The 137041-nt window shown below is 28.0% G+C and overlaps 5 protein-coding genes across 10 annotated transcripts; 3 read left to right on the top strand and 2 right to left on the bottom strand.

Moving 5' to 3' along the window:
- Positions 1–4301: 4301 nt before the first annotated feature.
- LOC107451569 (gamma-interferon-inducible lysosomal thiol reductase) lies at positions 4302–33192 on the top strand. Its single transcript, XM_016067713.5, has 7 exons — positions 4302–4733; positions 14822–14965; positions 16875–16949; positions 23269–23364; positions 25688–25831; positions 28099–28167; positions 32482–33192. Exons 1-7 carry the CDS (start codon positions 4671–4673, stop codon positions 32545–32547), a joined length of 657 nt encoding a protein of 218 aa, XP_015923199.2. The 5' UTR covers positions 4302–4670; the 3' UTR covers positions 32548–33192.
- Positions 33193–37198: 4006 nt separating this feature from the next.
- Positions 37199–70819, top strand: LOC107451568 (uncharacterized). Its single transcript, XM_016067712.4, has 12 exons — positions 37199–37623; positions 43803–43867; positions 45978–46269; positions 49230–49436; positions 53083–53238; positions 55354–55448; positions 56856–56953; positions 58533–58728; positions 62856–62980; positions 65126–65358; positions 67253–67412; positions 70544–70819. The coding sequence occupies exons 1-12, from the start codon at positions 37545–37547 to the stop codon at positions 70614–70616; spliced, it is 1779 nt and encodes a 592-aa protein (XP_015923198.2). The 5' UTR covers positions 37199–37544; the 3' UTR covers positions 70617–70819.
- Positions 70820–72054: 1235 nt separating this feature from the next.
- Positions 72055–86747, bottom strand: LOC107451585 (ribitol-5-phosphate transferase FKTN). 5 transcript variants are annotated; one of them, XM_016067740.3, is made up of 9 exons: positions 86611–86747; positions 85356–85471; positions 84013–84045; positions 83024–83215; positions 80712–80995; positions 76940–77202; positions 75667–75800; positions 74476–74600; positions 72055–74054 (listed from the first exon to the last, which is right to left on the bottom strand). In XM_016067740.3, exons 2-9 carry the CDS (start codon positions 85446–85448, stop codon positions 73823–73825), a joined length of 1356 nt encoding a protein of 451 aa, XP_015923226.2. In that variant the 5' UTR covers positions 85449–85471; positions 86611–86747; the 3' UTR covers positions 72055–73822. The 5 variants fall into 5 exon arrangements, 4 of the variants coding, with proteins under 4 accessions (XP_015923226.2, XP_015923225.2, XP_071039482.2 ...); XM_016067739.4 differs by having other exon boundaries at positions 86457–86670; XR_015435540.1 differs by having other exon boundaries at positions 73565–74054; positions 74476–74571; positions 86457–86670.
- A 270-nt stretch (positions 86748–87017) lies between these two features.
- On the top strand, positions 87018–99881 carry LOC107451577 (solute carrier family 35 member E1 homolog). Of its 2 annotated transcripts, XM_087167923.1 has the most exons (7): positions 87018–87545; positions 89245–89315; positions 90389–90526; positions 92537–92662; positions 95463–95708; positions 96417–96438; positions 97596–97792. In XM_087167923.1, exons 1-6 carry the CDS (start codon positions 87221–87223, stop codon positions 96426–96428), a joined length of 918 nt encoding a protein of 305 aa, XP_087024049.1. In that variant the 5' UTR covers positions 87018–87220; the 3' UTR covers positions 96429–96438; positions 97596–97792. The 2 variants fall into 2 exon arrangements, with proteins under 2 accessions (XP_087024049.1, XP_015923209.2); XM_016067723.4 differs by lacking the exon at positions 96417–96438 and having other exon boundaries at positions 97596–99881.
- Positions 99882–110513: 10632 nt separating this feature from the next.
- Positions 110514–136765, bottom strand: LOC107451560 (uncharacterized). The gene is made up of 3 exons (XM_016067699.4): positions 136624–136765; positions 128882–129285; positions 110514–112397 (listed from the first exon to the last, which is right to left on the bottom strand). Exons 2-3 carry the CDS (start codon positions 129182–129184, stop codon positions 111294–111296), a joined length of 1407 nt encoding a protein of 468 aa, XP_015923185.1. The 5' UTR covers positions 129185–129285; positions 136624–136765; the 3' UTR covers positions 110514–111293.
- Positions 136766–137041: the final 276 nt, after the last annotated feature.

Raw genomic sequence — 137041 nt, forward strand, 5'->3', positions numbered from 1 at the left:
ATTTTATAATTCGAAAATGTTTAACCTTTTCATGGGAGTTGACAATTTTAATAGTTTTTTGATTTTGAGTGACAGCTTTCAAAAAATGACAAGGAATTTTAAGTTGCGGTTGATAGAAGGTTATTGGAAATATTTTTATATAATATTTTTGAAATATGAAATATTTCTTATAATAATTATTAAAATATTGAAAATATTTTTAATTTGGTTGCTTAATGCTTTGTATTACGATTTCATTATTACGAAAGGGGAAAAAACGATAAATTCAAATGCAAAAAAAAAAAAAAGTTACAAAAATTTTAAAAATTGTATGTCCATACAATTATAAATAGTGTAAAAATACATAAAAGTGTAAAATAGTTTGTTATATCCACCAAATTTTTTAAGAAACCTTTGACATAAATATAATCTCTGATATAAATAAATAACAGAATTGAAATAAACTATCTGCTCGTCGGTTAACTTATTCTGGACAAAGCTCAAAATGCGTGTTTGAAAAAATATACATATACGTTTACTCCGCTTTTCTCAAATGTTCTTTTTTTTTCTTTTTTTTTTCCAAAGAATTATCTAATAAATTCTCAATATGATCTAGGATAATGTAAAAATTATCAGAAGTATAGATGAATTTCATTGAAGTAATCTTGTTATCATTATAACTTCTCTTATTATAAAATTAATTCTCTTATTGTAAAATTTTTCAGCATAATTTTTTTTAAAGACTTCAAAAATCAACAGTTATTTTCACAGGGTTCTTTCGGGTGCTATAAATTTATAAAAGTCGTAGTATATTTAAGACGTAGTATATTTATATAAGTCGTAGTATATTAAACCACCTTATCGTGTAGAGTTCTGAATACGAAGAGATCACCTGAAAAATTATGTCTGCAATATACCACCCACCCCGACGCCTGGCCCAACCCCGAAATACTAAACTTTGCTCCTTCATAATTATTTTTAGTGTTTTTTAGTGAAATTTCTGGTTCACTTGTAAAAACTTTGATTGAACTTTGAAAAAGTGCACCATTTTCTTAAATACGCATTTTGAGCTATGTCCATTTTCATAAATCCGTGTTTATAACTTTATCAATTTTATTAAACCACGCATTATAAGGATGTCCTGAATAAAATTCCATGGATATACTAACATGTTTTATTGAATTCTGACTTAAGAAACATACTAACATTAAATGACTTCGATTTCCTTAAGTGAAAAAAAAAAAGAAGCTTTGAAAAGCTTAGTAGAAGATAAAGAAAAATATTTAACAGTTTTTAAACAGCATTTGCTATCAGATTCAGATATCTATTCAAATGTCTCACGACGTTTCGCAAAAAAAGGAAATAAATAAACATTGTAACATCCGTTAAGTCAAAATGATAGCAAATACGAAAGATCTTATGTGTTTGATCAGGTGTGTAATTCGGAATTTTTTTCCCTTCTTTCACGATTTGTCTTCTTTCACATTGTCATAACTAAAGTATTCATCGAAATTATATTTTTACGTTATTATTTTACTCGATATTAAAATCATTATTCAGTTTATTAGAATATTTTGTAAGTTTGCAATAGTTGATGTTAAATATATATTTTTTTAATGTTATTCTCTACTAATTCCTTCATTGCCGTGTAATGTGTAATGACAAAAAGATTTGTGTATCAAATTATTTAAGACTAGCAGCTTTACCCGGAGCTGCTAACATCAAAAAAATAATAATAAATATAAGTAACTATCAAAATTTTTATTCGCTTTAAACATATGACTAAATACGAAAAAAGTTAAATTAATATTTGTACCAGATTTTCAACCGCTAACCTGATTAAACTATTGGGATCCTGTTTTTCTTTTTGTGATTAGTCAAATCTCCTTCTCCAATTGTTTATTGATAAAAAAAATCAAAATCGAATTAAAAGAAGAGGGAAAAAAGTATATTTATTCAGAGAAAGTACTTTTTTTTCACGTCTGATTTCGTAATTTAATTAACAGTTGGCACGAATTAGAATATTTGAGGTCTATATTTTCAAACCTTAAGACATTCACTTCGAATGTGAAAAGCCGAACATTAGAGCAAAGGATATTCGGTTGACATCTTTCCTTTCTAGCTCATTGTTATTGTATTAATTGGGAACAGTCAAAACTTAACAGTACTTTTCCGCTTCAGAGGACCGTAAAAAGTCTCCAAACTATTATTGGCGCCATTAATGTTTAATTAAACTGTAGTTATAATGCAACTGCTGATACTGTGGCAATGAGGACTTGATATAATAGGTTGAGGACTTGATATAATATAATAGGTTTGCGGCGATGGAATTGAACCGTTACCCTTCCCTACTCGAAAAGTCTTTGCACATTCTGATTAGCACAGTCTTATTTACCACAGCCTTACTTATAATTTTCAAAAACAATATTGATACCATTCCACTTTTAGGGACGGAAGAAAAAATATAAAACTTAGATCTGAAAATATTCGAATTCTTTAAAAAAATTTCGACTTTTATTTAACAAAATAATGAGAAATAATAAATACTTACTAAATTTTATTTTTATGCATGGGATTATCTTTGGATAAATGAATTTTATAATTGCGTGCAAATTTTTTTCAATTCACTTAGAAAAGTTCTCGATATATGATGAAATAGGCAAAAAGTTAAATTAAAATTAAGGAATCCAAACTTTGAATCGCTCTCCTGACCAAACTATGGGGACCATGTTTTCCAGATTGCGGCTACCATTATTATTATTATTTTTTTTTTAGCGCACTGAGCATTAAAACTTTTAGTATGGATTAATAATAACATCTTCACTACTGAATCTACTTATTAATCAACCTAATTTTATTACTGAATTTATTTTTTCTTATTATCTAAATTACTAATTTATTTTCGTTAAAATTAATTAATTAATTTTATTGGTAAAATAAAAAAATTTATCATGTAAGCATTATTTTCTGAGCAATCTATTATTTGAGTGAAGCATTGTTTTCTAAAGCGAATTATTTTCAGGATAGTGAAAAATATTTTCAAATAAATGCAATAATAAAATATTTGATCACTGACATTAAAATATATTTTTTACGTTTGAAAAAATTTAACGATATTTTATAGAGAATAATAAAGTTTCAAAATAGAATAATTTCTACTAACCTTTATATAAAAAATAATTTAAGATATCGATTTAAATTTTTAATAATATGGATATACCAGTACAATATTTTTCATTTTAATTTTAATTTTCCTTTTAATGAAATTTTTTTGCTCCCCTCAGAGATTGCATCATTATAGTTCTCTTTTCAGGGGTATATAATCAAAGAGTTAGCCCCAGGATTGTACAGTCTACACCCTACTGTAGAGAAACGGTTCCCGTTTTTTTTTTATTCCCAAATTTATAAATAATACACCTTCCTTCGGCGCAACCACAACTTTATAAATAAAATTTATGGTAAATGCGAAAGTTACAACCGATAATAAACAATATTTAAAATATTTATTGAGAAGAATGAAGTTTTTTATCTGTTTATCATTAATAATCTTTAAATTAGGTTTTATGTCTGACAGTTAAATTTACAGTCCTAGTGCTATAGTTATGAATTTGTTTCTAGTGTATATACATAAACAAAAAATGATTAAAATTAGCCGAATTATGGTTTAGTTAGAAATGAAAACTTAAAAGAACTACTACAAACGTTAAAATTGGTTATTATGGAAGCATAACTCTTTTATTAAAAAATTAAGTTATTTTGATTTGAAAAGCACGATAGGAAATACTAATGAAATATTTTATAAATGCTTGTTTTTTTCGCAATTTGTTCACTATATTGTTATTAGAAATTTTATATTTCCCTTAAAAGAAATGCCATTTCTATTTCTTTGACATTTTACGTGAAATAATTAAAGGGCAACAGTACAATTACATAAATTATGAATTATAGGTCGAATCTAAATATAATCAGATGTTTCAAAACTCTTCACTGGTTATTAGAAGTGCTAACTCGAGGAACCCCAATTAACTAATTCACGGAACTCAAGGGTTCCAAGGAACGCCATTTTGGCACCGCTTACCGAAATATTTGAGATAAAAATATATATTAGATTAGAGGACTAAAATATTTTTATAAAACATAATTTGATGATACGCGATAAAACCTGACAAGATTCTTATAAAAATTAATAGAGGGAAACAACTACATAAATGAAAGTATTTCAAAATACCATCGCAATGCAAACGATATTTAAATTGGCTTGAATTAATAGAATAATAAAAGGAACCTTTTATCGCCACTATCTTATCGATCTCGAAACATTTATTCTACCACATTAGCACCGCCCTTGTAACCGTCGCACGCAACCTTCGCGACTGTGTGAATCTCGAACATCTGCGCTCTGAAGGGCCCAGTGACGGAGTAGAACAATAAAGAAAACGGACCGGAAAAAAAGCAGCTTGTTGCCATTTATTTATTTAAAAAAAAGCACGTGTTGATTACTCCGATCTCAATCAGGATGATAAAGGTCGTAGAATGAATGCATGAAAAATAGAATGGCGGATTATCTCAAATCTTTTTTGAGATAATTAATTTGATCGAGTGCTTTCATCCATTGCATTCGGTTGAGAACTCGACAGTGGAGCAACCTACAAAAATCAATACAATTCTAGAACTGCTTACTTCGAACAAGAATGTTTATTCTTCTTCTGTCAGCTTTTATTTTCGGGTACCTTCCGAATTCAGTTCCAGCTCAGGTAAAAGTCAAATTGAGTTAACTTATTTTTAAAAATAAAATAACGCTTGTGTATTTTTTTGAATTATTTAATTACCTGCTATTGATATGTTATGTTTCCAAATGAACGCCAAATATAAGGCCTAAATTGTAACAATTCGTTAATTTAGACAAGTTAGTAAAACAAAAAGTGAATGTAAATTAATGAATTAATTAATGTTTATTATTTTTAAATTTATTATTGGTTAAGAAGAGAATGTGATAATTTCGTTAGCATTTAGTTATTGTGTTTATTCATTAATTAATTCACTTAATAACCCTTTGATGTAGAATTTTTATTAAGTACATTTTCCTACTTATTTTATTTATAATGCAAAATAACGATAGAATAATAACAAATAGAATTCATTAAAATTTACAGTATCACTAATTGAAGTACAAAAACAATAACAATTTGTATTTAAAGTAAAATTGATTTAACTAGAATTACGAAATAACAATGCATTTATTGTCCCTAACAATATCTTTCTTAAATACAAGTTGATAGATACTTAACGATACTGCTTACCAAGTAAATTATACTATAGTACTGATCATTAATACATACTACCATAAACTTACTCATTTAGTCAAATAAAATAACTTAAATGTAATTTTACATACTAAATTTAATTGATAAAATTAATTGCTGTCTTAACACTTTCTATAAATGTTTGAAAATATTCTCAAAATGTTTCTTCTAAAATTATACAGCAATTTACATCTAAAATAATATTTCTTATTTCGACAAATCATTAACCACTTTTTATAATTTATGTATACTGTGAATCATTAATTCTTTTGGGAAAAAATAAAATAACTTAAATGGCATTTTACATGCAAAATTTGATTTCTTAAAATTGATTTTAAACTTGACACTTTCGATAAATATGTACAAAAATATTTCTAAACTGATTATGATATTATTGATCTATTCTGATCATTCATATCGCACGCTTATTTTTTCAGTCAAATTATATAAATTATTTAAGTTACTTAACTGCAAACTTAACACTTTCTATAAACATGCTTAAAATTATTTCTTAACTGATGTTTCTAAAATGATACAGTAAAAATATTTAAAATAATATTTAATATTTAGCTAAATCATTGATCCTTCATACATACAATCATATACTTATTTTTTAAATCGAAATAAAATATCTTAACTAAAAATGTAACACTTAACAAAGTTATAAATTATTATTCTTAATAAAAGAAAAAATATTTTGATTTATTTATAATTTTAATATTTAGTTTATTTTGCTGAAATGGCTTGTACGCAGAGAAAAAAGCATGGTCAAAACTACCAGAATATGGTAAAATTTACGGTGTTTCTGGCTCCATAGAAATACCAAAAAACCCAGTAATTTTTAGAAAAGCACTTTGTTAATGATTTTGATAAAATATGGCTGTATATTATGTTGTAGAATTTGGTAAATGAGGTAAAATATAGAACTTTATCATGGTAGCTTTCGCATCAAGTGAAAATCATTCACTCGGTTTAACTTGCTTTTCAGTTTTGTAATTTTTTTACAAAATGCGTGATGATAAAAGGTATAATTTTGAAAACCAGAATTTCTGAAACCGTCACCATATGAACAGAAAAATTACCAAATAAATGTTTTAAATACCGTGGATTTTGGTTTTATTAACTGGTCTTATTTACTAGAAATGTCATTATCACACGGTGCAGTAATTTTACCAGATTTTTTTCGCAGTACTGCTTTACCTTTCTTAAAATCTGAATTTTTATACTTGTAGTTTAATTTATAGTTCAAATATAAAACTTTTAATGCTAATTACGAATCAGGATGCATAGTTCTACAATAGTAAATTAATCGTAATGTTATCTTAAATGTTAATGTTTTCTTTAATTAAATGCAATTGAAGTAGAAATAAAAAGTAGTTTTTCTTTTACAATTGTGTTAATTATCTTTAAAATTAAAAAACGATATAAAGTTTCCTGTTTTTATTGTTTATAGGTGCAATATTAGGTGCTATGAAATAAACTATCAAATTTTCTATAGAAAGAATTCAAGTATAATAAGTAAGGCAAAAAAAGAAAAAACATTTTTGAAAGCAACACTTAAAATATTAAAAACCAGATCCAGAGATAGATATGATGATATTTTCTCAAATATTTCCGTGTATTGAGACTTTGTTTTCCTCAATTTATGAGTGTACTAAAATCGAGCTAATTTAAAGAATGAGTGTACGTAAATATACTCTTTGCTATATACACGTGTCATAAGTTCAAATACTTACTTTTACGAACGTTTGTTTAGCGCAACAAATCATTGGTAGAAAAAAGTAAATAAATCTTGGTCTTTTATGAGTTTAAAATGCAGTCATTCTACAAAATATATTTTTATAAAATGGGTGCTTTTCTAAAATGAATCTATCAAATGATGTTCAGATGCTCAGTTAAATTCATTCGGTTGTTGTTAATTAATTAACTAAAAGGATTCAAGATTGACTTGCGAGCACTGTAAAAATTTCCATTTTACAGTAATTTTGATTTTACGGATGATGCACCATGAAGGATGATGCACCAAAACATACCTTAATTTTTCACGGAGTCTTCAACACAACTATGTTAAAAAAAAAAAATTATGATTAATCACAACAGTTAGATTCATTTTTTTTTTAACCTTGTTATTAAAAAAGCATTTCACAAAGTTATCACAATGTCGTCTTTCAAACTTTAAATTTTGAATTAGTTTTGCATTTTGCATTAGTTTTGTACTTTGTAGTAGTTTTGTATTTTGTCTATATTTTGTAATAGATTTCTATATTTGTTAAATGATTTTGATAAGAACCTTTTAAGATATATTTCGTATAGAAAATCTTATTTTACTACTTTAATATGCTCTTTCAAACGACTTTGGTAGCCCGACCACCTGCGCTTCGAAGTTGAGCATTTTACGGCAGAACAGTTTAACGAGAACCGATACAGCGCCCCCTCAGTCCCTATGCGGGCTGATCAAAGTGGTCACCTACCCGCTTACTGACCATAGCCAGTGACGCTTGACTTCGGTGTTCTACTCAGAACCGTGTATTTTAGATTAGTCCACAGCGGGACAAAAAAAGACATGTAATTCGATGTTTATTCAAAATTATCAAACTGCAACTGTCACATTGTAATGAGTAACTGTAAATGAACAAAATTTTCCCTTGGATAATGCTGCTCTTCCGAGAATATCATTAGTCTATATAGCATTTAAATTATTTTGGAATTCTTAAATTGAATTTGAAATTCAACTTTGGTTCTCTCTACTTTCAACGAACATTGGTTAAAAATAATTTAACGCTATTACTCAGTTTAACTTAGAGATTCTCAATAACTTAATAAGATGTATAAAACAAAAATATTCTAAATCGTTTTATTTTTTGAAACAAGCTATTTCTACTGTTGCCATTAACAAGTTTGAAATCGTTTGCCTGCTTCAAACAATTACTATAATTTTGTCAATCACTGTTTTTGCTGATACGCAAAAGCAACTAAAACACAGATACACATAAGTTTGTTTACATAAAATTACCAAAAATAATACCTTATCAAAATATTTATCGAGAAATATTTTGGTGTATTGTTTCGAAAGATATATTGATTTAAAATTTAAATTTCGCCCCATAATTTCACCTATCAGCGTAGATGACAATTTAAACCTTTATACACGGATAATGCGGAGTCACGACTCACACCGGAATTCCAGAAGAACACATCACCTGAGAACAATAGTTTATCACTCAAAGAATAATTTCCGCAGAAAATACGTTATACTGATTACCTTGTGAATAAAATAGAAAAAAAAATTCAAAAAACAATTACCGGTAGTTCTTGTTATTCGATGATCCATTGCTTGCGCAAGTCTACCTTCACGCAATACCAGTTTAAATAAAAAAGAAAATTAAAAGCTGTAATTCAAATTAGAAATTTCTTTCATCCTCATAAATCATTAATTCGGCTGTCCTAAAGCTAGTTTTTAATAATGTGAAAATAGGAAATAAAATGAGTTTAAAGTTAACTCGTTTTGCGTTAGTGTAATTAAAACAAACAGAATTGAAGTTAACAGAATATTGAAAAAACTAGTTTACCTGTTTTAAAAATAATCATTAAATATTATTCTGTTGTCTAAAACCTTATTTAAAATATTGAGAAAAGCTGAAGGGAAATGAATTTAAATTTTGAAACAAATAGAATCATTAGAAAAATTAGCTAATCTGTTTTATAAAGAAAACTGACATTAATATTTTATTTCTCCAACTTCTGTTGTCCTGAAAATTTGTTTAAGAAATTATGCAAAATATAAAAAAATCATACTCCGAAAAAATTATAAAATATTCTAATTTAAATTTAACTAGTTTTTTCTTTCAGTATAAGCAAATAAATTTATTAAAAATATTTTATGATTTCAAAGGAAGAACTGATACTTTTTTCTTTTTTTTTCTTTTCTCTTAATTCTTATTCTATTATCTAAATGCTCGTTTCAAATACCGAGAAAAGGAGAAAGGAGACAAATTTAAAGTTAACTAATTTCTTTCTTACTTATTTAAATCAAATAAGCAAAATTAATTTTACTTTACTTAAACAACGAATATATTTTTAAAAAAATTACAATATTAATTTTATTATTATCAAATAAATTTTTGATGTTTAAAAAACTTACGTATTTTAAGGAAATAATTCATATTTTTTTAAACACCCTAAACTCTGCTGTTCAAAATACATTTCAGATACTAAGAAATGAATAATCAGAATTAGCTGAAAGTAACCTAGTTTTTTTTTTTTTTTTTTTTGCTACTTTAAAATAACAAAAAAAAATTTAATATTTATGCATTTCAAAGAAAGGAACAATATTGTTGAATTAGTATAACAAAAAAAAATCTACAAAGAAGAGAACCGTAGAGAATTTGTGATGCATGTGTTGTGACAAAATATTTTCAAATGCTTAAAAATTTTATTTTATTATATTTAAAAAATAATTTAAACACAATTTGACATGGGTTGAAAAAATGTCATGTAAGAAAATCCTTTGTTCAAAAATCTATATATATATATGTTCAGTGTAGGAGACATTCTTTGCTATCTAAAAATCTGTTGGCAGTTCAACAGTTGTATAGATAGCTCATAAAAAAGAGACATCCTAATACAATGTAATTTATATATGTTGACCATTGTGAATTGATTAAGTGTTTTACTTTGGCAGTCTATCAAATTATAGAAATAGATGGCACGTGTTTATCATTGTCTTTAATCTTTTATTATTTATATTGAGAATGGTGTTCTTGTTTACCATGTTATTTATATATTTCTTAAAATGTTAGCAATAACAGTCAAGATAAATGTTTGTATTTTTAAAGTAACTTTAATGTTTTATTTATGAAATGTCCCATGGAGTTTAAGTAAGGGAATTATTCTTCAGAATGAATTACAATTTCTTACATAAATTTAATATTTATCTCTTTATTTTGAAATGACGTGCTCATTTTGTTAGTGATGCATGACAGATACTCACTATAAATAATTTTCTAAAATATTATCATGCATACAATAACATATATGTGCAATTAGAAAGTAACGAAATAACATATTAGAAAATGACGTTATATCCGTATGAACATTGAAAAAATAATATATATATATATATATATATATTATTTTATATATATATATATATATATATATATATATATATATATATATATATATATATATATATATATATATATATATATATATAAGAAATCCGGAGGATAAAAGATATAATCTTTTCATCAGCCCACACGATTATATCCTCAAAAAAGAGTTCTTTCTAATATTGTATCAATATAGCCAAAGCAAAATATATCAATACAATAGTGTGGGGAGCACTTCTTCGTGTTTTTTTGTATTTATTTATTATGCTATATATATAGTTAAAAGTGCGTTTGTAAGTGCATAAAAGCATAAAACAGTTAACAAAATATTAAATTAAAGAAAATCAAATTTAAATCGTAAATATTATTCTTAGTAAGCTAAAAAATTAGGGCTACAAACTGGGTCTGCCACAAAAAAAATCTTAAAAAGAAAGTGGGTAGATTACAAAGGAACCTCGTTATCTTGGGCTTTGTGTTTAGCTAGAGTAGCAAACAAAATGTTTATTAAATAATCAACTCAATTTTGATACAAAAAAATTTAAAGTATAGTTTTCACAACTTATTAACTCTATTTAGATTTAGTTTTTTAAACCACCCTTAAGAATATGCGTTGATTTGATCTTGGTTTTAACGTAACTATTTCGCTTTAAATGTTTAGCGAAAGCAGAGGTTATTCATCCAAGGTCATAAAAAGTAAAATATTTCACTTATAATAAGCACGGGAAGTTCAACTTAGCTCGGAGCTGTGTCATTTGATTTTATCAAGTCTTTAAGCATGTTAGCAGCGAGACGCAAATCGAAAATTTATTTCTCAATGACAATGTTTCACAATGAAAACGGACTATCTAAAAGATGTATTTGTTTTATTGAATGAAAAAAGGAGAAAATAATTCTGGTAAAATTACCGCAATGTATTGTGATGACGTTTCTGGCAAAACAAATATAACTCTGGTTAGTATAAGTTAAAACATTTCTGGTTAATAAAGTTCTACATATATGATATTAAAACCATTCATTTGGAAATTTTTCCAGAAATTCTGGTTTATAAAATTATAGTTCTTATTACCATGCATTTTGTAAAAAATACAAAACGCAAAATTTAACCCAATAAATGGCATTTATGCCTTATGGTTCCCTTTCTACAGGGTATCATGATAAAATTATCGCACTTAATATTTTTTTCGCATATTGTAAAGCCACATTTTAATGATAATTTTACCAAAATCATTACCAAAGCTCTTCGGTAAAAATTACAGAGCTTTTTGGTGTTTCCCTAAAGCCAGAAACACGTTAAATGTTACCCTATTCTAGCCGTTTTGACTGAATTTTTTTCTCAAATTTTTCATAATCAAAATTTACGTTTATAAAAAATACTTTATTCATGATAAATAACGTTTATTGTTATTACATTATTGTTATTAAATATTATTATTTATTAATATTATTATTTTTCATTAATATTAAATTATTATTATTTATTATTATTATTACATTATTATTTATTATCATCATTATTACATTATTATTTATTATTATTATTACATTATTATTTATTATCATCATTATTACATTATTATTATTTATTATTGTTATTACATTATTATTTATTATCATCATTATTACATTATTATTATTATGTTTGTTATTAACGTGTATTTTATTTACCCTTTTTACAGAATAGTTTAATCTTTTCACTGGTAAATTTCATTTCATTTCAACTATGTATTTAAAAAAGGTTTAAAAGTTTAATCTGTATTTAAACAACAATAATTTTAATTTTGAATTAACTTTCCTTTAGAAACAAATAAAAGGAAGAAAAATTTTAAATTTAAAGCTATGCTATTATATCAACCCCACGTCCCAATTTTCAAATTTTTAGTGCTAAATAAATTTCGATCTCTTAACTTTAAACATTTCAGTGCGTATCAGACTAATTTCTAGATTGCAATATTAATGTTTATTCATCTGCTTATAACATTCCTCTTTACTTTTCTACATTAAATAAACTTCCAAACGTAAAAGAATGTATTTTTGCAATACATGGAATAAATAATATGTATTACTAAATGCTTGTTAAATTTAAGGAATTTTTGATGCAAGAAAAAATTGAAAAACTGCTATTGAAATTGAAACTGCATGTATTAAGCAATTTATTTTTACATTTAAGTATTTTTGAGAAACATTTAATTTTCAGTTTAAATAAAGTGTAATTTTTTTAAATTATTTTAAATAAAAATATTTATTTCATTTAATCTATTATACTTTTGCATTCACAGTTTTTATGCGCGTTTGACATTTCTAACGGATATTAACAATTATATGGAATGTCATAAATCATTGTATAATGAAAATATAAATATTTTTGTTTATTATTATACTTTTTATGCAAAGTTGTTCGCATTTTTTTAGACATTTGTAAACTTGTAATTGTTGTAATTGTCGTTTTTTAGACTTTAGACTATTGTAAATTTTGAAGGCAATATTTTTTTTTAAAATATGTGCAATACTTTTATTAAATATATTGGTAAAAACATATTTGCATTTCTAATTCAGAACATAGTGAATTATTTACCCATAAATGTCTTCAATTTTAGTTTTCTATTTCCTTTTATATTATTTCAATATAACAAAAAATAATAATAACAGTTATTTAACTTTTTGAAGAATCGAAGTTTCCATGAAGTTTGTCACTTTTCCTCGACCTTTATTACCCAATTAATGACATTTAAATGATTTTAAAGATATTACAGTTTATTTTTAGGGTAGTTTTATAAGTTATAGCAATTAATTTTCCTTGAATTTAAATATAGTTTAATTTCTTAATTCAAATATTGATCACATGAAAGTTTAAATTTTACGAAATTTGTATTTTAAAGAGAAAATGTTTATTAAGCCTAACTTAGTACACATTATTTATTATAAACTCAGTTAAATAATTTTAAGATACAATTAATTTCAAATAAAGTAAATGAATAAACTAAAAGTTTAAAATTGCTAGTCGTATTGCATATTAAAGTCTGTTTTTTTATTATTTTAACTTAACGTTAAAAAGAAATTATACATGAAAATATTTTTAATGCTAATGTTCTAATTATTTAAATACAATTTTTTCAAATTGTTTTGTTTATAATTATTAGTAAAAACCACAATTCAAGTTACTTATAGGGAGGAAAAAATCTGAAAAAATAATTTCACTTAGGAATTTCTTATGAATATGAACAAAATGCATTCGCAATCGGTAGTAATATTTACAGAACAATTGTTTGGAGAATAAATCAATTATTCAATATATTTGCAACTGAAATTTTGCGGAACAAAACGGTGAAATCGCTTGTAATTTTAAATTTCCGTTTCTGGAATACTTTTTTAGATATAGAGATTATTTTTATTAAATTTTAACATATGTTTATAAACGCACACGGAGAAAAATATTCCGGTAAAATTTCTGTACTTTATCTCAAAATATATGAGATATCTCCTTAAAATATGGAAAATTATTAATTATTTTGGAGAAAAACATTTTGAAAAAAAAACACCTACAACATTTGAATAATATATTCTGAGATTATTTTTAACCTCAGACTATAAAAAGTCTCCAATCAAATATTAACAAATCATTAATTACACTGGGGAACAGATTTCATTTTGCATTTATGCAAATACTTGATCTTGCCCAGTTCGGATGTGGGAATTTCAACTCTCGAATTAATTTTGCTTATAAAGCTATAGAATTTTTTAAAATGATATTTTAGTCTATTTTTGTTTAAATGTACAAGTTTAAATACATTATATATAAAAGAAAGTTGCATAAGTATTGCTTCTAGGGGAATTAGGGCACATCATCTGAATTAAAATTGCATATTAATCAATACCCAGAAATGCTTACGCAGCTAGGGGCACTTACCTATTATGTCAGGTTCAGAAGTTGACAAAAAAAATAGTTTAAAATAGGGAAGCATCCCTAGCGGCGTATAACGAAATTTTTGGCCATGGGCTCCTATGTTATTTAAACCCGATGATGAGCTCCAACTCTCTTAAAAACTTATTCCAATAGTTGTGTGATCGCCCATTATATGTAACTGATTTAATCTTGTACATTTTGAAAAGTAATAGACTAAAAAAATCATTTCTGAAAATGTAGCTTGAAGTGAGAAGCCTATTGCAAATTTGAATTCAGAAACATTAAAAAGAATTTTCTGTTTAAAAAAAAAATTCTCAGTTTTATTTTTGAGGAGAACTTAAAACAACACTTACAACATCTGAAAACTTATTACGACTAATGCAATGGTAATGTGATTTTAATGCATATCGCACATCTACCATAATAAAATATTTAAATCATTATAATGAATAAATTGCTGCAAATATAACAATTGAATTGAAAGTGAGGATAAATTTTAATCAAAAACAATGTGTTTAAAATTTTAGGGCACTGAAATAGTGAAATTAGCAGTTTACTATGAATCATTGTGTCCAGACAGTGATGTGTTTGTTCATGACCAACTGGCACCTGCTTACGAGAAAGTACCTGATTACCTAGAAGTGGAACTCATTCCATATGGAAATGCTAGGGTGAGTTATTCTTTATCTAAATTAGATTTTATTGTATTTTTAGCTGATTTCCTATTTCATCACAACTTTTAAATTTTCCCGATTTTCTGTTTTGTCTTTTGGATTTGAGATTAAGTTTTTTTTTTTACTAGCATGGCAACACAGCTCATCTTATAACCACCCTCTATTTCAATTTTTTCACTCATTTGAGAATAAGAGAACTTTTTGCTTAAACAATTATTACAGTAATTTGTTTTTATTATGAGCTGCACAATCGGTTTTGCAGATGAGCAGACGTAGTGCGTTCTCCAGAGGTGGTATCCACTCTTTCAGGACCACCACAATGGGTGAGATACCGTTGGTCATGTTAATTTGGACGTCTAGTTTCTGCCACACTAGATGGCAGCACCGAGACTCTAATTGGATGCTAAAGTGCATCTTTTTCTGTTATCTCGCAATAAACACCTTCACAAAACAATTTTGATGAATTCTATCTAGCAGAAATCAATCACTTTTGATTTTTTTTTCAACATGGCAACACTGTTTTCCTTCTTTTCTTTGTGAATTTTGTACTTATTTACCAATTAAAACAAACTTACATTTTAAATTTTTGCCGAAAGATTAACTATGACAGCGAGATTTATAATGACTATTTTTTATCTATAATTCTGCCTTTAAGGCTTACTCAATACAAATTCCTCCACAGTGAGCTGATCGCAAGACATGGTTCCTAAGTAGATCACCGAAATCAACCATCACTAGCAGTGTGTGGGTGCGAGGCCAATTTGATCAGGCTGCAAAGGGACTGAGAGTGAGCTGTATCGGCCCTCATTAAACTGTTCTACCATAAAGTTCGTGACTTCGCGCAAAGGTCGTCTTACAGAGGATCAATGATGACATGTGTTGACAGAGGATCAATGATGCCATTGTGATGACATGTCTTCATCCTCAGGGATGTTTCCCAGATTGTCCCCAACATCAGATTTTGCTGCTCTAAATTACTACTACTATTAAACACACATTTGATATTTTTCACCAATTCCCTTTGTGGTACTGTGGGGAGCATTTTCTGCATAAGATCTTTTAACAACCATTTTCTTGCACTCATAAGTTGATAAGCAATTTCTTCTTTTTTGTAAAATTTTTGTTCAAAGAATTGATATAATTTTTACTCTGATTTCGCATTTAGCACTTTCCCAATAAAATTTGAGGGACTCTTTGAAGTTTTGTAACGACTGTTTTCCTGTTGGTTACCTTTTGCGTTGTAGTTTCCACGACAATTTATCCATAAACAAAAATTTTCAAGAAAGTTTTGTTTCGAAAATAGTTAGTGACGTATTATTAGGAAGGCTTTTATAGCAGATTAACCAGTGAGAGATATTTTGAATTTGAAAATTCAATAACAATAACTGACAATACTTATTAATCGTCACATTTTATTAATTTTAAACAATTGATTATGCTTTTAGAATTGATAAGTAATAAAGTTAATTATTTTCAAATGAGTCCATTACTTTTGATATCATTATAATTAATTTTAATTAAAAAGTATTTTATGCTTAGTAAAAGTTATTTTTAGCTCATCTGATTGGACTTTAATCTCATGAATTTGAACATTATTCACTTTTATGATTATGTCAGATTTTGATTAACTTCAGGTCTCCAGAATATAAAAATTCTTGAAAAATTACAAGCGTTTCCTAATATTTATTCTCGTCACATTAATGGCTTTATCTTTAATTGAGCACAAAATACTAAAAGTACTTGAACTTAAAATGAGCTCGGAATTTTTATACCATATAATTCAATATTTGAAGGATTGTTATTTCAAACTTCAAGCGTATTTTAAACTGTTTTTTGTGCATGAGTTTTTAAAAGTTAGAAAATTCACATGAAAGGAAGATTTTAAAATGTTGTTAATGTATTCCAGTGGAGTGGAAAACCAGGCAGTTACAAATTCTCTTGTCAACATGGAGAAGAAGAATGCTATGGAAACACAGTTCAAGTAAGTAATAACTAAAAAATTAAAATGTGATTTAATTTTTTAAAAATATAATAAAATTGTAAAACCTTACAATTTGAGGTTTTGTTTTCATTAGACTAACACAAAAATTTCCTGTACAAGCATTTTAAATGTTCCTTATTTACTACAATTTCAAACAAGGAAAGTATGTCCTTCCAATTGATGATGAATTTAATATTCTAATATTTAATGTCCACGTTCAGATTTTTCTATTCTATGTTTGTTAGAACTAGATTCTGATAACTTACAATATGTTGCTATAGATTAATTTGTAACTCAAGTGCCTTGAAAGTCGTTAATACTTTAATCAAGCAAAAAAATGAGCACACTTTTATTCAGTAAACAGTTCTATAGCGCCTTTTTCTTAAATCTTTTTCCATTTTTAAAATGTGTTTGTTAGTTTTACAAATTTTGAATCTAATTCAACACTTTAATTTGAATAAAAAATCTGCCGTTCTAATAAACAAAAACAAAAAAACAGAAATAAAAAGTAGTATTAAAGTATGAGATGACTATAATCGTAAAAAGAATGCAAACGATTTTTAAGATACATTTCTCGCGAAAGTGCAATCAGTGTTTGACTTCTAAAAATTAACTCGCTTTTCACACTGAATCAGATATCATAAGCATTGCAAAAAGTTTAAAAGAAAAACACACAAAAATAATGAACTAATTGAAAGAAAGGCATTTTTTTTCAGATTGTTTGACATTCTACAAATAACTTTTTTCCCAACTTCTTTTATGGAATTTTACATTTCCCTGATTCTTTATTACATTCCTCACTTTTCAAAAAATGAGAAAACTTTATGTCTTTATTTTGTCTGTAGACACTCTGTACTATACATTTCTACACATTTCAACTCTATCTTTACAAGCACACTGCATAATGATAAGTTATCAATCATAACTAGGACTGGGCTATAAATCGATGTATCGAAACATATCGATTTAACGCATATATCGGCAAGACGATACAGCGACTTTCATTCAAGGCGATGCATCAGAAATCTGATTTAAGCCGTCGAGTAAAGACAACGAGCGCAAAACGATATAGCGATATAAGACTCTTCTCTTACGTTCCGATGTCGACTCGCGCTGTGGAAGACTATGTTCGTTACGTTATGTTGAAATGGCCTTGATGGGTGAGCTCTAGAATCAGAATCAGAGTTTTGAGAACACATATCGTTATATCGCATGTTCCTTTTCGCACCTCTTAGGTTTTTTTTTTTCGTTGTCGCGACTTTTCTTGTAGATTATTTTCAGTGGGACTAACTTCGTGATCGCCGATGTTACCTTGGTCTGAAGGCAATCTATTATTGAAAAGAATATATAAAGAAGAGTTTCTTCATTAATTAGATAAGTTTTTTTTAAAAAAAACTTCGTGAAAATTATCGGCAATCTAATTTAGGCGGCCATAAAGAATTGAATTTGTTAGGTTATTTTTTCATTTTCTTTTAATTTATTAAAAACTTTTTGGATGAAACTTCTAATAATTTAATGAGTTTTTATTACTGATTTTAAATTTATAAATCTTGTTGTTTTTATTTTTAGAATAAAAGTTAAAACAAAATTTATTTTTGTCATTTGGATTTGGACATAAGTCAATCAACTTTGTTTATACAAAAAAATTTGAAAGGTTTGCGTATTTTATTCATTTTTTTAAATCATTTAACACTTCGTTTTATTACAGAGTATAATAATTTTTTTAAAAAAATATTCCTTTCATATTATTTGTTAATTAGCTAAATATATTATCGAATATCACAATTTTTTAATTTTTAAGAAATTAAATCTTACTTTGTTTTTCGTTCATAATTCGGTCATTATTTAATTTAATTTAATTATTTATCAGAAATGATAAGGTCCCGCAGTGGACTGAATCGTTAAGACACGGTTCCCTGCAGATCACCGAAGTCAAGCATCACTGGCTGCGGTCAGTGTGCGGGTGAGTGACCACTTGGATCAGTTTGCGTAGGGACCGAGGATGTGCGGTATTGGTCCTCGTTAAACTGTTCTACCGTAAAGTGCTCGACTTCGCGTGCAGGTCGTCGAGCTACCGAAGCGGGGGTGCCATCCCATCTGCAGAGGATCAAAATTGTGATGGCATGTCTTCGGATCATCCTCAGGGATGTTTCCCAGACCATCGCCAATAGCCCATTGTGCAGCTCTAGTGTGACGTAAATGAACTATAATAGAACTATAATAACTGAAATGATAATAATAAAAGATATTGTTTTAAAAGCGTTTTTTTCTAAAATTTATTTTGCACTTTGTTTTAAACATACAAATAATTTTTAACGTTTCATTTAGAAATTGGACATTATGATCGAACTTAATAATTATGTAATTATTTATGCATAATAGTACAAGAAAATATTAATTTGTAAAAAACACTTTAAAAATTTTTTTTAACGCTTTGTTGTAATGAATTTCTAAACAAATATTTCAATAAATATTTTAAGTAAGATTTGAACATTGTAGTCAATTTATTTAATATCTTTCTTAAGCAAAACATATATCTTCAAATTTATAAATTGATTTAAATCAATCTGAGTAGTTCTAAGTCTTGATAGAAATCTGACTTTCTGTGCCTTACAAATAAATGAAATTCAAAAATACTATATCGCGATACATCGCTATATCGCGATGCAAAACTGATGATGCATCACGATATATAATTTCTAATATCGCCCTGTCCTAATCATAACTAATAAGTTATCAATTATTTTACATGACTGTCATATTTATCAATATCACGCATTTAAACTTTTTTGATTCAGGAACGTTCAATGACTATTGCTGAATATTTTACAATTCATTTATAAACATTTTAAGTCTACTCTTATAGTTACAAAATGTAAGCATCATCAATTATTTATCCAATTATTATTTAATTTATTTAAACTCTATTCCTCAGATATACAATATAACAGTTACACTTTATTTTATTCTTTTCCATACATTTAAAGTCTATTCTTGTGTAGTCCCGCATTATGTTAAAATTATCAATTATTTCACCAATTATTCTCTATTTATTTAAACTTTATTCTTCAGATATATTATATAACAGTTACACATTATGTCACAATTCTTTTTCTTGATATCAAAGTGTATTTTTGTCGTCACACATTATGATAAAATTATCGATTACTTCACCAATTATTCTCTATTTATTTAAACTTTATTCTTCAGATATATTATATAACAGTTACACATTATGTCACAATTCTTTTTCTTAATATCAAAGTGTATTTTTGTCGTCACACATTATGATAAAATTATCGATTATTTCACCAATTATTCTCTATTTATTTAAACTTTATTTTTCAGATATATTATATAACAGATACACATTATGTCCCAATTCTTTTTCTTAATATCAAAGTGTATTTTTGCAGTCACACATTATGATAAAATTATCGATTATTTCACCAATTATTCTCTATTCATTTAAACTTTATTCTTCAGATATATTATATAACAGTTACACATTATGTCACAATTCTTTTTCTTAATATCAAAGTGTATTTTTGTAGTCACACATTATGATAAAATTATCGATTATTTCACTAATTATTCTCTATTTATTTCAACTTTATTCTTCAGATATATTATATAGCAGATACACATTATGTCCCAATTCTTTTTCTTAATATCAAAGTGTATTTTTGCAGCCACACATTATGATAAAATTATCGATTATTTCACCAATTATTCTCTATTTATTTAAACTTTATTCTTCAGATATATTATATAACAGATGCACATTATGTCACAATTCTTTTTCTTAATATCAAAGTGTATTTTTGTAGTCACACATTATGATAAAATTATCGATTATTTCACCAATTATTCTCTATTTATTTCAACTTTATTCTTCAGATAAATTATATAACAGTTACACATTATGTCACAATTCTTTTTCTTAATATCAAAGTGTATTTTTGTCGTCACACATTATGATAAAATTATCGATTATTTCACCAATTATTCTCTATTTATTTAAACTTTATTCTTCAGATATATTACATAACAGATACACATTATGTCACAATTCTTTGTCTTAATATCAAAGTCTATTCTTGTAGTCACACATTATGATAAAATTATCGATTATTTCACCAATTATTCTCTATTTATTTCAACTTTATTCTTCAGATATATTATATAGCAGATACACATTATGTCCCAATTCTTTTTCTTAATATCAAAGTGTATTTTTGCAGCCACACATTATGATAAAATTATCGATTATTTCACCAATTATTCTCTATTTATTTAAACTTTATTCTTCAGATATATTATATAACAGATGCACATTATGTCACAATTCTTTTTCTTAATATCAAAGTGTATTTTTGTAGTCACACATTATGATAAAATTATCGATTATTTCACCAATTATTCTCTATTTATTTCAACTTTATTCTTCAGATAAATTATATAACAGTTACACATTATGTCACAATTCTTTTTCTTAATATCAAAGTGTATTTTTGTCGTCACACATTATGATAAAATTATCGATTATTTCACCAATTATTCTCTATTTATTTAAACTTTATTCTTCAGATATATTATATAACAGTTACACATTATGTCACAATTCTTTTTCTTAATATCAAAGTGTATTTTTGTAGTCACACATTATGATAAAATTATCGATTATTTCACCAATTATTCTCTATTTATTTAAACTTTATTCTTCAGATATATTATATAACAGATACACATTATGTCACAATTCTTTTTCTTAATATCAAAGTCTATTCTTGTAGTCACACATTATGGTAAAATTATCGATTATTTCTAAAATAATTTTCTATTTATTTAAACTTTATTCTTCAGATATATTATATAACAGATACACATTATGTCACAATTCTTTTTCTTAATATCAAAGTGTATTTTTGTAGTCACACATTATGATAAAATTATCGATTATTTCACCAATTATTCTCTATTTATTTCAACTTTATTCTTCAGATAAATTATATAACAGTTACACATTATGTCACAATTCTTTGTCTTAATATCAAAGTGTATTTTTGTCGTCACACATTATGATAAAATTATCGATTATTTCACCAATTATTCTCTATTTATTTCAACTTTATTCTTCAGATATATTATATAGCAGATACACATTATGTCCCAATTCTTTTTCTTAATATCAAAGTGTATTTTTGCAGCCACACATTATGATAAAATTATCGATTATTTCACCAATTATTCTCTATTTATTTAAACTTTATTCTTCAGATATATTATATAACAGATGCACATTATGTCACAATTCTTTTTCTTAATATCAAAGTGTATTTTTGTAGTCACACATTATGATAAAATTATCGATTATTTCACCAATTATTCTCTATTTATTTCAACTTTATTCTTCAGATAAATTATATAACAGTTACACATTATGTCACAATTCTTTTTCTTAATATCAAAGTGTATTTTTGTCGTCACACATTATGATAAAATTATCGATTATTTCACCAATTATTCTCTATTTATTTAAACTTTATTCTTCAGATATATTATATAACAGTTACACATTATGTCACAATTCTTTTTCTTAATATCAAAGTGTATTTTTGTAGTCACACATTATGATAAAATTATCGATTATTTCACCAATTATTCTCTATTTATTTAAACTTTATTCTTCAGATATATTATATAACAGATACACATTATGTCACAATTCTTTTTCTTAATATCAAAGTCTATTCTTGTAGTCACACATTATGGTAAAATTATCGATTATTTCTAAAATAATTTTCTATTTATTTAAACTTTATTCTTCAGATATGCTATAAAACAGTTACGCATTATTTTACAATTCTTTTCCACGCATTTAAAGTGTACTCTTATAATCACATTACGTAAAAATTATCAATTATTTCTCTACATATTTTCTATTTATTTATTCTTCAAATATGCTAGGTAACAGTTATCAATTATTTTACAATTTTTTAACAATTCTTTTCCATACATTTAAAATCTGTCCTTATAGTCATATTACGTAAAAATTATCAATTATTTCTCCAATTATTTTCTATTTTCTAAACTCTATTATTCATACTATGTTAGTGTTCAAAAAGGCTAGGTTATACTTTGTGCTACCTAAACGAAAGCCAAAAACGTGAATAAAGCTAAATTTCCGTACTTCCATTTGTGCTTTTTCACGTTGAGTTTTATTTGTTTTATTTATTTATTTATTTATTTTGCTTTATATTACTGTTGACAATTCTTTTAAAACTTATTTGAATACATTTAAACTCTGTTCTTTCAGGCATGCTATACGGCACTCATAAATAATACTGCGGACCAAATCCAATTCGTTAAATGTGCCTTTGACATTAGAAGACAAAGTCATGCCGTTGAGAGGGTATGTATTACAATATTTGAATCTCATTTAAGTTTCGGAACTATATCTTTATTTCTATAAAAGTGAAAATAAGAAGTGGTTTCTTATGTTAAGATCTATGTTCCTACTATGCCCACCTGCATAAACGAATCAAACTTTACAGATAAAACAGTTTTTTATAATAAAAAAAAAATTATTTGATACAACCGCACCAACCACAGTAACAAAGGAAAAATAAATTGAAATACCCGTAACGGGTTAGCATAAACCTTGCAAAAATAAAATGAAATACCCGTAACTGGTAAATATTAACCTTGCAAAAATAAATTGAAATACCCGTAACGGGTTAGCATAAACCTTGCAAAAATAAAATGAAATACCTGTAGCAGGTTAGTATAAACCTTGATAAAATCAATTGAAATACCCGTAACAGGTTAGTATAAAATTTGCAAAAATCAATTGAAATACCCGTAACGGGTTAGCATAAACCTTGCAAAAATAAATTGAAATACCCGTAACAGGTTAGTACAAACCTTGAAAAAATCAATTGAAATATCCGTAACTCTGTAGTATAAACCTTGCAAAAATAAATTGAAATATTCCTAACTGGTTAGTATAAAACTTAAAATACAAACAATAACGATTCACAACAAAAACCAACTAACTCTCCAACGTTCCTAAAATTGTCTCAATCTTTTCAATTTTTTTCTTGATCTCGTTATTTGTTTTTTAATTCATGCTTGTGTTAAAAAATTTTGTAGAGATATAATATGCTTTTATAAGTTGAGTTTACGACTATTCTTTTTATTTTTATATACACTTTTCTTTTCAAAAACAGATTTTTATATACCTATGAATTCTTTGGACAAACGTGGATAATTTTTATAGAACCGAAATTTTTATTTTTATACTTTTTTACATAGTAATTAACATTCTGTGCTTGTTTGCTTGTAAAAAAAAATAACTCAACGTTTGATGTAAATATCTTAAAGTTGCTTTAAAGATTAATTTTATACCAAAAACAAATATTTTTTTACTCACAAACAATTGTAGTTATCAAATAAAATAATTTTTCCTCTTAAGTTATTTCGTATCAGAAATCGTTTTTCCTTCCTTGTTTATAGTCATTATTAGAGGTTAAGTAATTTTTGTTAAGAATTTCATACAGACATTTTAAAAAAATTGTCTGTGCTAAAAATCTCAAAAATCAGCATGAATTCGCGTTTTTAATGAAGCTCTTAATTGAAAATGAAAGACAATAAATTAATAACATGTTCTGTATATTATTGAAAATATGTCTTACTTGTTTTCCATAAACTGAGAAAAAATTCAGGTAAAATTACCGTACTGCATAACATTTCTGTTAAAAAAAAGGCCATAATTCTGGTTAATAAAACCAAAATATCCAGTATGTAAACCAGTTGTTAACGGTTTACCGAAAAGTTTGGGTTTCAAAATTTCAAAAAATATAGAACTGAGAAGTAAATTTAACCATTTAATTGGTTTTTACTTATGTTCTAAGGTACCATGATAAAATTAGCATATTTTACCCCTTTTACCAAATTTTTTCAGTTATTATGAAATTACATTTTATTGTTAATTTTACAATAATCATTACCAAAGGGCTTCAACAAAAATTACTAAAACTTGTGACATTCCCGTAGGGCTGGAAACAAGATAAATTTTACCACATTCTGGTAATTTTGACCATACTTTTTTCTCAATGTATGTTTTCCTATGAATAATAAAAAAATATGTGAATGATTTAAAAAATTATTAAAATGATATACTAGTATGTTTTTTAATCATGTGTTTTTTAATTGTGTCCAAAAAAGTGTTCTAACTTCTGAGTTTCATTCTACCAACAAAATAATAAACTCTTAACGTTCTCCCTAACTTAATCGCAGAATGCTATTGTAACTTATTAATGATTCAATTAGCTTTTCATTCTAACACACGATTGTCTTTTTAAATAATTATTATAAAAATAAATCAAGATTTTGTTCAGTTGAAAAGGTCCTTGTATTAGCTGTTTTATTTATTTGTTTTATTTATTTCTCGTCATCTATTTAAAATCGAATTTTTTTTTTTCTTTTAATTATGATTTTGTAAGCATATTCTCTTTAACAAATTAATCTATGCTTTTTATTTTTGAATCAAAACTAAACTTTCAAATAAGATTCGAAATATATTTTCTGAAACACGGTGCGATTCAAAATATTGGATTTTTTGACCGAACTGTTAGTTGAAAAATCTACAACTGCATTTCAATTTAACAATAGTATTTCAGTACAAAGCATTCGAAATAATTTATAATATCATGACTATTTATTTCTTATCATAGTGCATCAAAGATCTTAACTTGCGTCGACAAGTGAAGAAGTGTGTAACAAGCACGATGGGAAACAATCTGCTATACCAGATGGGCAAGAAAACAGATTCCCTGAATCCACCTCATACCTTCATTCCTTGGATTACAATCAATGGAGTAAGGATAATTTATATTCATGGTCAAAATGCAACTACTATACGACCTTACACATTTATTGTTTCTTTTTGGCGATTTTTACTCAATGATTTGAACTAGAAATTTCTTTGTACTTCTGAAATACTACAGAGGATCAATCAGTATAAATATGAAACATTAAAAAAGTACTTATGTACTTCTGAAGTACTACAGAGAATCAATCGGTGCAAATATGATTCATTAAAAAAGTAGCTATGTTCATCTGAAATACTACAGAGGATCAGTCTGTGCTAATATGAAACGTTAAAAAAGTAGCTAATATAAGGCACTCAAAAAATAAGGAAACTAATATTAATTGCTCGAAATATAATGAGGCTGGTGTATATATACTTAAACTAAAAGGGCTAACGTGAAACATTCAAAATAATATTGGCGGTTAAGAATGCTTAAAATAATAGGGTTATTGTGTAAGGTCTCATAAGTCTCAAAATAATGAGATTAACATGAAACACTCAAAATAAGGAGACTAATATGAAACGATCAGAATAAATGGAACTAATAAAAAAAAGCGCTGAAATTAATAGGGCTATTGAGAAACAGTCAAAATAACAAGGTTGCCAATTTCTATGTTTTTTTGCAAAATATTTATAGAGTGGTGGGCAATTAAAAACTGAAGCCTTTAGAATGCATGGTAATTTAGACGACATTGAAAAATCCATACCGAGAAAGAGCTGGATTAAAATGAAGTTTCATATGATTTTCATAATCATTTTCATGTAGTGGTGTGGAAAATAACTTTAAACCAAATTTACAAGACAAATAATCATATATTAGAGCATAAACATAGCTACCACTATAAGAAATTTTCACAAAAAGCGTTGGAAGTTGGCACCCTTGAATTAATACGGATAATGTGAGACACTCAAGACAACGAGGCTAACATAAAACACTCAAAATAAAGTTAAAATTATTGAAAAACAGCCAATTTTTAGTGTTATAACAAATATGTTATGTGATAAATTACAGTTTAAGATTACTTTGTAAGAAACATCTCACCTTATTTATACATATTACAATTGTATTCAAAATGCAAAAATAAAAATTCATAAAAAAAATCATCCAATGATTATCATCTTTTTTCCAATAAAAACTTTTCTGGAAAAAAAATTAGGAAGGTTTCTATTACTATACAACACTTATTATCATGCAGCAATAATTTCAGAAAATTATTCTAAGGATTTTTCAGAAAGGTTTGGCTCATAATTTAAATTATAATAACGTTGAATATGTTAGAAATAGCTTGAACTCTTAACTACCAAAGTTAGAGTGCTAATATGAAACTTTGTTTGCACTAATGTAAAACGCTCTTAGAATTTTTTAACAGTTCTAATTTTATTTTCATTCAGTTTTTTTAATTATACTTGGATAAACAAAATAAATTCACAAATTACACAGAGTTTTATATTTTGGTTCAAATTAGAAAGATATTTACAAGAAAAAGCAAAATTTAATCCATCTAACTAAAAATTAAATTCAATATTCGATAGTGAATCTATATCTAAATTACACATCAAAAAAATAAGAAGAAACCGCATGGTGTTCTTATATAAATATTTCTTAGGAAATATTTTTCTTTTTTTCCTCATTTTTATCATAAATTATTATACAGTAATATTTATATTAGTATTTATTTAATAAGAGAGATTCCTTTATTTGACGGTAGTTATAATTATAAAACTAAGTTGAATGAGATGAGCCGGACATGTAGTGAGAATGAACCCAGAACAAACAGCTATAAGAGTCTTTAATGCAACCCCCTCCAATAAAAGGCCAATAGGAAGGTCCCAAAATAGGTGAAAAAATTGTGTGGATTAGGATTTTGCCATCCTAAAGGTAAAGAACTGGAAAACAATTGCTGGAGGAAGGGCAGAATGGGAAAAGCTTCCGAGGAAGGCCCAGGCTCACAAAGGGCTGTCGTGCCAATGCTGATGATTATGATAATTATAAATCAGTCTTTTTGCACCTTAACATGTTCCGGTGAAAACGGGGTTGGGTAAAGAAGTTAAGTAACGGCACTTTTAACCAGAGTCTTTAGTGTGGAATTGTTCATTCCAGCAATTCATTAAGCGTTCATTCTTCGCTGAATGAAAAAATTCATTAAAGCTGACTAAAATGCGCTAATTTATACATTACATAGTCTGACACATATTTAATTTATACATTACATAGTCTGACATATATTTAATTTGTTTCATTTATTTGAAATCTTATCTTAATTTTTATTTTAGCGAGGTGGACAAAACTTAAATGACCTGGCAAATCACAACTTAATGAACGTTATCTGTGAACAACTATCTGTAAGTGTTTTTTGTATTTATCTAGTTTATCAGTAGTATATATTTCCAAAGATTACTAGTATGTCATTAATAAAAATAATAGTTTTTATTTTATGCATACTCGGGGTCGTTAAATTAAGATTAGCACAAAATGTTTACGCAAACAATTTTGCTCTAAAATAATGCTGAAACAAGCATTTATTAGGATTTTTACTGTTGATTCAAAATAACTGCAAAATAAGGGCAGAATAAGGAAGATACTGAATAACTTTTGTTTTAATGATCAGATTTTCTCAAGCTATGTGCAGATCATAATGGTTCTGAGGATTGATCTCAAATATGCTAATTAATTAGTACTAACTATTTAAGCTGAAAAATCAGCTACAAAAGTGTGCTTTCTCTGAAAAATTTAATTTTTTTTTTTTTTTTTTTTTGCTGGATCTGGATTTTTAGTTATGAAAATTGGAGGAATGCAAAAAAAAAGCGTATTTTCACGTATCCACGAAATTCATGAAAAAAATTTGTTTAAAAAAGTTAACTGTAATTTTGGTTAATAAAACTAAAATATACGGCCTTTAAACCATCCATTTGGTAATTTCTCTGTTCATTATGGTACATGTTTACCGGTAATTCCAATTATAAAATTGTTGATAAAATTTTATTTCTTTATATTCAAAATTATAGTTCTTTTTATGGCACTTTTAGTAAAAAAATACAAAACTGAAAAATAAATTTAACAGAGAACCATGCTGGTTTTTATGCCATGCTCAAATATATAATGATAAAATTACATTTACTCAATTTTATCACAGGTTATAAAGTCATATTTTATAGCTAACTAGGAGGCTCCGCCCCCTGCTCGCTAACGCTCGCCAACCCCCGAGAATTGCTACGCAATCCTATGTGGTTCACGCCGTGAACCATGGCTCGCTGCGCTCGCTCGCCAATGAACACAATGTTCTAGCACAAAGACATAATATATTATCATCAAAGACATAGTATTTTATCATCAAAGACATAGTATTGTACTTATGTAGAAGATTTCTACCAATGTTCTTATTGGCTTTTAAAAAAGTATATTAGCTATTTAGATTGTACATGGTGAAAAAATCAAAACATTAGCTATATAAGAAACATATTAGCAAAATAAATTATCAAATATTGCTTCACTAATATTCTGCATTTAAAAGCGTGAAAATTCAATGCATAAATAAACGCGAAATATAACAAAAATGCAATGCATTCAATACAAACACTTAAACGTTTTTTAAACGTTTAGGTAGCTCCCAGTAGAAAAATATCAATTCAACAGCGGCCTTTTAAAACATTCTCACTTCAATTAATTAATTAATTCCTAATTGAGTTTAAATTAAATATTGTCATGTTTTTAGTGCATGAATCTGAATTGAACAACCTGATAATGCTCACTCTGGTTATTGTTATCTGGTTGCTCACGACGTGCTCTTGCGCGCCGAATCTAATCAATTAAAAATGAAAACTGTTGCCAGCGCGAGAAAAGAAATATCATCTTTTTTATTAATACATACATACGTACGTATTAGCGTTTTATATAATAAGATTTTACCAGAATCATTACCAAATCACTTTGGTTAAAATTATCGAGATTTTTGTGTTCCCCTTGAGCAAGAAACACGGTAAATTGTATCATAATCTGATAGTTTTGTCTATACATTTTTTCTCTGATACCTTTCTTTTAGATTTCAATTGGGTTTGTGTTTTGATTACTTTCTGATACGAAATGTGTTATAAAATCTAAATTAGTTTTACATTCAGCATTGACAAGAAACATAAATTTATTTTACAGTGGCGTGTAACGGTTTTAAAAATGAAATAATAATTTTTGGTCAACAAAGGCTTCTTTTGACGCGTTTTTCATAAATTTCTTCTTAAAATAGTGAAATTCAGATCACATTATTTATAAACACAAACTATTTAAATTTCGAAAACGTCGCGTATTATGAAAATTTATATGAAAGTCTGAATATGATTTTCAATTTTAAGCATTTTTCAAATTTAAATGTTAGTATTTTTCAGCAATAAAAAAATACTATTAAAAGCATTTTAAGTCCCGAACACATAAATTAAAATGTATTACTGAAAATGCTATGTATATTGATAAATAAGATATCTTCCATTTATGGATGTTAAAATATGATGCTAAAATAGTGAATAAATATCATGTAAAAATAATGAAATTTGGAGCACATTATTGATAAACACAAACTATTTCAATTTCGAAAACGTCACGTATTATAAATATGTATATATAAAAATCCTAATATGACTTCAATCTTCAAACTTTTTTCAAATTCGAATGTTAGTATTATTCTCCTATAAAAAATGCTATTAAAAGCATTTTAAATCATGAACGCATAAATTTAAATGTATTACCGAAAATACCATGCATATTGATAAATTAAATGTCTTTCATTTAATAAATATTTTTCAAGACAAATAACAATAAAGATTTGTCCTATAATCCTAAAACTGACTGCATTTAAAATGATATCTACTTCTGACTTTGCAGAATATAAAACAATAATAGTTTTTAAAGAACAGCTGTAAAAACATATAAAAAATGCATTTCATATATTTTAGCAGTGCTTTTATTTGCTCCGAAATTACTACACCTTACAGTAATGTAACATTAAAGTTGAAAAAATAATAAAATATTTGTTATAAACTTTTCTTTCTTCTAATAATTATTCAACAACTGTACACAGTAGAGAATTCCTGATCAAATTGTAATAAAGAGAACTGACCCTCTGGGTGCCATTGCTTTTTAAAATAAAGTCATCTTTACCATAAAATTTTACGGATCATAAAATCTAATACACAGTAATTTTTACAGTAATATTTGCCGTAAAATCACTGAATGTTGCCATAAAAATTACGGTATAAAATTATGCGGTAAAGGTTAATTTTACAGCTATGTGCATTTAAATTAAGCCACATTCAAGGTGTCAGTACTTTCTACCGGAATTTTTTTTAGTGTATGTACCCAAAACTAAATGCTTAATATACTTTTTATCATCTTGTGGTGAAATCATCGTACTTGATTCGAAAAGTTCATGCTCTGGCGAACCTGAAAATTTCAACATACGCTCAAAGTATTTTTCGTAATCTCTTTGAACTGAACTGAAGCTCAAGAAATAAAATGTGATCATCGTGAAACTTCGTTACCATCGAAACCATCGTGATACTTTGTTCTTTTCTTTACTTTTTACTTTACTTATCTCTTTTTTCGCAATCTGCTTTACGTTTTTCTTCAGTTATTACTTTCACGATTATTTTTGTATGTTTTTATTTTTGTTGTTAAGTTTTCATTAAAGTTATGTTTAAATTTAGCATTTTCTCTTTTCTGTTATCTTTGGCGACAGACTTAACTAAACATGCAGACTCATAATAAACGCAACCGATTTCTCGCCAAAATCTTTATTCAAATGAATCATTCCTATTTACTGCGCGAATATTTTAAAAAGTACAAAAAATAAAAAGCAGCTGAACAGTCTGATTGAAAATTAGAATTAACTTTTTAATTCTATTTTTTTAAAGTATTATATTATAATTTAACAATCGTATTTTTATAAAGATAATTCAATTTTAAAAATCCACCTCTTTTTAGAATTTAAAAAATAAAAATGTTTTATGTAGGTTAATAAAAATTAATATAATGAAATAAAAATGTTGAAAATTTCGTTTTTCAATTTAAATAAAAAAATAATTCCATTTTTGTCATTCCACAAACGAAAAACATTAGCCATATCAATTTCCAAACACGTAGGGGAAATTCACAATATTGGTCAAAAGCTTATTACGAATGTAATGCGTATGCTGGGAGAATACTGTCGACAATGTCAACCTTCATCAAAGAAAAAGTATCCCAATATAGCATCGAAACTGATACTGAATAAAACATCTGGGCACTTGAGGCTGCTTGCTGTCCTTTTCCCATTGATCTTTAGCTTGATCTTTGTGGTGCTCCGATGAGGTTGTGGAATGCAAATGAAGTAAAGGAGGTTCTGACTGTGTAATGATATGCAGTAGGGTGATAAGACTAAATTGCAAAAGTATGAAATTTAGCTAAGCCGATATGATGAAAATGAGGTTATGTATATGCTATTGATGTCGGGAGTATGATGCATCACTGCAATAGTATGCTGCTATTGCATAATTGTGGTGCGTATCGACCAGTCAGCTCTGGGATTGGAACCTGGATCGTTTTATCCAATTATTGTTATTCTATACTATCGTTATTTTAAACCTATTCCAACTGAATTTTTTTAATTTTGATTCTCTGATTTACTTTTTTAGGTACAGCCTAATCAGTGCAAGAAGAGCAAATGGAATATTTTAAAGAAATTTAGAAATTACCTTTAATGGAAGAACTCGTCACCACCTTTCCATCTTCGACGTTTATTAATTTATTACTTGTATCACATGTTTAAGATAATAACCATTACTTATACCAGTGTGCCATAGAGAAACTCTAACTTGCCCGTAATAAGTTAAGCTCACTTTTCTAAAAAAAGAATGATGTAAAATTTAATGAGGATTTGGTAGTGTCAAAATCAAACTTCTTACAGTTACAAAAGAAAATTACTACTGGAACTTTCTTTCTAAGAAAACTATGTCCTAATTACACAAATTTTAAAACGTTTCATTCGCTTTTAGCTCTCAAACACCACTTACAATCAAAACAACATAAATACTTTTCATGCAGTACTACTTATTCTTTATAAATAGCACGGGTTGTTAGTTGTTATCTTTTAAATTTAACAGTAATAATGACCTATTTTTGCAACATTTTCAACATCTTTACTCACTTTAAAACAATATTTCAATCTCCTTTTTATAAAATGAATATTTCAATATTATCTAACAATAGAAAAATAGTGATAAAAATCATAACTTTATTGTTAATTCTTTTTTCTGTTTATTACTATGTGATTTTAATATGTTTATTGTTATGATTATTTTTTCTCACTTTGTATATTATTGCACAATAAATCTTTTTTTTTTGTATTTTTCTCCATTTCGTTATTTAGTTCATTGTAGGTACCAACTCTCAATGCATGCTGCGGTTTCATGACTAATTGATGCAGAACGTCATACCTTGTTAGAAATTTATCAGAAAAAATGATTAAACAACAATTTATTTAATTGCTAGTTCACTATATTCAAACAAAGCAGTCAAAATACCATAATACCGTATTCAAACTGTTAACTGTGGAAAAAAACGTTTATTAACTGCTTTCACCTCATACGGTTAAATAACCAGAAATTTATTGCACCAACTAGGACCACCTAATATAGTCCCTTTTCTATTCAGCTGGGTTCATAGTTCCAAGAGGGCCTATCTGTTAATCTCATGATCGACAAGATGGGAGTTCGTGACCCAGGGTTGACATCTCAATATTTCCTTTCTTCCCTTCCACCTGTGAACAGCACCCCCAATTCCAATGCCCAATGCCAAACGAAAAGTCTAGCTCCAATGTCCAATTAAAATTCTTTCTTAACGGTTTTGAAAAATGCTGGTGGTGAATGGTTAAAAAACTATATAGTTTTGCATTCATGGTTTTTTAACCATGTTAGTTGTAAATGGTTTAAAAACAGCAAAGGTAGAAAATGTTTCTCACCGTAAACTTTACGGTTAATTGGATGGTCAGACTGCTTCCAGTTATTTTACCATAATTTTAGAATGAAAATTCTAACAATGTTTCTCACAATTACACTGAATAATTATGAGTTACAATCTTTGAAAAATCTTCCACTCTGGCAACATCTGCTAGTTATTTTTCTTCTTAGATATTCTTTAAAAAAATAAGGGGACAGCAGCGAATCCTTTTTTTAAAACACTAAACTTGTTTCTTATAAAAATAATTAAGATAGGTTGAGGTAAACAAAAATTAAAATAAAAAGTAGTTTTTTTTTTTTTTTTGCTACAGTGGAAAAAATTCCGGATATAAATACTGTAAAAAGTACTGACACTCAATAAAGCACTCTGCCGATACTTTTTACTGTAAAATCCCTTTTTACCAGAACATGTTACGGAACAAAGAATTTGATATACCATAATAATTACCATAAAATCACTAAATCACTCTTCTTAACTTAATAACTACTGCATAAATTACGGTTGAATATTTTACGGTAAAAATGGAACTTACGGGTAAATCGGATTTTTAGGATGATGCATCCAACCGTGCCTGCACGTTATACCGTAATTTGATCGGGAATTTTTTATAGTATACTTGGTTACAGACATTTATTGTTTGAGAATTTATTACACTATTTTTTAAGTACTATTGTATGAAATTTGAATTAACTTCGGATAACATGAAGTACTTTGCAAATTTGCGACACATATGTTAAATTATGCAAAACTTTTAAATTGTAATCTCTGTCTGGCAGCGTTGGAGTAGTGGACAAATTTCAAATTATGAGGACAAGGCTGCAGATTTGATTACAAAATTTGATCACAATATTAGATTGCATAAAACAATTTTTATTTTCATTCATTTGGGTCCATAGAAAATTTTAATCAAAAAGTTCACGCTGATTTAATGATTTCCATCATTGGCCTAGATAAGTTAAGGATTTAACATTATTCTCTGTTTTAAAACGCAATCTTGCATTTTAAATGCAACTCCAAGTCTTTGGTATTCAAATTGAGTATGTTGTACGCTGGGCTTACTGGATTCGATTCTTATTAACCATGGCAAGGAAATTGTGAAGAACAGAGTACAAATGAGGTTTAATTTTATGATATTTTTGGAAACCTACTTTATAGATAAACCTAAGAAACGTGATCTATTTGGAAAATTTAGCAAAACAAACCTGCATTTAGCTAAAAATATTTGAAAATTAAATAATCGGAAATTTTACTGAAAAGGAAATTCGGAAATTTTTCTTAAAAATAAACCGATTCAAATATTTTGTTCAAGGCTTAATTTAAAGAAAGGTTATTAGACCAAGAAAAATTGTTCCAAGTTTATTTTTGAAAGTTTAATCTTTCACTATTTGTATCTTACAGATAATTTGAAGTTATGCACATTTTTATTAAAAGTTGTTTTTACTGTAATTACTTTCACAGAACCATTGTATATTTTAATTGTGATTCTAACTTTAAATCCACACATTACATCGATATTTTCTCTTACCGTATAGATCTCCCAAAAGCCTTTTATGTGTAAAATAGTTAGTATTTACATTATTTTTAAATGTTGTAAGGAGTCAACAACTGTAAAATTTCTTTTATAACACCTCTGCCAATCAAAAATACCTAAAGTTGTTAATATAATGTGAAGATTCACTAATAATCAAATGCGTAGCTTCAGGCGTTTTAAGTATGCAATAGTGGTGTTTTGCAATAAATACATATCTGACTCGGTCTGATCACTTATTTTAAAAAATGGCATAAAAAATTACTTTTTCTTCCTTTCGGTACATTTTTAATCAGATTTTTAAATACTGATAGAGACTATTTCACATGACTACAACTTCTTACAATTGCTACCTATAAATTAAAAACATATTTTCTAAGCATTTGTAAGTAATTGCATAAATATAAGAGTAACAATGGAAATCATAAAGACTATGTTTAAAGTTTTAACTATTTCACTAAGAAAAAATTAGACAAAATAACGATAAGAAAGAAATCATGCAATGGTGATTTCTTGATTACATTGTAATACCCAAGAGCTATAACGACATTAGTATAGCTCTATGAAATTCAAAAGGAAATCCAACAGCAGTAAAAAAATATTTTATGGGCAGTAAAAGTCTAACTTTGTTATTATTTTTATCGTAATTTAGGTCGTACAGAAATGAACTGTGACACATATGCTGTCGCGGGGTGGAATACAGTTAATTAACAAAAAATAGATAGTATATCAGTTAGATTTAATCCTCAGCCTCGTCAAATGCCCTTTAGCCATTTATCTATGATGTCCAGAAGGGATTTGGTAAACCAAACGGACATTTTCATAGAATATTACCATACAAATTTGTACGTGTTGACCAATTACTGCGTCATTCATCTTACTACTTTGCTCTGCAAGGTGCACTTCCCAAAAAGTTTGACAGCAACTCACTGCGAAGTGTCAAATACTCGATGCCTTCGTTTGTTTTTGGATTTAGTAACTTTGCCTCCCTCGTAGATATAAATAAAAATTTACTTTGGAAGCGAGCCACAATGCATGACCCTTTGAGCAAGCCAGCAAGGTACATCTCTATAAAAACCAGAATAATCATTTCTATTTATCTACGAACGTCTTTTCAAATTTTGTGATGATTGCCTGCTGAAGTATAAAGCACGTTACTGGTGATTTCGGGTCAATAGCGTAGAACATCTTTCCATTGCAAATTTTTTAACAAGGCGTAAAAAGAGGTTCCGCGATCAAACCTGACACGTTAGCTGCTTTTTTGTTGTAATCAATGTTGCTCTTCCTCCCGTACTAACACCTTTGGCTGTTGTTTCCACATTTTTGCTCATCTTTTCCAAACAGTGCAAAATTTGTGCAAACTGGTTGAAAAATTCGTTCAAACCAGCCGGTTCAAACCTGAATCACCTCATTTGGAGGCGAACCTATCCCCTGATCCACGGTGGTTTCTACCATCGAATTGTAAGCATCACGTGATTGTGGCATCACGTGACCTTATTACCCCGTACCCCTTTCTTCTATAGGGACTACTCTGTACAACGCTAACAGGAATGGTCACTGTCTTTATGGTTAACATGTGGCTAACACCCTCTTTGCATTCCACGTAGCTTGTCATTTTCACTGATTATCCTGCATAGTTTAGTTGAAGAAACTACTCCTTTTTATGTGACCTAAGCATTTTTATTTCAATAAAACGCTAATGAAATAAATCGGCTTGCTAAATTAAATAATTATCAAGAAAATAAAGCTTAGTTCTACCTCAAAATAAATAAAAATTAAAAAACAAGATTTAAAAAATGAAACCTTACAATAATTCCTATCAGAAATGATTTGACAAGTGATTGCTATGACAACACTGCGATATTGCTCTTCTTATCAGTATTGTCATTGGTAAATAAGGCTTACGATCTACATACTTTTGAAACTAAGATCTGATAGTCAAATGTATGACAAAAAAATCAAATTCAACCCATTTTTAAGCATCAGAACTATACGAGTGTAGCATTCATCGCTATTCTAATGAACGCTATGTTATAATCTAGGTATCGATTAGATAGTTTCGAAAAGTGAAACAAAAGATAGAATTGTTTTTCTAATAGTGATAGTGAAAAGTTAAACAAGCTGATTTAAATAACTCTCATTTTAAATCATGGTGTAACGTGAACAATCTAAAGTAGGATACATTTTTAAATGTTGCCAATTTAAAACGAAATGTCGATGTATGAGAATAATGCGCTATTCTTCTTTTTGATTTGTGTTGTTTGCTTAGTCAAATCTGTGGAAAATGCAGGTATTTAAAAAAGTTTTTGATTTATTAGACATTATTAATCCGACAACTTTTAATGCCATGACCAAGGTCCTAAAACCTTCATTAAATTTGTAATGTAAAATATTTTAATTATGCAAACAGTAATGGTTAATACCAAATTATTTTAAGGCTAAGATTGCAGTAATAGTATTTTTATTTATTTATTATATAAACTTCTATAAGCACGACAATTGACTCATATTACTTTTCTTATAGCATATTTTCAATCATATAAATATTTTCAAGAAGACCGAAAGTATTTTTTATTTTACTCAGTTTGTAAACAAAAAATATAATAGGTTGCAAAATCTGAAAAAATATTATCGATATTCTTAATTCATATTTAAACCTATAAATATACAAATTAAAACAAACCTACCCCGACGTTTTCACAACAAGTGTCATATTTTAGCTTTTTCCTTTAATTTCTTTATCAAAAAATCACATTTTTAACTGGTTAGTCCTGGATTTCATTGTAGTCATAAGACATACTCGTTCATTACAAAACAAAAGAAAAGTAGCTTTTTCTAGAAAAAAAAATTCAACAATTTTCTTATTAAAATCTGAGTACATTTGCTACTTTATCTACTCTAACAAGGAAATATTCTATCCATTGCAAACGAACTTCATTTTAACCAAACAAAAATATCCTGTCACCACCTTCTCTATTTTTCAAATCAATTCTTCTAGTTGTTAATTTTTTTCTTAATCAGTTTGTTTAAAAAATTTTCTTAAAGAAAATAATCCCTTTTTTAGACTTATGTCTTATGCAATAAAATCAAATTTCCTTTCCAAACATCTAATCCAGTGTTTCCCAAAGTGGTCCATATGGACCCCCAGGGGTCCGTGGTACCATTCAGGGGGTCCTTGCAAAATAAAAACTGATTTAGGGGTCCCTGAACAACGTCAAGGGGTTCGCGTGAGGTTTAACATAAAGTAATAAAATAGTAATTGGTTTTATTGTTATGGAAATTAAGATAAATAAAATAGTAGCAATTTTTACGTCCTAAGTAAACTATAAATAAAGATGGGTGCTCATAATTATTAATAGTGGTTTGTTACAAATTAAACAGTTGATTTACAAATTTTCTTATATCTTTTGTTCCCATTTTAAGAGATAACAGTATGAATGAGTCGAGGAAAAAACGCCGAAAATACAGTGTTGAATATTTGAAGTATGTCTTTATTTCTTCACCAGGAAATAGTACTTTACCTATCTGACTTCTATGTTATAAAACTATAACAAGTGATTCAATGAAACATTCCAAGCTTAACAAACAATTGATAAAAATCCATAGTGACAAAAAAGATAAAGATTTAACTATTTTTCAAACAGTCAAAGAAAAATATCTGAAAACACCGTCACTGCAACAATTTAGAGGGACAACATCTAAGCGAGGTGACGATGGATTGCATGTTTTCTCATAGTTTCGCATGTTTTCTATATATTACACGATTGCAAAGTGCGGAAAGCTTCACACAATTGAAGAACTTATTTTTCTAGCGTGAGATAATACTCACCGGGTTGCACAAACCAGCTCTTAACATTGTAAAAATAATTCCACGGAGTAATAATAATGTACAAAGGATTGACAAAATATCTCAATGAGTAGAAAATTCTTTATGTGAGTACTTAAAAATATCTGAATTATTTTTTATACAGCTTGACGAGTCCACTTATCTAGGAAACGAAGCTTTTACTTTTAGCTTAATGTAAAATTTGTAAGAGAATAAAAATTTTACTAAGAATTGTTATTTGCTAAATGTTTGGAAAGCGATACGAAAAGTGAACAATTAAATTTAATCAATATATAAAATCGTAGGACTGCGTTTGTTGCAAAACTTTTTTTGTACAGACAAAACTTGGGAAGATGAGATTGTTCTCTCGTTTCAGTGCCGTAATGCATCTCATCAAAAAAATAAAAAAATAAATTATTTGAAATTAGAGCTTGCAAACATTGAGACGGACATAAATACACTCTAAAAATCTCATCACGTTCATCCAAGTCATTATTTTTTTTTTTAAACGAAAGATATGATTTCAATAAATAGTTCTTCAACAAAATGTTTTTTTTAATTTGTAATTTTTATACCATACATATATGCAGTTTTTCTCTTGGGGGTCCGTGCTCAAGTTTCGACTATAAAAAGGGGTCCATGGGTCAAAAAAGTTTGGGAACCACTGATCTAATCTCACAACTTATTTTGTTTATCCGGCTTTTTTTAGATACTTTTAGCCTAATTAAAGCAATAAAATCAGACCCATTGAAGCTAGAATTCTATGTTTTAAAAAATATGACTAGATGCTACTCTTCAACAACAATATTGGCTAAAATTTTTAGATTATACATCACTTTTAGTACTTTAGGAATAGTGATGCGAAGTGGTCAGTTAAAGAGTTAGTAAAATTTTACAATACCTTTTTAATCAGCAAAATTAAAGTAATTATTATTATTAAAATTAAGTGCAGTGATCATCAGTTATTAAATCACTATAATATAAATACTTAGAATTTTATATTTTTTCAAGTTCATATATCTTTCATATCAATAACAAATCTTATTCTGACTTTCAAGAATAAAATGATCGAAGTTACTTATGAGGATTACTGTTTGTTAGGGAAATTGAAAGATGAGAGTTAAAGATCAGAAACAGTTAGTATGGAAGAGTGCAAATGAGCACTATTCGTGAGTTAAGAAAAGCCACAGAATGTTACCAATTTCGATAAATTTAAATTTAAAATTTTAATTCGTGTTTCAAACTGTCAAATGTAGATTAAGCAAAATTAAAATACATATTTATAATCAATTTAACTTTTAGTGTATTAGTAAAATTTTAACTTTGAGTATTTTTTTTCCTGAAGTATAGATATTCCGGCTTATGAAATTTAATATTCTCAGAACAGACGAGATTTTAATAGAGAATTGATAGTTTACAGCCATAATTCAAAATTACCGTGATATGGCTAATGAAAGCACTAGATTTGATATAAAGGCCTAAGGCCCATTTGAAATTTCTAACTAAGTACATCAAGCAGTAGGGGTAAAAGAGAGGAAGAAACTTAAAATTTGCTATCTGCATAACTAAGATATAGTTTTCGATCCATTTCATTTCGGTGGAACAAATAATATCTGCAAAAATAATCCAACTTCATAAGCCTATTAGTTTAGATGTTACAAGGCTCGAAAATTCGGTTTATTTACAAATAACTATTTACAATAGCGATCAAGGAAAAAGGAATAAAAAGCTTTTGTCAAGTCAATAAATAAGGAGTTTATTCATCACCCTTGCTTCTTAGTAATTGCATTTTGACCCAACTTTATTCAAAAAGCACATCCCAATACCAGTCTTACATGCCTTACATTTTCCCTATTTTAGCTGATAATATTCTATCGGAACGAGATTAACATCAAACTCAACTAATGCGATATACAGCTTGACCAACTGTCGAATTATAAACTGGCTACTTAATCATTATCATTATCACTGGCTACTTAACTTTATAATGACTTAGTTTACTACCACTTATTTTTATAAATAACAATAAGAAACAAACATTTTTGCTGCATTTATACAGATACTTGATCTTACCTAATTCGAGGTGTTGGGATTTAAATTCTAAAATTAGTTCTGCTCCTAAAACTGCTGATTCTTTTTTTTAAAAATTACATTTTTGGTCTATTTTTTGTAGAAATGAGCAAGTTTAAAAACTTTATATATAATAGGGGTCGCGTAAATGTTGCAACAAACTCTTAGGGAAGTTAAAACACATCATCAGGATTGAAATTACATAGGAACCCAAGTCCAGAAATGTACTCGGCTAAGGGCGCTCCCTCTATTATGACCTGTTCAGAAGTATACGAAGATATGGTTCATAATAGGAAAACGCCCCTAGTGGCTTATGACTACATTTCCGGGCATGGGTTCCTATGCAATTTTAGTCCTAATGATGCGCATTAGCTCCCCTAAAAGTTTTTTCACAATATTTGTGCAATCCCCTGTTGTTTATAACGTTTTTTAAAGCTTGTACATTTCGACAAAAAATAGAATAAAAGTGTCATTTAAAAAAAAAACTGTTACTTGGCGAGATAAATCAAATGAAAATTATAAATCATCAATGTGAAAATATCAAAGTTTAGTTAAAATTCTAATGCAACAGAAAAAAAAGTTTCCCAATGTAATCTCTCTTCTTAATGCATATTCAATTAATTCGTCGACCAACTAGTCTTAGAGCTAAGGTATCCAACTAGTTTCAATAACTTTTTTTAAATATTAATATAAAATTTTAAAAAAACTAATTTATTTGTTTCATTATGTGTAAAAATTTAAAAACTAGCAAAACAAATTTTAAAATAGTCATTTTTAGATAAAATAAAAATTAATAATAAATAAGGCATTTTTTGCATATACGATAAACACTTCAAAAAAAATTTCGATCACTTAAAATTAAAAAAATCTTTTGAGGAGTTTATTTAGAAGTCTATTAACTATTTTTTGAACTATTATCTTAAAAGCAAGTGCATATACTACTGAGTTAAAGAATCAATGTAGTTAAAAAACCAAATTTTTAAAATTTTCGAACTTGTCTTCACGAAAAAACATGCATAAAAAATGAAGTTTTACTTTTTTCTCTCATTCTGAAGTTCAAGACGTGTGCTATAATCGTAAACAATCAGGAAAATTTGCAGACAATTATTTTAAAAACCTTGTTTAAGGTGCTGTAAATTTTGAAAAAAATCTGATTTTTAGATAAACGCATTTCAAGTCTTAAAATCTTTAGTCTTTCCACTGTGATCACTTTGCATAAAAACTGCTATAACTTTGCAAATAAGTAAAATACAAGCAAAAGTAAAGCATTTTTAGAAAGCTAAGAGTATAGGGATTTTAAACTTATAATAAACTCAATGTTGAAAATTTTGTCCAAAAATATGTTTTTGCTCTTGTCAGATACCTTAATTAATGAAATGGCCTACTGATACCACAGCAAATTATTAAATTATAGCTAGAAGGGCCATTGTTAATTAAAGAACTATCAGCGTAATAAATTAATAATTTACTTATTAGTTTACTATAGTTATCCTATAAGTCAGTGTTTCCCAAACTGACGACTTTTGAATACGCTTTTTAACTTTTTCGTAACGCTGTGTACCACTAATAATATTTTTTACTATTAAAAAGTTGCACAAAAGACAAAAATCACAACTGGCTGTTGACACCACTAGTTATTAACTGTTAACTCTGCAAAAATAGCCAATAGAAGAATACGAAATCGTAAATTTTCATAGCTAGTTTTGTTTTTAAATATTTTTTTTTAAATTTCCGTTTGTTGCAAGATATTTCGCGGAAGAACGCATACCCCCTCTAAACTGTTCCCGTACCCCTGGGGGTACGTGTACCCCACTTTGGGAAATACTGCTATAAGTCAATGCCTTCAAATTCTCAATTCTTCCTAATAGTCAATTAATGAAATGAATACTAACTTCCTAATTAACTAATGAACTCCTCATAGTGGGTGAAGCAAGGAAGATTCTCAAAGGAATTAGAATGGTAAAAAATCCTCTGATTGATTCGAGAGGATGCGTTAAGACGGAGAATGTTTTCTCTCGTTGATGTGTCGCTGGAAAAAAAAACATTAGAGCTGGAAGTTAAAAGGACGCTACACCGGGGAAGAAACTTTTCATGACAAATTATCTTTCACCTACATAATTAACTCAAATTTAAAGCATACAAAGAGTTAGATTAAACCCAGATTGAGCCATGAAGTACCAAATGCTGATTTCTGTTTTCAAAATATCTAAATGCAAACAAATTATGGGTAACTCTGAGTTACGCAGTGAAGAAGTTATCCTGTAGTAATTTGTCTGAAAATTTAAATGACGATTCAATATTTTAAAAGCATCTTAGCAGCAGTTGAAACTTCGTAGTTTTCTTTGGGTTTAACTGAACTCACATTTTTCAAAACTTCAAATTAAGATAGCAAATGGAGGTAAAACAAAATTTGCCATGAAAAAAGCATTCCGCGACGCAACAATCTCATAAAAGAATGTCTATATATTTTCAGTTTGGTCCAAGGGAACAAGTAGAGACCGAGACTCTTATTTCTTAATAAATTTGTCGGAGTTCATTCATAGCATGCCCGATTTTTATTTATTTCTTTACAGAATGCTCCACTAATTTTCTAAATGGAACTGAAACTCAGCAAATCGAGTTAGACAGCGGGTGTACCGTAAGTATTTTACATATACTTCAATTGCATTTATTTGTAAACAAATTTCTGTTTGATTTTGCAGCTGAAAAAAACCTCTTTTAGCTATGTTTGTATCCTTTACAAGAAGGAAAATATTATTTTTGTATAACACGGGCGTTACTTTGTCAAACGTAAACATAACTTTGACTAACGTACTCTTATTGTCTCAGCAATATTGGGTCAAAATATGTTCAAAACATACTCGTCATGTAAAAAATATCCATAATTAAAATACTTCATTTTAAAGTTGGTTATTGTCAAAACCGGTTTTGAAAATATGTAGATATTTCAAAAGAAAAGAATAAAACCTTATTTGAGAAAAAGATTATTGTGTCAAAAATATCGCCTCAAACTACGATTTATAATTATAATCATCTCGCGCATACAGATTCATTTAAAATTATCATAAATTATACACTTTTTCTTACAATGACTACGAAGCCTGTTATGTAGAATAATAAAATGCACGGAGAAAAAAAATTCTGGAAAGATTACCGTACTGTATAGTAATAACTAAGGCCCGGATTTTGATGACATTTGCATTTTTTTGCATTTTTGGACATTTTTTGTCTTTTAGAGCATTTTTTTAGATTTATAGGGCATTCTTTAAATTTTTGGGCGTATTTTGCATTTTAATGCATTTTTAAAAGTTTTTTGTTAATTTTTCCATTTTTTTTTTTTTTTTTTTTATCAATTTTCATTATTACACTGGCTTCCAAACAATGAAGAAAATCTATAGGATATTAACAGGTGAAGCAAAATCTTTTCAAATTGAAGAAGAATTGTCAGTAAGTGAGACCGTCTTTTTCAAGTACACGCCTATAACATCAGTAGACGTTGAAAGAAGCTTCTGCAGAAATGAAAATTTACTTTCAGACAAGAGACTCTCGTTTACATTTCAAATTATCGAAAAACATTTAATAATCCAATTTAATTCTGATATTTAGTAATATTATGAGATGGAAGTTGTTATATCCATTAAAGTTTCTATACAAAATAAAAATATTTTGGTGTCAATATATTTTCCTTTTTTTGTTATTTTCGGATATAAAACATATTTTTCAAACTTTAATGAGCGTAGAACAAGTATTGCATTGTTTTATATTTTTTAAATGACTCATGATAATTTTAAAGAGCAAAACATTTTTTTAATTCAATATTTTTACTTTATTTAAGGCATTTTTTGCGCAATTTTTGAATTTTTAAGGGCATTTTTTGCCCTTATTAAGGGCATTTTTTGCACTTTTTAAGGGCATTAGTTGAGATTTTTTAGGTCATCAAAATCCGGGCTCTAGTAATAACATTCTGTTGTTGTTTTTTTTAATAAAATAAAATGAAACATTATTTTGATATATAAATATAAAGTACTTAAACCACTCATTTGGAAATTTTTTAGTTCATATCGTAACGGTTTTCATCGGATATTCTGGTTTTTAAAATTATAGTTCTTATTATGACATATCTAGTAAAAGGCACAAAACTGAAAAGTAAATTTAACCGAATAAATGGCTTTGATGACCACCTCTCAGGCCTCATTTTAAAATCACTGAATTTTGCAGTTATTAAATTTGATCACACATTATAAAACCCTATTTTCTATTAATTTCCCCAAAATCATTATCAAAGCACTTCGGAAAAAATTACCGAGCTTTTTGGTGCTCCCCTAGAGTCAGAACATGGCAAATTTTGCCTTACTCCGGTAGCTTCGACCCTATTTTTTTTTCTCAGCATGACTTCAAGTTTTATATATAGATTAATACTTAATAACTATACTTCATATTTAAAAATTAATACTTAAGATTGAGGGGTATAATAGCACTTGTTTTCTGCACTCTTTGAACTATTTTTCAAACCATTTTTTTAAAATCATTTCAGTAAAAAATTCTATGTGTATGTGTGTTTCTCTGTTTTTAAAATATTTTCCTCGATACTTATCAAAATTCTTTCCTTTAATCACGTTTTTTAACACTTACTATAGCTATTATTATGCCCTTATTATACCATCTTACTCTTCATTTTAAAATGCCATAAAATAATGATTATTTTGTAATCATCACATTTCGTTTCATAACAATATTATTTTCATCAGATATTTATTTACGAAGACATAACTGTTTCGGACAAGAGCATATCTAGAATTGTTTTGAGAAACTCTCCTCTAAAGGAAACTTTTGATGGAACATCTGCAACTGTCACCATAGAGGAATATAGAGAAAAAGAGAGGAAGTATGTACTCATAAATGATTCATGGATTATGAACTCGAATGAAACATTTAAAAGAAGCCATTTCAGCGAAAATTTAAAAATGAGAATTACGTTCTCTACTTCAGAAATTTGGTCAAACAGTAATGTCACACTCTGCTATGAAGAAATAACGTTTGGTAAGTTATTTCTTTTGTTCTTTTTAAATATACAACAAATTAAGGAATTAGATACTCTAATAAACCTTACCATTGTTCTTATTTACACGACGTTTAACATCGGGCAATTGCCGACGCGAGATGTGTGATTCGTTCAATCTTCATCCAATTCCTTTTTTCCAGATTCAAATTTATAGTGACAAAAATGTATAAGACAGGCAGCTTTTACAAGTCTATGTTCTTTTTTTTTTCTTTAGTGCGTATTCCTGTAATTTTAGACAGGAAAACACATTTCTGACGATAGGTAGTTAAGTTAGGTTCTGAAGATAGGTCTGAAATCGCATACTATGTAAGTAAAAAATAGTAGAAACGACATTATTTAGTTCCGTTTCTTGGTATGCCTCTCAACCAATGTATTATATATATATATATATATATATATATATATATATATATATATATATATATATATATATATATATATATATATATATATATATATATATATATATATATATATATATATATATATATATATATATATATATATATACATATATATATACATATATATACATATATATATATATATATATATATATATATATATATATATATATATATATATATATATATATATATATATATATATATATATATATATATATATATATATATATATATATATATATATATATATATATATATATATACATATATATATACATATATATACATATATATATATATATACATATATATATATATATATATATATATATATATATATATATATATATATATATATATATATATATATATATATATATATATATATATATATATATATATATATATATATATATATATATATATATATATATATATATATATATATATATATACACCCTTGTGCAAATTAATTGAAACAAACTTTTTTTTTCGTGTTTTTTAAAGAAGATGTCTTGGGGTTGTTTCGGTTACAATGGGGTTGGACCTTTGCAGCCTATTGACGGTATGATGCGTTCTGAGCAGTACATTACTATTCTGGGTAAAAAAGTTGTTCCAGAGTTGAAGAAACGATACTCTGATGGAACAGGGATTTTTCAACAGGATTTAGCTCCTTGCCATACGTCCAAAATTGTCAAGAAATTCATGTCTGAGAATCAAATTGAGACATTGGAATGGCCAGGGAACTCTCCGGATATCAACCCAATTGAGAATCTCTGGGCCATATGCAAGAATCGCCTATTAAATACGGACTGTACAAATATGGAGAAGCTAATCACGGCGTTAATTCATGTGTGGTACAAGGACACAAATATTATAAATGACTGTAAAAAATTAGTGGAATCCATGCCGAATCGTGTCCAAATGTCAATAAAGTGTCGTGGAGATCATATTATGTACTAAAAATTTTTGAGTTTGTATAAATTTAAATAAAATAGCATTTTCTCTTAGTTTTCTGAATTTATTGAGTTTGTTTCAATTAATTTGCACAAGGGTATATATATATATATATATATACCGGTTTTTTAATAATTAATATTCTATCAAGTAAAACATTAGTGAAGAAAATACTGGGTAGAACCCTTTAAACTTACCTTTAAAAAAAATTAGAAATAAAAAATAATATTTTTAAAAACCACGTTTTTGTAGTGGAGAATAATAATTTAAAAAAAATTTGAAAAACGAAAAACGTGGGGCGCATGAAATACACAACAGTTTTGTTATATTAGTGTGCGTATGTGTGCTCTTGAGAATATGTGTATGTATATCTGTAATTGTAATTGTATCTGAATGTGGATGTGGAATATGTTTGTGTATATGCATATGTATGTGGATGTATATGTGGCTGTGCATGTGCATGAGTAAGAAAATGTGTATATGTACTGTTATGTATTTCATGCGCCCCACGTTTTTCGTTTTTCAATTTTTTTTAATTATTATTCTCCACTACAAAAACGTGGTTTTTAAAAATATTATTTTCTATTTTTAATTTTTTTTATTTTAAATTATAATTTTTTTAATTTTTATTTTATATTTTTTAAAGAGTATTACTTTTCAATTATTATTCTTCACTACAAAAAACGTGGTTTTTAAAAATATATATTTTTATTTAGATTATTTTTCTTAGTCAAGAGTAGTCAAGACTACTACAAGACCACTACTAAAATAATAGAACTTTCATTTTAAATTAGGGATACAAAACTCTTTATAGAAAAACAATACCTTTACGACTTTCATTAGTTTTATGCTGATGAGAACCAAAACAATCTGGAAATGAATGAGGAAAAACTGGATCCTACCACGTGATTTTTCAGCCAATAAAAATACTCCGACAATAAAAATCTTTTCACCTGACATGTAATACTAATTTGAAATAATGGAATCGACAACAAAAGACAATCTCGACTTGACTCTAAAATGACTTTTTTTAAATTTTAATTTTATTTTACTTTGTATGTCTTTTTTCTCTTCATTTTCATGCATTGTCATCCAATTCTGAACTATGTGCCAAATTTGAAGTTTGTAGCTAGTCGGGAAGTTAGTTTAAAATCGATTACGAAATTCCACCCGGACAGATATACACGAAGGCAAGTTTATATAAACGTGGTAATAAAAATAGCTGTAGGGAATATCGAACAATAGCGCAAATATCACTGCCGTTTTATCACTTCTGTAAATAACTAGCAACTATTAGTAATACATGGTAATTTCAAAAAAACCATTCCCTTCTTAATTTTTTAATTCAACTAGCTCGAATAATTCATAATTGCACGAAGTTTAAGTACGAAATAATCATATTTAATGCATTTAATTCCTAGCGCTTATGATTATCTGATTTTTACACTTATAATTATGATTTTTATAAGTATTATTGATTGATTATTATGTTTACGATTATGATTATTTATGATGTCTTATACTACATTTTATTCATGTTCACTTATTTACTAATTTATTTATTAATTTTACAGAACAGTTTGTAAATCATTCCTCATATGTTGAAGGAAATGTAATATCTCCGTGGGTCAAATTTGATGATGATTGGAGTTACAGGCCCAACTCAAAATATACTTTTTACATTGACAAAAATATTAACCAATCCACCAGTAACATTCGAATCACACTCAACGAGCTGGATGCTGATATAGCTATGGGAGAATATTTACTGATTGGGGCTGGTATTAATTATATTATATATTGATTTTTATATGAATTTTTAACAAACCTTCAAAGTTTTTTTTCTAATAAAATCTAATTATTCAAATTCATAATGATTATGATTTTTAAGTATGGCTTTAAGAACATGTTTCAAAAACGATCGAACTTTTTAATAATTCACACTTTTGGAGTCTTCTTTGCTGTTATCATTTTCCAGTGGACCATAGAAAACAGACAAAGCGTTAAGAACAAAATGAATTTCTTACCAAGAATTATGCACCAACATGAATATTTTTTTAAATAATTGTGGCAATAATTAAGACTGTTTAAAGAAATATCATGTGCATGGTAAAAAAGGTAGGATATATTGGCGTTTGGTTAAGATAGCTTTGAAATCTTTTATTAAGAAAACGTAGACGATCATTTTGTGGCATTATTACAAATTGGCATCGAAGCTCTTTGCTGCTTCTGAAGCGCTGAAGTCTGCACTAGATCAATAAGAAGCTATCCCTTTAAAGGTAAAAATATTTTTTCCTCTTTTTATTTTCTGTGAAAATAGCGTGAACGTTACTTTAAAGCTTTTAATAAATTTAGAATAGCATAAAAAAAACTATATATGTCAACTATCTGACTAAGCTGAAAGGCGGGAGAACTAATGTTTAAAATGAAAGCAAATTGTTCTGCAATGTTATCTGATGTGAAGATCCTGACTTCGCTAATGGACAGGCATGAACTCAAATGAAGAGGAATGTTCTTGACTAATAGTGTAGACTGAAGACGAAACCAATCAAAATTGCGGAGAGGTGAGGGCAAACTAATGCTTAAAATAAAGTAAACGCTGTCTGGTGTAAAAATAATAGACAGAACATTAATAAGACATGACAGAACATTTCAGACTTTTCTGGAAAACGCGTGAAGAACATTTAAAATGAAGCCTAATGAATTCTCATTGGTGTCTAGGGTAGAGAGAAAATTCTGAACCAAACTGACTAAGAGCATTTTTAAGGCGCGCCATCTTGGAATCTAGGTTAAATTTTTGATTCGTGTTTTCTCAATACTTTTTTAACTTGGCAAAGTTTTGATGATGTAGCATTATTAGACAACACAATACCTTTAAAAAAAAGGATAAAAAATAAAAAGACCGCCTTATTAGATTAGGAAAAATAGCACTTGATAATTCTTAGAATTTCTGCGAATTTTTCCGAGAAACTTTAAAGCAATAAAATGGTACGATTTGTGGTTTTGAGTAAGTAATTTAAAACAACACGTTTCACAGTTTTTAGATTTTTTAATGTCTAATCTTCGTGTTGCTTAAATGGATAAAAAAATAATAATTTTTGTGACACAAAAAATTTCCTTTAACGCTCATTGGATAGAAATAAACTGTTAACTATTTAAATATCCTTCAAAAACTGTAGATTGTGAAATTGCATTAGCATAATTTTGTCAGAAAAAATAAATAGAGAATCTGAAATACCGTATGCTTTATCTCTCAAATTCTGATTAGGTAACGATCTTATATTTCGCATGTATCGAAAGATAGTGCCAAAAAAGAGTAAAATCCATCATCAGTTTTTTGAGAAAATTAAATGAAAAAGATTAAATTAAAAGATTTTATCTCCCCGTCTCACACTTACATACTGACACTTCTCATATTCATACCCTGACTCTCTTATACCTTTAGTTTCAAACTGATATCTGTTGTAGAGAATAAATCTTCCTGACAAATGAAGAACTTCAAATGCTATGACACACTCAAATTAATGCTTACTACGTCTTTCGAATTGAAGATTTCAAAGTTTTTGTGGCCATATGTCATACACTTCGATTTTTCCGCAATTTGCTTCAACCAGAAACTACGTTTGAGTGCAATGTTTGGTGATGAAATCCTTTTGTTCTTTACTCTTTCTTTTTTTAATACATTCCATCGGATTATGTAAAAAGATCCTAAAATGATATCTAAAGTATTTTACGATTTTTTCCACGATTAATTTTGAAAATGAAAATGATAAACTCGTTTTTCCACGTTGCTCTTAGAAAATAAAATGCTCGATGTTCGTTGTGAACTGAACGCTTATGCCCAGAATAATTTTTCAAAGAGACCTTTGTGTGAAAATTAAGTTTTTTTTTTCCATGAAAAAAAAGCAAAATGCTCTCGAAAACTGTTTTTGTACATTTAAAAAAAACACGTGAAATTGTTATGTATTTTTCAAGTGAGCATAAATTTCGTGAAATATATCTTTTATTTTCATCATTCAAACAATTTCCTCATCTCAATAAAAATCCCACAAGAAAAATAGTAACTGGATTTTTTTAGTAGCCTTAAGTTATATGAAAATCTGTTACACTAATTTTATAATTTAGTTTGTTATTCCAGTTCAATTAAATAAAAAAGAAAGAACACTTGAAAGGGAGAAAAAACTATTTTCTGGAGGGTTGGTGAACAAGTGTTTAGATTGTGTTCGTTAAGTGTTTAGATACGTTAAGTGTTTAGAGTTGTTAAATGTTTTTAATTCGTTAAGCGTTAAGTGTTTAGAATCTTTCAGTGTTTCGATTCACTGTTATTTCTTGCGTATGTTTCGTAGGTTACATTAAAATTAAAATATTTTTATTTCTACATTATAAGAGTACTGGAAAAAAAGTAAAGCTCTTTAAATGTTTAGAGTTGTTAAATGTGTTGATTCGTTAAGTGTTAAGTGTTTAGAATCGTTCAGTGTTTTGATTCACTGTTATTTCTTACGTATGTTTCGTAGGTTACATTAAAATTAAACTATTTTTTTCTACATTATGTGAGTACTGGAAAAAAAGTAAAGCTCTTTAAAAGCTTAGAGTTGTTAAATGTTTTGATTCGTTAAGTGATAAGTGTTTAGAATCGATCAGTGTTTTGATCCACTGTTATTTCTTGCGTATGTTTCGTAGGTTACATTAAAATTAAAATATTTTTATTTCTACAATATATGAGAACTGGAAAAAAAGTAAAGCTCTTTAAAAGTAAGCATTCTAATCCTAATCCACTAATCAAGTCAGAGAAAAAAATAGTCATTTCATTTTTAATTCTGGAGTTGACTATTGACTTAGATGACTAAAAATTGTACGAATTTGAAAAACGAAAATAAGGTAAAATTTTGCGTTAAAATGTTTAGCATAATTTATATTCTTAAAATATTATCTAACATATTATGACAAAAATTCGAACTGATTCAATAGAAGAAGAAAAAAAAACTTTCTCGGTTTTGTTTAACTTTCATAAAGACTAGACTTTAAAATCATTATTTCGAAAACAAGTTTCAACAGGAACATGACGTATATACATATCGTTTTGTCTCTAAAATAAAACAAAATAGAAATTTTAAATGGTTTTACTGAAAAGGGTTTAAAATTTCATGACAAATTGCAATATATCCATTAGAAAAAGTAATAACCTCATGTCTCAAATCATATCTCAAATTGGCTTGATTGGCCATTGGCTTGAAATTTCGAAACTTTTTTAATCAAAATGTGTTTTAAAATATTTCTTTTTGTTTAATTTTAAATCTTAAATGAGTTCACATATGATAATAAAAGATGTTTTCTTATAAATAAAAAGAGTGTAATTATTTTCATTTTATATAGAAAAGAAATATTGCCTCTAGTACAAACTAAAAAATCAAAATTTATTTTTAAAAGGTTCACATCCCTTAGAAGGGCCGCCCTGGCTAAGCATAACCAAGGCAGATGAAAAAAAGAAATATGAAGTTTACGATGAAAGTGCATATATTGTGTTTGTTACAAAGGCAACGAGTAGAAACTTCAGGGGTTTCAACATTTCATGGGACTACGGAGGTAAAATTCACACTCCACAAATGTGTCTTTGTTTTAAAATTTCAAATAACTCTAAGTTGTCTCAAGTAAGTAGTGAACAAAGTCAACTCAATCGCATAACAAAGAATCTGGGTACAATAAAACGTCAAGACTACACAATAAAGGTTAAGATGTCTCACAATGATCTCTAAATGTAAATTTCAATAAACGCCACTTGCCCATCGAAGATGGAGAGATAGATACTCTAGCTCATACGGCTACAACCCTGCATCGTGGTGACTGGCTGTTCCTGGGTTCTGTCCGCCTCGCTTGACCCTGTAAAATTTTGTTCGTTCCTCTTCTAAAATAAGATTTATGTACTTGGCTCTCAATATAAAATTTTCATCCATATTTGAAGAATAGAGTGGGAGAAGATCTTAAGTACATTTTAGTGAATATGAGTACTGTTTATCTAATTGTATATGGTACTCTGCCAGACATTCGTCTGGAGCTGTGGTGATGACTATGGTAACGAGGTATGATTATTTTAAGTAGGGGTGAGGGGTCCCTCTTTAGGACTGGTTTCGGCGAGAGAAAAGGAGACCTCTTCATCGAAGCTACCCTCCCTAAAATGCCATCTTCTTGTTTCCATAGCACCAGACTGCCGCAGACTTAGTGGCGGTCAGAGTACCTATCTTAGACAAACAGTAAATCATTTTTAAAGTTCACGCACTAAAACTAAGAAATCGATGTTGTGTCTTACTTTCCTTCTTTAAGTTTCCTACTTCCAAAATCTTCTTTTTTTAATGCCCACCTGGAGAATGACCTATCATACAGGCATCTGAAGAGCAGATTTGTTGGCCACTCAGTCAGAGGCACCATATTAGGTGGGCCAACGTTGCTCCCACAGTAAGGACAGATAGTAGAGAAAATGAAAGAACATCCATGCCTTGCCCCGGATTCGAACCCAGAATCTTTCTGATGCAAGGCTCTGACCCCTACACAGGCAGATTAAAATTTCCAAAATCTATAAATGTCTAACTCTTCATGTTTTTCTTAATTTGTTGTCAAAAGAGAACATTTCTAAAGTTACTCATCGATGGCGTTCTTGGAATTTACTTCAATTCCGAAACCACTCAAAGATTGATATGTAATACCTTCATCCATTATATTTTAAAAATTGGAGAAAAAAACAACTTATGTGTAGTTAATAAGATTAAAATAAGATTTTTTCCTCAAAACCTCTGGGGGTACTGGATTGGAGATCGATCGTTCTCCGATTCAGGTCAAAATTACGATCTGTGGATGAATGAATGGATGTATGACTGAGTTCGCCCTATAAACGGGTGTGACGTATGGTGTGGCAGAAGTCGAATTCTTAGCCATAGATGGCGCCACTGGAAAACAAGAAGAATCACACCCCCTCTGCCTAAACAGGCATACGTCAACAACAACATAAGATTTTTCCAACAGAAATCTTTTTTTATTTTCAAAATGTCTCATACAACTTTTTTTCCCAAATCTCTTCATTTATCAAAAGCTATGTGAGTGATCACAAAATATCCTGGCACATTAATGTAAACAAACTTATAAAATAGTGTAAAGAAATAATTCATATTAATAATTAAAAAGCTAATAAAATCATGTTTAATAATACATTTCCGAATGGAAATCTCTCCCAACTCCTAAATCCGAATAGGAGTTTTCTCCCATTCTGTATTCTGCTAATGTCAATATCCCAATGTTTATACTTTTTGATTTTTGTGGCCAAGAATTTTAATTGGTTGGGGAAAGTATTACATTAACTATTAAATTCCTTCTGAAAGACCAAACACGTGAAAAGTTTCAAAACAAGAATTTTTGAATTAAGACGGATTTGTTCCGTCTTTAACACGCCATTTTGCTTATATATGATCATCTGGTTCCGATATCATAGGTCACATGAGTGAGTATCCATGATTTTTTTCTTCTTCTTGAAATGAAAGTACACAATTTATGTATGTATGTCGAAAAATAACCCCCAAAAGTCAATGTAAAACTAAAAAGTATTCCTAAAACCATCACTAAAAACAGACCGAGTTCACTTATTGATTAAGCTTGCTAATATGGATGGAAGGGAAGCTGAGCTAAAAATATTTTTTTTCTTTTGCTTTATAGATACAACTATAGAAAAACCTGAAATTGATGAGAAAAAAGACGTGAGGGAATCTGCTCCAATATGTATTTATAACATTACAGCAGCAAATGAAGAAGTCAGTAAATGCTATTTTTATTACCATTTTCCTTAACCCTGCAACTAACACTACACCTGTTATCACCTAATAAAAGTTTATTTTATCATTCGTCACCTTTGATCACCATCGCTGCCTATCCTGCAATAGATATGTGGTTATAAAACTCCCCTTAGTATCCATCTAGCTTTAATCTCTACTTCAAAAGAAAAGACAAACTCATGAGTCAAATATCAAGATCGGTGCAAATGTTTAAGAAGCTCAGTTAATTACTTATGAAACCAGCTTCGTACGGTTGCTTTCCATCGATTATATAAGGCACTTAGTTTTCAACTCTGTATTTTTGTAATTAAAAACCCAACTCATAAAATAAACAGCCGATACGTCAGAGTGGTGAGTTAGTCCATCGGCTTCGATCCGAGTTCGATTGGCTAGTGGACAATGTGATCGAACTGCACTTTCTCCTTTCGTGTAGGTCAGTGTTTCCCAAAGTGTGGTACGCGTACCCCCAGTGGTACGGGAGCAGTTTAGCGGGAGTAAGCGTTCTTATGCGAAATATCTTGCGACAGACCAAAATTTAAAATTTTTATTTAAAAACAAAGCTAGCCATGAAAATTTATGATGACGTATTCTTCTATTGGCTATTTTTTGCGGAGTTAACAGTTAATAATTAGTGGTGTCAACAGCCAGTTGTGATTTTTAACTTTGGTGCAATTTTTTTATACTAAAGGTTTGTAATAAATTCCACTTATTTTTATTATTTTTATAAAATAATAAAAAGGTATTTTAAGTTATTAGCTAATAAATTAGCTAAATATCTAAAGTATTCTCCAATTTTCGAAAGTCTTCGCCAAATGCAAATCGTAACAATTTTTTATAATTAAATTTTTCCCATAAAAAACTATTTTACGGTAGTTTGTTTCAGGCTTATATTATTTGGACCCAATTCTACTTGGTTATGCGGGGCATCTATCAGAAAATACTGAAATCGAATAAAAAATATTGATTTGTTTAAAAAAATTTGTTTTGACGTAATTTTCACGGCACTGCAAAGAAACATGCAGTGGAATGCTTAGCGCGGACCCTGATAATATAATTCATCACCTACGAAACCTTATTCCATGAACTGCCCTGTTTTCAAAACTATACTATCGTGATGTTTTAAGGAATAGATAAATTTTATAGCAACATCGAAATTTTGAAAAATATTTCTAAATTTCGGATTCTATGAAGATATGTTTTTTTTTTGCCTCAAACGTGATCTTAAAGTTATTAATAAGGTATTTAGTATATAGCTGGCAAATAATATTTCAAACTAGACATTAAACAAAATAAGGTGACCGTTAACATTTGAATTTGTTAAAAAAAATTAATCATAAAATAATTTATTTTGAAGGTATACAGTAAAATACTATTTAAATTTTACAGTTTGCGAACAACACACCAGGAGATTATTTCAAGGATTTTCGTGAAAACTTCGCTAAAGTTGCAACTGATGTCAGCGAAAACTCGGATGATGTAATTAGGTGAGTAAAAAACCTATGAAATACCTGAGCAAAATTAATTTTAGGAATTAAATATTACCTTTAAATCAGAAAAAAAAAACTTATTTATGTTGGTTTTATCCAAAAAGTATATGACCTTAATTTTTCGTGCACGCGTAGATAAAAATTATAGCGAGACCCAGTTTGTTGCAAGTTAGAAATCCCTTCTACCGAAACCTGCGATTAATTGGCGTTGACAGGTGAGAAACACACCATTGCATTCTTATTTTAAAATAATGTAAAAGTAGCGTTTGTTCCTTCATGAAATGTTTCGTGATTGAGGATCCCGTTGAACGAACTAGTTAAGCCCGAATTTTCCGAATTCGGTCATAATGCATTTTTGACTAAGGGCAATAAAATTGTTTCGTTTGGTGTAAGACACGGTCATAATTATAAAATAAGCCTCGTCGTGAGCAGTAAATAGTGCGAAGGAAACCTATATAAATCAATCGTCTTTTTAAATTGCTTTTGACTCTCACCAGCATTTTGTTAATCTGGACTAACCTAGTTCTTTAACCAAACCCTTCAATTCTTGAGAACTTCCATGAGGAAATGTAGAAAGAAATTCAACAATCAATCCGAAAACGTAATGTTGGCTAACATCGAGAGTGGAAGAATTGGTAAAGCAGCTTTAAACATGGCTGACTTCTATAATAGCCCTTTCAACATCAAGAAATAAAGCAATTTTTGCTCAAGCAAGTTTCCAAATGATCCATGATGATTGAACCAGGTTAAGTAAAGCGAAGCTTACCCTGGTCCACCCCCTTAGGGAGCATTCAGGAATTACCAGGTGACGGGGCATTGCGAGAGCTCATTTTCAGTGGAACAGAGAACTGGTAGAGCATGGACACGAAAATTCATGGCCCCGAGTCACGCCCAACAAAAGCAACACTTACTCGTCGAAGATAAAGAGGGGCGGAAAAGCTCCAAGTGCAAGACCCGCGGGCCGTAGGTGCCAACTCCGCTGAGACTCAGGTCAGCCAGGGCTGACCGCAGGGAGACAACACCCATCCCGCGATCAAGAGAGCAGCCCTCCGACTGGAAGACCCCAAACCATATACACTTTATTACCAAAATTACATCCACGTTAAGTAAAGCTTGCGCATAGTATGAATCCAAAATAAACCAGTACGTCACATTTTGACCTCATTTTAAGCATAGTTCACGCGATTCCTCTTGCCGTACAAGTTTTCCTATCTCAATGCGATTCAATAGTGATTTTTAAGGACCCTATTTTTGTTTTCTTTATTAAGAAATTCTCTTCGACGAAGAGTAAAAAATTCTCACATAAAAAGGGAAAAAAGGTGCAACTGATTCATAAGCTTTGCATCGATACGTGACATAGACGACATTCTTGTTTTATTTACTTGCGGACAAAAAAAAAAATATGATAAGTTTTAATAACTACGTATTTAATTTTTTACATGAAACTATTCTGTGATGCTAAAAAATTATAATAATAATTCTAAAAATAATAAACAATTGTTTGTAAATTTAGTCTGTTAGTGCAAAACATATTACTATGAGTCTATAATTCACCACTGCTCTTTTCATTATCTAGCGCTTCTAGTGTCAGCGTTTTTCGAATATCTGGAGTATTTAAGGATGATAAATCCAACGAAGCTCTGTACGCAATGGTTAAAATAACAAAGGATTCCACTCAAGGAGAAGCAGCTTTCAAGAGGAAAAAGCTGGAAGAAATTATAACTATATACAGTAAAAAAGTTTTAGAGAAAGAAATAGTGGACAAATTTGAGGTAATATTTCTTTTAAATCCGATTAATTAAAGTTTTGCTTGAAAAGTCTTAATTGTTTTCTAAAGAAAAAGAGCCGGGAGAGCCTAGTTAGTAGGACACTGGGTTCATGTTCATTGTAAGGTCGTAAGTTCGAATCATGCCGGCAAAAGCCTTCTCGTGTATTAAATGGTGATTGGTGAACTTTAAATCTGCAGGGGTCATAAAGCCCTTCAAGTTCCCATAACAAATCAATACCTCTGGGCAGAATTGAGATTGATCATTCTCTGGTTCATGTCAAAATTACAATGGGTGGTAGAATAAATGGGGTATGAATGGATTCTCTTTGTAAAACGTGCTCTGACGTGTGCGTGGCTGAAGTCGTATTCTTGGCCATAGATGGCCTCTTCTGAAAAACAAGAAACGCGCTCTCTGCCTTAAAAATTTCTTGGATTCCCATAGTAGGCTTGGTATTCTTGGTATGAATGGATCCTCTTTGTAAAACGTGCTCTGACGTGTGCGTAGCTGAAGTTGTATTCTTGGCCATAGATGGCCACTTCTGAAAAACAAGAAGCGCGCTCTCTGCCTTAAAAATTTCTTGGATTCCCATAGTAGACTTGGTATTCTGTGGCGAGCTGGACTGGTAGCCAGACGTGGACTATACGGGTAAGGGTTTTGCAAACCTAGGTACGTCTCCACGTCTGGAGGAAAGAAAAAGTAGGCTTGGTATTGACAAGTGGAGGTAGTAACAAGAATTAAAAAAAATAATAATTGCTTCCAGATATGTTTTCACTAAAAGAGAAGTGTATGAACAACTGCGCAACGGCAACAGTTTTCCTATGATTGAATTGATACATCGTGACTATCACAAGTAAAAAAAAACTTAACAGACATGTATATAGGAATGAATTCATCCAATTTACTATTAGTAGCTAATGCTGTTACATCATATCTGATAAGTTTTACAAATGATTTACAAAAATACAAAAAAGTTAGACTTACCATACATTCAAAGCTGAATAAACTGACTTCAAAAAATGTAAAAGCATTGAATTTTCAGCGCAAAAAATTGAAATTAACACAAGTTTGATGTAGAAAATATCAGAATACTATTTCTTCAAATACATTTCAGCACTTTAGTTCAATGCTGCCGTAAATATGAAAAACTGATGTAAACGACGAAAAATTCGAAATTGAGATTTTTATTTATTTGGCATTTTTTTCTTTAGAATTCAGTTTTTTAGTAGTTTTTAGAAATTTCGTCTCTGAGTAAATCTTTAATTTGCAGACATAAAATGCCGCAAGTCCAAATTACAATTGAAGAAACAATGTTACTTAGCTGTCTATTCAAGGTTATCTTTCCGACTAGTAGAAAAACAGATTTACGATGATGTTTGTATTGCAAGTAACTGTGACCGATGGAAAACAATAACCTTTGGCAACCCTAGAACTTAAGTTTTTTTTTTTTTTTTTCATCTGCCGCTTTATTTCTTTAGCATCTTGCGATAATTCAGCACATTCTGATTTGAAAATTTCTGGTTTTACTCAGAAATAAAAAAAAAATTCAAGTCTATCGCGAATTAAATATTTTTATATGAGTGAAATCTGCGAAATCTTCAAGATTACAGAACATTGTCTTCGACCTTGTGTTCGATCCTGAAAAACGTACGACTTTTTTATATAAATGTTACGGATGTACTTATTAATAATAACCCGTTATTATTAATAATAAACAGTTTTTTTTGGTAAATGTCTTGCAACAAAGCACATTAATCACATTATTATTAATAATTGCCAAAAAAAGTTTAGCAAGTGTAATTATCTAGGCATAATCTATTCAGACTTAAACTTAAACGTAATTTTTAATATGTTTATGTGCGGTGATTATGAATCTGCCGTTCTAAAGTTAAAACAGGAACTACAAGTAATACGGATTTTTACTTATATTTTAATTTAATATAACAGCTTTAAAAATTCAATTTGCTTTCTTATCATCATATCTATTTGGTTATTGATAATTTTTGAAATCTTGAGTTCATAAATTTTCATATCGTTACAAAAAATTAAGAACGGATATTATAAATATTTGGATTAATTAAAGTTGCCATTGCCCGGTTTTCCCTACACTGATTTTATGAATAAGTGCCACTGGCCGATACACCCTACAGTTATGTTTTTTACTGTCAAGTGCGTTGCATGATACACATTCATGATACCCGACACTGATATTTTTTTTAAAGTTAAGGGCAACAGCTCAGTACACATTGACGAGGTATATCCTACACCGATGCGGTTTTTTTTTTAGGTACAAATAATTAAAAAGTATTGAAACCGTCTAGAATAAAGTATTTGTACAACATACGAACAGCATTCAGAAAGGGTGAAGGTCCACATCTAAAGTAAATAAGAAATTCACATTCGTTAGCTGGTTGCAAAATAACCAATATGCATGCGTATTAGAAACTCTAGCCAAATGGATTGAAAATCTTTATACCAACTACATTTCATTGGTAACTATAAATAATAACCAGCAAATATAATAAATTTCGATAGATAATTCAATTTAGCCGACTTGATCGTACTTTAATAAAATGGTGAAGATGATGTTCCAAAGACGGATTAAAAATTTCGAAGAAATTTTTCAAAGATGGCCAGAGGACAGATGTAAACTTCTTGAAATCATCTGTAGCAAAAGAAGAAATCTGTAGTTAAACTTTCTGACGAGACACTCCTCCCACAGATGAAAAAAAATATTTTTTTCATCCTAAAAAATCTTGGATTTCTGAACGGCAGTTATTATTTTGGAATAATATAAAAGCATCTGAAACATCCTGAGATTTAATTCATGACACCTCAAATAACTTTATATAAATATATGCAATATTGTTAGTATAAAACTTGTTTAACCATTATTCCGTTTTATTTTCTTATTTATTTTTGATAACTTGAGGAAAATAATCTTAAAAACATATTTAAATTTTAAACCCAATCCAGAAGACAAGGGAACTCCTGGACCAATCAATAGAAGAAATGTGCCTTCGTGGAGGACTTTTTTGATGGAACTAACCCGCATTTGCGTTACATGGAAAGGAAAACCACGAAAACATCTCACGGTTAGCCTGACAGCAAGCGGACTCTAACTCATGATCCGTCTACCGCTGAGGATATTTTACGTCAGCACTGCGCCGGTCACAGAATTTGTATCGACCAGCCATTGCTGGGATTCGAACCCGGTTCACCTCATTGGAAGGCGAAAGATTCATCTCCTGAGCCACCACCGCCCAAGAAAAATATTGGGGAAAAAAATTTTTGAAAATAAATAAATGAAAAAAAATTTCACGTCGTTGCAACAACCTGTTGTGCACGAGCAACTCACAAAGGGGGGGGGGAATAATGCGTCAAGTTGCGCTGATTTTTAATCTGTTTAAACTCGCCGAAGTATTATCGATAGGAGAAAACCATCGTAATTCCTAATTTGTTTAAAACTTACAGATTAGTAAATTTTTTTCACAATATTATTAATGCAATATTAAGGTACGTGTATAACTAATTTGAAATATTTTTAATTGATAGTATTAAAACAGCAAGAAAAATAGCTGTTAGTTGTTTAACTTGAAATCTTTCTTGAAGCACTTACGATTGGTTTTTCAATTACACGGCAGAACAATAGTTGACTAAATATCAAACTATCATGCAATGAAATAAAAATTTTAATGTACGCCTATAAAATTCCAATGCCATTAGACCGTTATATCGTAGAAATATATTGCAATCTTAATACAATGTCTAAATGTACCAAATTACCTTACTTCTAGACTTGGTTATACCATACTACGTTTCAACTTGTTCATTCAATTATCTACGAATCAATTTATTATCTTGTTAAGGTTGCAATATTTTTGCACCGTTTAAGTTACGGTTATAATGTTTCTACATTGCACCATTTTTTTCCCTAGGACTTTACAGATTTGCAGATCTGGTGTTCTATGCCAGTAGAAATCACATCCTCCTCATATCAAATATTCGAATAATTTGGAAATTTAAATTAGAATTTGTATTAATTAAGTTATTCATAATTTTTTTTATGTATTTTGAATAAAAACTGCAAATATTTTTTTAAAAAATTTCCTTCTAAAATCTTAATTGTTCAGTTTAGAAAATGTGAAGCTCCTTATGTACCTGAATCCTGGTTCTATTTTGGCGTAATCTTAATAATTCCAGTCGTCTGCTTTGCTTTGATTCTCTGGATATGGAAACAAAATCCTATTGCGGAGCAGTGAGTATTCAAACTTCTTAATTTCAAAATTCAAAATTGTCTTATTGTCGCCAAAATTCACTTTCATTGAAATTAGTTTTCTACAAAGGCAAAGAAACAATTTCATTGATGTATGAAAAATATTTTTATTGAAGTTTGAAATTTTATTGATTTGTAAGTTTATAGACGTTCTCAAGATCGAAAATATAATATTATTATTATATTTTATTATATAATATTATACTGAAAATATAATATTATACTGTTATTATTTGTATTACGCCTAATAAAACATTTCAATATTTTATAACTAGTATAGTAAAATTAACTAGTATAGTAAACTAAACTACTTCAGAAATGATAAAAATGCCTAAAAAGTAAAAGATAAGATTAATAAAAAATATATATTTTAAACATAGGTTCCCTTACTGCATGCGTAGTAAAATAATAAGTTTTAATCAAAAGTCTTGAATCGAAACACTCATCGCAATACTTTTTATCGCTTTAATCGTTAATGATTTATGATGTCTAGTTTAAGTACACTCATAACAAAATATTGTATTATTACACGGGTATTTGACTATTTTTTTTAATTTTATAATTACATTAGACTATTTTTTTAGGTAAGCGTGAATTTATCACTCAATAAAATATAAATTTAATTCAATCATCCCGATTTTTTTTTAATTAATTTCATTGAGTTATACATCTTCCATTGCAAAGACTGCTGTTATTGTTATTGTAGTTAATTTACGTCGCACTAGAGCTGCACAATGGGCTATTGGCGACGGTCTGGGAGACATCCCAGAGGATAATCCGAAGACATGCCATCACAATTTTGAACCTCTACAGGGATGGCACTCCCGCTTCGGTAGCCCGACGACCTGCACGCGAAGTCGAGCACTTTACGGTAGAACAGTTTAACGAGGACCAATACCGCACACTCTCGGTCCCTACGCAGACTAATCCAAGAGATCACCCACCCGCACACTGACCGCAGCCAGTGATGCTTGACTTCGGTGATCTGCTGGGAACCGTGTCTTTACGATCAGTCCACTGCGGGACTTGCAAAGTCTGCATTAAAATACATTATGTCTCTTTTAGTGGTGCTAGACAGCGCTTTTTTAGAGTGTGTCTCTGAAGTTCTATTGTTGTAACAAAAATGATTTGCTAGTTTATTTATTAAGTTTACCATTTGAAATCAATTTCTATAGGCTAAACTAATAATAACTATAGGCTAAATAATTCTTAATGTTCTTGAGAAGATTATAATTCGAGGTTATCAGAAGTGTCTATGATAGATAAAATTTTGAAAACCTTTCGAAAGCACCAAAGTTAAATACATATTTTTAAATAATTATCTCCAAATTACTTAATATATAATTGCTCATATTTAAATAAGTTTATCTTAAACTACATTTCTGTACGTCTACATTATAGAACAGAGATTTGTTGCACACGTACGTTTGTTGTATTGACTACATAACTATGAAATTATATTTTATCTATACTTTATTGAATGGCATGTTATATTTGATTACTTATTAATAAACAAATATATTATCTTCATTTTGTTAATTTAATTTTAATATTTATTTTGTTGTTGAACAATGTTTCATTGAGTACAATTCCTTTAAACTATCTTAATATCACGCTTTTTTTAGTAGAATCACCAAAAAAAAAAATTGTCTATAAAACATGGGTTTGCCAGCTAGACGATTGCCCATTATTTAATAAAAAAATAAAATATCCAATATTGACGTTTATTTATTACCTTTTCCACGAAAAATATTTTTCTCTTCATCTATCAACAAAACTATCATTACTACAGTATAAAAAAGGTCATCGACTTAAAATATTTACATTAAAAATATCCATTGTTATTAAAAACTGAGAATATTATTTTGATTACTATTTATTTTTTAATCTGACAAATTCTCTAGTTCTCGACAAATTCATTATAATTAGATGTTTAATTCTTTCAATAGAAATCCTGACAGTTAAAGAATAAATTCTTTACATATGAGTCAAGTAATAAAATCTCGTCATGGCGGTGTTTAATTTCAGTTAAATCTCCTGTAATATAGTAAATACATAGTAATGCAGCATTTCATTCTGTTATTTAAACGTATTAAACATTCAAATTATTTAAACGTAATATTTCAGTTATGAAAAGAAGAGAAAGTTAAAGAGAGCGTCTTTTACACGAAGATCTCAACACGAAGAGACACTAAATCCTAGGTTTTATGATGTAGACAATTGTGATTTTGCTGTGCAGTCTGCAACTGAAAATCATTACATAACCGTGCCTAAAGTTCAGCTAACGAATGAACAGGGACGAAGGATGACTTTAAACCTCTCCGATACATTGCTGTGTGGCGATAATGCATCTGACGATGGTAAGTTTAAATTTTGGGGGGGAAAAATTTAAGTTCTATAATTTTAATCGTTGGTTTTGTTGAAGCAGTAAGAGTTAGTTCAACCGACTTTGCTTTAATGGAAGAGAAGGAAAGGGTTAGGTCATTTCGAACAATATATAAAAACAAAAGAGCTCGAGAAATAGAGTCTCATAAATGAGTTGACCCGGGTTCGAATCCCAGTGATGGCTGGTCACTCGGCACCCATCTCGCACCGACTACAGTGATAACGTAAAATATCTTCAGTGGTAGACGAATCGAGAGTTAGTTTCCTTGCTGTCAGGTTAACAGTGTGAGGTTTTCCTCTTCATGTAACACAAATGTGGGTTAGTTCCATGAAAAAATCCTCCACGAAGGCAAATTTTTTCCAATACTTGATCCAAGAGTTCCCTTGTTTTCTGGATTGTGCTAATAATTACAGAAAGCAATATCCAGAAAACATCGAACTCCTGGATTAAGTATTAAGAGAAATTCGCCTTCATGGAAGACTTTCTGACGGAACTAACCCCTATTTGAGTTACATGAAGAGAAAAGCCACGATAACCTCCCGCATTGTTGAAAAATACTGGAGAAAACGTGTACTGATGTTGCTAGTTTGTATGTGACATTTGTTAAATTTGTACAGAAGCATTTACAAACGCTCAATCCATAAAGCAGTAGATTCGATAATCTAAACAGTTGATATGATCAGTGCTAAGTCATTGTCACGTATTTCGAAAGATTCTTTAGTAGGGTAAACTAACCAGTGAAGGAACACTTAAGCTTCGCTTGCCTTTAAAAAAATCATATTAATTTCAAAATTCGTAATTTTGGTTAAATGACAGTGTCAACATATTTGTTACTAATTGCAAATTATGTAAAAAATTTTTAGAGAACTTACATAATATTGTTTTAAAGTTTTGGAGGTTCAAATAACAAGTAGTAAGAAGACCCAGTGAAGGAACAGCTCTTACCAGTGAATGAACACCCAGTAAAGGAACACTTAATTTTGTTATTTTTTAATGCTCTTTATGAATTTGTAAGTCATACAAATATTTAAAAACAAGCCTATTCTTGAAATTATAACATATAAATACTTGGAAAATGTTAACTTTTCTTTGTAATCATGAATTGAAAATTAAAGTGTCAACATATTAACACGTACTGTTAATTCACTGGGAAATCTATGCCCAGTAAAGGAACATGCCTGTTCCCTCACTGGTTGGAAGTTTTTTTTCGTATTTTTAACATACTTTAATTAAAGTTTATCTTTTATTTTCATTAACTTAGAAAAAAAACCAGTAAAGGAACAATTGTTCCTTCACTGGTTTTTCATCGTTTGGTGATCCAGCCCCCCTTATAACACACCTGGTAAACACCCCCTTATCTCAGTACTTTATTATGCTATGATGGGTAAAAAAAAAATAAAACGTAACTTCAATAACTATATTTTGTATTCTCTTTTTCACAGTGAGAAAAATAAAACTATTACATGCAATTAATTCCACTTCAAACATATAAATACAATCACTCACCATATAACTTTTTCAAAGAAACAAGGTGTTGCAGAGATAATAACAAATTCAAAAATTTTTCCTGAGAAGTCTATTTGACCAGGTAATCCAAAACATTGCTAGATGACTTCCTATTGTTTGGCAGTAAGCTATTGTTACCAATCATTCTATAAAAAAAACACTTTCAAATTCTTATTTTTAATCAATATATATGAAATGTTCCTTCACTGGTTGGTTTACCCTATTCAGTTAAATTTAAAAGTTGTAAAAAAAAGTGTCAAAGAATCTCGGGAGATGTCTAAAAAACTAGTTTATGGTGTTAATGTGTTGACACTGAAGGCTGTTTACAAGTAGTACAAATCGTTACTTTTTTATTTTTATAGAACTCTTCAACAAGATGTTTACACATAAAAGACGAAGCGATATACTGGAATTGCAACGTATGCAAAGGACAAACAGATTGTTTTTAACCAATGAGGGAGAAGATAATGCGGCCTTTGAAATGGATCAAGAAAGAAATGCTGAAACGGAACGAAGGCAACAGTAAGTGCCATATTTGAAGAAATAAGTTCAAGTAAATATGCGGGGTTCCAAAGTCTGGATACAAATTTGGGAACCCGTATTTCACATATACATAATTCCCACCCTTAATATATATTTTTAGAATCCTTATCAAACATGATGGTAAAACAATACTCACAAGTTGATATTTAAATGAGAAAGAATTAAAAAAAATGCTATCGAAGTATTCAGAATCACCACTCAGTAAGGCGGGACGGAAAATATCAAAACATGTTTGATTGCTTATAGAAAACGCAGAGAATTTGAAAGATGATTATTAGAAACATTTAGTGTCAGTTTCGTACTAGCTTTAATATCGGCCCCTTATCTGTATGCTCTTCTTCTACTTCATTTCTAACAAGGATTCATACATAAACATTAAGGGCAGTCACTAGGAAATATCTTGGATAATCATATGTGGATGGAATGTTTATTATTATCCATTTTTGCATAAATTTTTAGTTCTATTTTTTTTTTTCATTTATTTGTTAAGAGAGTCATGTTATATGAGGTTAAAACTGTGTGATTGATACGAAAAAGTATACATACAGAGAACCAAAAAAATAACACAATCAACCTAAGTCAAGGCACTAAATTTAAACTTACTATTTGCAATCAAATTTAAAGTTGGTGAGTAAGTTTCATTTTGTTTTAAGTAACTAAATATATTATAGTGCTAAAATACGGCGCATGGAAGAGTTCTGATATAAAGCATATAGAAAATCCCCCTTTTCTTCTATTTAGAACAAAAACAAAAAAGTCACCCCCACTTTTTATCTCCGTAACCATTACTTCTTAAAACATTAAAATCTTAAGACAATTTTATTTTGATTTAATATTATTATTGTTAAAAAAAAATTTCGATTTTTAAGTTTCTACAATATTTTATGGGTCGATAACCAAAAAGTTCTTCATACTACATATGTTAACAATTTAAAAATTGTTCATATTTTTCCGAAATGAACAATTTTTAAACTTAAATTTCATGCTGTGCTCTAAATAAAAAATTTCGGAATGAAGTCGTCGGTTGTTGGCGTATTAAGAGACAATCCAAATGGTACGAAGAGTTGACTTTATAATATGCTAATTATTTAGTGCTAAGTTCTGATTAAAGGACGAAATCAGACACAAAACAAAATTACTCCCAATAGAGGAATTCGGCATTTCATTTTATTTTATTTTATAACCGTCGTTGAACAGCCGGTTGAATTTTTTGGGTTCACGGAGACTAATGTTCAACTCCGTAGCCTTGTAATTTTGAACCCAATACAGAAGACAAAGGGAACTTCTGGATCAAGTATTGGAAGAAATTTGCCTTCTTGGAGGACTGTTTTATGGAACTACCCCGCATTTGCGTTACATGGAGAGGAAAACAATGAAAACCTCCAACGGTTAGCCTGACGGCAAGGGACCTTAACCCATGATCCGTCTACCACTGAGGATTTTTTCACGTCAGCACTGCGGTCGGTGCGATTCACATTGGTCGCTGGGTTTCGAACCCAGTTCACCACATTAAAAGGCGAACGCTCTATCCCCTGAGCGATCACATCACTGAATTCGGCATTTAAAATAATAGACATTAGGACAAATTCGGACCTAAAATGTTGGGGGTCACCGTCTTCTAGAAGATAGGATCTCAATAGTTCTGCGATCTAACGTTTGGGCCTCCTAATGTTAATTTCACTTTTTGCATATTTCGCCGCATTCGATAAAAAAAAATTTTTTTAATATTTAGCCCAAAGATAATACACAGCAAAAATAAATTTTTAACAATTATTTATTAATATTTTTACTTATCTAATAATGATCGCAAATATATTGACTAGTAAGGTGTATAAACTTTTACAATCCAACAATCATTTTACAGTTATTTTAAACAGTGTAATATTAAACAAAACGCAGAATTTAAACGAATTCGATTTAATTCTTTCTAAGTTATAATATTTGAAAAATAGTCGTACGCGTAGATTTTAAATTCTCAAGAATCAGGAGAATGAATTTGTTCAAATTTCGTAATTTGTCACTTAAAGTTACACAGTTTGAAATTTTGTTAAGATTTATAAATAATCAAATAGTTACTGCTGTGAACAATTTTTTCCAGATTGTGTTGGTACCATAATTTATTTTGTATATTTAATTTTTTTAAAATCTTAACCAAAAATATAAAAGATTTCGCTAAATTATTTCTGGTTGTTTTCTTACTTAACAAATTTTGGATTAAAAAACGGACACAAAGAAAATTATTATCTACCTGTTTATATACATACAAAGAAGTGTTTTCAAATTATGCAATGAAAAAATTATGCTCAGAATTGTAGCAAACAAATCGTCAAATCCTAGTTACGATTTCGGTATAAAAAGAAGCAACACTTGGCATGTTTTATATATTTTCTTCTTTTAAAAAAAATTCTTATTATATGCTTAATAGACATGCAATAATATACAGGGTGATTCTGAAATAATACGACAAACTTAGAGAGGAGGTGGGCCAGCAGATCATTAAGATTAGGAATTGCATTAAAAAACCATGACCTAAGATTTCTATGTTTTCGATTAATATTGTCGCAAATTGAGCTTAAATTTGGCTCAGTATTAAATTTTTAATCGTAATTTAATGACTTAGCGACTAATTTGATAACTTCATTAGATCGCTACATTATTATAAAATAGCTGTTTCTGCATCGATTTGAATACAATTTTCAACAATTATTAGAAAGCATAAAATTAAGAGGAAATTAGATAATTTAACTAACTGAAAATGCCAGTTCAAATGCATACATAAAAACAATTCATAATATAGAAGCGCTCCTAGTGTCGTACGTTGGCATATCCGCTCATGGGTTCCTTTAAATTCTTTATCCCAATGATGTGCCTCACCTCCCCTAAGAATTTGTCTCATTTTAAAATCACCCTGCATTTCGTCCTGTTCTCTTAAATCAAAAAGTATATGGTAAAGAAATTCTGACAGTTAAGAAAGAATTTGTTTTTACTTTATAAGGAAATATATCTGCTTTCTTTAATTTATTTTCTTCCTGGTTAAAATTTTGCTCATTCAAATATTAAATTTCAAAAAGAATAATTTTATTCTTACATATAATATTCTTGTTTTTCAGTGATGATAGGACAGATCATACCTACGAATCACTCAGATCATCAGCAAGCTTATATGAGAACACTAGATTATAAAAATGGTCAAACGCAAATATATATATGTATATAAAAGAATGCCATGGTGCTTTTAAGAAATTTAGTTCCCTTCAATTATGAATAAAACTTAGTTAAATCAAGTCCATAAAAACTGTTTTAAAGACATTTGTTAGTTATGTTATACATTGTGCTTTGTGATTGTTTTAATATTTTTATTTAATAAAGCTATTTTTCAATATGAATTTCAAGATTGATGTCTAAAGCACACAAAATCATAATTTTTAAGGACACAAATATTTGGTGTCATTAAAACGGTTAATTCTCTCATAATATAAAGGAAACAAAATTCGCATTCAAAGAATAACCGTCAATTTTTTGTATGCTATTGGCGAATAAAATTAAAACAGTTTACGAGAAATTACTAGAAGTTATTCGAAATAATCAAAATTTTCTCATACAAGTTTGTTTTGTTTTATTTTTATTATATCAATGTTACTTTTAGTTATGAAATCTAAAATCGTCGAAAGTAACCCATAACTATTAAGTAGACAAAGATAAGATCGAAAGTTCGTTAAATATATCGTTTCACGCAAAAAATATCAATCCACTTCACAATTCTTTGAACTGAGCTTAGTATCATAACATATTTTGATGTTGCATTCATTCATAAAGCTACACTCTCTTGCCAACAAAGCAAACTGCGTTATTCTAACGCTTCATTTTTTTTTTAATAATCGCACTCTTTTTTGCAGCTTTTCATATAATCCCTATCTGAACTCGTCATCACATAATCATTCAAAGACATAACATTTCTGAAATGAGTAACTTAACTGAAATTAATAATAGAACACTTACTGTTACACAAATCTTTCAAAAACAATTGTGGTTAACTCTTTGTTTTACTAGTATTAATATGCTTCAAAACATCTTGCATAAAAGCACATTCTAATGAAACCCATATAAATAGACAACTAGTCATAGACGGAACCTCTTAACTGCTTCTGTAAATATTTGCCTCAAGTTTTGTAGGGATTCAAAACTACGAAAAAGTTCGAACAGGTTCTGTTACATAACAAGCCTTGCTTGGAGAAGAACAAACAAGCCTCGAAACCAGTATATTTTTTTAGATTTTGGACAAAGTTGAGATAAATATTTAGGTTTTAGCTGTAAGCTTAGGTTTTAGTTAGTAGGCTCAATAAACTTCGCTACGTTCAGTTGATTAACTATCTGTCAAAGTCATAAGTCGAAAGGGAAACTGGGCTTCATCTCTTATTGCTCCGTTTTATCGGTCTTAATAAAACACTATATAGAATAATCCATCAAGCTTTTTTATAACTATTAACCACAAATTTTGCAATCACAATTCAGTAAAAAATATTTTTTTAAAAAAAGGATGGATTCTCTCATTTCCGCTAATATGTGAATTTCTATCCATCATATATATATATAAAAGAGAGAGAACAATAAAACAGCAAAATTAAAGCTGAAATATTTATTAAGAAATTGATGAATAGACAAAAAATTGACAGTATAATGAAAAGCTTCATAATTTTTTCTGAAAATAGAGTATTAAAAATAAATAAAGTATACTTCCCTTTGCATATTTCAAAAAAATTGTTAAAAGAAAGTTAAAATGTGAAAACTCATTACCTAAGCAAAAACATTAATGGAAAACAATTCAAATAACAAATTATTTGAAATTTCAAGAACAAATCATTAATTATATTCTTAAACATTAATTTAGTTTAAACTTTTTGAATTTAACCCACTGACGGTCCTGCACGTAAAAAGTCACATTTTAACCAGTTTTCCCATGTTAATGGATAGGGGAACTGTGTGTAGCGGAGAAACATTGCCCATTTTCTTAACCACCAGTGGGTTAAGCAAGTGAAATAATAAAGAAAGATATTTTAAAAAATAGGATAGAATAAATAAATAAAATGCAGACACCTATTGACAAGTTAAACTTTAAGAACAACAAATAAATATATATTTTCACACATAAAATAAATATAGAAGTTTGAATAATTGAATAGATAGATAAAAAAAAGTTTGCTAAAGAAAACAAGCATGGCATGCACAAAAGCTTAAATATAATTAAATCCATACAAGTAAAAATGAAAACAAATTGTTTAAAAAAATAAATATGGCACATCTTAAAATTGCAAAAATCACAAAATTCAAAAATGTAAAAAGTAAGCTGCCGAAATTCATATTTCATTATTGAAATAAGAGTTGACTAAAACAAAATATATGAAAGGAAATCTCTAAAACTCTATAATATGTACAAACATTTTAGCAGTAATTTACATATTTATATAGAAATAAGTTACATTTATCACAAATCAATGCCTATATAAAGTTCGGTGGTATAAATAAATAAACATAAATACACAAAAGTCAACTAGAACATAGGTCACAAGACACATGAATAAGGTTAATACTTAAAATAAATAAATTCCGCCAGCTGAATATTCGACAAAAAGGTCAAATAGCAAATAGGGGCCAAATATATGTTACATTCCTTAGTTAATATTTATTAAAAATAGTAATAACATTTATTAAATAGTAAAAAAATTTTATAACAATAGTTAAAGAATAGTTACAACTGTTGTGTCATAATACATAACAGTTGCAAGTATTTCTTTGAAACTTTATGGAAAGTAATATTTTGGAAAGTAGCAAATATTTCTTTGAAAAAAAAAAATATTTGATAAATGGTAGGACCTTTATAAATAATTAAATAAAAACTTAAATAAGTTCAATTACTTATTCATACAATTTTAATACCTATTGACAGTTTACTTTATAGAAAACTATTGTTAGATCATAGGGAATACCAATTAGTTTAAGCAATTTTAAAATTCAGTGAATAGAAAAAAATTGACATACACCTGAGTGCAAACATACATCTGATTTCAGTTCAGAACATTTCAGTTTAAAATCTCTTTCCATAATCACAAGTATCAAAACAAGGATAAAAAATCTTTTTTTTTTTCAACATTTATTTATATTTTTTAAAGTAATGAGGAAAACAACTAAAAAATAAATTTTACAAATAGGTCTGTTCCATTTTTATACAAAAAATATCAATAATGGATGTTAAAAGCTATTTTTTTTAAAAAATAGATATTCTATTAAAAAAGTACTTCACTATTTATTTTACTGAAAAATTTGATCTTGGTTATAATATCAAAATAGAAAACCATTTCATACAAAGAATCAGTAAAATTTAAAAACTAAGATCACGTTTGTTCAGGAAGAGGCAGAAGTTGAATAACTTCGGGCCACTCATCAAGAGGCCACTGTCCATTTTCCATCACATTTGAAGGACTGCTTTTCCAGTCCCAAACTTTAACTGGCTCATACCATTTTTGGCCATAATTTGCTTTTATGTAGTCTTCAGTTTGACAAGGAATTCTAACTTTAAGTTCTAAAAACTCAGTCCAACAAAGTTCAAATTTTGAAAACATATATCTAGAAACAATATTGTTTTTAGTAAAATGATCAAGAAAAAGATCACTATTTGACTTACTATAAATAAAATACAATCAAAAAATGTAATGATTACTCATACAATAGAATTTAAGTGAAGTAAAAATTAAAACGTAAGACCTTACTAACTTACTTTTATAGTTATTGGTAAATTAACTTTAATTGGTCATTTAACTTTCATAAGTAATTTAATTATTGGTGTAATTTAACTTTTTTATTAGCATGTAAGTAAATATTTTTTTACAATCTTTGCTTAAATGTAAGAGAAATATTTTATAAACAAATTTCTTTTTCAACTTTAGTAAATATTCATCGTTTGAATAAGATGTATTTTGAATTTGATGTGATTAAAAAAACATGAAGATTTTATACTATACTAAATATGATTCATTGTAATGCTTACTTGAACTTTTTCCCAGTCCTTGCTTGCGTGCCTCCATTCCACACATATGACTCCTCTTCATAGAAAAAAAAGATATCAAGTTTAAGGTCATTATCCCTAAAAGATAATTCATAACTATCTTCAACCTATAATTTTAAAATACAGATTTTAAGTACTATACATTACTAATCATTTTTTAACAAAACATAAAATTTACTAAAATAAAACTTTAACTAAATTTTCATAGAAGCAAAAGATAATATCATCCTAAAATATTTCAACATATTGAGAATTTTTTCTTTTAACTCATCTATTAACAGATAATATTGCATATTTAATGACAAATAATATATAACAAAAATAAAAAGTAACTATTATTCCATTTATTAATTCCAGGAGAGATATGCTTCCTGATTTTATTTTTTATTTTAGTAGTTATGAAACAAAAATATGAAAAAAATTCATACATTATAACTTTGTAAATTTTTACATTTTTTTAAGTTTGAACCACATAAACCAGCCATTTAAATTGAAAAGAAATAATAATAATAATACATATAGCATTGGGAAACACAAAATATATTGTCCTTCATTTCAAATAATTTTAAAAATATCAAGCTAAGGCAGCTAGATTTACTTAATTTACTGCTTTGTTTATCCACACTGATGTAACAGTGTGGACTATCATTTTTGAAAAGCAAAAAAAGCTAGTCTGGAATAGCAAAATAGTTTTATTTTGATGTAGAAAAAAAAACTATTTTGAAGCAGAAATTTTTGATTCTGCAATAGCCAATAAATAGTCAGCGGCAAGAAGAGAAAGGATAATTCTCTTTAATGAAAGAAAGTATGATATAAAATTTATTGTAATGGTGAGAACTAAATACCATTATATCAAATAAAGAAAAACATGTTTGAAAAAAAGTTTTAGTCTTTAACAAGCTAGTAGCTTTATTTTATCTGAAGGCTTTTTTTATTATATTAATGATCTCTTTCAATGATTGTTTTACTAACTAATGAATCAATGTTCAAAACGATTTTTATTATAATTAACTGTACACCTTCAAAGTAAAAGGAAAACATTCTATCAATAATAAGCTCATAAAGACTAAGCTTTTTTAAGAAGTGTGGGGAACAATGTCTTCTGCTAATTTACAAAAATTAACCTTAACTAACATTAACTGCTCAAATAATGCAAACAAAGCTACATTTTACCTTTCCAAATGAATGAATTAAAGGCATATCATTTGTTGAAAATAATGATATTATTTCCGGTCTGAAGTCTTTAATCCAAATACCAATATCAACATCTTTACTATAAGAAATAAAACCACATTCTCTATAGTATCCTAAAAGAATGAAATTATTTAAACATTAATATTCATTACAATTAAGAAAACAATAACTAAAATGAAATTTAGTAACATAACATGATGCTATTGATACAACACAAAAAAAAATTTACAGAATAATAATTCAAATCTATATAAGCAATAATGATTAGGTAAAATATAAATTTTAAAGCTATCTGTTGAATAGTAGCTTCAAAAATGTTATGCACCATTTTTGATAAGTTGTTAAACTTTAGCAAGGGCACAATAACAAACACTAGTTATTAAAACTACCACATGGTTAAATATATTTTTAACATAAAAAAAGGGATTTTTATTCCTAAGTTATCAAAATTCAGTTTAAATGTTTGTTCAGTTTAAATGTTATTCTCTTTAAATAATTATTAAGATTTTAAAAAAAATCGTATAAGAATAAAAATTAATAATCAGATAAGATATTAGGTTTCATAAGTAATAAATTTTTATTAAAATAATAAATCCAAAGTAAAGATTGCTATAGTTTTCTTACAACTTTATTTAAAATAATGCTCATTTTAGTCCTAATACAATTCAGTTTTTTGGATCAAATTTAAACCTATTATAGGTCAATATTGAATGTTGTATTTTAATGCTGTTTTTAATCTTTTTAAAAGCAAAAATAGAACTTTTATTTCTTCTGAAATTTAGGTACTTTACTTTTCTATTATCACTTGTATCAAGTTGTGTTGTTTCAAAAGGTTTTTCTAATTAATAAGCGCTAAAATAAAAATTTAAACAAAAAGTTCAACAATTAGTCTTATAAACTTATTGTCATTTTTGGAAGAAAAATATTGAAAACAGTAATAATATCACAATAGAAATGAATGCTAAAATAATAAATTCTAAGAAACTTATTAATCAATAATCTAGTACAAATCAATGTAATACAAAATCATACAATTTAATTTAATGGATTATCAAATTCACAAACAAATGGGTAGCAGAAAGAAATAATAATGTTAAACATTAAATTTTAAAAAAATAAATAAAAAACATATTATCACAAAGAAATTAATTAAAATTATACTAATTAAAATAACTAATTATTTTAATAAAATAACAAATTATATTAATAAAATAACAAATTATATCATTAAAATTGCTAAAAACATTATTACCAAGCAAAGTTCCACTGCTCAACCAAAAAGGAATTTTCAAATGATCCAATAAAGATTTTGCTTTGGCTAAGAGCTTCCATGCTTTAGTGCGAAATATTTCAGCTTCATCACTTTCATCTCGGCCAAACTTTTCAAAGAATACTTTTGCTTGGGAGTAATTACACTCTATGAATTTACTGTCGTTTGGAAAATTCAAAAACATATGGTGTTGCAAAGGTACAAAGATTCTAATTTTATCTATTGATGCTGAATGTATTTCCATCCTAAAATAAAAATATTATTACTAATGTTAATATAAAACAAAATTATGAATTATAAAAGTAAAAAAGAAGCTTGCAGGATATAAGTAGTGAAAAATGGTAAGATGTTATAAAATATATCATTCATCTTTCTACTGTGTTGCATGATAAAATTTAGTTGCTATTTAATATATAAGAAAAAAACCAATAACTTTATGATTTATTTATTATTACAGTATTAATTTTGCCAAAATACATCAATCAAAATATTTGCACAAATGCCTACCTACCATTTAAAAGATAACATTAAAGTAACAGGGTTATAGCATTATCATTTAAATAGCACAAAAAATTAAAATTTCAGTTTTAAAAAAAAATCAGTTTCTTTAGTTTAGGAATTGGAAGATATTACTAATCAGTCAATTTTTGTTTTGAAACTGTGTGATATGATACCTAGTTATAAAAAACAATTTTATGGTTTGTTTAATCTCAAAACTTTGCTGTTTTAAATGAAATGTAATTCATATGCATACAAATAAATTTTATAATATTTACAAATTAAGAAACTAATTAACAATTTAGGAAGCATAAATAAAATTATTTTGAGAATACTTTTCAAAAAATCAACAAAATGTGCTAAACAAAGAATAAGAAAAACCACAATATCAGTCGAAGTATTATATAAACCAATTAAAAAAGTACCTTCATGTGAATGACCAGAACAATGAATTAAATAAATAACTAGAGGCAAGGGGAGGTTTATCAAGAAAATTCTAAGTTCAAAATATATATATTTGCAGGAATAAAAGGACACTAGAACTTTTTAAATTATTCCATTTAAAAACAGCAACTTCCGTCTTACTCATTGTTGTAATAAGTATTTTCCCCAGATTGTTACATTTTAATCAGTTAACATATAAATTGATTTTCACGGGGCAACAAGAAGAAATTTCGTCTCTGACTTATTCAGGAAAGTAAACATAAAATTCAGAATTAAAAGAAAAATACACCAATTTTAACAAATTTTACGCTTAATAAAAATGCAAATTACTTAAAAATATAAAATCTCAATAAAAAAAAGTAAATAATAACTGTAAAGAAGAAAAATGAATATTGCTTAGTGAAAAAAATATGAAAAACGGGAGAAAACATTTTTTAACGCTTACTTGGTTAATATATGTTTTACTTATTTAACACCAACAAAGTTAGGAAATTTATATTTAAAAAAAATTATTTTGAGAATAGTCCACCAATTTGAAGATAATTTCCGTATTTCATTAAAAGTTTTAGTTGCGTTCAATATGTTTTTTAAAAAAAATATTTCAATAACTTTTTGCATAAAAAAGAAAATAAATGCTACAGCCAAATATTTTTGTAATATTCATCATTTCCATTTCGTCAAAAGGAAATTAGAATACAAGTCATTCAATTTTCAGCTTCGACTATTGAGAAATTATTAAATTTCTTTCAAATAAAATGATATAAGAGGTTAACCGAGTTATTTAAAAGGATTTTCATAAAAGATTTGTAAATGCTTTATTTAATATATTGAATAAATGAAGGGTCTCTCAATGCATATTTATTAAAAATTTTATAATAAAGAAAAATATTGGATGATTTAGGTTTTTACAAAAAATGAAAGAGTATTAAGAAAATAACTGTATAAAGAAAATTTTTACAATCACAAATCCAGTAAGATAAACAAGGCACTTTAAATACATTGTACAACTAGTTGACAGTCCCTCAAATAGAAACTTAGCAACTAAATAAAGCTAGCGCAACTTAGCGCCAGTAAATCGAATTCTTTTTAACCAAATAAATAACAGGGGAAGAAAAATTTTGAAGTCATGAATCTCTAACATCATAGACTATTGCAAACTCTCAAGAGAAAATATAATTAGTAAATGATAGAAAGGTTCAAGGACTGTAATACTGACCTATTAACAGAACAGTGTACTAACATCAACAGGCAAATTATTTGTTATCTTGAAATCAATACAAATATTTTTTAACATTAATTTTAGCAAGAGAAAACAAAAGTGGAAAGTCCAGCATTTCTTAAACAGTTCAATAGAGTGAAAAATTCCCAAGGCTTTGGAGTAGAATTACGTTTTTCCCAAACATTTTTTATTGAATCTTTTTTTCTGTAATTTTTACCACTATCTTAAATATTCCCAGGTACATAAAAACCCTGTTTAACTTGGTTTTTTTTTTCTTCATTCATTTTTTCTAACAAAACCTCAAACAAGGTTCTCCTGCAAGTGAAAATTCCTAAACTAAACCCGAAAATTAAAAAATTGCTAAACTTTTGCAATACTTTTCTGACGTTACAATTGAAAATAATAAAGACAATTGTTCATTACACTTTTCATCTTAAAATAATATTGAAATACTAATTTAAATGATTAATCAATACATGATTTACATTCTTAAAAAACAATAAAAGCAATTTTATTACATTTACTTTCATAAATATTAACAATCCATATTAATAAAAACATTTCAAAATTACTTTAAATTTAATTTAAAATTATAACAATTTTGTAAGCAAACGAAAAAGTAAATTTTTTCTTTACATTTAGGTAAAACATAACTAAAACTAAAGGAAAATTAACACATTTAAAGCTACAGCATAAAATAAAATGTCATTAAAAAAATGGAAAACTAAATAGAATATTCATAATAGAAATCCTTGCAAGTTTCATAAAAAAGTCCACTTATAGAGATACTTTTATTTAATATTAATATGACAACAAAATAAATTACACTGCAAAATTATTAAAGTAAAATATAAACAGTCAGAAGACTTTGAACCTGAAAAACAATTATCACACAAAATATACCAACAGATATCATGTCTCTGCTTGATTTTCATGTTGCAATTCAATCACAAATTAATAAATTTCCCTAATCTATATTGATTATCTTATTATACACTTTAATTACATAAAACTAATAGCTATACATGCTAAATAATTCATTATAATTACTATGATCAAATTTAATAAATAAGAGCGGATGAAACTATGTCTAAGAAAAACACAAAAATAACTCTCAAAACAAAATATTTATAGATATTGAAAAACCAAAACTGAAGCTATAATAATAACGAAAATATAAAATAATACTGTTTGTCTAAGAAAGGTACTCTGCCAGATGTTCGTCTGGAGCTGTGAGTATGGAAACGAGGTATGATTATTTTAAGTAGGGGTGCGGGGTCCCTCTTTAGGACTGGTTTCGGCGAGAGAAAAGGAGACCTCTTCATCGAAACTACTCTCACTAAAATGCCCTCTTCTTGTTTCCATAGCACCAGACTGCAGCAGACTAAGTGGCGGTCAGACTACCTATCTTAGACAAACAGTAGAAACATGATTCAAAACAAAACAAGAATAAAATAAAAAATAAAAAGTAAAAGTAAATAATAGTAAAAAGTAAGATTGTGAGATTTATGTACACTTAGATTTTGGAATCATAAAAACAGTGTAGAAATTACATTATTCTGTGAGAAAATGTAAGGAACAAAGTTATTTTACTTGTCAAAAGCAGCAGATTGTAACAACAAGAGCAAGTCCTCCTTTTTAAAATCCATTTCATATAAACTGCGCAATTCTTCCTTTCTAAGATTATATCCACCTGTCCACCAAAACTTTCCCGGTCTTTCATAAAAAAATGCAACATGAATAGCGATATGGTTGTCGGATATGATGAAATGAAGTGGAATTGGAGAATTCAATCCATGCTGTTGAAGAATTGGTTCAAATCCTACAAACTGCATGACTTTAAAACTTTCAGCTTCTAAAGCTTCAGTGAAAGAATTCTGCAGAGAAATAACAAATAGGAAAATTCAAGTTCAACTTCTCATATTTTTATTACAGCCTTTCACTGGCATTAAAAAAAAAAAATTTAATATTAATGTAAAAATGTATGTGAAAAAATTAAGTAGTTTATATAGAAATTTAAAAAGAAAATTATTTTAAAATAAAATACTTTTTTATGACTTGATAATGCAATGCTAAAGTAAAAAGACTTTTCTTAAAATTATCTAAGTATTAATTATCTAATGCTTTCAAAATAAATAACTTAAGACATTTACTATAAAGTAGGGAAACAATTTTTGACAGTACTTTTTAAATTAACTTTACATTAAAATTTAACTTTATGTTAAGATTAAAATAAAAAATAAATAAAGTATTTAATAATTATTTCATTTCAAGAACACATGGGTAAAAAGTTATAATATGTGAAAGAGAAATAATATTGCTTATTTTTCTAATTAAAAGGTTTGTTGTTAAACATAACTAGAGCAGAAAAAAAAAACTCTTGTTGAATAGAACTATTTACAGAAAGGAAATGAAATTCATATGAAATGTAGGTTATCATACCTATCTGCAATCTCATACCTATATTTTAACTCTGAAATCTGCAATCATTTATTTATTCAAACAATATAATAATCTTCACATTTAATTACATAATGATTTAAAAAATATAGCAAAATTTGTTTCAAATTTAATTTTGTAAAAAAAATTAATATGTTCATACATGGAGAAATAATGCTTTTCCTACAAATAAAAAAAAAGTTATTAATAAAATAGGTCAACCAAAATAGTTAATTAATTTTACTGTTATCTCAACTATCTCTAACTATTTTAAATAATAAAATATTGTGATGTTTAAAATTTCTAACATAAGTAAACATTTATAAAAAGTTTATAAATTTCACAAGTTATTCAAAGTCAAAGTTATTTTTAGCCAGACTTCAGAGAGTTTACCCTGGAATTTCTTGCCATTTAAATAGATTATTTTCTTGCATGACAAAACCAGTTTCTCTCCCAAATCATTTAACTGGAAAATCTATAAAAGATAAAATTTTAAACAATTTGCCCAAATACTAGGAAAGGGTAAAAGTACATAAATCAATCTTTATTATTTAATAACAACTCATAAATCTTTGAATTTATTAGAACTTCACAACCATTTAAATACTTTTATATAAAATTCACTAAACAAACTATTAAATCATTGGATATAATAATTTCATCATATCATCGAATTTTAACCATCTGAATATAAAAACACTAACTTTTAACAAACATGCTAAGGAAATTGTCCCTAAATTAATGACAGTAAAACAAAAATAATGATAATAAATGAGAAATCCAACAGAAGCATAGAAATCCACTTCAAAGAGATTGAAGAGGTTGATTATTTTGTTTATCTCAGAGCTATTGTTAATAAACAGGGCGGAAGTAAATTGATATTTCCCAGAGAATCAGAAAAGCTATATCCTGTTTCAAAGATCAGTACAATTTTTGGAGAGCCAAAAATATAAAAATGAAAACAAAAATAAATGTCGATAAGGCTACCATGTGTTTCATTATTCTGTATGGTGCTGGAAAACGGAAAAACTTGAAACTTTTCAAAATAGACACTTAAAAATAATACTAAAAATTTTCTGGCCCCGATAGTAAAATAAAGACCTTTTAACAGAAGCTAATATCCCATAGGTAACTGAAGAAATTTTAAAACAAAGATGGAGATGGCTTGGTCATATACTAAGAGCAAATAGAAATAATCCTGAAATGTTGCAAGCTCATGGGCACCTGAGGGAAAGAGAAAAAGAGGGGACCGAAACTAACATGGCAAAGATACATTAAGGAAGATCTTAGTAAAGTAGAATTAACTGGATGGGAAGAAGCAAGTTGCCTGGCCAAGAACAGGAATGTGTGGAGAAAAAGACTCAAGGCCTTATATGCCAGTTCGGTACGAAGAGGATAAGTAAGTAAGTAGTCTAACAATTACAGTTATCAAAAAAAACTTACTTTTTCATAATTTGCTAACTTACTTTCTGAAACTGGGTAGTCAAAGGACCGATAGTTCCTAAATGTAAGACTTTTTGTCCTGAGCAAATAAAATGGCAGTCAATATGGTCCTCTTCATCACTTGAAACATGAGCTCGATACAATATTTTGGGATCAATAAGGAACAAAGGAACATTATGTTTAACAGAATGGCTTATCACTTTGCTTATAGAACTCTGTAATAAATAAATAAAAATTAAAAATTCCATTTGCAAAAACATAAAAATAATACCATCTAGCCAGAATCTCATAAAAATATTTTGCAATAATGTATGATAAACACTCAATAAAAAAGATATAAAAAGCAAATTAAAAACTTGCTTGTTATAAATCAGGATAAAGTTCAAAACAAGTAAAAGGAAAAAGAAAGAAAGAAATACAGTATTTAAATCTTGATTAGCCTAAATAATTCGACTTGAATAATTAAAATTTTTCAAAAATCAAAGTTTATAATAATCACATGAATTTATCATATTTCGAAGTTATTACTCCTAAAGTAGGAGTGCACGAGCTGCAACCCAAATTTTTAGAAAAAGTATCATGGTTTTTTTCATCATTCAAAAGGAAAAGCAAGTTATAATGTAACATCATTGCATCATGAGTGGATAAAAATACCATAAATATTTACTCATTATTAAAAAAATACATATAACAAAACAATAACAAAACTAACAAAATAAGAATACAAATTCATATGGTAAAAAAAGAAAAATAAGTTATGCCTTTATATAAATGAAGACAAATTTGTCCAATCTCAAAAACTATCAACTACTATCCTTAAATTTAATAAATATTTTTAATTATCAATTAAATTCAGATCAGTATGAAAAATTTTAAAAATTTTTAAAGCTTAAAAATAACAATAAATTATGATCTATATATTTTAATAAAATAAATAAAAATCAATCATTATTAATGGATTCCAATTCCATGAATCATATTCAAATGCAAAATAGAAATCTATTTTTCTTACATAGGCTGGATCAACTTTTTCTTCCTTTATTTCCTACAATAAAAAAAAAAAATTGAAAAAAATTAAATGAAAATTAAGGGTGCACATCTTGCATCCTAAGGGCAAAAATGTCTAAACTAGGATGTATGTAGTATATTACATAACCAGAATAAAAAAAACTTACAACTGTCTTTCAACAAAATTTCAAAAAACACAGAAATTATAACATTAGAATTCTAAAAGTAAAGGCAAAAATTTATGAAGTAAAAAGGTTTTTATCAGTATTTTAGATTACTTTTCAGATTTTAATTTTCACACAAAATTTTCTTAAATACAAATACAAATGTATAAATAGTTCGGAGATTTATTTAAAAATTAAAGATTTAAAGAATTTAGCAACAGTAAAAAAAAACTAATAAAATAATTTTTCCTATTTAACAAATAGTTTAAAAAAAACTGCATTGTAATTTTATAAATAAAAATACAAACAATAAATTTATTTTATTTTTTTAAAGAAAAAGAAAAAAAAAAGACAAAACACTAAAAATTTTAAATGCTTAATACAAAAATTATATGCATATACCTTATTTTTTAATTTTTAAGCCAATCTGATGTTGTTCTAATTACACTAATTTATAATACACTGAAAATGAAAATTTAAAAAAAGTAATCAAATAAATTTGAAATCAAGCAGAATTTAGAAATAATAAAGAAGTTAGAAGTCGAAGAGATGTTAAAAACATTATGAAAGATACATTACATTTTAATTTAAAAAAAAAATCTATATGCATGAATTTTAATGCAAATGAGATTTTGGTGTGATAGCTCCAATGCCCTATAAAACTTTCTACAAATATTCTGTAATTTTCCCAAAATTTAGATAAATGCAAATATGTAAAATACCTAATAAAAAAATAATAATAATAAATAATGGAAAAGAGTAAAATTTTTATAAGCTGATATATTAGTAAGCAGGCCAGTGTTTTTAAAAAACTAAAAAATTTATCTAGTAAAATTTCTATATGGGTATTAGAACACTCACTACCTTATCTTTCCAATGTTATATTCTGGAAACAGAAATCCCTCACATAGATTCTCTGACAGAAATAATTTTTTTAAAGATTAAATGGTAAGTTTTCGAATGATCTTTTAGAAATTTTGCAACCAGTTTTATAGTTTTTTGAGAACCTTGATCACCTTAATATTAAGACATAAAATGTCTTAAATAATTAACATAGAAACTAATTTAACAGTAAAGTAACTCTTAAATATAAAATCATAAAATATTATACATATAAATCTTAACCATGTAAAATATTTATCTATAAAATTAACCATATTTAGCAACTAAACAATTGACTTACTTTTTGCAACAGTAATCTCAGTATAAAAGTTTGTATTGTAAGAATGGTGATGCTGAAAGTACATGTTATAAATAAGACTTGATTTTTTTTCATTGTAAAAGCTTTTGAGCATCAACCTAATGTGAGAAAGAATAATCTAATGAGTAAAAATAAACAAAGTAAAAAAATCATAATTTTTGAAAATTTAATCCTCAAGCACCTATAAAGAGGGAAAAATTTCTGATAGTTGTTTCTCAGAAGCAGAACTATATCAAATGTTCTGCAACAAGACTTTTAATAATTACAAATGTTCTGCAAATATTATCAAATCTAATCTTGCTAGAAGTTGCCAAGACTTGGCATTTATTCTGCCACAGATCAGAAATCTCCTCTTAACTACAATCGCCAAGGCACTAAAGAAATTTTAAACTTGCAAAAAATTTCACTAAAAATTTTAAAGGTTTGCCATGTCTTTCAAGTTAATCCCTTTTCGTAATTTTTTTTTTCTTTTTTTTTTAGTTCCTTGAAGACCACTGCCCAGAAATAGCCTAATTTTGACAATTAGATTACTGATACAGAAATATTCTCAGGTATGCAACATTATCCTCTGTTTTTTATTTGGTACATCTGATCCTTCATTTCTTTACCAAAATTTATCATGAAATATTTATCTAATGGGAGATTTACATACTGCACTAAAATAATTGTCAAGTTTTTTGCTTCTGGCAGTGGCTTAAGAGAAACTAAATAAAAATATCACAGAAGGGAACCAACTGGAAAAGCATAACCTGTAGTCACTCCTAAGCAAAAATCGACACATTATTTGAGAAAAAAAAATTTCAAGTTTAAAATCAACTTATTAGTGCTTTAGCGATTGTAGGTAAGAGTTCCATACGGATCACGATACGAAAATATCTCTTATATTAAAATGGAGTTTTATTTCACAGTATCTTAAAAGTTATTTTTAATTAAATAAAAATATGAAATTTCATTTTCAATTTAATACATATTATACAACTAAAGCAATTACGTTATACATAGTTATTACATATACATAGTTATATATTATTACGTTACAATAGTTATTTTATTAAGTCAAAATAAGAAACTAAATCAGAATACTTTTTTCTACTCCAATGATGGCTTAAGTTACCATTGAAGTTTCGAATTAATGTGCCGCTTCGGAATTAGAAGCAGAAAAAGTAATAATAAAACATCAATAAATTTAAAACGGCTCCATAAAATAAATCGGCAAAGGAAAATTAAATATTAAAACCTCATAGAAACACAATCATAGTGGGATCTTGCCGCTTTATCGATACCGAACACAGCCAAATCCATGAGCACTGAATAAATCTTTCGAGCTTCATCTGGTCGATTCTACACTATAGAACTTTTATGTATTTTACGTACTCAAATGGATTCAAAGTTTTCCATGATTTGTATGGAAGAAACAAACGTTATCATCGTCTGCTCCGCCAAACATCAAACTAGATCTCCAAAACGTTTTTTATTATTTAAAATTACTATTTTTCCATATCATTTTTTGAACTGCTAATAAGCAAAAAATAATATAATTCATCGATTTAAATTTGCCGAGATTTTCGTAAAGCTTTTTAAGAAAAAAATTACATAACTGTAAGTAAACTTTTTTCAACTCAACTCAATAAGTTGTCAAAGTTTGTCGTCTGGTACGAATTTTTCTTTCGGAGTGAGGTAGTAAACTAGCACGATGCTGACGTGGGAAGCAGTAATAAATAATTAATGTTTACTTCTTAAAATGAGCTATTATTTACTTGTAACTCTATATAAATTATAATAGTTCTTTGACGTTTCATTTAATTTAATTTTACACATTAAAATGTCCCGATTTCTTCGCATTTAGCATGGCAAGTGATTCCCAAACTAGAGAAATTTTGCATGTAGTTTTGTTATGTATCATCTGGTATTGTGTTAGTTCAGGTAATGGTGTTATTTTAAAAACCATCTTAAATGACTTCCCATATCCTACTACCGTTACAATGGTACAGTTACTGACTGCTACTGTTCTTTCTGGACCGTTATTTTCTGTTCTTGGTGTGAGAACTAATGTGGAAATCAGTCGCTCATATTATTGGAAACTTATCGTGCCTTTGGCATTTGGTAAGTTTTTTTCATCAGTTTCAACCCACGTCAGTATCTGGAAAGTGCCTGTTTCTTATGCGCATACTGGTAAGTCTCTTTTATTAATGTAGTTGTACTGCATTGCCATAGCCAACTACATGTTCATATATTTTACACATCTAGTTGACCAGCATATGTGCAGCAGCAGGTTTTTTTTGTGATTAATTTAAATCTGTTTCATTAAATCTAATTATGAGCAATTTTTATTCTTAAAATTAATGTATAAATAAGTATTTAAAGACTTTGTCTTATGATTAGATTAGAATCTAATTTTTCCAACTTTATATGTCTATTTTTTACTCAATGTTTCAATGCTTAAAAACAAAATAAAAAATTTATAAAATTTAAGAAATTGTAAGCTCACTACCATAGCTATTTTAAAGAAAGTAAGAAACTTAAAAATTTATAAAAACTGCACTAGCAACAATTTTTATCTTTAAATTTTCCCTACTCAAGTCATTCAAAAATGTGTTACATGACATTAAAGTGGAGGTATCTATATTTTGCCCTAATTAGTTAAGATACAATTGGACAAATATTGTTCCTATATCAACTGAATCAGACAAGCCTCTATAGATTCAATATGGGCCAAATAATCAGCTTAATATAAAATATCTTTAATGAAAAATTCAATTTGGGATTTTTGTAAGTAAATATTGGTTGATAGCCAATTATTTAGTTTTTTATTTATCCAAGATTCTCAAATATTGGTCCTGCAATGAAGACAGTTCATTATAGGGTTACTATTACTTCTTGTATCACACCAATAATGGTTCTTGTACGCTTATGAGCTTTGTTCCTATTATCCTTTCCAAAATCTGTAATAATGGGGTTTTTTTTTTTTTTTTTTTAAGTTTAAATTGCAACTTCAATTTGATATTTTATAAAATGAGTATTATTGATATATTATTGCTTAGTATAGTTATTAAAGCTGTTCTATTTCTATTTCTGGCTTTTGTTAGCATTTATATTAAAACTACAGTGTGTATAATGTTGAAGACTGTCATTGGTAAAATTATGAATTAAAATTAACTAAAAAAAATTTTAAAAAATAATCAATGAATTTAATTGTTGTGAAATTAATTCTATTCAAACAGTTCGGTTGGTATTATGTAAAATTATTTACAGCTAACTTTATCAACATTTATAGTGTTGAAAAATTTAGAAAGTTATTAATAATAATAAATAAAGCATATTCTATTCTAGGTACTGTGAAAATAGGTTTTTTATGACTATAAAAGGTATAAGTGCCAGAGGAAATTGTTAATTAGGGCAACTTTTTACTACCAACTATGCTTGACCTCTTATAATAACATTATACCAAATGTCACTGAATGTAGTTAATCTTTATATTGATGGGTGGAAGTTTTAAAAACATGTTTTGCTTAATCTTTTGATCTAATAACTTAAATGTACTGGGAAGGGCAATAAATATTAATAAATAAAGATATATGATAGGTCTTAGCTTAATTCTGGTAGTATATGAGTTTCATTTTTGTGCATGATTTTGCAGTGTTGTTCAATGCCGATTTATTGATTATTTATTTTTTTCCAACCCATATAAAGATTGGTTATTCAGCTAATCGGAAATCAATCATAACTGATGGGTATCATTATGTATTAGTTAAACATTCTTAATTATATAGGAATGAAATAAAATAAGATATCAAAAATTTTAAAATTTTTTTGTTGAGGTTTCCTTTATATGTATGTGTATTAATACTTATATTCTGTCTTTCTTTAACAGTTAAAGCCACTATGCCATTATTTACAGTTATATTGTCTAGAATAATTCTAAGAGAAAAACAAACTTTGAAAGTAAGTAAATTTTAATGTGCTTATAATTCGTTTAGTTGTTTTATGTTTGTTGCAAAAGAATAAATAAATTATAATATTAGTCTAAAAGATTTTATTTCGTAAGGTATGAAATTTTTTACATCATTTTAAAGAACGTAATTTTACATAGCAGAACATAAAATTTGAGCAAAACTGGTCGCACTGTTCCTGAGAAATTGAATTTTTAAAATAAGACATTTTACAAATTTGATTTCTCAGAAACTATGGCCGATTTCACTCAAATTTTGTATTTTGTTGTGTAAAATTATATTCTTTAAAATAATGTAAAAAATTGCATACAGTATTCATAATTTTTTCGGCTAATATGAAATAAAATAATAAAAAATATTAATTATTTACTAAAAGTTATATTTTGCATGGAATTATCTTTGGATAAATGAATTTTATAATTTGTTTAAAATGTTCCCTAGATATGGCAAAATGAGCACTAGAGGAAATTAACATTAGGTCCAACTTTTATACCGCTCTCCTGACCAAACTATCGAGACTATATTTCCCAGATTGCAGCTACCCCCTATATTTGGGATCAAAATTCCAAATCCGTCGAGAAATAGGTATACGTTTATTCAGAGAAAGTACATTTTTATGTCTGATTTCGCAACTTAAAATATGGCCTGCAGTAATCAATTGGCATATTTGAGGTCACCCCTTTGAACTATTAAGATTGAGTCCTAGAACATTATGATCCCCAATTGCAGCTACCCCCTATATTTGGGATCAAAATTCCAAATCCGTCGAGAAATAGGTATACGTTTATTCAGAGAAAGTACATTTTTATGTCTGATTTCGCAACTTAAAATATGGCCTGCAGTAATCAATTGGCATATTTGAGGTCACCCCTTTGAACTATTAAGATTGAGTCCTAGAACATTATGATCCGATTATTAGATTAAAAGTTATTAGAGTGATATGCTTTTTATTTTGCGCACTGCATATATTAAATGTGTTAACTTATTAGTTATTATACTAAGTAACTTATTTGTTGAAGCATTCTTGAGTGATAATCTTGTTTGTTTGTTTTTTATTTATTTTAGGTTTATTTTTCCTTAATCCCAATTGTAATTGGTGTTGTCATAGCAACAGCATCTGAGATATCTTTTAATGTTGTTGGTTTGATTAGTGCACTTTTAGCTACAATGGGATTTTCTCTTCAACATATCTTTTCTAAAAAGGTAAAGATTGATTTTCTGGACAAATCCATTTGTTACTTTTATAAACTGCTATTTTCATTCAATAATTGTTAATATAAATTTCTATGTAACAAAGCTAAAATTTAAGAATCAGAAGAAAAGTTAAAAAAATACAGATGTAATAATTTCCTTGGGTAACTGATATCATTTCAGGTAATGTTTAAGAAGCTTATGATGTGTAAGCTTATGTTTGAAGGCATCATTTTTGTTTCAAAATTTTATGATTACTGCTTCTAAAAAGCAGCAGCCTCTGACATTAGGAAGATCTCTTTTAACTTTAAAACTTTGTTAATGTTGTCTTTTTATCTTGAAAAAATTCATAGTATTGTTTAAGTTTTAAAATTTTGCTTATGCTGTCCATGAAACAAAACAGAAAACATAATTTTTCTTAGTTTCTTCTTCACCACTGGTTGTTAACTAAAATTAAGCTAAGAGTTGCTTTTATATTATTACAATTTAGACATAATCTACGCACATGAAAATGTATGTTATGCTTAAAACTAATTTAGGAATAATATACATTAAACATGCTAAAAGCTATTATGCATGATATGCTTATTTTCCTTCAACATTTTTTTAACATAAGGTGTAGTCTTGTTCTATTGCTACGGTCCTGTTATTTCTATGGAATTTTATTATGTGCATGCATGTGTGTTGTTTAGCCATTGCTGAATAATCTTGCTGGTGAAGATCAATAAAATTGTCTAATGTGAGACACAATCCCAAATATTTGATATTTTAATGTTGTAAAAATAGTGCAATTATTCAGATTGTCGTTACCAAGAAAAACACCTACGCAATAAGCAAAATTATATTTTTTACCTTTATTTTGCATAATTTAAAGCATTTTATGTTGAAAATTATAACTTAAATGTAAAAACTGTTTTTAAAATCATAAATGAAAGTACTTTGTGTATAGTAAGCCTTGATCAGTTGTAATTTATTCTGATTCTATAAAAATATTTTTATAGAATCAGAATCTATAAAAATATATGCCAAGAATTTTCCACTAATTTCATAAATTGAGCCAGTTAATACTTCATGATATATCTCTCTGTGCTTATCATATTGTTTGGTAAATTTAAAAATGATGAAACAATTGTATTGTTTGATATTTTTATCATCAAAGGATGACATTTTTGTCTTCCTTTGTTAATTTTCATTAAATATGATTGATTCGTTTAATAATAACTCAAGGAAAGATATTCATTGTGTTTAATATTATTCTACACAGAAATTTGGTTTACCATTCATTATATCAAACTTTCAATATTGGTGTTTGCATTTTCTTTAATAAATCAGCCAAAATTTCCCTAAATTTGAGTTTAACAGCAATAGATCATATATTTGAACAATTAATATTCAAAAACTAAACTGTATCATCATAATCAGTTGTTAATGTTATTTTATGTTCCTATTTCACATTTTGTTATAACCAGTATTATTTCCAAATAAATTCATTATAATTTTTTTTTTTTTTTTTTTTTTTTTTTTTTTCTGAGTAGAAAAGGAGAATTAAAAAAGTTATATTTCTCTCTTTTAGAATTTTTTGTGCTATGCATTGTTATATTACATGTGAGTAACAATTTGTCTGGCAAATATGAATTAAGATTTCAAAGTTAAATGTTAAAGTATGCTTACAAATTCTATCATTTTGATATGCAGGAATTTTGTATATGTGCATATATAATACATAATATTTTGAAATTTTAATTGTAAACACCACATAAATTTTGTCAAAATTATACAAACACTTTCATAATTAAATGATTTGTAAACTGAAATATGATTGTTAACAACATAATTTAAGAAGGGAGAATTTTAAAGTAGATAAACTATGAATTTTTTTACAAAATGTAAACATGTATTTATTTTATATAATTCCAAAACTATTTAATACTAGTATTGCTTTTGTTATTGTAAACATTTATCTTTAATTAGACTGATAAGTATCTAAAAACATTTTCATATAATGATTTGATTTCATTCTAGGTCCTCAATGAAACAAAAATTCATCATTTACGATTGTTGTATGTGCTTGCTAGACTGGCTCTTTTATTCTTTTTGCCAGTTTGGGTTATGTATGATTTGACTACCATCATTTATGATGAAAATTTGGTGAGAATAATTTCTTCAGAAAAAATGTTTTTAAAACTATTTCAATAAGTTTGCTATATATTTCAAATTTTTAGCTAGTTATTAATTATTTTAATTTTCTTTTGTCAACTCATTATATTTTATGAATTTTGAGTTCAAAATTACCCAAAGCCTATAATTCTGAAAATAGATGAAAGTCTTATCAATTCCTTCAGTCTTGTCATTCATATCAATGGATGGAAGATTATCATTTTCAGAAAACTTGCCCCTTTGATGTCCCATGACTTTTAAGTGATTTTAGTTACTGAAAAAAATTCCAAATAATATTTTTAAGCCTTTAGATTAATTTACGGTGTTTTTTAATAAATGTAGGTACCAAACTGGCACCTATTTTAAAAACAATGCTTGTACAATACTTTTTTACTATGTCAGATACAGCTAAATTGCTATGTCCCAGACTTTTTTTGCCTCATATTTTACTGCAGTTAAACCGTTAACTGAAAATAAATTTATATGAACTACTTATGAAAATTGTGTTAAATGCCATATACTGTTTTAAAATTACTTTTGATTGCTAAGGATTTTTCGACTCTGTTATTGTGGTAAAAATATTGTAGTATTAGATAATTTCTGTATTAATACAGAAACTATTTAATACAACAATTTTATTTGTTCTATTAAATAATTTCTGGACATAATGGCTCCCTGAATGGTCTATTTTATAGATATTTTAAAAATTGTCATTATATCTCCTGCATTCTAAAAAAATAAAGCGTTGACAATGTAAGAAGGATGTTTTATTCACTATCTACTCTTTTACTGCCATAATTGTTTTAAATTTATTGTTTTAATGTTCATTTTATATTTTTAAGGTAAGATCAAATTTTATTTTTCTGTTTTATATAAATATTTCTTCTTTTTAATTGAACGTGTCCAAATAAGTTGACAATGTTTTTTTCCCCTCTCTTTTATTTTCCACTCTGTTACTGTATTCATAGTTACTTTTTTTTATAGACTTTAAATTAAATATTTCATTAAATATTAAGTTTATTAAAAGAAATATAAGTAAGTATCAATATTTGTATAACTAAAATTTAATAACATTTCAAATTTAGTTTTTTTATTAGTTATTCTTTTCCTCTTTGTTGCATACCATTTATTAAGTTTTATTCCCTATATAATTTAACAAAATGTGATTTGAATGCTTTACATTGTTGGTTTAACTAGAGTGTTAATTATTTACTGTTTCAGGTAACTTATTTTTTTATTCAGACACTTTTGAATATTAGAACATATTGCAGACTCAAATAAATTTATGTTCCAATTCAAAAAGTGTATTTAGTTTTATGGACAAGAAATATTGCAATTCCAGCTGAAATTTTTAAATAGTAATTAAAATATTTATTTTTTTAAGAGAAATATTTCCTAAGTGTTTCTCCATTTTGAAAATGGCCCTGATACAATTCAGTAACTCAAATAATATTTATAAAAATTTTATTTGTAATGAAAGTCATAGATTTAATCCTTAAATAGAAATTACCAATCAAATAAGACTATATTTTGCTTTCTACTTGCCATAGTTATTTTGCCATTATTTTGAGTGCTTAACATTGGTTACTTAAAACTACTCAATGATATCCAGTTTTTACAGTTTTTTTACAAAAAGGATAAAACTACTTCAATTCACTTGTTTTTGTAAACACATTTTAAAAACATAAATTGAGATTTAATAATAGTTTAATTAATAAATTGTTTATTTTGTAATATTGTTTATTGTACATTTCTCAATTTTCTATAATTGCTTAATGAAACATCTGCAAAATCTAACTTTGGTCAGAAGCACATTGGGCAATCAATAGAAAAGTTTTGTACAATAATGTTTTTGGCAATTTTGGACAGGACAAGAAAAACCATAGTTTTTACCATTGCCATTATTTTTACTGTTATTCAGCCTACCATGGTTATAAAAATAAATAATTAGCAATAATGAATATATTCAATTAAAATTATTAAAAGATTCACATAAACTTTTGTGGCATATTTCTTTAAATTGAAATTTTATTATAATCTTTAAAAATCTCTACTAGAAACATTTATCTAACTAAAACTTTTTTCAGAATATCTTCTAAAAAGCACCTTAGATTTCAGACAGATAAATGTGTGAAAAATATTTTAGTTACTGTAACTCTAATATTGTTTAGTTTATTACTAATTTAGGTGATAGTGTCATTACACTCCACATTTTATCCAGTCCTTATCTAAATGCAAACACTTTTTAATGCTATTTTAGCATTTCCTGACTGTTGTAAGTTCACGACTTATAAATTTTGTAAATATTAGAACCTAAAACATATGATTTAGTTAACATATGAATGATATCTACCTGCTGCCTGCATTCATGTATAACCTAGTGCATGTAGCAGATAATACGTTAAAACGCGTCAGAAAAGTTAACCGTCTGTATTTACGAACTATAATATAAAAATATGTGTGTTTAAAATTTTCATAGATAATTATAATTCCTTTAATATAATTTTTTATAAATTTACTCTTATATAATCAGCTCTTATTCACACTGCTTGGCGATTAAGTTTGTTTTAAATTGTAATTTGCAATTTTCAAAACCTATGTAGGAAATTTAAAATTCATCTACATGTAGTTTTTTAAAATTTGTTTACACTATTAAAATTTTAGGTTCAGTCTTAGTTCTTGTATGTATGTAAATTAAACTATTTATGTATGTAAATTATTATGTATGTAAATTAAACTATTTTTAGTTCATGTTTTTATTTTAGACTAATATTCTTCTATTTTATTTTAGTTTCAACAAAAAAATCAGGGAAGAATTTATTTCTTATTGTTTGCAGATGGGTTGTGCAATTATGCCCAAAACATTGTGGCCTTTAGTATTATTTCCTTAGTCTCTCCTCTAACTTATTCAGTGTGCAACACAGCCAAAAGGATATCTGTTATAGCTGTTTCTCTAATCCTATTGGGTAATCCGGTGACTGCAGTGAACTTTTTTGGCATGATGTTGGCCATATTTGGCGTTCTTGTGTACAATAAAGTAAGAAACTTTTAATGCTTCATGAAAATTTTAATCTAAAATTTTTCGAAATCTATAAAAAAAAATCTTTATCCCAGGTACACTAATTTAACTGTAATTTTTAATTCAAAATCTTGTTTTTGAAATATATTTATAAAAAAATAGCTTCTTTTAGTTATTTAAAACTATTATGAATTTTAAGCATAAGTTTTATAGGTTATTCAAGTTTTTGTAATTTATTTTTTATACTATGATGTACTTTTTTATGTGCTTATAATTATGTATATACTTATATATAGTAGAACCTCATTAACATGAACACGTTTAATGTAAATTTCTTTTAACATGAACTAATTTTTTATTCCCTGTCAAATTGTAACAGATATAATGCTTTAAAGTATGTTCAACATTGACACTCTTAACGTGAAATATCTTTTAAGGTGAATTTGAATTTCATTACCCTTGGAAACATTTAACTTCTTATGTGAACAAAAAAAAAATTCCCCGTTGACAGGTAAAAAAACTGATCATTCACAATTCTATATCTATAAGAGTAGATATTTCTGAATGCTTTGTTATAATGATGATACTTTGACAATTATAGCAGTCAAAACAAACAGCGAGCCATTGCCAATTATTTTGTTAGTAATCCTCTCTAATTTATGCAATAAATAAGTTCATTCATATTAGTTAGTTACTTTTCAATATTTTTTTTATTTGCTTCTTTAGAATAATAAATAGAGCAGAGTAAGTAAGTACACTTTTTGAATTTAATCGTCTGAACTAAAAAAAAAATTTCTTTCTTTATAAGTTTATACCTGTAATAACGTTATTCTGTTTTTTGAAGTAATTAGTTGTATTTAATATGAGAATCTGTGTAAAGATTATTAATTTAATGTAAACGGCAAAATAGAAACTTCTATTGAAATGAAATGTATATTAATTTATCTATAGATTATAGAACATTATGCTTAGAAGGTGCAAATAGATATAGATAATAGTAAATGTCTGCGTATTGTATGATTTCCCCTTCAATTTGAGGTTAATGAGGTTTGGTCGTATATTTTTAATCAACACAAATATAACTTTATTGGGAACAAAAACGAACACATAAATACAAAGAATATATATTCGTCGCCAAGAGGAAAATCCTGTCCAGGCGACAAAGAAAGGTAATACAATAAATTTTTAAAAAAGAAGAAAAAGAAAAGGGGGGATATTACAATTATAAATTATTTTGCTCATCATAAGACATCATATATTGTTGAACACTGTAATAATAGGGAAAAAAATACATGAAACTATATAAAAAAAAATAACAAAGGTAACATACGAAATTCATTTGGATTGGCATAAGACTGGTATAAAAAATCAAATGCTTCCTTTAAAGTGAAAATTAGAGATCTAAATCGTCAATGTTCATCACAAATTGAAATAAAGCATGCTTAAAAGAAGAATATATTTGGATGTTTTGCAACTGAAATGGTAATTTATTGTATCATTACTAATCTATATTAATAGATTTATTAATATAATCTTAAAAATACAATGAATTGTTGAATTTCAATTAATGATGAACAAACATTTCATATTAAATATCAGTAAAAAGAGAAGTTAGATATATATTTCATTTTATATGCAATAAATGCATAGTGATCACATTAAAATTTGTAAGTATTTCAACTATTTTCATAATTATTTACACATTTAGTACACTTTAAGACAGTCAATGCAAATTTTCCTGTCAAAAAAACAATTTAGGAAGTCCAAAAGTGCCATCCTGATTATGATTCTATATGTATCTGTACAATTTTTGCAACTATAAATATTTAAAACATTTTGTTCATTTTTAGTTAAATCATAAGCTAAATTAAAAGTTTTAACATTGTTTATTTTGTTTCATTTTAGGCAAAATATGATGCGAATCAAGAAAAGGTAAAAGCAACAACTCTTCCCTTTGTAAAGCAGAATGATACTAATTTACTTTTGAAGTATGACAACTATTATGATCCTGTGATAACTAAGGTATACCCACTAGAGATGCCTAAGCAAAACGGATATGTTCGTTTGCACCAAATGATGAATGGCTCACCGAACCTACAAAATATATGATAAAATCTACACTTATTTATTTTGCATTTAAGTTGATAATTTTTAAGAACCCTAAAGTGAGTTATTATTGATTTTTAGTTTGCAAATTTTGTTTTTGTTTACTTATGAATGTTAATTCATCTAGTACATTCATTCAATTTGCTTCCTTCTGTTAAATATAGTCTCAAAATTGATTTGTCAAATTATTCGAATAAATAAAATCATACAATGTGTTTTACCAGAACTGATTAATAAATAACTGTTAAATGTTTTTGCCGGATATTTGTTTATTTATTTATTTATTTATTTTTTTTTGATAATTTGTTTAAAAATTAGACAACAAAAAAAGAGCAAAAAAATTTGCAAATTCTCATTAAAAATTTTAACTTTTTGAATCTTTACAATTAGAATGGCTTAGTAAGAAACTAAATTAAAGCATAGTAATTTATAAATGATGTAAAAAGAAATTAATCTATTGATAAATAACTAAACATTTATTGAACAGGTTACAATTTATTTATTTTTAATTTTTTTTTTTAGTTTCAAGAAATCAAGTTGCTATTGTAATACTTTAATAACTTAAGACGTTTAACAGGTTAAGGGTTTTTTACATCAAGAAACTGATTCTCAGTGTTATTCAATGGGAAAATTTCAACACACTTTTTCCTAGGGGTTCAATGCTTGAAGGGTCAATATGAATTAGAATAAATTAATGTAAACTGTTGCTAAGAAAAACCCTAATCTCTAATATCTATTTTAGCAAATTATTTTTTCAAATTTCTTTGCTCTTTACTACCAGAGTCAGACTTACTAATTAAGGCTATTTTTTTTTTACCTCAATGAGCAAATTTTATTATAAATACAGTCGAACCCCGCTATAGTGAACCGTCTGCGGACTCAGTAATGTGTCCACTATAACCGATGGTTCACTATATCCAAATTTTTTGAAGAATATTTTTTGCATAAGACAGTTGAATGATTGAAAATTGGCTTTGCAATTTTGCATAAGTTATTTAAAAAAGTATTAACTAATTAACAGATAAGAAAGCAAAAATTGATGGAAAAAGTAATTACGTCCCTAAATATTAGTTTTATTTTCACTTTTTATGAAAAAAATTTGTGATTTTTGATAGAACACAATTTGATTTTAAATTGAGTTCATCAATTTTCTTATCTACAATGTGCAAAGAATGCAAGATTTTTACATTTTGAACAAGATTTCGAGCCATCTTGACAAAGCATCTTCTACGTTTTCTCTTTCAGCTCCACGCAATTTTTTCGATGAAACCATGTTTTTGTCGTATGCCGCAAGAATTGCACTTCGATTTTTCCAAATGTTTGAAACTGTAGATTTTGACAAGGAAAATTCCTTACACAGTGTCGATTGATTGGTTCCATCATCAATACGCTTTACAATTTTAACTTTGTCCTCTATCGAAAACGCTTTTCTCTTTAGAGAATTTGCCATTTTCACTGCTTTTGAAATAAAAATCTTGTCTCAAATAGATAATGTGTTTAAAGATGGAGGACTGAAAATATATTTAGAGAAATGAAATTTGAGTCCAAGTTCTAAGCTGTTCACTATAAGCGTTAAAAATAACATTATTTAAATAGGAATACGGACGGGACCGCTAAAAAAGTTCACTACATCCGAGTGTTCACTATATCCCATGTTCACTATAGCGGGGTTCGACTGTACTAACTGTAGTATTTGTGTTTTATTTGATGTTATGCATATTTATCTTTTCTTTTTTTTATTTATTCATTTAATTTAAGCAACAACAAAAAATTTTATAGTTTTTCTTCTCCATTCATTACCAAAAGATACATGTGTAACATTTAGTTAGTTATTATAAACAGAACCTGGGTCCTGTAGGCTTGGGAGATAAACTAACTATCTTGAATAAATACAGTGTTTCAAAAGCAACAACTTGTTTCTAGAGATATGAGCTTTATTTGCATTACTTGTCAGCCATGTGTCAAAACTCCATCACATTTCCTTGGAGTATGACTCTGCATGTCAGCGCAGAGATACCACTGTTCAGCTCAGTTATGTGAAACACACAAAGTAAAATGTGCAGAAGTCCCCATCTTGCTAGAAAATTACGAAAAATTAAAGAAAGAAGAAAAAGTTTGCTAGCTTATTTCAAAAAATGAGTTCTTATTTGAAACACTGTTATTTTCCTGTACTTTACTAAGTCTTCTCTATTAGTTCAAAAAAGTTTCATACAATAAACCATGTTAATAGCATTTTTCTTTTTTAATTTTTAAAGTGAGCTTTTTTATTGACTATGTTTGCTATAGATCATTTTATTTTATATTATATACATTATCAGTATTTCAGTTAGTAATGTTGTTTTCAAATTTTTTTGAACATTTGATTTTAATTTTCAATAACCTTTTGTTAACATTCTAAAACTTCAGTTTCTAATTAGTACATATGTTTGTTTGTTTTTTAATAATTTTCCAACATCTTTCTTGTTATAGCAATTTCTCTGCCTAGCTCTTTGAACAATTAAAGAGTTTAGTTATTGTTGCACATAAAACGTATCTTAATCTGTTATCTAATAATTATCACTTAAATAAATTGTTCACTTTTTCACATAATAGTTTCTAAGAAAACTTTAGCTTTGTTGATTTACAAGGTGTAATCTAAACATTTAAATATAATACAATTTGCATTTTTAATGTTTAATATATTGTGATCTGTTTTTATGTGTTGAAAGGGTATTTTTCCTTTAACATATCATGTTTTATTTAATTCATTATTGCATTTTATAATTTATTGGTCCACAGGTTTTAAGTTATTTGATTTAATTGATATTTGAAATGTATTTTATGGTACTTTGGTTATGTATTATTTCTAATTATATAAAAAAATAAATGGTGTCACAAGATCCAATGAAATCATTGACAAAAACAAAAGTCTTAACCTTCAAATGCATAAACTAACGAATCAGAACTGGGAATGTTATTAAACAGAAGTTATTGTTACTTTAATGATTCTTTTCAAATGTGAACTATAAATCTCTATACAACATAAAAACAGAATACTCTAACACAGTTTTTCAGTGCTATCAATGTATTTTTAGGCAGAAAATCACATGGTAGAATCCAGTTTTCTCACATTAATTTCCATATATTTTAGGTTGTTATCAGGACAAGATTAAAACAAGTTATAAAGCTTTCATTTTCCTATAAAATATTTTTGTATCCCTAGTTTAAAGGTATTTACCTGTAATATATTTTTTTCTTATTATATTCTGCATTTATTATGTTTTTGATTTTGGCTGTTTTCTAAATTAAGAGTAACAATTTAAAAGGTTGTTTCTTTATTACAATGTAAGCTAATATTATATTACTTTAATTTGCTGCAATTTAAAATAAACAGACCTACTTAAATCGGTGTTTAAATTTATTAACTGTTTTACAAATATTGTTTTTTTATACAAATTATATTAATGTAATATTATAAATTACAGTAGAGATAATATAATACAGAGATTTGATTAGTGTCATACACACTGATACACGCATAAATTGTATTTAATAGATCAGCCTAATTGGTAAACAAAAATTTTAAACTTCAGTTGTTCACTCACTAAATTTGTAGTAACTATATACCTTTAATTTTAAATGTTAATTCAAAAAATAATTGCTATTTAAAATTATTTATGTTTATTAATAGATCTTAATTGAATCGTCAAGGAAATGTTTGAACTTGAGAGCAAGTGTAAGCAAACAGAATTCTTTCTTAGTACATATACTTTAAGTAAATAATTTTCGCTTTCCTAGAAAAAAACTGTTTTATGCCAATAAACAATTATTGGGAAACATTCATTGGGGTTGGTTGAATGGCAGCAAACATAGTGCTTTTCTCCCTAGTGGTGAAATAATTACCCTTGCCTATTTATTAATTGTGTAGTTTTTAAAAAATTATTTACTTGTGCGAAAGTATGGAATACATTTGAACTTATTTAACTGCTTTGTGTAGAAAAATTGTATTTGTTCATTTTACATGCTTTTAAGGTATTCTGTTCTAATGTTTTAGTTTCTGTTTTTAACTAATTTATTAGCTTTTAAAATTTGTTTTTGATATTTTTATGTATGCTTATATATTTATGTGTATTTATGTATATTATAAAGTATAAAACTCAATAAATCTTCCTAATCAGATATTATTTTATGTCATATTCATCAATATAAATATTTTTATGGTGCTATGGTAATTTTAAAGGTATTTTGTATGATTTTAGAAAATATCTTAGTGCTTCCATTTAGTATAACATCTGCTATTTTAAATTAAATTCAATTTAAATAGTTTTTTTTAAGAGTGTAAGCCGTAAGTATTGAATTTCTGTATGTAAATTCAAACATTTAATTTGTTTTCTTGACAGTTCATGTTTAATAAAAATAAATTAAGATGTTATTGATGAACAAAAGCAATAAATACTCAATTTTATAATTGTGTTCTATTTTTTCAAAAAGATAATATTAAATAAATAAATGCTAAATGCATAGAGAAACTTTTATACATTTTTTTTCATTGGAGAACACATTTTATTAGTGTAGATACATACATAATTGAAAAATTAAACTTGTTTGTTCATGCGTTGAAAAAAAATGTGTATCAGTTGCTTGTGGTCAAAAATGCACAAAGAAAAGATCAAATGTATAATAATCATGTATTGATAATTATAAATATTAATTGCATATATTTATAGTATATGTTACTAACAATGGAAATGTATAATAATTACGATAAAAAATGCATAAAATTATACTTCGAAAAAATATTCCAGATAGTTCATTTTAAAAAAATAAAAAAGTTGCTGTGACAGTTTTAAAAAGAATTATCTCAAGTCATTGTGAATGTTTTTTTTTTAAAAAATTATACAGTATTTCTTGAAGGTAGAGCATTCTAAATAATTATTTTTATTGTCTATAAACTAACCAACTGTTTATTTATTCATAAACTGCAGTTTTATTAATAAAGGAAATTTTAAAGCTAAAACATTAGATTTCTTTTCAGTATTTTAATTTCAAAATCCATTAATAGGCTGTTTAATGCAGAATCTACCATTTGTTTATTTTATTAAACAAAAATAAATTTATGTTTTTCAGTTGTATTGGTGATGAAAATTTTTTATTTTACTGTCATAAAATAAGACATTTTTTTTAATTAATTACAAATTTAATAGTTATATGCACAATTTTTGTAATTATTGTTTATATATATATATATATATATATATATATATATATAAGCACTTAAACTCTAATTAGCAATGTGCAATAAAGCAGCTGACAAAACTCAGAGTATGAAATATAGAATAGGTCTAGATTAAAATTTGCGAAATGTTTATTCATTTTTTCTATCAATCATTATATGAATTTCATTTTTTTCAATTTTATTTATTTGTATCATTACCTGCCTAAATTGTTTTTGCCATTTTGTTGCCTACCACTTTTGTTTCAAATTATTAACCTGTTTTTAAATAAACTAACCATTATAATATGAATCAGTATTGATGCATTTTTGTCATGTTCATTGCATTACAAATTATATATGAAAACATTTTTTCATAACTTTCTTAAAGTTCGTAATTGTTGAACTGAAGCAATTATTATATACATTTATCATGCAACTTTATAAAAACAGTTGTTGCATCTCATTATTTGTTTGTCTTAGGATTAAATTGCTCAAGTACATCACAGTTAAATATTTTTACTGACAGTTTTTTTTTTTTTTTTAATAAAAGTCAATATTCCTTTTAATTATTACAAGTTTTTTATTTATCTTCATAAATTAATGTAAGTTAATCTTCAGTTATCATTAATAAACTTTTTCTTTTACATATAATCATATTTTTTATTCATTATCATAATTGCTTGTTAAGAATTATTGAATAGTTTTTTTAAATGTGTGTTTTCTTCTATCTGTGAACTTTAAATGATGCCCAGTGCTTTTTTACTTTAAAAATATGTTAGGCATTCTGCAAAAAGACTTAAAAAGATGACTGGTGCTTTATTAGATTATGTTATTTCTTATTTTAAAATTATGTAATGCATTCATTTTATCTATGAATTTATGAATGTCATTATCTGATTAATTTTTATAAGCAACAAGTGTCACATAATTTCACGAAAACAATAATTTTGTTGCTTTTTTAATATTTTTTTCTTTGTTGAATTGCAGTGACATTTAAATAAAATACTCATGTGTGTCATATGTATAAAATTAAAAGTTGATCTGATAAATACGACGAGCTTTAAATGATTGTTGTTGGTTTTGTAGTTGTTCACTTCAATTGTAAATTGTATAATCTATGTGGAAATTAGTGAATTAAATTAACTCCATATTTTTCTTATGTAGCAGCAATTGTCAGAATAAATTATGAGATACTCATACTTTCATTGTTTATTTATTTTATGTATTTATTATTTTTTGGTCCTAGTAATTGTTCTGAGTTTTTTTTTCCATCTTAAAAATGCATTCCCAAATGTTCAAATGAAGCACATAAATGAATGAATTGAAATTTAATCAATGAACATAACTGCAATTATTAGTTCTGTATATCATCCTTACGATATTAAAAGATTAAAAAAATTTCTTAAGTATTCAGATTATCCTCTGATTAGATGAAAGAATATGATTGTTTTGATATGACAGTCTTTATCCCATATTTAGAGTGTTCTAAAACAATTCAAAGTTTTGAAAATATTAAAAACTTTAACCTTTAAAAAAAATCATAGTTTTATACTAATATAAGTTGATATCAAACGCAAAGCTGAATTGATAAGAAGGAAGAGGCTACTTGACGTTTTTGGAGGAGAAAAAATTAGATTCCTGAGAAATTTTTTAATTTTAAAGATCTCAATGGTTGAGGTAACAATGTGTGAGTGTTACTAGATTAAAATTCTTTATTCACTTCAATGCATTTTATCCTGATTTGCCATTCTCTGCCACTATGGTTTTTCTTGTTCTGTTTTTCATCTCTTTTTCTCTCTTAGCTACTGTGATTTTATATTCACCTTTATTTTTCATTAGAAACATTATATTTCAAATCACTTGTTTCTTCTCATTCACGTCTGGCAAGTCTTGAAAATGAATGCCTATTTTTAATTCTTTTTTAATCAAGTTATATTATTTATGAAATAAATGTTTGAGAGTATTTAGAATAAGAGAAGGATCTAAACGAACTTACGAGGAGCAGCAGAAAACATGCAATCAATACAAGTATGTATTTTTCTTAATTGTGTAACCTTCCATACTAAGATGGGAAGCATATGAATGCCAAGTTAAAGACAGATCAAATTAGTGTTAGGATTACTGATTTGAAATTCATGGGGTGGCTGCCTAATCTATGAAGTATAAAAAGTTTATGCATAATCATGTTGGTCACCATAATAAAATGAATACCGAATTCAGTTTTGTAGTTTCTATTAAAAACTGAACATTTTTATAAATTTAATTTTTTTTATAAAATTTCTAATATTTAATCCTTTGATGCAAATTTGTCACTGGTGTCCCTTTTATGTATATTTTTTCTGACGCTCTAATTACAAGCAAAAATATATTTAGGTATGTTTTAACCCTTTAACGGTTATGAACGAGTTCAGCTCGCAATCGAATCGTGCTTCATAATGCGCGCGGACGAGTTCCGCTCGGGAGCAAGATTTCGACCGTAATGGTTAGTAACGAGCACTACTCGCTTAGTGAAATTTCTCCCCAATGCGCGCTGACGAGCTGAGCTCGTTCGCCATTATTATTCTGCATAAACTACGTTAAAAACGAATCCTACTCTCGAAACGTAGTTAGTTTTACTGCCTACAGAAGGCAGTAGTACGGGTTCCATGAATTTCTTTTCATAATGAAGGGGGAATTTATTTTTTTACTTTGTTCTTTTTATGCGTATTTTGGCGCGTTTTTTAGAGTATTTGTAAAGTAAAATGGCTGAAAAGTTAGATAATTATGATGGTGATTATTTGTGATACAGAAAGCTTATCAGGTTTTGAGTCTGATGTAGACTTTGTTCAGAGTATTTAGGTAATTACTGTATTTAAATGCTTCATAAAGTTTTACATTAGTTGTATTTATTTAGTCATTTCAATTTTATATTTGTCTTATATTTACAATTAACTATTATTTATAGAATTGATTATAATCATTTATAATTTACTATCATTAATAATTATCATTTATTATTTTAAAGTACGTAAAAACTGTTATTTGTGTACTACAAATACTTTAAGAAATTTTTAAAACGCGTGAGGCGAGCTATCTACTGCGCCGCTTTGTAAAATAGTATTTTCTAGAGATAGCGAAATTCAAGTTACTTTCAGTTTAGTATTTTTTCTTTTAAGTAATCTTTTCACCACTAAATATCAAAAATTATAAGTATCATATAAAATGCAACGTTGATGCAACAATCTACTGGTTACTCAATTAAAAAGTAGGCGTAACTGTCCTTCTACGAATTTTACTATATAATTTGCTACCACTTTATTATAACAATTCCAGAAAGCGGAGCAGTTGGGCCTCGCCAGAGAAGGGTGACATTTTCAGAAGAACGGCGGGGGAAAACAGCTGCCTGTTTCTACTACTGTTTGCTCGTAATACTGCGCGAGTTAATGAAGCAAAAATTGCTCATTTCCCTGACCGTCAAAGGGTTAATAATAAAATATAGTCATATAGTCCAATAATAATTTGAAAAAATTCTGTTAGATTATTCTGTTAGTATATTTATACTAAAATATAAAATCCAAAAAAAATAATTTGAATTTTTTTTCCATTCATATTACAAATTTATCAATAGTTGATCTTGTAAATTAAAGAAGTTTTAATTGTGAATTACTGTTTCTCTTTCTGGTCTAAACGACTGCAAATAAGTACAAATTTAAATAATTACTATTTGGAACTGAACTAGTAAAATTTGGAAGAATTTACCTTTAATACAGGTGTATTTCAAGTGTGCTGTATTTCATATAATCATAAATTATTAAAATTCTAAATATAATATTTTTTACTTAATTCCACCTAAAATAATACAAAATAATGAAAAATATATTTAATAAAAATTCTGCATCAAAGGATTAATGAAAAAATTGACAATTTTAGATACTCTACAACTTCTTTTTTCATTAAAAGGGGAAAAAAATATTTATTCAGTAAATTTATTTAAGCTTTTTTAAATTAAATTATCTTCATTGAAGATTATTAAAAGAAAAGCCTTTATCAATTGCAGCAGAGAATATGAACTATTAAAAAACCTCTTTTACAAAAAAATTATGTTTATTCATTGAAAGTTGGGAACCAAAAAAGAAAATTTGTTTTAAAAAATTAAGAGAATTTTTAATTTTCATTCCATTCTTTTTTTTTTTCATTTATAAATTTAATTTTCAATTGGTTCAAATTTCTTGATTACTTCACCCTTTATAAATAAGCATACTACAAACAAAGTACGGATAAAAGAAAGACGATTCTTTTTATTTTCCTTAACTTCTAAATGTGAATTTTTTCAATAAAAATGCATTCATTAGCACATAATCCTGTATATCGCAATGAAAAAGGTAAACAAACAGCGTCTTTGCTTTGCTAAAGGCAAATCTGAAGGAAAATTTAAGCATAATAATAAGCTCATAAATGCCTTATATGGACAACGAGATTAAAAGTTACGAAGGATAGGATTAACTAGTTACTCCGTTTCTTCTAGACATAGTTCTATTCTCATTGTGATAAGAGTGCAGCAAAACAAAATCTTAACTGTCATACTTTTTGTTTTCTGTCCTTATCCACATTCCAACTATTTACTATGCTTATATCATGACTATATCCAACTATATATCATGAAGCTAACTGAACTTCATATTTTATTAAGCTAATTTTTAACCCTTTGACGCATAATTTTTATTAAAAATATTTTTCATACTTTTTTCATTATTTTGTATTATTTTAGGTCAAAATAACTGAAAAATATATTTGGTATTTTAATGCTGAATTTAAGTGAGAAAGAAAACCATAAATAAACAAAAATGCTTTATTGTACAAAACATCTCAGTAAGCAAAGCTATAAACAATTTATTCAATTGGAGTATAATTTCTTCATAAGTAGTTAAATTGCAAAATGTATTTTTCTCTAAGTCTATTTAAAGACAGAATCAAACAATTTTCAAAATTGTTGAGAATAGAAAGAAAAATACCAGGCATTGAGAAAATATTCTGAATCGTAATACTGCTCTGTCTGCGTAATCCACAGAATCCCAAATTGTATATGTTTCTTGCACATGATACTATCAATTGTAACATTAACTTTACAATAGATGTCTACAGATATGCAAAGTACCTACTAAAAAGCATTACTCCCTCCCCCCTGGTTGCAATATGACTCGGGCGGTTAGAGTTCAAATTTTCGAGAATATTGATTGAGCCAATAGAGATTTATCCATTTTTCTATTTATTATTCAGCTTAGATCAAATCTTAAATCAAGATTAAATGTAAAAAAGTTAATTGTCCGTTAGTGCAAAGTCTGTACATCCTAATTTTAGCCCAGTGTGTGTCCTTGGAGGTCTTTTGTTAAGACATTATTGAGTCTTAGTGAGACTAAGATCTTGTTCATAAGGTCTTCATTTTCCAATAATAAAAATTGCATTCATGGAAGTTGCGTCTATGTATAGTAAAGTGACTGTCAGTTGACTTGATTGAGTAACACGTATCGGCATCTTGTCACTTAATTTCTGAAAGTGTTCATATCTCATATGAAGTAGGAGATACAAGAAAACAGTTATATGAGTTTGAGAGTAAAACAGTCTAACTATATATAAAATCTTATGATGTTGTCGCAGTTATGACTTTTATTGGCCGCAAAATCACATGGTAGGATCCAGTTTTCCCACATTAAATTCCATGTTTTTTGGTTGCCATCATCATAAAATTAATAAAAGTCGTTTTCTTACTGTGATCCTGTAAAATATTTTTGCATTCGATATTTAAAGATATTTATTTACCTGTACCGTCAGATGGGGTGACTTTGTGCAACGAGGGGTGACTTAGTGCAAACTGTCATTTTTTTAAATTTTTGCGTCGTGCCATCAAGGGGTATTTTTTTTTAAGCTCGGTATCAACTGATTTGAATTGTCAACATAACGAACTAATGGTTTACCAAGAACTGGCAATGTAAACATCATCGTTCTTGAAAAATTGGGTATAATATGAAAAAAACACAACTACTTCGATTTAGTAGGAACAACATATGACGCAATGCTAAACGAATGGAATTTAGTTGTTGTTTATTTAGTTATTGTTATTAGTAGTTGTTGTTATTTGTTTTAGTTGTTGTTGTTTATTTAGTTGTATTTAGTTTCAATAACTTTTCTTTATAATGCAATAAAATCTGGCGAGCAACTATTTAAACGATCGAACACTTCGTTTGTTTATTTGTGGCTTGAAGTTAGGCTCGCAGAAAATGCCGTTCATGGGTTAAATTTAGTAGGAACAACACAACCTGTGACGTAGGCTATATTATACCCAATTGTAAGCTCAAGTTACAAACTCGGAGGCTGGAAAGTCTGCTCGGTTGAGGAAGTTCTATTTATCCTGGCCAGGAAGGTAGATATACTTTAACAGTCTTATCAATTGAGATAGCAAATCATGCATAATTTTTTGTTTTTAATTATTATAATGTCAGTTATTTAATAATTAACAGTTTGCACAAAGTCACCCTATCTAACAGTACTATTTATTTTTTTAATTTTACTCTGCTATTATTACGTTTTTACTTTTATTATTCCCTAAACTAAGAGTTTTTTCTTTATTAACGTAATTCTACGATATTACCTTATTATCATTATTAATATTATTATTGCGGTTAAAGAGATTCGTTAAATGATTTCGAACGTAACGATCAGCTTCATGCACAATGTTGTTGTTGTAATTTATTTACGTCACAATAGAGCTGCACAATGGGCTATTGGCGACGGTCTGGGAAACACCCTTGAGGATCATCCGGAGATATATTATCACAATTTTGATTCTCTGTGGAGAGGAAGGCACCCCCGCTACGGAAGCTCGAAAACTTGCCCTCGAAGTCGAGCACTTTACGGTAGAACAGTTAAAAGAGGGTTGATACAGAGCACCCTCGGTCCCTATGCAGGTTGATCAGAGTGGTCAGCCACTTGCTTACTGACCGCAGCCAGTGATACTTGAATTCAGAGTTCTACTGAGAACCGTGTCTTTACGATCAGTCCACTGTGGGACTCTGCACAATAAAATGCATATAAAGATTGCTACGCGAATATATTAAATTACGATCGTAAACTCACCAAATTTGTTAATAACAATACACCTTTCATTTTAAATGTAAATTTTTAAAAAATGAGTACTGAGTAAAATTATTTATGTATTATTTATCTTAAATACGGGGTCTTTCATACTATTTACAAATCAAAATTGACTCATTATAAATATTTAATTTAAAGAAATGAATGTGGGAAGGGGGGCACAAGCATAACGGAATGTTTATTACCCCCCCCCCCCCCCCCAGAAACCGTAAGCAAGAAATTTTTCTTTTTGATTAATTCAATTATTTGAAATTCATCTATAAAAAAAGACCTTAAAATTAACTTTATTTTCAGAGCCTAAGAAGTATTCTTTCTTATTGAGTAAATGATTTTCAAACAGAACATATTATCAAAACAGTTCGACAGGCGACTTTTTTTTTACTTTCTTAAATCCCTTTTTTTTTTTTTTTTTTTTTGAAGAGAGGAAAACAAACTCTTTTGGAAATACTTTGTAGAGATAGGAGGAAGACTTCTTTGTTGTAATTGAACAGGCACAGGATCGACTATTATTAAATAAAATGAAAAAAATAATTATTAAAAATTATTTTTTTGATTGGAATTTTCTTTTGAATAAGCGATTTTTATAATTGTATGCAGAAATTCTCGAAATTAAGCCTTTATGCGTAAGAAAGGTAAAGGATTGATCCCTTAAATGCAAAGAAAAATTGCCTTTGAAGGGATCAATCCTTGGATCACCCTCCTGACCAAGCTATAGGTACCATATTTCTCAGATTGCAGCTACCCAATATATTTTGAGATTAAGGAATTCGACCAAAAAAAGGTATATTCATTCAGAAGAAGTACGTTTTGGTGACTGATTTCGTAACTTAAAATATAGTAACGTAACTAGCACAGATTAATTTGCATATTTGAGGTTACCTCTTTGAACCATTGAGTCCTAGAGCGAGAAAATCCAAAAATCCAATTGCCTTACTGGAAGGTGATGCTCTATCCCCTGATCCACCATGGCTCTTATTATATTATTTAAAATAATTCATTGTTCAACATTCCTGAAAAATTAAACTAAGATTATTAATTTTACCCCCCACCCCTTAGAATATTTTCTGCGTGCGCCACTGGCATCACTATTCAGAGGTCGAGAGAATTGGAACCCATTTTAATAAAACGAATCTTCGATACTTTCTTCGAATCTTTCGTACTTTATCATCTTTAAATCACATCGCTTCAATATTTTTCTTGAATATTTCTAGGTCTCTAGGAGTTTGATCTGCTCTAACCGCAATAAATGGAGTCGATTGAAAGAAAGAATTCTTTTTCGAACTTGCACTACGTTTGATTGAGTATTTAACCGGAGGAAGTGAGGAATTTTCTTGACATGGAATTAAAGGCAACAGGTTGGCGATGTTATCTTTCTTTTTGGCGCTCGCTTGTTTCGTTCTTAGATTTGCATGATAAGACTTGAGAGAAGATCCCATAATCATATGATCCAACTCTTCCGTAGATATGGCATTTCTAGAATCGTGGAGTTTGATTCGCAATCCTGATGTACCGCGATGACTTTGCTTCAAGAGACATTTTCGTTGAAAAGTGTTAACATTTGAAGTATGACTGTTTGTAATTTCTATTGGCAAAAGAGGCTGGAGGATCTTGTGAGAAACTGGCTTCAGTTGAATTGGAACAGTTGGCCATTCGTCGATCCTTGGCGAAATTTGTAAATCTTCAAGCAAATCTTGCATGTTCTTTTGCTCTGTTTTAGTTTCTGTTTCTTCTGGAGTCTTTCTTTGACCTATTGATATGACCTGGGTGTACTTGTTAGTTTGGAGTCCAAAAGGATGAGTGTAATTATAAATTGGAATATCACCAACACTACACTCCAAAACACTTAAACTATTACTTAAAAATTCTAAATCTTCTGGTTCTATCGTCATAGTGCCGGTTGTACGTTTACTGTCAGGTCTTGCCCACAAAATCTTTTCGGATTGAGTGCTTATTATATTTGTGTTCTTATCGGCCTCTAATTCAAGTTCAGTTGGGGTTGGATCGCGATCTAAATCTTTTGGATCAGGAAACTCATCTATGGCTGTTGGAAACAGCTGTCCCTCTTTCGTTAAAAGTCTGGCACATGCATCGTATCTATTGCGGACTGCTAAATGCAATGCTGTGAAACCATCATTGTTGCGCTTATGTAATTGGAGACTCTTGATATCATTGCGGAAGACAGATAGGAAAACTGCTATAATTTCGTGGTGACCATGAGCAGCAGCGTACATGAGAGCGGTGTTTCCATTTGAGTCTGTGCAGCAAGGATTGGTCCATGTCTGTAAAAATAATGACAAGCCTTTTAACAAAAATAATTTTTAAGTTAATGAAAATTAAAAAAAGAAAGGAATTAAATAAGTACTAATGTTCAACTCCGTAGCCTTGTAATTGTGAACCCAATCCAGAAGACAAGGGAACTCCTGGATCAAGTATTGGGAGAAAATTGCCTTCGTGAAGGACTTTTTGAGGGAACTAACCGCATTTGCGGTACATGGAGAGGTAGACCACGAGAACATCCCACGGTTAGCCTGACGGCAAGGGGACTCTAACTCATGATATTTCAAGTCACCACTTTGGTCAGTGCGAGCCGGATGCGGAATTCGTATCGACCAGCCATCGCTGGGATTCGAACCCGGTTCACCTCATTGGAAGGCGAACGCCCTATCCTATGAGCCATCACTGCTCTTAATTGGATTTTAACAAAAACTGTGAACGGGGTTGTTGATAGTGTGGGATAATTGTTCACAAGGGCGCCGGGATGAGAGAGGTCCTAGCGACCACGCATGCGTTTTTTTTTTTTTTTTTTTTTTTTTTTTTTTATCGAAGCATTTTTACTATTCGGAAAATTTTGCTTGACAATTTGGCATATTTACGCAAAATTAGAAAACACAAAGTAAGTTATGAAGAAAGCTCTTTTATTTCGTTTAAATTTCTAATTTATGTTTAATAAAAGAATTTAAAGCTCTTACGATTGGGGAGAAATAAATAGCAGCGGGAGGAGCTTCTAATGTAATTAAAATTAAATTTAAAAAAAATATCGATATAAAAATTAGGGTATTAAATAAAATTCAGAGAATGAGCTCTAAACAAAAATCCTTCTATGATACAAGAAAAAAAAAAGTAAAAATTAATTCAAACTAAGGATTATCAATAGTAATTTTAAAATAATCATTTTTATATTTCATCTGTTTATATTCCTTTTCTCAATTTATTAAATTATTATTAATTTTTAAGTCGCGGCATAATTAATATTAGGCAAAAAGTCACGTTTACTATATTCGTATCTACTTTATTATTGTTCACTTTTTAAATTCCACAAATAAAAGTATTTTAAATAGGTTCAGTAAACTTTTTATAACAATTTATTTTTTATTCTTTTTTTTAAATTTTCATGTCTATATTTTCTATATTTTCATTTTAAAGTATCATTCTCAGAATGCTTGTTTTATTTCTATCCGGTTTTCGACGAGATTTCTCGATTATCTTCCTATCTGTTTTACTATTTATTTATCAAACGGTTCAAGATTTATTTTATTTAGTGACTAGAATTAAAATTACAGCCTTCTGCGTGCCAGGGAGTTCAAAGAGGATAGGGTTCCAGAATGTGGCAATCGCTGTTTGTGACATTGTGATAAGCATTGCGCAGAGGCGGCCTTTACTTCCTAGACAAACTGGTACCCATGGATCGGAAGCTGGATGGGCTTCAAGCCGCCGTTGGGAATTGAACCAGTAGCTCAATGCCTTACCAATTGACTAATCGCAGCTCAGTGACTAAATAATTAAATATGAAGCCGTTAAATCAGTAATATATTTGTTGAAAAATTTACATATTGTGAAAATATTAACAACAAAATATTTTTTTTTAAATTTAAACTAATGAATTACATACTTTTTAATGATTCGGTCAATTTCGAAATTTCATTCGACAAAATGGGAATTTCTCCCTCCCAAAAATATAACTTGACGGTGCCCCTTGTTGTTCAATTGAGTAATTTTTTTAAACTGGATATAAGCAGGAATTTTCAACATCCAAACCCCCCTATAAGTAATGGGGGATGATATATATTGGCTCAAACAGATTACTCAGATTCGAATCCAATAAACTTATCTGAATGTGGCCAGTCCTACACTGTATACGACAATAAACATTGCACTGAATATTTCTCATGAGTGACTGTTGAGTACTCTTAGTCAGATTTTCGCAAAATTAATTTTCTTTGATTCTTAGATTAGTTTCTTTAAGCTTCTGAATTCGCTTCAAAATTATAATATTATGATTCACCACTCCGAGATTTCGTATTTACCCCCCCCCCCCTATACTTTTTTCTTTTCATTACTTCTTCCTTTAATTATTTCAGAAGTCATAGTTTAAAATATCATTTGAATTTACTGCCTTAGGTGAGTATGTTGCCTAAATGCCTATGTCTCATGCCTATTAGCTATGGCTTTAGGTTCACCTTGAGTTATAAGCACAGTATCCGGCACTTTTACAACATTAAAATTAATTATTTACTCTTAATTCGAAAGCATATTGGATATCAAACCAGCTGCCTTAGGTGAGTATATTGCCTAAATGCCTATGTCTTATGCCTATGACCTACGGCTTAGGTTCACCTTGAGTTATAAGCACAGTATTACAACACTTTTACAACATTAAAATTAATTATTTACTCTTAATTCGAAAGCATATTCGATATCAAACAACCCAGATAAAATAGTTGTAAGCTTTATATATATTTATATAACAATTTAGTAAGAGTAAAACATAAATTGAACAGTATTAAGTTTGAAATTTTTAAAAGTGTTTATGCATCAAGCATTTTATTTATTATTATTATTATGCCGATTTCACTGTTAATACTTGGTTAAAAAGAAAATCAGAATTTCCCTCAGAAGGCTCAAATAAGCTGTCAAATAATATACTATATGTATATAAATATATATTCAATAATTCAGTTTGAATCAAGAATAAGAATTAAGAACAAGAATGTTCTTTCTTTTTTTTTTAAAGGACTCCTACCGTTTTTTAGAATGAAAATAACTACACTTGGAATTACGTGCTGTATTAATATTAAACTAATATTGAAATTGAACCAATTCCTTGTCATGTAATAACAATGAACTAAATTGAAAATACAAGTTTCAATGACAAAAAAAAAATGACAATGAAATAATGGTTAAGAAATAGACTTCATAAATATAATTGTGTGGAAGTTACAAGTTCAGATTGGCTTCCGTGAGTGCTGCCATTAACTTAAACTTCTTCCGAAACTTCAAGGACTATCATAATAATGGATGGTCATTTCTATTCTCACTACCATTGATTTGTGGAAAGTGTCAGAGAAGTTGTTCACTACAATTTTTTCTGAACTTGAAAGGAGAAAAGAGAAACAAATTTAACCACAGAAATTACGTTTCCTGCGAAACGGAAGAAATAATATGATTGGCAGTCATATAAACGAAATGTTTAATGATAAATCGTAGGATATTTTTACTGTGGATTTTGAAATTAATTTATTTTACTGCGTATTTAATAACTCGTTTTCGTGTCTATGCGGGCGGTATTTTCGACCACTTTCTGACCTGCTAAAGCAATCAGACTGACCCGTATAATATACACGAACGAGTCAACGCCGTTTACGGAAAATTTGTCATCATTGCAGAATATTTTTTACTGTTAATAAGAAAGGGAAAAGATTCGCCTATCCAAAAAAATTTTAAAAAAGTAGTTTGACCTTTTCGATTTCCAAAAGAAAAGAAATTATTCATTTTTACGCTTTTTCATTGCCAATGCAAAGGCGATTTAAAATTGCATTCACATGATTTAAAATCATACATTGCGATTCCTATTTATGCGATTTAAGATTACGCGTCGTGTTTCATATTTTCATGACTTTATATCAAATATAACAGGTTTCGTATTTACACGATTTGAAAGTCACATTTATGATTCGTGCTCAAGTGACTTCAAAATTATACTTAGAGATTCTTATTCACGCCGATTTTAAAATCAAGCATCGAGATTCGTATTCACGATGTTTTAAAATTAAATGTCGAGATTCGTATTCGTGTGATTTAATAATCACTCACTGAGATTCAAATTTACCCAATTTAAATAAATTAATCAAATCTCGCATCGATATTTATTATTAAAAAGTAAATAACATTGAGGATAAGTGGTCCTACATACACTTTGCTGAAGTTTCAGATATTTTTTTAATTATGTATTTCAAAAGTGCTTTTGCATTTAACATTTTTAGATTTATATTTTAAGATTTTTTAGTTTTCTACCAAACTCATCCCTGTGGTATGAATCAATGTAGAGTTCAATAAAAATTAAAGATTGTTTTTAAAAAAATCAGTGATTTTCAAAAAAATTTCGCCAAGAATCAGGTGACAACGAGAGGGTTGAAACTAGTTACAAGAGTTAATCAATTGCTTGAAGAAAATTTTTTAATTAAGATTTTGTGTTCACAGAAAATTTTGCATTTAATATGAGTCAGCATTCTGTATTTATCGTCATGTTGAAATTTTGACCATTTTCCAATAAGCTAGAAACCTCAAATTTCAACTGCGTCGTTTCCAATACAAGTTAGAATAGTTTTCTTAATAGTACAAGCACAATTCATTACTATTTTTATCGCAAATCGAAATTTCAACTCTTTTTGGGTCTACTCATAAAAGTTGTTTTAAATGTTTTATATTATTTAATTATATAAGATTTAACCTTATTTTGCTGACAATAAATACTACTATTAAAGGGAAAAGTCCTATAGTTGAAGTACAGGAGGTCAAACTCGCTCTACTGAGAGGGTCAAATAGCGCCGCACCTTGCAGCCAGTAACGCCGTTTGCTCACGTAGATAGACATACAGGGAAATATAAACGCATTTTTATTTTGTTCTGTGTATAGAATGAGTGGACTTTCAGTAGCTGCAGATTTAACGCACATCTTGCTGCGTAAGCATGCTGCGGCTGTTTAGTCGCAGCTACAATCAGGCTCGTGACCCACTTCTCTTATGGTGTGACCAACGCTGCTCTAACCGACTGCCCCACTGGAGCGTTTTTCTTATACACATCAAGAAGTCAAATTAAATTTTTTTTAAAAAGGGGAAAAAACTGGATCATAAGCTAATTATCTTTTATTTTTAATTTAGATTGCTCAAAAAATAAAAATCTTTCGAAAAAATTTTTTTTTAAAAAGGAACTATCTTATATGAAAAACAGTTCAGTTAAACAAATTAGTATTAATTTGTTTAATAAGTAATAAAATTTTTAGAAAATTTCAGGAGAGTCACGTGATTTAGAAAATATAATTCTGACAGATAATGAATAGCTGGGTAACTCCAGAAGAGTACCATTGAAATCGCATAATTGTGCCTAATCACGTGGTTGTGCTTGGATTGTTAGCGTCAAAGGTATTAGGATTGGTTTATTATCACGCTGAGAAAGTTTTCAGCTCAGATTTAATTTGGATGCCTGCAAGCGACGTCACACGTGAGTGTCGAACCTGATCATCAACTGAATCGATTACCCACAAGTGACGTTGCCTGCAGGCATCCTTATTATAAAGTTTTAATACTTTTATCAGAATCGGGTATCTGCAAGCGACGTCACTAGATAAATCGTGATACTTGTTTATGCTCCAATTCAGCAGCCAATCCAAGTTTGAGACACATGCGTATAGCATCGTTTGTAGTTATCAAATTAAAATTGGTTCAGTGTGATGACAAACCAAGCCTAACAGTTGTAACGTTAACACGCCATGCGCAACCACGTGATTAGGAACAGCTGTGTGATTTCAGTGTTATTCTTTTTCTCCAACGGCAAGTACCAGATTTTTTTTTTAATTTACCACGTTTGCTTCCATTTATAAAGTTAGCATAAGTAAGAATTATTTCTTTCAGAAACTTCATAAACACAGGTAAAGAGTTTATCTAATTAGACTGAAATGGCGAAAAAACGTCATTGATAGAATTACAAATCCATTAAGATGACATTTGAAATGAATTACAATGGACAATGCAACGAACAACGAGATGTTTTAAAACAAGAAAATGCGTTGCAGGTAGAAAACGAAACACTTGTATCGGATCAATTCGAGATACTAGAGCCTGAATCCGGCTCAATTCCTAGGAAATATAATTTTGTGAAAATAGTTGATGATGTCAAACAGCCTGAATCAGATCAATTTGAGTTACTGGAAACAGGATCCAATGTTCTTAGAAAAGTTAGCACTGATCAGATAAATGATGATGTCAAACCATCTGCCCCAGATGACCCCGAAACACTGGACGCAGTTTCCAGTTATGCTGTTTTCTCTCGATCTGCTTCCCCTTCTCGTCCTGTGTGCAGTGAATGGTCTGATTATCTTAATAAGTCAAGTGCAATGGAGGGTTTGAGAGAGTCACCTATCTACGAAGGTGATCATAAAATAAAATCAGCCTTTATACTCAAATGTTTGCAATATGGTATAGAGAAAGAACTAACTAAATTGTCAAACAGTGAACAACGAGATCTTCTTTACACAGATTTCTCTTTCATTAAAGATTCTCATTTTTCCCTGAATGGTGTATCATTCACTTTCGTAATGCATGCTCCTATGGCATTCGTCTTTTTACGTGAAAAATTCGGTATAAAAACGGAAGATTTCATTAAATCCATTTGCCACGAACCATTGTATCAAATAAAAAGCGGGAGTAACAGTGGAAGTGTTGTGTATGTAACAGGAGACGACCGTTTTATCTTGAAAACTGCACAGAGAAAAGAAGCCAAATTTTTATCCAAATTGTTTCCTAGTTACTACTTAAACTTAACTCAACACCCGAAAACTCTTCTTCCAAAGTACTTCGGTCTTTTCTGTTATCAGAGAATAACCAAAAAAATAAGATTTTTAGTCATGAACAACGTGCTTCCTTGTGCAAAAAACATTCTGGAGGTATACGACCTCAAAGGCGCAACTAACAAAAAAAGGAGAAATAAATTGAATGTAAATCAAACAGGCGATGTGTCGAAAACTGTAATACAGAAAGATTTAGATTTTCTGAAGCAACAGCATGGTGGCCTCTTCATTGAAAAAGATATGTACGATCTGCTCATAAAATCTGTTGAAAGAGATTGCGAAGTTTTGCGAAGCATTGGCATCATGGATTACAGTTTACTTCTTGGCATTTATAGCCGCAATGAAGATTCTCAATGTCAAGAAGCCAGTCAGCTAAGTCAGCCAGCTGAAAAATCTCAGTTGGATAAAAGGAAAATCGACAATTTAATTGGTCCATTTAATGCTCGCACTTCGAGGGGAGAAAAAGTTAGTTTATATGTTGGCATTATAGATATTTTGCAGAAGTACACCATAACGAAAAAATTGGAACATTATATGAAATCGCTTCTTTATGACAAAGAAACTGTTTCTGTGAACCAACCAATGTTTTATTCTGTGAGGTTTCTAAAATTTTTGAAAGAGTCGGTGTTTAAATGTGTGCCAAACTTGGATGTACCGAACAAGTGAATGTAAATGTGCATGAATAAAACTGAATTGAAAAAAATTTGATTTGTGAATTCAATAAGGTTTTATCAAAGCAATTGCGCAAATTCAATAATTTAAATTAAATAATTTTTAAAATCAATTTTTATTAAAAATAGTTGAGTAATCTTAAATCAGATCCTTAACAATTTAAATTAAAATCTTTAAATTGATATATAATAAAAACAAATACGTTAATGATTAATAAATCTAATCACCTTTTTACTATACGAAAGCCCTCTACAACGCTGTTGTGTCCTTGTCCCCTCACAAGCGTCAGAGAGAATGTCGCATAATAGAGACTCTACTCGTTAATTAATTCTTATACAATTAAACTTCTTATATTGATATGTGAGGCAATTTTTTCGTAAAAACTCGATGTTTCATATTTTATTTAAAAAAAATACTGGATTATTATGAAAATATAAAAATCAATAGGCAATTAATTTTATATGTTTTCAAATATTAATAACTAATTATTTAAAAATGCGCATGTAAAAACACCCATTTAGAAAAATTTAATAATATATTAAGTATATTGCAATGTAAATTGTAACCAATCAAAGCGAACCAAACCATACATTTAACGAAGAAAAAGAGATAACAGAACATTGATTTAATCATCAGCTAGTGCCTGATGCATTTTTAGCAAATACATTTTTTTTAAAAAAGGCATCATTAATGAATAATTAAAAAGGGAGCTAACATCGGAATTTGTATCGATCAACCCTAAAACGTTATACTCGGACACTGGGGAATTCCACAAACCCAAAATACTTCCGGGTTTGGGAATGGTATCTCATCAATGATTATAAATGTTCCATCAAGCGAATGTCTGTAGGTTGTTGGCTTGCACTACTACCTTTGTAGGCCATTTGGTTAGTTATAGCGAGGGTATTATTCAATGTGTCATGTTTACCGATCAACCTACATTGTACCAGAAACTCCCCACCCAAACGTTTACAAATTAAAAAAGCTTTTAACTAGATGAATAACTGATAATGGATCATCTTGGCGACTCGTCCTTTTTCGAAAATTATTCTACAGCATTTTTACCAGCTTAATAATTATAATATCTTTGCGAATGGAATTATTAAAAAAAAAATCTTTATATTTCTCTCATATAAATGATACGATTAATTTTTTTCCACAAAAACTATTACTAACTACAATAGATTTATGATGTAAGTTGTTTTGTATGAATGTTTTTTCCAATATTTCTGTTGAAAGCTTCCTTAAACCAGTACTGAACAACACTACGAAATCATGCACAATAGAACTAAAAGGTGTATAACTAATACAATTAACAAAGCTAGAAATTATAAAAAATTTTTTTACTTATTATTATTTATTGCTCTTTTCGCTAGCTTTGCGTTATTATATTAAGCAAAATAAGTTTTTCATCCCATTAGAATAGAAATTAACTGTATTTAGCATCATTTGACATGATGCTATTGCTCGCGGCCTACTCAAAATTTACCACTGTATGTAATTTTCTCCAATACCTATCCCTTTCGAAGGGACGTAAGACATTTATTTCCACAGTACCATTATTGAAACTGCTCACTATTGGCGCAATTTTAATAATAACCAAATATATCACTATAATACTTTATACCTATATTAGTATATTTGGTACTTATTGCATAAACCTCAACATTTGAGTCTTACTTGAAATACATTTATCACCGATAAAAAACTAAACCCGAAATTTTAAAAACAAGTAGAATTCTTATAATACCTTACTAAGGACATAAGAGCATGATCATTTCTCTATCTGACATTTAATAAACTGTTCTAAATGCTTATAAGTAGTGATGGAAAAAAGTTCTTTTAATTCTTACTCATTAAAATATTAATACAATATCTTTGCTACTTCCGATATTTTTTTTTTATGAAACTAAGGAAAATCCTTTGTTGAATTCTTATTAAATGCGCCAGCTGAGGAATTCGAATAGGCCAGCCACTGTTGGGTTTCGAATCCGGTTCACTTCATTGGGAGGTGAGCGTTCTATCCCCTGAGTCACAGCCACAATGGCTCTAACGTTGTTTATTGAATTTTTCTGTCACAGCTAATAAATAATAACTAAATATTCAAGTACGTGCAATAAACATTTTTGTTTATCAAACACAACTATATTATTATAACCGTCGTTGAACAGCCGACCCAATTTTTGGGTCGGATCATGGGTTTACAACTACTAATGTTCAAATCCGTAGCCTTGTAATTTTGAACGCAATCCAGAAGACAAGGGAACTCCTGGATGAAGTATTGGGAGAAATTTGCCTTCGTGGAGGACTTTTTGATGGAACTAACCCGCATTTGCATTACATGGAGAGGAAGACCACGAGAACCTCCCATGGTTAGCCTGACGGCAAGGGGACTCTAACCCATGATCCGTCTACCACTGAGGATATTTCTCGTCAGCACTGTGGTCGGTGCAAGCCGGATGCGGAATTCGTATAGACCAGCTATCGCCGGGATCGAACCCCGGTTCACCTCATTGGAAGGCGAACGCTCTATCCCCTGGGTCATCGCTGCCTCAAACACAGCTATAGGCGTACAAGTATCACTAAGGTTATTTTTAAAATATTTGAAAAAATTAAATTGACTACAGTTCAATTTTTATTTAATGACTAACGCTCATTCATCCCGCTGTAACGGTTCGTAGTAAAATGTTCTAATGTCGACAGTGACTTTTTCCCGCGTTGCAAACTATTAGTATGCCAAATTTCATCACCCTTTGATTGATGGTTTAGGAGTCTATATTCAGCACAGACAAACATTCATTTCCATAAGTATAGATAATAAACTATTATTAAAATTAATTTATATTGTAATATAACCTTGTAATACCCGAAGGCAGCAAAGTCCAGAAGTAATCAGGCTCCACATGATTTTCTCTTTAAAAAAATCTATGGTTTTCAAACGTTTAAAGTGCCTTTAAAAACCTTTTCATTTGCTTTTTTGTTTCTGTTTTGTTTTATTTTCTGTTTTTGACACTTAAAGAAAAACATCAAACAAATATAATGCACACGCATGATAGCACTAAGCAAAACTCTGAACGGTTTTGCATCAGTTCGGCTCTTTAGACTTGCTTTTTTTATCTCCAAAACTACGGGGCAGATTTTAACGATTTGAATGTGAGTTGATATAGCATTTCAAAAATGATTATTACACAGCTATAAAACAAACGCATGATAGTACGCAAGTTTGATGCGGAGTCGTAAGGTATGGAAAAATGGTGACGGAATCAAACACAAAAATGGGTTGATGGGGAGTTCGATTCAGATTATTATTCTCTAATCCTCTTTCAGATTATTTTCAAAGAAACTGCGCACCCCATACCGTTATTTCACGTTGGGAATATTAAGAAAGTTTCAGCCTTCCTATGGCAATTGATCTCACTCGTTCAAAAACGTTGCTTTTAGGCCTCGGATAGATTTTCAAGTCGCTATTTTCCTCGTCAGAGCGTCTGAGGCATAAGGTTGAGATCTGGTGATCTGACTGGCTAGCCAATCAGGTGAATATTTTCACTTTTCTGAAAATGTCAAAAGACGGAGATTTATGTGGCTACATGCTGTCGTCTATTAAAATAAAATCACCTGCTTCTGTAAAAAAGGTATAATGTATTTCTCCAAAATCCCTTACTATTCTCACCATTTAAAATAAATTTTTAAAGACTTTGGGTGTGTTTGCAGTTGTCTAACAAGATGAATGTTCGGATCATCTAACATCGGGTATCATGATGGCTTGTTTCTCAGACATTAAGACATATGAATAACTTATTTTTGGCACATAATTTTATATGGAATGGAAGCCTCAGTGACGTGTTACCAATGAAAATATTTGAAGTTTTTGCTTTGATCAAGGTTGTTAAATGATTTTTGCCATTATTTTGAATTTCAAATAAGTATATAAAACACGGCATTCTCGTGATCATTATTGGTTACTATAATTATCAATAACGAAACATATCAAAAAGGTAATATTGAAAATATATATTATATATATATATATATATATATATATATATATATATATATATATATATATATATATATATATATATATATATATATATGGATTATTTTTTAAATATAATATTGTGAGTGTTGATCAATTTTATTTGGGTAGTAAAAATTTGTGCAAAATAATTGAAAAATTATCGCGTATGTAGCTAAATTTCAATAATTTTGAAAAATATATCTTGATATTAAAATTCAGCTTTTATTGGTCATATGAACCAATGTTCGTTTTGGTGACAAGTTGGAACAGCAGTTGCTAACACATGATCTCTATAATCGATAAGTATCCATTGAAAATTAAATGTAAGTAGAAAAGAAAATTTTCCGCAATTAGAAACAAAATATGGATACGTGTTACAGTGAAAAAAAAATTTCCACTTTATTCAGGAAATGTTTTGAAAGTGTTAGTCAAAGTCAGTTAAGCGAAAAAGCAAAAGTCATAAAACAAGGCGATACACTTTATCTTAACCATACTGTCTACTGTAACTTAACTCGTATAATTTTCAACAGCTATTTTAAGAACTTTTTACTGAGTTAGTTGAGGACAAAGCTGGAGAGATATCATTTTTCATAATTGACGTAAAGGTGAACTTCGAAAGCTATAATTGGATTTCGTTCGGAGAAGTAAAATAATTTTTTTGTTAAGTATACCGTAGAAGAAAACATAAAATTGAAGAAATTGCTGCAATGGTATTGATATGTTTTGCATAGTGAAATTAAGGTATGTTAAGAATATTTTTTAAGATCTAAATAGAATTATAATCACTAAACAAATTTTCTGAATTTTTTAAAATTTTATATTCTTCGAAACCTATCGATGATAGTCATCTTCTGCTAGAACAAAAAGTTTGCTGTAGGTTCCGATTTGCAAAAATAACAGTTGTTAATAAAAAAAATAAATTAAAAAAATTAAAAAAAGAAAACAATGTATGTGACTCAAAATTTACTTTCCACGTAAAAAAAACATGTGCAATAAACAAATTAACTAAGATGTGTTTCTTGTAAACATTACAGGAAAAAAAAACCTGTTTAATAGTTTTTACTGCATTTGATCATAAAATATCGAAGCGATAGTTCTTTCCAGCAAAGCTTCAACACTTCTATTTCAACTGTTATTTTGACTTCAGAAAATTGTGACAAGGAAGATGTGGGTTCTTACCATAGCAAAGTAAAAAAAAAAAAAATGAAAGTCCAAAAAAAAAGTTTTTTTTTATATTGAATTCACAAAGAAAAAAAATCTTGATTTGTGCTAAATACAGAATTTCTTTGTATAATTTAAATTGAGTGTTAATGCTCATCAAAGTTCGAAAAATTTGGTATACAATTGCTGTTTATCATCAAGGAAAGATTAAATGTTTCAAAAATCTGTTACTTCAGTACAATTATTTTTATTATATAGGAAGTATTTTATGAAATTCAATCAATTTAGGAAAAGTTCTCAAGCATTTAAAAGAATTGGGAGGACTTCTTTCGCCTAAGGTTTAAGGACTAGAAATCCTCATCCGCCGCTATAAAAAAAGATTTTCATGATGGAAATTTTATTTTAATATTTTATTACATGCTTAATAAAATTTAAAAAATAAAATACTTTAAAATATCAACTTTTTACTGATATTTATGATATTTATTCAACTGTAAAGCTGATTTTCTTCCTTTTACTTTAAATTTCCAAACATGTGTAAAAATTTTATTTTTAGCTTTAAGCACATAATTTAAATTAAAACTGTTTTTATTAATTATTTCAAAATTAATTAACATTTTGATTAAATATTTATTATCAAAAATAGCATACATTTCATTTTGGAAAATACTTCCATTCTTTGTATTGTTAAAAATGAATATAAGGATTTCAAAGTTGTGTAGAAAAAAGGTTTGAGTTTGAATAAAAATATGCAACAAATGATTTGAAAGTGTTCGTGATAATAATGTAAAGTGTGTTAGCATTGTGCTCGCTCTAATTCTTTGAAACAGTTATGAAACTAAGATATCATGCTTTTAGTTTCAAAATACTGGTAATGATAAACTTGCATGCAATTTTTAAATAAAAGGCCTCGTGTCATAAATAAATACCAAGTTTTGTATACAATGAAGGTCAATGACACGTAGTGTAACAAATATTGATTAGTGGGAAAGAGGGAGTTTGTACGAAGATACCACATATATAAATTGACAAACCGCCAATTCTTTTTATTTCCCCCCCCCCTTTTTTTTAAAGCTTATCATGGCTATTGACTTTTGCTTCTTAAAGCAAGAGGCAATTTATTAAGAAAGTAAAATAGTTTATAATGGCGATTTGCTTCGATTTTAAACTGGTGGCAACTACACAACGTCACTCAATCAAATGCGTTTTTTCAGACGCAGTAAATTTCGTTTGATAGTAGCTTAGAACAAATATTTTTTGATTATGTAAGAAAATTTTATTTGAATGAAAATCTTTTCTTTCTTTCTTTTTTTTGAGATATGAAAGGTGTTTCAAATGTCAAATGAATGCATTTTTTTCCTTACATGTCTCATTTTTGTGCTCCATATTTTGCCAAAGAAAGAAGCTGTTAATGTACTAGTATTAAAATAAGATAGAAATGACTTGCATTAAAGTACAGTTAGTTCTATTTTTCGGATAACTGGTGTTTAACCACTGCCGTAAAGAGGCTTACTACCAAAGAAGCTGAAATCTAACCCCAAAATATTTTAAACATACAAATTGCGGGAAATTTTCAAAACTTTCCTCTCCATATAACGCAAATGCAGGTTAATTCCATCAAAAAGTCTTCCACGAAGGTTAGTTTGTCTCAATGCTTGATTAGGAAGTTTCTTGAACCTTGATAATCGTTAACTCAGAATTGAGTCGGCTGATCAACGCCGGTTATAATATTATATAGTTAAATGTAATTATAATATAAGTCATTACTAGGCAAAGTGTAAATTACTGAATGCATTTATCCTTTAATTGTATTGAACAAATCAACACAAGTAGTTTCTGATTATTAACTAAAAGAATAATTTTTTTTATTCTAATCAAGCAGTGTCTATATTATCTTTTAGATTTGCTGGCATTCTATGTTGTTTAGAATACCCATGAAATATCCGATAACCATAGACTCTTATTGCTATTATTTTTTCATTAAATGATAATCAAATTAACATCAAATCGATGTTTAGATCCTTTAGATTTGATAGTTGCTATCATTCTATGTTGTTTAGAATACACATGAACTGTCCTATATGAAAAAAATCTGTACAAGATTTATAAACAACCTGATGTTATTAAATACATGAAAAATAGAACAAATTGGATGGTGATTCCAATGACTGATGACAATACAATAAAAAATATATTGCTTTTTAGACCCACTAGAACAAGAAACCGCGGAAGGCCGCGGTTGAGAGGGGCTGATTCGGTGGGATCTGATTTTCTTGCAATTAATGAATAGAATTGGAGATCAAAGATAAATCTGAAGTCGTTATGGAGAAATCTTCAGAGGAAGGCATTGGCCCACATTGGGCTGTGTGGCCAACTATGATGATGATGATGAGCTGTCCTATAAGTATAGAAAAATTAATTTTTTCCTATTATTTTTTCGTTAAAAGATAATCAAAATAAAGTCAAATTAATCAGGATTGGAGTTCTAGTGAGTCTAAATTGATTCTGGACTGGACATGTATTGATATGAAAATAGTTATAACTCAATATGCACCCAATGTGCAGCCATCGCGTATAAAACATAACTATATCACTAATTATTTTATTTATTTTAAAAATTATTAAATGAAGTAAGATGTTCCAGCATAAACATCATACTAATGTGGGATTAAAATTATATGAGTCGTTGAATTTAAAAATTATGTTTATAAATAATGAAATACATTATAATAAAAATAATAAAATATTTGTATTGTAACTTTGAAGTAGATTTGTAAAATTATAGATAAATTCACCTTTTTCTTATTAAGTTTTATTTTAAGTAATATTTATGATTTTGTGCAGTCTTGCATTTAAGAAATTTTAGATTGTGAACATTTTATAATTTATTACAGTTTAAGAAAAGGTTTTGTATATTTGTTTATAATAATAAAATGCATTATTATGTTGTCTCAAACAAACTACATTAATAATAATTTGTAAATAAAATTTATAAATAAAACTTTTCCTCCGTTAAACTTAACAATTTTATTTTAACTCAATTTATTTTTGTATGGATTGATGTCTAAAAATAATAATTGATAAAAAACTAAAATAATTTTTACTTAGTTTTTTATTAAAGGAGGAGCTAATCTCTGAAATTTTGAAATTAATAATGTCATTTTTCTTAAAAGGTGTTTTTTGCAACATAGTTTATTTATTTTGACAATTTCCTAAATTTTAAAAGAAAAACTTGTACAAAATCTAGCTTTGGACTAAAGGGTTTTGGAAATAAACCATTTTTAATTTAGTTTATTTATATTAAATACCCTTTTAAGACACAAGGATCAACACTTAATAATAATAGTTAAATAATTAAAAAGTAGTTGATATTTTACTCATACTTTCTTTCTAATATCTAATTTTTTTTAAATTGAATTAATACAGCATAATAATTTTTCAAATCATCTCTTTTATCAAAAAATACAAAACTTTTACTCTATAAAACATTAATTAGGCCAATACTTACCTATGGCTCTGAGACCTGGAACCTAACTCTAGCTGGTGAAAATAAAATTGCCATTTTTGAGAGAAAAGTTTTGAGGGCCATCCTTGGTGGGATAAAAATAAATAATTCCTGGAGAAGACGATATAATACTGAACTGTATAAAATCTACAGAGAGCCAGATATTGTGAAATTCATTAAAATAAATCGAATGAACTGGGCAACTCACATTTTCAGAGGGAATGATGACTCAAATTTAAAGAAAATCCTATTACACAAACCCCTAACGAACAGGAAAAGAGGTAGACCCAGGCTGAGATGGCTGGATTTAGTTGAGACTGATTTCCTTACTCTAAAGGAGAAAAACTGGCGAACAAGTGTCAAAAGTAGAGAGAAGTGGATTCGAATTCAAAGGAAGGCACTGGCCCACCCTGGGCTGTCTAGCCAGATATGATGATGATGAATACAGAATCTAACTTTGGACAGAAGAATTTTTCACAAACCTATTTCAGACAGAAAAACTAGAAACATTGCTAACTTTGAATTTAATACTGATCATACTAAATGTATGGAATATATATACTTACACATTCCAGCAAAGCCTTGATAGTTTCTACTTGCCCCAAAATTGAGGCATGCATCAACGCCGTGAGACCCTTCCAATCTGCAGCGTTAGGATCTGCACCAGCTTCCAAAAACAATCTGACGAGTTTATTTCTACTTCTGCTGCAGTCATCAACAGTCACAACTGTATATATGAGGGGTGTCTGTCCTTTATCATTTCTACAATCAACATCTATGCCAGCCTCTGCTAGGAGCATGGCTTGACGGTGACGCTTGTAACGAATAGCTTCGAACAGTCCATAATGTCCTGATACAGATGACATCATAAGGGAGTGGAATGTTCAAAATATTTAGCAGTAATTCGTTAATTTATCTACATGTGTTTTACATGAGTGGCTTTGTTATGGTGCACTTCTGCTTTAAAAATCTGAAAGGATAAAATAGCTGTTTATCTTTACGATACAATATTACCGTCAATGCATGAAATCCGACATTCTACAACAGTGATTTCCAACTGGCGGTACGTGGGCAGCATCCGGTCGGCGAAGTTTTTTTTGTGGCCCGCGTACTAAAATATATTAGTTGTCATTTTTTTGCAGACAATTTTCGTAAAAAATCTGTATGGGTTTAAAATACTTTTCTCGTTAATAAAAACCTAATTTCTTCGTTTCTGTGAAATTTGACATACCAACGGTGCGAGAAAATTTATTTCTCAAGTTTTGCATCCAAGAAAGTATTTATTCAAATACAAAAATAATCGTGTATGTTTCTCTTTTTTATTTCAATTTTTTTTTTTTTTTTGTATTTTGTGAATATAACGTAGCGTGTGTGTATCAGAAATTTTCTCGAAGAAATTCTCCGATTTAACTTTTTTAAACCCCTCATTTTAGACGAAAATATTTTCACACACATTTGTGAATTTTAAACTTAAAATGTAAATATCTATTATGTGGTGGTTGCAGCAGACAAACCTCTTTAGATATCTGTTGCACATTAATTGCTTAATACATAGGTGCACATTAAGTTATTGTAGCCCGAATTTTTAATATTTTTAAAAATATTATTAATAACAATTAAATATTTTTAAAAATATTATTAATAACAATTAAATATTTTTAAAAATATTATTAATAACAATGAAATATTTTTAAAAATTTACGTCTTATTTTAATTTGCAATTCAATACTTTTGTTTTGTACAACTTGGTAAAACTCTGACAGTAATATTTAATGTTCCTTCAAACATAAAAGAGTCCAACAAAAAATTTTGATAAAGTTGCGGCCTGTCATTTGATTTGTATTTTTAATTGTGGCCCCCAGCCTCATGCAAGTTGGAAACCCCTGTTCTACAAAGTCCCTATTCATTGTATAGAATCACAAATAACAAAGAATAAAAGGATTGGATTAATATTTTGCACATTGCAAGGCATTCTATAGAATGACTAATGAAAAACCCGCAAAGTATGAAAGGTTTAATATTTCATACAGTACTCTATGCATTCTATAGAATGACTGAAGACAAACCGGCAAAGTATAAAAGAATAAATATTTTACACATTGCCTAAACATTCTATAGTATGACTAATAAAAACCAGAGAAGTATAAAATAATGAATGTTTTACACTACATCTAAGCATTTTATAAAATAACTTACAACAAACTGGCAAAGTATGAAAGAATTAATATTTTACTCATTGCCAAGGCATTCTATAGAATGACTAATGAAAAACCGGCAAAGTATGAAAGGGTTAATATTTCATACACTGCCCTATGCATTCTATCGAATTTTACTCACATCCTACGCGTTCTATAGAACGACTGAAGACAAACTGGCAAAGTATGAAAAAATAAATATTTTACACATTGCCTAAACATTCTATAGGATAACTAATAAAAAATCTACGCTCATTCTAAACAATGAAAAGGCATTCTTCAGACTACCAACAATTCATATATTGTCAATAACATGTAAATTAAAATACATGATAGAATAAAATGGATTATTCTACAATTAACATTTCAAGTTGAAATCGAAGGAAGGAGAAAACATAAAAACGAATAAAAATAATAATTCTTTATTATGAATTATTATTATATTATGAATTATTATTATATTATGAATTATTATTATATTATGAATTATTATTATATCATGAGTTATTATTATATCATGAATTATTATATCATGAATTATTATTATATTATAAACTGAAACATCATTCAATATCATTATTAATTTTAAACACCTTCACATAAGAGATAAATTTACTCATGGGGTGAGTTTAAAAAAAATAGAGACACCCGTTACTTTTAAAACTAAAGTATTTCTTAAATAAAAATCAAAGTCCTGCTAAAATGTTAAAAAAATTTAAATGACTAGTATTATAATTATTTTTTACTTGATTAAATAACTTCTCTTGCATTCCATTTCACAGAATTCGCATTAAATCACATTTTACTCTAACTAAACGTAGGTAATACTATATGCCATGTAATAAAATATATTATCGAATCAATTATTTTTAGTATAGCCGCCTATGGTGGCTAGCTGGTCGCCTTTCAAAAGTATATTGTATTTTTATTTGATTTTATATTGTATTTGTTTATTTGATATTCAAAAGACATTGATTTAAATGCATTTGATTGATGCATTTGATTTAAAAAAAAACACACGCACAAATATATCGAATTTTCCTGTAACTAAAAGAAAAAAAACTTTCTAAAAAGAAGTTTTCTTATGTAAAAAATAGCATTCGCTTTTTTTTTTCTTTTTTAACATTCATTTAGAGCACTTTTAGGGGGAAAAGTATCCCGGTAATTTATCAGACCAGCTCTTCCGGGTTCCTGGCCTTCTAATTGTTGACATGCTCTGTTAGTTTTTCCGGTTTTCCACACTAGATCATGAGGAATACGGGTCAGTACTGTCAATCTACCAAGTACTTAGGGGACAAGAAAAATATTCAGTACAGAAAAAAAGAGTGAAAGGTGAATGATCCTTATATTTGGGGGCTATAATCCACCTCCAGCTATATCGATCTCTATTAATTGATTAAAAAATAACGCGTTGTTTATACCAATACAAGATAGGTCATGATTTGCTGTTTATTATAATAAAACTTTCACCAAATTTATGATAACTTTATAGCAATCACACTGTAAAGAGAAATAATAAAAATAGACCTAAAATTAACGATTGTTTTGTTTTTTTTAACATAGAAAATTCACATGTGTTACATTTTATTTATTGATATTGTCTTACAATGATATCTGATATTTTAACCAATATATGATGCTTTAACCAAATTCCTATTAATAAAAAAAAATTTGACTGATGAATTCGTTCAATTCCTACAACGGAATTATTATTAAACTATGGCAAGAAATAAATGTGTGAAGATTAGATAATGTTATTATATATAGAAATGAAAATAAATATTAGCATTTTTATGTATAATAATCTGATTTTACCACCAATCTCTACCTATTACTAATTTAATATAAAATTGGTCAAATGCTATTTGCCTAGTTTGTACATCCCACTCAATATTTAAAAAAAATATTAAGTTGTAGAAAATTATGAAAAAACGAAAAGTTTTTTTTCTTCTAATAATAGTGATATAAATATCTTAAGAAGTAAATTTTTATTTTAAGATTTTGTTTTATAAACATCTAGACACATTCCATGAGTTTTTAATTTTACTGTTATTTATATGTTGTGCCTATTTATCAACTATTGATTTTTAAGAAATAGTTGCATAAAATATTAAATAGATATCATAACTTTTCTTTACTTAAAAAGCCCACGTTTATGCAATAACATCTAAATCAACAGTTATTATTCTCTGGAATGGCAGTTTTCAGCTCAGCAATGATTTTGGGGTCATATCTGTACACATTGCCTTAGAGTCACAAAAATGAGTCACATGTGTTTAGATCTGGAGAATATGGTGACCAAGTGACTCCCATTTCAGTTGTCTCTGGGCACCCCAGAATCAGAAAGTGGTATCCAAAGCGTTCCTTCAGGACATCAAACATTCTCTTGGTCGAAATCAGTGGTACTTTAGATAATAAGGATGAAATCATTCGAATTATGAATGGGGATGAAATTTTGGCACTAAACTGATGCCAAAACTATGTCTTTTTTCCAAAATTAAGTCCTTTTAAAGATCTGTCGTTTTTTTTTCTTTTTAATTCTACTGCTTTTACAGTGAAATGCACAGACACAGCTTATCTATATATATATATATATATATATATATATATATATATATATATATATATATATATATATATATATATATATATATATATATATATATATATATATATATATATATATATATATATATATATATATATATATATATATATATATATATATATATATATATATATTCTTACATTCAGATGAGGATACAGACGAGTTATAAACAGGTTTCGCAGTTTCGCATACTTCACCGTCAGTGAGCATTTTCAAGAAAATCTCTCAGGTTTCTAATTTATTGGTCAGTGTGCCTATGTCTATACTCCTGTTATTGATAAAATGCATTCGTATTCATGCTGGCGATTTTTTCATGTTTTGAAATATTAAGATCAAAGCTCTCTTACACGGAGAAAAAAATTGTGGTAAAATTATCGTACTGTATGGTAATGATATTTCTGGTAATAATTCTGGTCAATAAAACCGTAATATACGGCATTTAAACCATTCATATGATAATTTATAGTTCATAGGATAACTATCCATTGGAAATTTTAATTTTTAAAATTATAGTTCTTATTACTACACAGTTAGTAAAAGATATAAAAGTGAAAAATAAATTTAACTGAACAAGTGGTTTTTATGCCATTCTATGGTATCGTGATAAAATTACCGAATTTTATCACATTTATCAAATTTTATCATATATTATAAAACCACATTTTATAGTTAATTTTACCTTAATTACTATCAAAGCACTTCGGCCAAAATTACCGAACTTTTTGGTGTTCCCTTAGAGCTAGAAACACAGTAAATTTTGTCATATTCTTGAAGTTTTGATCATACTTTTTTTTCTCGGGGTGTGAACGCGGATTTGTTTGATGAATAAGTATTTTTATTTAAAAAAATAAAATAACTTTAAAAAATTTTTTAAAAAATTTTTCATGGATGCTGGATTGAAATATCACTATATCTGAAATATTTGATCACATTCTTTCAAATTCTGGCAAAGACATACATTTGTCCAGAACAGTTTTTCGTGGCTACTGCAGCAAAGAAAAGAAGAAAAAAGTTCTCGGAGATTTAACAAAGAAAATAGCCATAATAAAAGACAAGGAATATATAAGAAACTTCGTTGAATTGAATACAGTTAAAGAGAATTCACAAAGAGTATTTTTTTTAAAAATTAGTGTTTTTTAAAACAATACAATATAATTTCGGGAATTGAACTCCTTTAGTGAATTTTTGAAAAGCCAAAAAATATTTTTAAGACTTTGATGCATTTAAAGTGTACTTTAAAGTATATAATGTGCATTTTATAAAAATTACCACGTGATATTCAAATAAATTTAGATAATTTCTTCTAAGATATAAAATACAAAACAAAGTTATTGTTTAGAGATTTGAGTTCATTAAGAGTTTTTCAGAAAATACATAAAGTTTTATACAAAAATTATAATTTTATACCATTGATTTTATTTTTTTAAACGAAATTAATGAAGCCAGTATTAAATATTTTTTAAAACTAAAGTAGTGAAGTCACTATTTATTATTTTGTAAGCGTGTTTGTGAACACATTTATAAAACGTTTCTTACATTTCATATTTAGAAACCCATTCAAACTCATTCTACTTAAAATGCTAGCAACCTGCTTAGGAACGGTTTCTCGACAAAAGGAAACTATTGTTTAATTTTCAAAATTCACTTTACAAAATAATTAGTTTTGACTTAATTTGAGATAAATATTGATAATATTACCTGACATAAATTAATAGTTGACGGTATGTTTAAACGAAACGATATTTCAGTAATTTTAAAAAAAAAATAATTTTTTATACAGAAATAATGATTTAAACTTCTGATTTAAAGCATGTACAAAATATTGAATATTTCTTAAATAAAAATTATGATTTGTTGCAGAACTCGTTATAATGCATGTAATTTGAATATTGAAACTATTTTAAATTACATAAATATATTTTTTTTGCAAAATAACAATTTTTACATTCATTGAAATTTTATAAATATTAATCTCGTATCGAATGAAAATACTAAATATTTTTTTAAAAAAATGAGTACACCATAAAATCCTAACTTTTTATGCAATTTATCATAAGTAAATAGTGCGTTAAAATTAATACATCAAATACCTTTATTGCAGTACAACCAACAAGTACCATAAACAAAACTCAGAATGAAGTGTCAATTATTATTATCCTAGATATTTTTTGCACTTTTTTCAAAACCAACTAGTATGTATCAAAAAATACATATCTAAAATGAAAAGACCAAATGAAATATACTCTATATTTCAGGCTAATTAACATAATTTTAGAAACTGTCTTATTTATTTACCCCTTTTGAATTTCCTCTTCATGAACTTCAAAAGATTTATAGCCTAAAACGTGTCTAAAGAAACTTATAAAGAATATCGCTTTTTCTGTATCGAACACAGAAGATATTTTTTAGTTAGATATTTCCATACTAATTAACTTTTAAAATTAAACTTTTTTATTTATATCTACAGATAAAATTCTTAAATAAAATTAATTATAAGCTTGAACAAACATTAGACGTATCTGATAAATCACTTTAATCGTGCTTAATTAAATACTATTCTGTTTTCTTAATTTATATAGATTTTTTATTTTTACTTTAATCTTTTCCAAATGTATCTATTAACAGCATAATATATAATATAATCACAGATATGCATCAAGTAATTCAAACTGCTGCATGTTTTTGATATTCTTAGTAAAACAGCTTTTTTAATAATGTAACTTTTTTAAATAAACAAATGTATAAATAAATAAATAAATAAAAGCTTCCAGTTATTATCCATTTCCATAATATACTTCACATTTTTTCTCCCATCCCTATTTCTTGATGATATTTGTTTGTTCATAGTGCCGAAGTAGGCGGAGGCTTCCTTTGAACAAATTACCGTGTTTTATAGAGCTATTTATTCTAGTACAATAAAAAAAATATATAGCAATACTTTATATGCGTGATAGCTCTCTGAAAATTTCAAAGATAATGAGTAGTAATGATAATGCTTTTCTTGATTGAGAGGCTATTGTGCAAGTTTTATTTTATCAGTAATAGTAAATTGAAGTTTTGATACTCATATTAATTATACATAAACATTGAATTTTTCAGAAAATATCATTTGAGTTGTAAACAAACTAAAAACAACGATTTTAACTTCACACAATCTATGTATTTTTTTAAACTTTCAAATTACGTTAAATGATGTGTAACATTAATTTGAATTACGTTTTAAAAACAATTTTTATTATTTTAAAACATCTCTTTTTAGTCGAAAGTAAGGATTTATGTCAACAAGCTTAAACCGTTAATTTTTCTATTTTCTAAAAATATTGATAAAAAAATTAAAATTATTTGTGATACTTTCAGTTTTAAAGATTACTAAAACAATTTTGAAGATAAGGTAAATAAAATGACTGACATAATGATGATTAATAAACAGATAATGATATAAAGGATGATTAATAAACAAAAGTAGACATATTAAATAAAAAACAAACAAAAATTACATGCATACCCGATGTTATCTTAACCGGCGCCACTGTAACTCGATTCGTGCAAAAATATTAAATCGAATGTAAATTTTCTCCTCTAACCTGGACAATCGGGAATCGAATTTTCCTGGAGAGAGTGTTTTGGAGAATGAATGAAATACGGGGAAATAGATTAGTGAGAAAAGAGGAATTGTTGACTATCTGACGTCACTTAAATCGATGTCACGTGTCAAATAGCAACCAATTCTTTACCGATTTTCGTTTCTGGCAATTTTCTTTTCTTCTTTTACATTATCTTTGTTTGAAAATAAAAGTTAACAGATAATAGCTGATACATTAAAAATTAAATGCAGTTTTTTTTTAATAAAATTATCTTGTTTATTTAGAGACAATTTTTTATTCCCAATCGCAAATATAAAAATAAATCAAGCACGTAACTTA

Source organism: Parasteatoda tepidariorum, chromosome 7, assembly GCF_982258835.1.
Source record: "Parasteatoda tepidariorum strain Cologne lab strain chromosome 7, Ptep-v5.0, whole genome shotgun sequence".
NCBI lineage: Eukaryota > Metazoa > Arthropoda > Arachnida > Araneae > Theridiidae > Parasteatoda > Parasteatoda tepidariorum.

What these genes read in the sequence shown, in the direction of transcription:
- LOC107451560 (XM_016067699.4), bottom strand. Translation starts at nt 129,184, where the DNA reads ATGATGTCATCTGTATCAGGACATTATGGACTGTTCGAAGCTATTCGT. An exon ending in TCAAGGCTTTGCTGGAATGT is followed by an intron (nt 112,398 to 128,881) that starts GTAAGTATATAT and finishes TTATTTTTACAG; the next exon opens with ACATGGACCAATCCTTGCTG.
- LOC107451585 (XM_016067740.3), bottom strand. Translation starts at nt 85,448, where the DNA reads ATGAAAAAAAATCAAGTCTTATTTATAACATGTACTTTCAGCATCACC. An exon ending in TGAGATTACTGTTGCAAAAA is followed by an intron (nt 84,046 to 85,355) that starts GTAAGTCAATTG and finishes TTTTTATTGTAG; the next exon opens with GAAATAAAGGAAGAAAAAGT. An exon ending in GAGCAGTGGAACTTTGCTTG is followed by an intron (nt 75,801 to 76,939) that starts GTAATAATGTTT and finishes TCATTCTTTTAG; the next exon opens with GATACTATAGAGAATGTGGT.
- LOC107451569 (XM_016067713.5), top strand. Translation starts at nt 4,671, where the DNA reads ATGTTTATTCTTCTTCTGTCAGCTTTTATTTTCGGGTACCTTCCGAAT. An exon ending in TTCCATATGGAAATGCTAGG is followed by an intron (nt 14,966 to 16,874) that starts GTGAGTTATTCT and finishes AATGTATTCCAG; the next exon opens with TGGAGTGGAAAACCAGGCAG. An exon ending in CTTGGATTACAATCAATGGA is followed by an intron (nt 25,832 to 28,098) that starts GTAAGGATAATT and finishes TTTTTATTTTAG; the next exon opens with CGAGGTGGACAAAACTTAAA.
- LOC107451568 (XM_016067712.4), top strand. Translation starts at nt 37,545, where the DNA reads ATGTCGATGTATGAGAATAATGCGCTATTCTTCTTTTTGATTTGTGTT. An exon ending in CAAATCTGTGGAAAATGCAG is followed by an intron (nt 37,624 to 43,802) that starts GTATTTAAAAAA and finishes ATTTCTTTACAG; the next exon opens with AATGCTCCACTAATTTTCTA. An exon ending in ATATTTACTGATTGGGGCTG is followed by an intron (nt 49,437 to 53,082) that starts GTATTAATTATA and finishes TATTTTTAAAAG; the next exon opens with GTTCACATCCCTTAGAAGGG.
- LOC107451577 (XM_016067723.4), top strand. Translation starts at nt 87,221, where the DNA reads ATGGCAAGTGATTCCCAAACTAGAGAAATTTTGCATGTAGTTTTGTTA. An exon ending in TGTTTCTTATGCGCATACTG is followed by an intron (nt 87,546 to 89,244) that starts GTAAGTCTCTTT and finishes TTTCTTTAACAG; the next exon opens with TTAAAGCCACTATGCCATTA. An exon ending in GCGTTCTTGTGTACAATAAA is followed by an intron (nt 95,709 to 97,595) that starts GTAAGAAACTTT and finishes GTTTCATTTTAG; the next exon opens with GCAAAATATGATGCGAATCA.